This window comes from Camelina sativa, chromosome 5 (assembly GCF_030686135.1).
Source record: "Camelina sativa cultivar CO46 ecotype springtype chromosome 5, ASM3068613v1".
NCBI classification, from domain to species: Eukaryota; Viridiplantae; Streptophyta; class Magnoliopsida; order Brassicales; family Brassicaceae; genus Camelina; species Camelina sativa.
Window position 1 is genome coordinate 26,534,720 of NC_141884.1, and position 140,484 is coordinate 26,675,203.

At 40.0% G+C, this 140,484-nt stretch overlaps 13 protein-coding genes, 1 long non-coding RNA gene, 3 other non-coding genes and 2 pseudogenes across 25 annotated transcripts in view; 7 read left to right on the top strand and 12 right to left on the bottom strand.

Annotated features, from left to right (window-relative positions):
* The window catches only part of LOC147944411 (uncharacterized), a 3,670-nt gene extending 156 nt beyond the window's left edge, over nucleotides 1-3,514 (top strand). Inside the window, exons 2-6 of the mRNA XM_087512572.1 lie at nucleotides 26-756; nucleotides 826-1,062; nucleotides 1,174-2,461; nucleotides 2,610-2,719; nucleotides 3,485-3,514. Of these exons, the coding sequence (XP_087368698.1) occupies nucleotides 26-756; nucleotides 826-1,062; nucleotides 1,174-2,461; nucleotides 2,610-2,719; nucleotides 3,485-3,514 (2,396 nt within the window). The remainder of the gene's footprint in view (nucleotides 1-25; nucleotides 757-825; nucleotides 1,063-1,173; nucleotides 2,462-2,609; nucleotides 2,720-3,484) is intronic.
* Nucleotides 3,515-14,932: 11,418 nt separating this feature from the next.
* Nucleotides 14,933-15,039, top strand: LOC147944412 (small nucleolar RNA R71). The gene has a single exon (XR_015558620.1). It is a non-coding gene; the product is annotated as a small nucleolar RNA R71 (small nucleolar RNA).
* Nucleotides 15,040-22,913: 7,874 nt separating this feature from the next.
* LOC104787294 (uncharacterized) lies at nucleotides 22,914-39,694 on the bottom strand. Of its 4 annotated transcripts, XR_015557525.1 has the most exons (6): nucleotides 39,452-39,694; nucleotides 39,154-39,316; nucleotides 33,594-33,697; nucleotides 33,453-33,481; nucleotides 26,596-29,313; nucleotides 22,914-26,505 (listed from the first exon to the last, which is right to left on the bottom strand). XR_015557525.1 is itself a non-coding variant. In XM_087450790.1 (5 exons), exon 5 carries the CDS (start codon nucleotides 27,707-27,709, stop codon nucleotides 26,897-26,899), a length of 813 nt encoding a protein of 270 aa, XP_087306916.1. In that variant the 5' UTR covers nucleotides 27,710-29,313; nucleotides 33,453-33,481; nucleotides 33,594-33,697; nucleotides 39,154-39,316; nucleotides 39,452-39,694; the 3' UTR covers nucleotides 26,502-26,896. The 4 variants fall into 4 exon arrangements, 3 of the variants coding, with proteins under 3 accessions (XP_087306916.1, XP_087306917.1, XP_010511133.2); XM_087450790.1 differs by having other exon boundaries at nucleotides 26,502-29,313; XM_087450791.1 differs by having other exon boundaries at nucleotides 26,502-29,313; nucleotides 33,422-33,481.
* LOC147944413 (small nucleolar RNA R71) lies at nucleotides 28,611-28,711 on the top strand (annotated as a pseudogene).
* Nucleotides 36,994-37,849, bottom strand: LOC104787295 (uncharacterized). The gene is made up of 2 exons (XM_010512833.3): nucleotides 37,567-37,849; nucleotides 36,994-37,357 (listed from the first exon to the last, which is right to left on the bottom strand). Exons 1-2 carry the CDS (start codon nucleotides 37,847-37,849, stop codon nucleotides 37,230-37,232), a joined length of 411 nt encoding a protein of 136 aa, XP_010511135.1. The 3' UTR covers nucleotides 36,994-37,229.
* LOC147944414 (uncharacterized) lies at nucleotides 38,193-38,945 on the bottom strand. The gene has a single exon (XM_087512573.1). It carries the CDS (start codon nucleotides 38,943-38,945, stop codon nucleotides 38,193-38,195), a length of 753 nt encoding a protein of 250 aa, XP_087368699.1.
* A 536-nt stretch (nucleotides 39,695-40,230) lies between the features above and the next one.
* Nucleotides 40,231-56,733, bottom strand: LOC104787296 (protein ILITYHIA). Of its 2 annotated transcripts, none has more exons than XM_087450793.1 (60): nucleotides 56,436-56,733; nucleotides 55,690-56,066; nucleotides 55,469-55,600; nucleotides 54,956-55,337; nucleotides 54,618-54,764; nucleotides 54,241-54,425; nucleotides 54,033-54,159; nucleotides 53,855-53,928; nucleotides 53,649-53,725; nucleotides 53,537-53,573; nucleotides 53,296-53,462; nucleotides 52,917-53,103; nucleotides 52,747-52,824; nucleotides 52,498-52,617; nucleotides 52,352-52,411; nucleotides 52,168-52,257; nucleotides 51,970-52,060; nucleotides 51,718-51,881; nucleotides 51,303-51,596; nucleotides 51,103-51,219; nucleotides 50,841-50,942; nucleotides 50,615-50,764; nucleotides 50,221-50,385; nucleotides 49,967-50,143; nucleotides 49,660-49,782; nucleotides 49,481-49,561; nucleotides 49,283-49,399; nucleotides 48,998-49,170; nucleotides 48,487-48,564; nucleotides 48,264-48,411; nucleotides 47,794-47,916; nucleotides 47,630-47,686; nucleotides 47,441-47,551; nucleotides 47,154-47,345; nucleotides 46,903-47,076; nucleotides 46,413-46,523; nucleotides 46,265-46,334; nucleotides 46,094-46,172; nucleotides 45,713-45,815; nucleotides 45,301-45,471; nucleotides 45,095-45,217; nucleotides 44,910-45,023; nucleotides 44,495-44,601; nucleotides 44,346-44,397; nucleotides 44,158-44,264; nucleotides 44,012-44,071; nucleotides 43,797-43,911; nucleotides 43,601-43,711; nucleotides 43,381-43,518; nucleotides 43,187-43,309; nucleotides 43,007-43,078; nucleotides 42,677-42,789; nucleotides 42,325-42,483; nucleotides 42,057-42,153; nucleotides 41,787-41,969; nucleotides 41,353-41,547; nucleotides 41,100-41,279; nucleotides 40,882-41,014; nucleotides 40,653-40,731; nucleotides 40,231-40,542 (listed from the first exon to the last, which is right to left on the bottom strand). In XM_087450793.1, the coding sequence occupies exons 1-60, from the start codon at nucleotides 56,548-56,550 to the stop codon at nucleotides 40,503-40,505; spliced, it is 7,827 nt and encodes a 2,608-aa protein (XP_087306919.1). In that variant the 5' UTR covers nucleotides 56,551-56,733; the 3' UTR covers nucleotides 40,231-40,502. The 2 variants fall into 2 exon arrangements, with proteins under 2 accessions (XP_087306919.1, XP_010511138.2); XM_010512836.3 differs by having other exon boundaries at nucleotides 51,718-51,887.
* Nucleotides 56,734-61,020: 4,287 nt separating this feature from the next.
* Nucleotides 61,021-61,731, top strand: LOC104787297 (DNA binding / transcription factor). The gene has a single exon (XM_010512837.3). It carries the CDS (start codon nucleotides 61,215-61,217, stop codon nucleotides 61,557-61,559), a length of 345 nt encoding a protein of 114 aa, XP_010511139.1. The 5' UTR covers nucleotides 61,021-61,214; the 3' UTR covers nucleotides 61,560-61,731.
* Nucleotides 61,732-64,004: 2,273 nt separating this feature from the next.
* Nucleotides 64,005-67,135, bottom strand: LOC104787298 (uncharacterized). The gene is made up of 5 exons (XR_767838.3): nucleotides 65,231-67,135; nucleotides 64,884-65,049; nucleotides 64,701-64,794; nucleotides 64,578-64,610; nucleotides 64,005-64,503 (listed from the first exon to the last, which is right to left on the bottom strand). It is a non-coding gene; the product is annotated as an uncharacterized LOC104787298 (long non-coding RNA).
* Nucleotides 67,136-69,947: 2,812 nt separating this feature from the next.
* On the bottom strand, nucleotides 69,948-71,227 carry LOC104787299 (uncharacterized; annotated as a pseudogene). Its single transcript, XR_015557526.1, has 4 exons — nucleotides 71,179-71,227; nucleotides 70,925-71,051; nucleotides 70,768-70,840; nucleotides 69,948-70,337 (listed from the first exon to the last, which is right to left on the bottom strand). The product of XR_015557526.1 is annotated as an uncharacterized LOC104787299 (transcript).
* A 3,097-nt stretch (nucleotides 71,228-74,324) lies between these two features.
* LOC104789447 (uncharacterized) lies at nucleotides 74,325-77,581 on the bottom strand. Its single transcript, XM_087450794.1, has 4 exons — nucleotides 76,657-77,581; nucleotides 75,971-76,568; nucleotides 75,200-75,873; nucleotides 74,325-75,100 (listed from the first exon to the last, which is right to left on the bottom strand). The coding sequence occupies exons 3-4, from the start codon at nucleotides 75,309-75,311 to the stop codon at nucleotides 74,325-74,327; spliced, it is 888 nt and encodes a 295-aa protein (XP_087306920.1). The 5' UTR covers nucleotides 75,312-75,873; nucleotides 75,971-76,568; nucleotides 76,657-77,581.
* LOC147944415 (uncharacterized) lies at nucleotides 75,417-76,566 on the bottom strand. The gene is made up of 2 exons (XM_087512574.1): nucleotides 75,971-76,566; nucleotides 75,417-75,873 (listed from the first exon to the last, which is right to left on the bottom strand). The coding sequence occupies exons 1-2, from the start codon at nucleotides 76,564-76,566 to the stop codon at nucleotides 75,417-75,419; spliced, it is 1,053 nt and encodes a 350-aa protein (XP_087368700.1).
* Nucleotides 76,625-77,536, bottom strand: LOC147944416 (uncharacterized). Its single transcript, XM_087512575.1, has one exon. The coding sequence runs from the start codon at nucleotides 77,534-77,536 to the stop codon at nucleotides 76,625-76,627; it is 912 nt and encodes a 303-aa protein (XP_087368701.1).
* A 2,843-nt stretch (nucleotides 77,582-80,424) lies between the features above and the next one.
* Nucleotides 80,425-83,123, bottom strand: LOC104787304 (replication factor A protein 1-like). The gene is made up of 10 exons (XM_087450795.1): nucleotides 82,853-83,123; nucleotides 82,511-82,775; nucleotides 82,348-82,444; nucleotides 82,134-82,258; nucleotides 81,964-82,048; nucleotides 81,732-81,861; nucleotides 81,468-81,664; nucleotides 81,250-81,370; nucleotides 80,925-81,137; nucleotides 80,425-80,839 (listed from the first exon to the last, which is right to left on the bottom strand). The coding sequence occupies exons 1-10, from the start codon at nucleotides 82,991-82,993 to the stop codon at nucleotides 80,525-80,527; spliced, it is 1,689 nt and encodes a 562-aa protein (XP_087306921.1). The 5' UTR covers nucleotides 82,994-83,123; the 3' UTR covers nucleotides 80,425-80,524.
* Nucleotides 83,124-83,218: 95 nt separating this feature from the next.
* On the top strand, nucleotides 83,219-87,432 carry LOC104787306 (uncharacterized). The gene is made up of 8 exons (XM_010512845.3): nucleotides 83,219-84,309; nucleotides 84,396-84,925; nucleotides 85,670-85,720; nucleotides 85,799-85,906; nucleotides 86,529-86,624; nucleotides 86,716-86,814; nucleotides 86,898-86,957; nucleotides 87,042-87,432. Exons 1-8 carry the CDS (start codon nucleotides 83,772-83,774, stop codon nucleotides 87,105-87,107), a joined length of 1,548 nt encoding a protein of 515 aa, XP_010511147.2. The 5' UTR covers nucleotides 83,219-83,771; the 3' UTR covers nucleotides 87,108-87,432.
* Nucleotides 87,433-89,528: 2,096 nt separating this feature from the next.
* On the top strand, nucleotides 89,529-91,267 carry LOC104787307 (putative folate-biopterin transporter 7). 4 transcript variants are annotated; one of them, XM_087450799.1, is made up of 4 exons: nucleotides 89,535-89,895; nucleotides 90,048-90,416; nucleotides 90,525-90,682; nucleotides 90,864-91,267. In XM_087450799.1, the coding sequence occupies exons 1-4, from the start codon at nucleotides 89,622-89,624 to the stop codon at nucleotides 90,909-90,911; spliced, it is 849 nt and encodes a 282-aa protein (XP_087306925.1). In that variant the 5' UTR covers nucleotides 89,535-89,621; the 3' UTR covers nucleotides 90,912-91,267. The 4 variants fall into 4 exon arrangements, with proteins under 4 accessions (XP_010511148.2, XP_087306925.1, XP_087306923.1 ...); XM_087450797.1 differs by having other exon boundaries at nucleotides 89,536-89,895; nucleotides 90,525-91,267; XM_087450798.1 differs by having other exon boundaries at nucleotides 89,537-89,895; nucleotides 90,048-90,682.
* Nucleotides 91,268-91,356: 89 nt separating this feature from the next.
* LOC147944417 (U5 spliceosomal RNA) lies at nucleotides 91,357-91,472 on the bottom strand. Its single transcript, XR_015558817.1, has one exon. It is a non-coding gene; the product is annotated as a U5 spliceosomal RNA (small nuclear RNA).
* Nucleotides 91,473-102,093: 10,621 nt separating this feature from the next.
* Nucleotides 102,094-102,200, bottom strand: LOC147944418 (small nucleolar RNA R71). Its single transcript, XR_015558645.1, has one exon. It is a non-coding gene; the product is annotated as a small nucleolar RNA R71 (small nucleolar RNA).
* Nucleotides 102,201-107,917: 5,717 nt separating this feature from the next.
* LOC147944419 (uncharacterized) lies at nucleotides 107,918-108,229 on the top strand. The gene has a single exon (XM_087512577.1). It carries the CDS (start codon nucleotides 107,918-107,920, stop codon nucleotides 108,227-108,229), a length of 312 nt encoding a protein of 103 aa, XP_087368703.1.
* The last annotated feature ends 32,255 nt before the right edge of the window (nucleotides 108,230-140,484 follow it).

A 140,484-nucleotide genomic window follows, 5' to 3' on the forward strand; every position in this document is an offset into this window, starting at 1 on the left:
GATAAAGGAGATCAGTCTGATTAAGAGGAAGAATATCAAGATCTTAATCAACACCAAAGGCCAAGGAGACACTACCAACAAGGTAGGGGACGAGATGAAGGCAACATAAGAGAAGGAGGCTATGATCTTAAGCTCAATCCGCCGACATTTGCTGGAAAGGTTAATACTGACGCTTACATTGATTGGGAAAGACGTATGGAGCATATCTTTGGCTACTACAACTATTCTGAACAGAGAAATGTATCCCTAGCTGCTGCACAACTCACCAACAATGCCTTAGCTTGGTGGGACAGAAATGTGTCTGAGAGAAGGAGGCATAGACATATACCAATCACTACTTGGGATGATATGAGGTTTCAGCTAATAAAGAGATATGTCCCAGCTTATTACCACCGGGAGCTACAAAAGAAGTTCTGCAAGCTCTCACAAGGAAGCAAATCTGTTGAGGAATACTTTGAAGAGTTTGAATCTTTTAAAAACAAATTGGAGGTAGAAGAGTCTGAAGAGAACTTGATGGCGCAATTTCTAGATGGTCTTCATGATCGGATTGCTAGAAAGGTGGAAAGACAAACATATCATGATCTTGAAGAGTTATTGCACCTAGCAGTCCAAGCTAAACAACACATCAAAAGGAAGACAGCTTCTACTAACCGCAGTAAGACTCCATGGATACCGCCACCTCAGAAACCTTTAGACAAGGGAAAATCTCTTGATGTGGACCAGAGATTTAAAAGAGCTGCACCTGAGGCATCAAAAGTAACCAAACCAGAGCAAGGTAAGCTTACTAACCAAAGAGCTCGTGAAATTACTTGTTTTTAATGTTAGGGAAATGGACACTATGCATGGGAGTTCCCAAACCAGAGAGTAATGATCCTTAAAGCCAATGGAGAGTATGAATCACAAGATGAGGAAGAAGAACGTGTTGAATCTGAAGAGGATATTGTGGACTATATAGAGATGGGAGAGCTTCTAGTCATAAGGAGGGCTCTTAGCACTCATTTTGATCCTGAAACAATTCAAAGAGAAAATATCTTCCACTCTCGCTGCTCAATAAACTCCAAGGTATGTAGCTTAATCATTGATAGTGGTTCATGTACTAATATAGCCAGCAAGTATTTGGTTGATAAGCTAGGTCTCCAAAATACAAAGCATCCCCATCCATACTGACTTAAGTGGCTCAATGATGAGGCTGAACTAAGGATCTCCGAGCAAGTCACCATACCATTCACCATAGGCAAATATTCAGATCAAGTTGTGTGTGATGTGGTTCCTTTGCAAGCTGGACACCTTCTTCTAGGACAGCCATGGCAATTTGATAAGAAGACTTTACACAACGGCCGAACCAACTACTACACTTTCTCACACAACAAAAAGAAGCATACTCTAGCTCCAGTCACCCCTCAAGAAGTGCATGAAGTGCAACAAACCATGTCAAAGGGAGCTAAGTCAAACAAAACTAATCTTTACATAACACCTTCTACTGTTTTGAAATCAATTAATTCACAGGACAAGGTGCTACTAATGATCTTTAAGGAAGGTTTGTTTTCAGGTCAAGAAGAGAAAGACTTACCACCAGAAGTGCTTGAATTATTAGTAAGGTTTAAAGAGGTCTTTCCTGAGGAGATACCACCTGGACTACCGCCTATAAGAAGAATCGAACATCAAATTGATCTAGTTCCGGGAGCACCACTGCCTAATATACCAGCCTACGGAGTAAACCCTGAAGAATCAAAGGAGCTGGAAAAACAAGTTCGTGATCTAATGTCAAAGGGCTACATTCGTGAAAGTCTAAGTCCTTGTGTTGTACCGGTTCTTCTAGTGCCTAAGAAAGATGGAACTTGGAGAATGTGTGTAGACTGCAGAGCAATCAACAACATCACTGTCAAATATAGACATCCCATTCCAAGGCTTGATGACATGCTAGATGAGCTTAATGGAGCTACTGTCTTTTCTAAAATTGATCTAAGGAGTGCTTACCATCAAGTGAGAATGAAAGAAGGTGATGAATGTAAAACGGCTTTCAAGAAAAAACAAGGATTATATGAGTGGTTAGTCATGCCATTTGGACTCACCAACGCCCCAAGCACCTTCATGAGGTTAATGAATCAGGTCTTAAGGGAGTACATCTGTAAGTTTGTGGTTGTTTATTTTGATGATATCTTGATTTATAGCACAAGTCTTGCAGATCACGTAAAGCATCTTGAAATAGTGATAAAAGCGCTTAAGGCTGAACATCTCTATGCTAATCTTAAGAAATGCACGTTTTGCACTGATCAAGTTGTGTTTTTAGGATTTGTTGTGAGTTCTCAGGGACTAAAGGTCGATGAGGAAAAGATCAAGGCTAAACAAGACTTGCCAACTCCAAAAAACATTGGACATGTTAAGAGCTTTCATGGGCTGGCTAGCTTCTATAGGAGATTTTGTGAAGGATTTCAGTACCATTGCTGCACCCTTGACATCAGTGATTAAAAAGAATGTGGAATTCAAATGGGGTCAAGCACAAGAGGATGCATTCAAACTGCTCAAAGACAGCCTAACACATGCACCCGTTTTGGTACTTCCTAACTTTGATAAAATGTTTGAGATTGAATGTGATGCTTCTGGTACAGGAATATGTGCTTTTCTAACTCAAGGAGGAAAACCAATAACATACTTCAGTGAGAAACTCAGTGGAGCTGCACTTAATTATCCAACATATGATAAAGAACTCTACGCTTTGGTAAGATCTCTAGAAACTTGGCAACATTATTTGTTGTAAGAATTGCGGAATAAGAACTAGAACAAGAGTGAGAGAATCGAATGAGAGACATAGAAGAATGAGAGAAAAATATATGTCTTAGATTAGTATTTTACAAATGTGAGATACAAGTCTTCTTATAGCCATACAATCGGTCATAGAGCCGTTATAGAAGAATTAATGAGGAAAGGGACAGGAAGAGTGATTCTCTTGAACAAGAGAATAGTGATAGCGACCGGTCATAGGTTTGACCTTGCTTAACGGTCGCATGTGGCTCTAAGCCACCAACCACTTGAGATATTTTGTAGCTCCCATTCTTGATCCTTCTGCTCATCTTCATAAGTCTCATAAGGCCTCATTTCTTCTCCAATATAGTTGGGTCGTAGCCCATCAGTCTCACACTCGTACGGACGGTCGTACGGACGTTTGTACGGACGCTTGTACGGACGCCCTTGAACAAAGTCCTACTCTCCCTTGATCAATACTCCCCCTCAAGTTTAGTCGTGTAATGAGACTAAACTTGGAGTGTCGTGATGCATTACCTCGTTAAAAACCTCAATATACAAAACCACATGGGACAAAAATATATTGAGGGAAAAAGATTGTAATGACCACGGCTAGAGGACTTGAGATCAAGGGTGTGTCAAGTCCACAAGTCCAAGTTTTTTGTGAATGTGATCACAGACTTGATGACTTGCGGCTTTGGTAAAGATGTCTGCCAGTTGATCCTTGTTTGGTGTGTAATAGGGAAGTGTAACTCCTTCTTCAATCTTCTGACAAACTTTGTGGCAATCCAATTCAATGTGCTTGGTCCTTTCATGAAAGACGGAGTTTGTTGCAATGTGAATGGCGGCTTGGTTGTCTTAGTGCATGGGAATAGGAGTGTTGACTTTAATGCCTAGTTCTTCGAGTAGACCCTTGAGCCAAGTAAGTTCGGTTGTAAGCTTCCTCATTGCTCTATACTCTGATTCGGCGCTTGACATTGACACCACTTTTTGCTTCTTTGACTTCCAAGTAACAAGATTTCCTCCTATGAATGTGCAATAGCCGGTTATTGATTTCCTATCTGTCTTATTACCACCCCAATCAGCATCGCAATATCCCACAAGGTCAGTGTTTGAATTCTTTCCCATCCAAATGCCTTGTCCGGGGCTTCCTTTGAGATAATGTAGAATCCTCTCCAATAGGCTCCAATGATACGTTGTAGGGTTCTTCATGTATTGACTTACCTGATTCACAGCATAGCAAATATCAGGTCAAGTAAGTGTTAAATAGATTAGCTTACCTACAAGTCGGCGATAGCGAGAAGGATTGTCATAAAGAGGATCCTTTCGCTCTCCCTTTCGCTCAGGTTGGTAGCCATCGGGAAGTGGTGTGTCCACAGCCTTTGCTCCTAGTTTCCCTGTCTCACAAAGTAAATCAAGAGTATATTTTCTTTGTGAAAGGAATAGGCCTTCCGGAGATCGATAGACTTCAATTCCAAGAAAATACTTAAGTTCTCCTAAGTCTTTTATATCAAACATTGAATTTAAATGAGCCTTAACCTCTTTAATACCTTCTTGGTTGTCTCCTGTGATGATTAGATCATCTACATATATGAGAACAACCACTATACCTTGAGTATTTTGTAGTGTAAAGAGAGTAGCATCCGAGTGTGATCTCTTAAACCCATGGTCTTTCAGTGTGGTGCTAAGCTTGTGATACCAAGCTCTTGGTGACTGTTTTAGTCCATATATAGCCTTTCTTAAGCGCAAGACCTTTCCAGGTTTGATCACATCCTCAAGGCCAGGCGGTGGTGTCATATACACTTCTTCCTCTAGTTCTCCTTGTAAGAAAGCGTTCTTGACATCCATTTGCCATAAATCCCAAGACAGGTTTGTAGCAAGTGATAGAACAACCCTTACAGTAGAGAGCTTAGCTACCAGTGCAAAAATGTCCTTATAATCTTCTCCATAGGTTTGAGTGAAGCCTCTTGCTACCAGTCTAGCTTTGTACAGTTTGATGTCTCCATTACTCAAGAACTTGATTGTGAATATCCACTTGGAGCTCACAGCTTTCTTGCCAGGAGGAAGATCGGCTTCGTCCCATGTATGGTTTTGGTTCATGGCTCCCACTTCATCATCAACTGCATCCAACCAGACTTTACTCTCCTTAGCTTCTTCATACGTTTGTGGTATATGGTGCTCATCTATTTTTCCAAGAAAAGCTTGGTGATCGGTTGGGAGAAGAGCAAGTGAGCAGACAGCTTGAATTGGATGAGCAATGGCTTCATTGTTATAGTAGACTCTTTTGTCTTGTGACTTGATTCGTGCACTCCGTCTCAGTTGTGGATGCGGATCAGTGTGGTCATTCGAGAGAGGTTTCTCTTATGACTTGAGTCATGCACTACGTCTTGGTTGTGGAGGCAGATCGGCATGATCGGTCGAGAGAAGTGGTGATTCTACCAGTTCTACTTCTTCTTCGATCATGCTGTCCTCCCCTTCCGGCTCAAGAACCGTAGTATCATGTGACGCATCAGTTGGAGCAGTCGTCTGCGGTTGAGGTAAAGTCGAAGTAGGCTCGCCAGTTGAGTCAGGTGTAGTATCTTGGGACATAGTTTGATTTGGAGTTGATGGTGCTCCAAGGTGATCTAGAAGGAACCGGAGGCTTTCCGACTGATCATTTGGTGTTGTAAGGTCTTTTAAGTCCTCCCAATCTTTCTTATCAAAGTATCCTTGTTCTTCAAGGAATTTGACATCATGAGAGACCCAAGTGCGCTTGTTGATAGGATCAAAACATTTGTATCCCATTTGAGTTATCGAATAGCCAAGGAAGATGCACTTGATGCTCTTGGCTTTGAGTTTGTTTCGGAGCTCTCCGGGTTCTAAAACAAAACAAACACGCCCAAAAACTTTTAGATGACTAATGGATGGTTTAAATTGATTTAATACCTCAAATGGTGACTGATCATCTAGAATTTTTGTTGGAGTTCGGTTGATGAGGTAACATGCTGTCATCACCGCATCCCCCCAATATCTCTTAGGAACATTAGTGTGAAACATCATTGATCTCGCCACTTCCATCAAGTGTCGGTTCTTCCTTTCAGAGACTCTGTTTTGTTGAGGAGTATATGGGCAGCTTGTTTGATGTATAATGCCATGCTTTGCTAGATGTTCTTTGAATCGATTGCTAGTATATTCACCTCCATTATCTGTTCTAAACACTTTAATCTTAGCATTAAATTGGTTAGTAACATAATTTTGAAAGTTTGTGAAGGCATCAATCACTCTATCCTTAGAGGGAAGTAAAGTAACCCAAGTATATTTTGATTTTTCATCTATGAAGGTCACAAAATACTTGTTGTTATCCCTAGAGACACAAGGGGATGTCCAAACATCAGAATGAATTAAGTCAAAGCATTTTTCATAGAAGGTAGTAGACTTAGAAAATATTGTTTTACAATGTTTGCCAAGGATACAAGCTTCACAACTAGAATGATCAAAAGAAACATTAGGAATCATCAATTCAAGTGCTCTAGAATGAGGATGACCTAGTCTAGCATACAACATAACATTAAATGAAACTCCAAGATGAGAGCTAAGAGAAAAAGATTTAGGTGAGCTTGGTGAAATATCTTCAAGAACATAGAGGTCATCTTTGGTTCCACCTTCACCAATCAATTTTCCAGACTCAATATCCTGAAAGTAAACATCATTAGGCCCAAATATAGCATAGCAATTAAGGTCATTAGTGGCTTTTTTAACCGACAAGAGATTAGAAGTGAACTTAGGCATGTAAAAAGCCTTAGACTATTTGTTAAACAATTTTAAGTTCCCAACACCTTGAATTGGTATTTTATCACCATTAGAAATTATAACACTACCTCTAGCCGGTTCAATATTGTTGAGGAGATTCGAGTTACTAATCATGTGGTGAGAAGCACCTGAATCTACTAGTAGAGAGTTATTAGGCTTTAGGGTGAAGAACGTTTACCACTTGACTCCTTGAGAGCCAAGGACTTGAAGAAGGCTTCTAGGTCCGACTTCTTCACATAGTCTCCTGAAGCAGTCTCTTCTCCACCTTTTGATGATCCGGCTTGATCTTGTTCCTCCTTGGCGTGAGTGTGATTTGCTCTCGGACCATTGTTGTTGTGATTCGGACGGAGGTGAGAGTGAAGAAACCAGCATTTCTCTTTGGTGTGGTTCTTCCTTTTACAATGTTCACACCCTCCCTTAGCTCTCCAGTCTTCTGGCTTGAAAGCTCCTTTGTTCGTCGTGACAAACTCCCCCTTTCCATTAAAGAGGCCTAGAGAACCTTGTTCTTTTTGAATTTGAGAACAAACGTCGTCAAGGCTGGGAAGTTTGTCTGACCTCAAGATATGCTTGATGAGGTCATTGAACGTCGGATTAAGAGTTAGGAGAAGGGCGAACACTTTGTCTTGTTCCCTCCTGAAACAAGATCTTTTTGGTGTGGGTGATGAATGTATTCAATGGTGAGATATGGAATGGATGGATGGGTGTTTCAATTCCCCTTATGCAGTTGTAGAATAAGAGGTGTCAATCCAATCTGAGTGTTCTGTAATCACTAAGGATGTACTTATTATGCCTAAGTCAAGCCAAATGCAAAGGATGTTTGTCACTAGCAGTCCTATGATGAAATATAAAATGCATAAAGATAAGACAAACACAAAACATAAACAAGAGTTCTGGGGATGAACTCGAGCTAGCACTCGATCGAGTGTAGATCGAGTGCAGGGTCGAGCTAGATAAATCCGGGAAACAGAGCAACACAATAAAAACAGATAAAAACGAATCAAACAACAAGCAAGCAACAGGATTAAGACTTAAAAATCAATAAAAAAAAGAAGGCCTTGAGGAGGGATTCATGGGCTAGACTAATGAATGAGGTTATCACACTTTGGCCAACAAATCTCAAGCCAAGCTTTGAGCTAATCTCTAGAAATATAAATCTAAGACAAGTTTCTTCCACTCTCATGGCAAGAATCAATCAAACCTATGCATCTCTAGACTTGTTCTCACAAAGTAAAGAATCTACACAAGCAGGCATTAAGCAATACATCTCATACCAAACAAGACCTCTAATCTCTTAGCAAGCCTAATGGTAAGCTCTAGATCTAGCCTTATCTATGCTCCTTAAGCATTGGTGTGATGCTAAGATGCTTGAAATCAAACCCTAACCTCTCAGTTCAAGATTAGCATTAGGAACATCTAGCCTAGAAGAGATTCTACCACAATCAAGCTTGACCAAAGCAAACAAACCTCAAACACAGCCCAGCCTAACCCATCCTCAAGATCCTAAGCACTACTCACATGAACACATGATGAACATCAAAGTCATAAACCCAGAAAATCTTGAAACTGGAGATTGAAGAATGTTTAGCATGTTGCAAAAGGAATCAAACCCAAATTCTTAATATATTGAAAGTTATGGAACCAACAATATTGAAGAATCTAAGAGTTTTCTTAAAAAGGGTACAAAATCTAAGAAAATAAAAAGGCAAAGGGAATATTTCCCTAAAAAGTAAAAACTAGGTTTCTAACTCTCTAAAAAAGGTTGGACTCTTTGGTGGCTGCAGGTACAAGGCTTTATATAGGAGAGGAGCTGGAAGCCCTAAAAACACTAAAAGACAAAATAGTCAACAACTCGGTCAACTCGACCACGTGCTCGGTCGAGTGACAGGTCGAGCTGGCTTCTGTCGTCTTGGTTCCACTCGCTCGAGTCCATCTCTCCACATGGTCGAGTGTCTGGTCGAGTGTGCGGTCGAGTTGGACTCTGGACCTTGGTTCTTCAGCATTAACTCTCTTGCTTTCCCTTCATGATTGGCTCACTTCTCCTCAGCATTGCTTCCATGCTCCTTAAGCTCCAAAATCACCTGATTATGCATGAAAAGATGCAAATGCAATGCAACTAAACTCTAATGCATGATTAGTGCTAAAGCTACACAATAATGGCCTAAATGGATAGCAAAAGATGAAAAAGATGTGAATAAACTAAGGGAAAACATGGTAAAATATATGAACATCAACACCCCCAAACTTAGTCTTTGCTTGCCCTCAAGCAAATAAGCAAGACATAAGAAGGTAAGTGAGGTTTGAAAGTGGGATCTCAGCTCCTAAAGCTTGCAAATAGACCATCTAGAATCAATGTCTAAGTTACTAGTACTATGATGCAAGGTGAATGAGCGGTAATTAAAGATTTTAGACAAGCATATCACAACCTTTACTGATTTGAGCCTTAGTTATCCACATGCATTCAAATCAACCATTTCCTTTAACATTCATTAATCAAGAACATGAATCAATTCTATGCAAAGCTTAAACTCATTTGGCTTGGTAATAAAGGGTTTTGAGACAATGATGGTCTCTTAGAGTGGGGCTTGTCAATATCAAGGTTCTCTCATAAAAAATGGATTGAGCTTTAGAAGAATGCTAAAGGTAAGAACACCTAGACACATACAAGAATAAAACCTTGTCTACCCAAAGGCACCCAAAGTGTTTATCCTATCAATCTAAACCCAAATGATCCTAGTGCTACCCTTTAACTTCTGCTTTTCTCTTTCACCCTTTTCTCTTTTGGTTTTCTAGTCTTAGGAGAGGTTTCTTATTTGATCTTTCTAGTGGAATGGGGGATTCTCACTTATTTGCTATGGTTCTCTTTTCTTCTTATTCTTAAGACATACAAGCTTTTTGCTAGACTTTTCTTTTTTCTTTCTTTCTTTTCTTTAACTAGAACCAATTTCAATAATCTTTACTTCCCATCCTTTCACTAGACTTTACTTAAACACATTCTCCTCTTTAAAGACTCTACCCTTTTTGTTTTTCTTTTTCCTCTTTTCTTTTCAAAACAGCCAAGTCCCAAACCCAACAAGTGAACCACCTAGTCCTATCTAGTTTGAAAAATGCAAACTAGAACTACACAAGGTCTTACTCTTGTCAGTTCAAACCTAACACTTTCTACCAAGCTCAATCCCAAAATAGGCCTTACACACTCAAGAATAAATTTGGCTTGAAAGAAGGATAGGTTAAGGGTAGGGAAACTGATTCTTAATGAGGAAATCAGCTACTTGGATCAACAAGAGTGGTAAAAGGAAAAAGATGATCCAAATATGTATATGGTATCCATGAGTTTAAAGCAATGCACAAGTTGATAATTGAAAGTCAATATTAGGTTCTTATAAGTAGGAAATGGCATCAAATCACAACATGCTTCAATTTAGAGCAAATGCAATGCAGGAATTCAAGGCTTGGTTCAATCTTATGCTTCCAACTACTCAACTAGCATCAAAGTACTATTAACTTGGGCATTGATCCTAGTCTTGTGAATAAACAAGCTAACAAGGAAATACTCATCATAGATCCCTAATGCAAATATTATACAATCCTAAATGAAACATGCTAAACAAGATCCTAATATGCAATGCAAACTACATGAACACTCTTTTTTTATAAAGATTTTTTTCAAAAAAATTTCAAATTTTTAGGGTTTTTCTATGCCTTAGATGCTTATGCAAATACTAATATGAAGATGCTAAAAATTTGAAATAAGAACACCAAACACAATGTCAAATGCTATCTCAAACCCTCCCCCAAACTTAAATCACACAGTCCCTTGTGTGAAAGAAATTTGATTGAGGATTCAAGACTAAGAGAACTAAACAAAATATGAAATGCAATGATATTTACAAGTGAAGGTGATGGTGGTACCTTAGAGATTGTGGAAGAAGTTGTCCACATCCATCTGCATGATGTCATAGGAGTAGTTGAGGTCTTGTTGGTGACTTGGAGATGGAGTTTGGGGCAGCTCGACGATGGCGATCGACCGTGACTCGGTCGAGTGCGTGTCCGAGTGGGGGGGGTCGAGCTGGACCGCGAGTGTCAAAATGTTGACCTTGCTGCTGGCAGAACTGCTGGTAGAGAGCTGGATCCATGTAGTATTGAGGTGGGATGGGAGGGTAACTTGGATAACCTGGATAAGCAGCTGGAGGTGGGAAGCCATAGGGTGATCTGGGAAGGTGCTCGGTCGAGTACGTCGGTGGTGCTCGGTCGAGCGGGTGCTCGAGTGACCCGGTCGAGTGCCTCAAAGACTGATGTTCTCAGGTACTTGAGCTCCTCTTCCTCTGATTTGGCTCATACATTGAAGCCCTAGCTGGTTCCAAAGGGTTTGCAACTCTTGAAAGTGCTCTAGTTGAGCTACTTCTCCTCAAAGGGCTTGATGGTGAAGGTGAAGAATTCCCACTCTTCAAGTCAGCAACCTCCTTCTTTAAGCCCTTGATAAACTTAGCCATGTTGGTCATCTTCTTCTTTAGCTTATCAAACCTCTTCCCATGCCACTTGTTCCACTTTTGCAAAAGTGTCAACCTCTTGCTAGTCTCCCTCACTCCTCTACTATCCCTTGGGTTGGGCTCATAATCCTCAAAATAAAACTGCTCCTCCCCATTAGCCACTTGTGCATTCCCAGCTTCCTCAACTCTCGCTTGAACTACTCCATCAAATAAGTGCTCCTCAGCTGGCCAAAAGTCAATGTTGGCTCCTTCTTGAATGGTGGTGAGCTCTTGGTTAGGCAAGATCAATTGTTTCTTTCCAAGTGTAGGAAGCTCAAAATTGAAGATGTGATTTCCTTTATGCATCCCCTTGGCTAGGATGAGAGTAGAGGTGAGGTAGCTTGAGTCAATCCATCTTGGTGAGAGCCTTTCTCCTCTAAGTGGGACCTTGGCAGCTTGTAGAATTGGAGTAATGATGCCTCCAATGGTTAGTGCTCCTCTTGACCCTTTGTTCTCCAACTTGCCTACCCAACTTCTCAAATATATCATATGGTCTATGAGCACCATTGCAAGATCAGTCTCTACAGTGCTCCCAAGGATGATGGTCCCATCTCTTGCTTTGAGGATGATCCCATTGAGATCCATATCAATCATCTTTAGCTCCCCCTCATTGATATTCCCAGTTTCCTTCCTTGCAAAGAAGGTGTTGGCAAGAGCTTTGTGGAAGTACCTTAGGACTGGGCTCCTTATCCTTGAGCTCTTGAAATTGGAGGATGAGTAGAGTTTGTTGTCCCCAATGGTTTCCCAAACTGAATAGAGCTCCTCTCTTGGTATCATCAAGCTCCTATTGCTCCCAACTTCAAAACCAAACACATTGTCTATCTTTCTCATTGAAAGCTCATGCTTCTTCCCCTTGATTGTGAAGGAAATGTGACCAGCTCCAGCCTCAGCATCCTTCCTTGCATATGTATGCAACTTGACAGTGGCTAGGAACTCACAACTTTCTTCTTTGTAGCCCTCCATGCAAAGCCCCATGAACTTGGTTAAGTTACTTTTCTCAAAAAGAAACTCCACATCTTCATCAATGGCAAGCTTCTCCATGGTTTCCTTGTGAGGATATCTAGTCCCCAAGAACTCCATTCTCATGAAAGCATCATAAAGCTGCCTCTTTGACAACCCACAAGATTCTGCTTCCCCATCATCCTCTAACTCTTCTTCTTCACTTTCTTCCTCACTCTCATTTCCACTCTCCTCTTGCTCAACCTCAACTGTTGGCCTCTTCCCATTGGCCTTGTGTCTCCTCATAAACTCATTGAGAGTTGGCTCCCTTTCCTCCTCACTTTCAGTCCTCTCAAAATCTTCCTCAACTGATTCTCTCCTTGGACTCGGCATCTGGCTCGACCGGCTGCTCGACGCCCCACTCGGGGAAAGCAAGAGAGTCAAGGCTGAAGAACCAAGGTCCAAGGTCCAACTCGACCCCACACTCGACCAGACACTCGGTCGAGCTCCTTGACCCAAGTTTGAAAATTTAAAATTTTTCTTCCTTTTCTCCCTCCACTCGATCATTCTAGAAGAATGGGAATCAAATGGGCCTCACTCCTTCTCCAGTTCGGTCGAGTACCTCTTGTGGGATGGTCGAGTGGGCCTGCGAATCTCCTTGCCCAAGTCCAAATCTCTCCATACCCAACTCCATTCTCACTAAAAGGCCTGTCCAACATAAACATAAAAGAAAACACATCAAAACTACTAAGACATTAAACCATATTTACAAAGGATACCTTAGGGACTTCCTCCCTAGTGAGCTTGTTTAGAGTCACTAAGCTTGACTTTTGGTTTCCTTCTTAAACTTGGTCTAGATACCAAGGAGGTGATGAAATCCTCCCTGGAACCTCTTGGTCACTGTGAAGTTGATCCTTGATCACCTCACCCTTAGCACACAAACCATACTTTTTCTTGATTTTGAGCCTTGGTCTTGCTTTCCTCAAAGACCTCTTGTTCAGCTTAACTTGGAGATCCTCAACCATACTAGACAGCTGTTGAACTTACCTCTTAAGCTTTTCCACATAATCTTCTTGAAGAGAGAGCTCAGCCTTTGGAGTTGCCTTATCACTTAAGACCTCTTGACCACCTTTGTCTTTGATAGTAAAAGGCTGATCATCAATGGTAGGAAGGTTGGTTGGGTTATAGATATTGAACTTCATAACTATACCCTCAGCAATATTCAAGGTCACAAGACCTTCCTTGACATCAATGACTGCTCCAACAGTGGCTAAGAATGGCCTCCCAAGGATGATAGGATCTTCAGGTTCTTTGTCAATCTCCAATACCACAAAATCTGTATGAACCCTTGCCTTCCCTATCTTGAGTGGGACATTCTCCAACCTTCCAACTACTTCTCTGTTTGACCCATCAGCTAGGCATACATGGAGGTTGGTGGATTTAAAATCAGTTCTCCCAAGCTTTTGAGCTATGGAGTATGGCATCACACTAGTTGAAGCTCCCAAATCACAAAGGCATTGGTTGTAGTGGAGGTAACTGATTGTGCAAGGCAGATAGAATGGTCCTGGATCCTTAAACTTAATTGGGATGATCACTCCTCCAAGGTTCTCAAGATCCTTCTCATCTTGAGCTTGAGCCTTCTTCTTTGACAAATCAAGCAAAAAATCTCTATAGAGAGGATAAGGTTCATACTGTTCCAAGGCAGGTCCTCTCTCCTCTTCTTGGTAAGTAATGATGACTTCTTGTATAGCCATCACTTCTTCTTGTTTCTCAACCACAACTTCTTCCTTCAAAGCTTTCTCATCCTCTTGTTGCTTAGCCAACATCTCCTTTTTCTCAATGATTTCCCTTAATTCATTGATCCTTTGTGCTTTGAAACGTCCTGGGAATGGTAGAGGTGGTTTGTAAGCAGGAGGAATGTACTTAGCAGGTTTAACAGCTCCTGATCCTTCAGCTCGATCGACCACTCGATCAGGCACTCGGTCGAGTGCTGGCTCGAGTACCTGGTCGAGTGCAATGACGGATTCAGATTTCTCTGCACAAACTTCACTCAAAGCTTCAATAACTGACCAATCCTCCCCATCTTGAACATCACTGTCCTCAGTGACTTCCTCATCAGAGATATGGATGGCTTTTGCAGTGAACTCCCTTGGATTTTGAACAGATTTTCTAGGGAGTTGGTTGGGTTTAGGAGCTAAGTAGAGGCAATGTTGCTCTCCATATACTTCACTCTAGAGTTGAGACCTTCAAAATTCATGTTAAGGTCATTATACTGGGATGTGAGCCTTTGATTCAATTCAGCAAACTGCTTGGCTTCCTCAATCTTTCCTTGTGTTTGCCCAATCAACAACTGCTGCATCATGGCTCTTAAGTCTTGTTCCTGGCCTTGGTTAGTCTGAAACCCTGGTGGGGGACACAACTGAGGATAGAACACTTGATGTTGTTGTTTGGGGACATAGTTTTGTTGCTGTTGAGGCTGTTGAGGTGGATACACTTGGTCTTGAGGGTTAGCCACATTGGTACTCTTATAAGAGAGATTGTTGTTCTTGAAACCCCCTTGGTTGTAGCTTTTGAATCCTCCCTGGTTTTGCATGTAGCACAACTCAGCAAATTCAGTCTCCCCCTCTTGAACTGGAACCTCTTCTTCACCAATGAAGTGAATAGACTTTTGTTGGCTAAGAAGGATCTTGTCAAGCTTCTCATTGACCATCTTCAAGTCCTTCTTGTACTTGTCCTCTTAATCAGTTGATGATGACCTTATGGTTCTGTCATAGTCCTCATTATAGTTGCCATCTGACTGAGCAAGATTCTCAACTAACTCCCAGCCTTCTTCCACATTCTTGTTGAGGAAGTTGCCATTAGAGGTTGTGTCAAGAAGCATCCTGATCTTGGGAAGCACTCCTCTATATAATGTACTCAAGAGTGACTCATTGCTGAAGCCATGATGAGGGCATTGAGTCTGGAATCCTTTAAACCTCTCCCAAGCTTCACAAAAGCTTTCATTGTTTCTTTGAGCAAACCCAGAAATTTCATTTCTCAATCTAGCAGTCCTTGCATTAGAGAAGAATTTTGCCAAGAAAGCCTTCTTGCAAGCATCCCATGTGGTTATTGCTCCAGTAGGAAGAGTCCTCTCCCAAAGGTGTGCCTTATCTCCAAGTGAGAATGGGAAGAGCCTCAACTTGAATCCATCTTCACTCACTCCATTGATCTTTGTAAGACCACAGATTCTGTCAAACTCATCAAGATGATCTAGTGGATCCTCCAATGGCAACCCATGGAACTTGTTGGCTTGAATCATGGAGATCAATCCACTTTTGATCTCAAAGTTGTTGTTTGGCACTGTTGGAGGCACAATACCAGCCCTTTTGTTGTGGGTGTTGGGTGCATCTCCAGCACCAATGTGCCTTGGTCTCTGCTCATGGTTAGCTTGTTGCTCCATGATCACTGGATCCTCTTACTGAACTTGAACTACTCTTCTTCTCTGATTTCTCAAACCCTTATGCTTCCTATGGATGTTGTCAATAGGCCTTTGAAGATTGTCTTTCCCTTTAGACCTTGTGTGCATCAACAAACGCGAGTACAGACTCGAACAGGTTCACAATTGAGCCCAGGCTCGTGTGGGTGGTTGAGTCGACTGGGAAGTGGTGTCCAAATGTACACGGCTTCTGACTCGATCAGGTGCTCGATCACTGCTCGGTCGAGTGGTGGTCGAGTGGTTGGTCGAGTGGGTACCTGAAACTCAAGACAACCTAGCAACAGAAGATTCAAGTCCAACAACTTCACAAGTGTATAAACGAACTTAATCTTAGACTAATATGGATCCTAAATGTCACAAAAACACACTCAAATAGGCAACGGCGCCAAATTGAAACAAGATCTTTTTGGTGTGGCTGATGAATGTATGCAATGGTGAGATATGTAATGGATGGATGGGTGTTTCAATTCCCCTTATGCAGTTGTAGAATAAGAGGTGTCAATCCAATCTGAGTGTTCTGTAATCACTAAGGATGTACTTATTATGCCTAAGTCAAGCCAAATGCAAAGGATGTTTGGCACTAACAGTCCTATGATGAAATATAAAATGCAGAAAGTAAGATAAGACAAACACAAAACATAAACAAGAGTTCTAGGGATGAACTCAAGCTAGCACTCGATCGAGTGTAGATCGAGTGCAGGGTCGAGCTAGATAAATCCGGGAAACAAAGCAACACAATAAAAACAGAGCAATGCAAAAACGAATCAAACAACAAGCAAGCAACAGGATTAAGACTTAAAAATCAATAAACAAAGAAGGCCTTGAGGAGGGATTCATGGGCTAGACTAATGAATGAGGTTATCACACTTTGGCCAACAAATCTCAAGCAAAGCTTTGAGCTAATCTCTAGACATATAAATCTAAGACAAGTTTCTTCCACTCTCATGGCAAGAATCAATCAAACCTATGCATCTCTAGACTTGTTCTTACAAAGTAAAGAATCTACACAAGATGGCATTAAGCAATACATCTCATACCAAACAAGACCTCTAATCTCTTAGCAAGCCTAATGGTAAGCTCTAGATCTAGCCTTATCTATGCTCCTTAAACATTGGTGTGATGCTAAGATGCTTGAAATCAAACCCTAACCTCTCAGTTCAGGATTAGCATTAGTAACATCTAGCCTAGAAGAGATTCTACCACAATCAAGCTTGACCAAAGCAAACAAACCTCAAACACAGCCCAGCCTAACCCATCCTCAAGATCCTAAGCACTACTCACATGAACACATGATGAACATCAAAGTCATAAACCCAGAAAATCTCGAAACTTGCATCAAATGAAAGATAAGAACAAGATCTACAATGTTGCAAAGGAATCAAACCCAAATTCTTAATATATTGAAAGTTATGGAACCCACAATATTGAAGAATCTAAGAGTTTTCTTAAAAAGGGTACAAAATCTAAGAAAATAAAAAGGCAAAGGGAATAATTCCCTAAAAAGTAAAAACTAGGTTTCTGACTCTCTAAAAAAGGTTGGACTCTTTGGTGGCTGCAACCACGTGCTCGGTCCAGTGACAGGTCGAGCTGGCTTCTGTCGTCTTGGTTCCACTCGGTCGAGTCCATCTCTCAACACGGTCGAGTGTCTGGTTGAGTGTGCGGTCGAGTTGGACTCTGGACCTTGGTTCTTCAGCCTTAACTCTCTTGCTTTCCCTTCATGATTGGCTCACTTCTCCTCAGCATTGCTTCCATGCTCCTTAAGCTCCAAAATCACTTGATTATGCATGAAAAGATGCAAATGCAATGCAACTAAACTCTAATGCATGATTAGTGCTAAAGCTACACAATAATGGCCTAAATGGATAGCAAAAGATGCAAAAGATGTGAATAAACTAAGGGAAAACATGGTAAAATATATGAACATCACCTCCGTTCGTTGAGTACAGCCGGGTCCATCGTGTTTGGCCTAAGCATCTCGAACTCGGCCTACAGAGATCTAAACTTGCCAAAGTGCTTGTTAAACTCCATATCTTCTTGATTCAAGTCATTTATTGCTTTCTTGACTTCAAAGACACGAGTTAGATTGGAGATGTTGCCGAATACATTCTTAAGAGTCTCCCATAGCTCGGTTGTTGTCTCACAATATGAGTATGCCTCGAGTATTGGAGCTTCGAGAGAGATTTGGAGGATGGAGAGGACGGTCTGATCTTTTTGGAACCATTTGGCTTCGTCTTCGAGTCTAGCCTCCTCTTCATCTTCTTTGATGGTTTTGTTTCCATCTTCCTTGGTGGTTTTTCTTAGAGCCTTACCACCTTCGATATGGCTCCATAGTCCACGACCACACAGTGCGGTTTTGGTGGTTCTTTACCACACAAGGTAGTTTCCTCCCTTGAGGACGGTCGGTAACACAAGTGGTTTTGAGTTTTCCATGCTTGATTACTATTGACCGTTGGTTAAAGTCTTTACCCGGAGAATTATAACAAGAACAATGAGAATCGAGTGAGAAGAACTGAAGAATAAGAAGAAGGATTGAAGAATAAGAGGAATAGAAGAGTTAGATTGTCAAGAATCAACAACCTAGCTCTGATACCATGTAAGAATTGCGGAATAAGAACTAGAACAAGAGTGAGAGAATCGGATGAGAGACATAGAAGAATGAGAGAAAAATATATGTCTTAGATTAGTATTTTACAAATGTGAGATACAAGTCGTCTTATAGCCATACAATCGGTCATAGAGCCGTTATAGAAGAATTAATGAGGAAAGGGACAGGAAGAGTGATTCTCTTGAACAAGAGAATAGTGATAGCGACCGGTCATAGGTTTGACCTTGCTTAACGGTCGCATGTGACTCTAAGCCACCAACCACTTGAGATATTTTGTAGCTCCCATTCTCGATCCTTCTGCTCATCTTCACAAGTCTCATAAGGCCTCATTTCTTCTCCAATATAGTTGGTTTGTAGCCCATCAATCTCACTCTCGTACGGACGGTCGTACGGACGGTCGTACGGATGCTTGTACAGACGCTTGTACGGACGCCCTTGAACAAAGTCCTACTCTCCCTTGATCAATATTTGTTATCCAAAGAGTTTGTTAATCATACAGATCATGAGACACTCAAGCACCTAAGAGGACAAACTACACTTAAGAAGAGACATGCAAGGTGGCTTGAATTTATGGAGACATTTCCATATGTGACTAAGTACAAGAAGGGCAAAGAGAACATTGTAGTTGATGCTTTATCAAGGAGACATTCTTTGATCACTAAAATGGAGGCTAAAGTCATGGGATTTGATCATATCAAAGGTCTAAATGTGGAGGATCCATATTTCAAAGAAGCCTTTAAGGAAACAAGCAAAGCCACTTATGGGTCATACTACCAACATGATGGAATTCTCTTTAAGGACAAAAGGTTGTGCATTCCTCAAGGATCCATGAGAGAGCTGTTAATAGGAGAGGCACATGGAGGAGGACTTATGGGACATTTTGGGCGTGATAAAACTCTAAGTGTTCTTATGGAACATTTCTTTTGGCCACATCTGAAAAGAGATGTGGAAAGGTTCTGCACAAAGTGCATCACTTGCTTGAAACCAAAATCCAGGTCACATCCGTATGGTTTATATATGCCTTTGCCTATTCCTAACCTACCATGGGTAGATATTTCTATGGATTTTGTTTTAGGGCTACCTAAGATCAACAACCGAGATTCTATCTTTGTTGTGGTGGACCAGTTCTCCAAAATGGTGCATTTCATTCCATGTAACAAGACAAATGATGCTTCTCAAACTGCTGAACTCTTTTTCAAAGAAATTGTGCGTTTACATGGAATCCCAAGGACCATTGTTTCAGATCGAGACACCAAATTTCTCAGCCACTTTTGGAAGACTTTGTGGAAAAAGCTAGGAACTAAGCTACTCTTCTCCACCACTTGTCATCCTCAAACTGATGGACAAACTGAGATAGTTAATCGTACTCTCTCCACTCTTTTGAGAGCTGCGGTGGGTAAGAATCTCTTAAACTGGTTATCTTGTTTACCCTATATTGAATTAGCTTATAATCATGCTAAGCATTCTGGTACCAAATTCTCTCCATTTGAAGTTGTCTATGGTTTTAATCCTCTAAACCCATTAGACATCACACCTCTGCCCCAAGCTGTTTATTCTAATGAAGAAGAAGTCACCAAAGCTGATTTTGTGAAGAAACTCCACCAAAAGGTTAAAGAGAATCTTGAGAAGAAGAGCGCAAAGAACAAAGAGCATGCGGATAAGCACCGCAAGGAGCTGACGTTTGAACCTGGAGATTGGGTCTGGTTACACATGAGAAAAGAGGAGATGGACCATTTTGGGTCTTAGAGAAAATCAATGACAATGCCTACAAGATTGAGCAACAAGGTGAGTTGAACATTTCTCCTACCTTTAATGTTGCTGATTTATCTCCTTTCCATGCAGATGAAATAGTTCTGCGGACAGAACTTTCTCAAGAGGGAGGGAATGATGAGGACATCAATAGTAAACTTCAAGAAGAACCCGTTCTGCCATTTCCCGAAGAACCCGTTCTACCATTTCCTGAAGAACATGTTCTACCATTTCCTGAAGAACCCGTTCTGCCAACAATGATACACAAACCTATGCCAAGGCTGGAAGCAATAACCTTAAGGGAACAATTCAACAAGTCCATTGAAAGTCTTATTACTCTCATTGAGCTAGAAGATTCTAAAGAAAAGACTCCAAAAGCATCATTTTTGCCGGTTTTACAAGGAATTAAAGAATCCGTTCTTTTCATCATTTCCGAAGCTATCACTGAAGGATTGGAGCGTGCATGAGAGCTATTTTCAAGGTAAGTTTTTGAATTCAAATAATAAATGGTTCTTTTCTTGTTTTGCAGGAATTGACCGTTGGGTCTTTATGAGTCTTTTCTTTATTTATGTCCTAAAATCGAGTCTGTTGTTTTGCAAGTTTAGTCCTTTTATTTGTAATAAATTTTGACCCTAGAAGGTCCCCCGATGTTGGATCGTTATATAAGGTCCCTTCTCAGCATTGTAACCTTTCAATTTTTCTATGAAATAAAATGAGAGTTTTCTTAGGTTTACTTCTGAGATAGAAGCAACCACCCTTTTCTCCTTCTTCTTGTGTGTGATTCCTTGAAGACTGAGATTTGACTTATCATAGATCCTTTCACAGATCTTTGTGGCGTCCTTCACTCCACCATCTATCTCTTCATGTTCCACTGCTACCGAATAGACAGAGAGGTGTTATCAACCATTTGTCTATTGACCATCTCTTCGCTGCGTTCCATCTATCATCCACTGAATAGGCAGAACAGTGTTATCAACTGATAACAGGATTTTCACCCAGGGTATCAATTCTCTATGTAGTTGTAGTACAAAGGGTTATCAATCCAAATGGTTGTTATACTAGCAGATAGGATGCAATCAGAAACAAGCAAGTCAAGCCAAGCAAAAGCGGGGGTTTTGTCTAACAGTCCTAAAATAATAAAAGAAAAGAATATAAACAAGGAACCACTCGACCGAAGCACTCGATGCAAGCATTCGAGTACAGGATCGGGTGGGTTGATCGAGTTAGCAAGGAAATTATGAACAGCTCGAAGGGTTACTTGAAGCAGGTGATCGTGTACCTGTTCGGGTAAGGGATCGAGTGATGAATAAAAATGCAAGCAATTAAAATACGAAAGGTTCTAAGGATGGGGTAATCGACTCCTAAGTGTTCCTGACCAATACAGATGTCTTACATGCCTCAAGCAAATATTTCCTAGACAGTGAATCTCTAAAATCTTGTTAAAACACTCTCGTAATAGAAACAATCAACCTTGATCACTCCCCTACCCAACTCTTGTTGGAGAAACATGACCAAGCAGGCAATATGAACCTATTCATTATTGTCAATAAACCCCTTACTCATCTAATCTCTTAGGCTAAGTGAGTAAGTCTCTAGCATTGGTCGATTCAAGCATTTCATCTACACCTCTCGGTGGTAAAACACCCTAGATCTAATCTCACCCTCTCGGTTTGTTGACAACATTAAGAACACCACTCTAAAAGGGAATTTATAAAACATAAACAATCAAAATAAGACACCCTAACCGATCAAGAACACAAAATCAACTATCCCATCCCTAGAAACTTTACTACACTACTCAGAAATCATTGCAGAAAACATAGAAACAAGGATAAACGAAAATTGCATTGTATTAAAATATAAAGGAGAAGAGAAGAGTATAGAGTAGAAATCTAAAAGAATATCAAAAAGATGTAAAATAAATCCTAACAAAAGTGAAAAGAAGTTTGAGTCGCTCTAGATCTCTCACAGAAGCTCTCGCTCTCTGGTTTGAGGGTCTGTGGCGTGCTCGTTTTCGAGGAAGAAGAGGGGGGTTTATATATGGAAACTCCTTTTACCTAGCTTCCCAGTCCTGCCCGAGGGTCTACTCGATGGGGTGCACAAGGATGAGATCGGGTTACTCCTCGGGTAGATCTTCGGGTTGTTCTTCTTGCTCTCAGATCCTCCTTGATCGTGTTGGGGTTCGGACTGTTCTTTCAGCTCGATGTCTCCTTCGAGTACATGTTCGGATTCGTCCTTGTTTTCCCCCATTTTAGGCTCTTAAGCACCTGTTTTCATCCAAAGTATGCAAATGCAAGAATGCAACATCCTAAATGGCCTAAATGCGAATACCTACAGTTAATGACCTAAAAATGCTAAGGTAAGGGTATAAACAATGCAAAATATGGACAAAAAAGGATGTTAAAAATATGTAAATTAGAGAGTTATCAGACCCCCAAACTTAAATCTTACTAGTCCTCTAGCAAGGAAGTAGGAGGGTGCGGTTTAAAAACAGGGACTTATAACCTTTTTATGCTAAGCGAAGGATTCAAGCTATAGTCCTTAAAGATAGTTTAATGGTGCTAAGATCAATCAACATACTTACAAATATTTTTCTATGCTTATTACCATGCATCGATCTAGTTCAACCTCCAACTAAAAGTATAGACTTGCAATTCCAAAGAACATCTCTTTCACATTCATTAAAGTGTTTGGCGAATTCTAACAAATGGAAGGTGAATCAAGCTCAGTCGGTTTCAAGGGTAAGGCTTTTTGGTAAAGTGGTTTTAAACAAATTCTTTGGGTGGTTTTCTCTCAAAAGAAGGAATGCTAGACAGTTGTGAAAACTATCTAAGATTGAGAACAATTTGGGCATACAAAGCTTAAATCTTGATAATCTACCCTTTTCTCATTCATCTCTTTTTTAATCAAACCCCCTAGAACAAAACTACCCCACAACCTTGATTTTAACTCTTTTGTTTTTTTCTAATCCCTAAGATCTAAACTTTTAAACATCTAGCTCTTTTTTTTTTTCCTTTTTCTTTCTTTGCTAAACTCCTAATATGTATATATATTTTTTTCTTTCTTTCTAGGAGACTATAGCAAAATCTTTTTCTGTTTTTTTTACTTAGAGCTAATTGAACTAAACTTTAGGGACTTCTTTTCTCCTTTTTTTTTTTAATTTCTCAACCCAACCCTAAATAAACATGCTAACCACCTATCTTTCAAAACCGATTCTATTAGCTAGTCCAAATGATTCTAACTTAGCTAAATCAAGAGCCAGTTCTTTGTCGTTCTCAATACTCTCAAGGTTTCACAACCTATAGCACAATGAAAAGACCTCACTCAACAATTCACAACAAGGTTTGAAAGAAAGGTTTGGGTTCAAGGGTAGGGAAAAACAAATAGGGTTAAACGAAAAGATTGGTAAAAATGGAGTGCTAACCCGAGTTTAGAGTTATCATGAACAAGTATTCAAATTCCATAAGCAAGACAATTTAAGTTCAAATTAAATCCAAATAATATAGAGATGATTCAATGTTCAAGCAAGTGGAGGAAGCATTCAAAAGACACAAGGTTCTAAGCAAATATTTTTCATTTTTTCTCAAAGATTGATCTAGCAACAATGAACTGTGATTAAGGGCTATAGCTTCAATCCTAAGGTTTGATTTTAAACAAGGTGGTTTTAATCATTGTCCCCTAAGATGCATATGCAACAATCCTATATGGAGCAAACTAGACTCAATCCTAATATGTAAATGAAACTACATGAACACTCTTTTTTTTATTTTGTGAATTTTTCAAATTTTTTTGGTTTTTTCAATGCACATAGATGCAGAATCAAATGAATAAAACTAGCATGCAAAAATTTGAAATAAGAAAATGAGAAAATAAAACACAATGTTAAATACATTCTAGGACTCTCCCCCAAACATAAATTACAGTCTCTGTGTAAATAAAAGTCTGAAAAAGAATCCAAGAATCACACAAAATGAAATAAAACTAAATGCAATGTTATTTACAAATATTGGATGAATGTGGTACCTCATGCTTAAGTGAAGAAGGAGGTTGTAGCAGCCTCCATACTCGCCAAAGTGTAGACAGTGTCGTCTCCGGCTTCAGCAGGTGCCAGGATTCGCTCATCAGAGAGCTCGGTGATATGCACAGACGACTTGCTCGGACCAGCATCCGAGGGGTTGATCGGGTAGGGGATCGCATAACTCATCAGGTAGGGCATTGGGTAGTATGACGGGTATGGCGGGAGAGGTCCGGAGTGATCACCCGTATAGCCACTTGCAGGGTTCATCGAATACGGCGTCGGATATGGCATTTGATACGTCGGAGGGAAAGGCCCTGATTGCTCACCCGAATAGGTGCTCGAAGGGTGCATTGGGTAAGGCATCGTGTACCCCATCGGGTTAGGCATCGGATAGGCTTCTTAGTGGCTTCTCCGCGATCTGTCGGGTCTTGTGATATCCCCCTCCGGTTGGGGCTCGTAGGACGATGCTCTTTGAGGCTCTGGAGGTGTCAGTCCTCGAATTCCTCCTAGTGGTCCACTTCTCCCCATCCATGTGGGTGCATATTCCGAGGTGGAAGCTGAGGCAGAGCTTGCCTTGTCTTGCAGCTCCTTTATCTGACCTCCCATCACCTTCACTGAGCCGGTAAGATTCTTCACCTTCCTAACCAGAAACTTGTTCATCCTCTTCAGCCATCCGATCCTCTTGTGAGTTTCCTTCACCCCAACAGGCTGCTTTTGTGAGCAGACATACTCCTCAAAGTCGTAATCTTCCGAGTTGTCTCCTTGTTCTTGACCAGTCGGCTCTCTCTCTCTTCAGCTTCGGATTCCTCCTCCGGGTTGTACAGCTCCTCTAGAGGCGGTGCAACGTCGATGTTGTCCCCCAGCCGGACCTTGGTGCACACTACATTGGGCAGGATCATTTGGGCGGCTCCGGCAGTCAGATGGACAGACTTGAAGAGTAGTATGTCGTTTAGCCTCTCATAAGCCAAGTATCTTGCCAGTGTCAGGTACTCGATGTCTAGCCATCTCAGGTCATGTACCACTCCTTTCAAAGGCACATCGCACGCCACCAAAATTGGTGTAACCAGTCCTCCTATGGAGATCTCTCCAGCTCCTTCTCTTCTCTCTGTTTTCATAGCCCATGCATGACTTGAGGTAAAGGAACTGATCGACAGCACAAAGACCATGCTAGTATCTGCAACATCTCCTACTAGCGGTGTACCATCCCTAGCATTGTCTAAAACTCCACACAAGGCAATGTCTAGCAGCTGGAGCTCATGATCATTCACATTCCCAGTATCCTTTCTAGCAAAAACAGTTCATGCGAGGTATTTGTGAAAATACCTCAAAACAGGGCTCCTTATTTGAGCGGATTTGGAGCTTGTAGACTTGTAAAGGAGCTTGTCGCCTATTGTCAGCCGTAGGAACTTCATCTCCTCGTTGCTCACCTCCATGCCTTCTCCACTCCCAGCCTTGAAACCATACAGCTTCTCCATCTCCTTGAAAGTAAGCCGGTACTCCTTGTTTTGCATGGAGAATGTGATGAACCCGATCCCCCCATCTGGTAGTAGGGTCGGGTGGTCCTCAAAGTAGTGCAACCGCAGTGTTGAGAGAAAGTGGACCGTCTCCTCCTCGTAAGCTTCAAGTTAGGCTCGCATCATATGGCCCAGGTGGCACATGTCGAACAGGAACTCGACATCTCTAGCGAAGCCCAACTGCTTCATCGTTTCTTGGTGAGGGTAGCGGGTACCAATGAAACTCATCTTGCGAAAACCTTGAAGAGCTTTTCTGGAGTCTCCACTTCTTTCTGCTTCAGCCTCCGCGAGGCTTGGCTTGTGCATTCTCTCTGCTCCTTCTCTCGCTCATGGTTCTCCTCCTCAGTGTCTCGATCCTCTTCCTCAGCAGATCTCTAAGCTACCTTCTCAGCCTTTTCAGAGGTTGGTCTCTTCCCTCTTGCAACCGCAGCTCTGCTCCTTAGCCGCGACGTTTGGATCTCCTCTGGCTCTCCTCCACCAGTATCAGAATCGACCTCCATAGGGTTGGTAACAGTTCTCTCGGACATAGACAGGTCCCTACGTCGAGGAGATCGGCGAACAGCACTCGCCATCGGACTTGGTGAGCGAACTCGGGGGTCTGCTTGATCGGTTGCTCGAGCACCGGATCAGGCGACGGATCGGGTTGAGCATCGGGTTGGAGAAGCAAAACATCTAACCAGCGGTTGGGAATGCGGAACGTCTCCTCTTCCTTGTGATTCGCGAGGTTTGACGGCATCACCTCCGGTTCTTGCAGCGGCGGAGGTTGATCTGCTTCCCTTCTTTTGGTATGTTTTCGTCTTGGGTGCCATTGTCGAATTCTTGAAAGTAAAAACAGAGACTAAGCCGAGATCAAGAGGGTTAGTTCCCAAAAAATACAAATCAAAGAGTCTTGATTCCCTTGAGAGAAAATAGAAAGTAGGAAAACAAAAAGCTTTTAGGTTTGAGAGACTTATCGGTTTGTGCTGCTGAGGCAGAAGGGTTCTAATCCCTTTAAATAGAATAGGGTTAGCAGCTTGGGCTTCACCGAGGTTGACTTGGGTTTGTCGAATTCGGACTCCACACGCCACCCGAGTAGGAACACGATCAGGTGCGTCGGGTACGTATTCGGGTAGAGCCTCGGGTTCCCCAAAATTTCCTTTTTCACTTTTCTTTTTTTTATATATTTTTTTATGTTAATATGCAAAAATAGAAAATAAGATAAAACAAATAAATCAGAATTAAAATAAAACAAAAGATACCTTTGGGACTTCCTCTCAAGTGAGCTTGTTTTAAGTCACTAAGCTTGACTCTTCATGCTCTTTAAGCATGGGATCTAGGAGGGAGCGGTTCTAGAATCCTCTCCACTGTAGCAGGCTGATTCAATGGATTCTCCAAGTCTTGTCCAGGTTCCACAGCAAATGTAGTGTTGACGTCTTCAAGATGCTTGACTTTTCTCTGCTTTGTCTTAGTGGAAAAAACTTGATCATCAATGGTTGGCCTTTTAATTCCTTTCTTGACATCAAACTCCATCTTGAAATGCTCCTCATGCTCAATTCTGATCTAGCCTTGTTTCACCTCAATCACTGCACCTACTGTTGCCAAGAATGGTCTCCCTAGGATCAGTGGATCGTCTGGTTCCTTATCCATATCAAGGATCATAAAATCAGTAGGGACTTCCACCCTTCCAATCCTGAGAGGCAAATTTTCCAGGATCCCAATCGGATGTCTGATTGTTCTATCAGCTAGAACCAAATACAGACTACTCGGTTTAAAACTGCTGAAACCCATCTTGTTGGCAACTGATAGTGGCATGATGCTGATTGAAGCTCCCAGATCGCACAAGCATTTTTTGAAAATCCGAAGTCCTATCAAGCATGGCAAAGTAAAAGAGCCAGGATCCTTTAACTTCTCCTCGATTCGCAGCTCAGGATCTAAGCACACTCCACTCCTGAGAATCTCATACCCAATCTCCTTAACAACTTCCTTAACCTCAATCTCCAGCTGAGCTTCCTCCTTGGTGATTTCCTCTTGAAGTTCATGTGGTGGCAAAAGCTTTGGAGGAGGAGCTTTACGCTTGGCCATACGCTCTGCAAGCACCTCCAGTTGGATGTCAAGAGCAGCATTGAACCTTTCCTCTAGTTCCCCTTCTGCTGCTACAGGAAGTCGAGGTTGATCTCTCATCTGAACATCTACTCGATGTATCATCCGATCACCATCATCGGGTGAGTCATCGGGTTCTACTTCGGGTGGTTCTTCGGTTTGTGATTCTCGGACCAGTGCTCGATCATCAACTCGATCAGACTCCTCGGGTAAAGGCTCGGGTTCATACTCAGATATATAGTACTTGGCCTCATTTATCCCATAGTGGTCCATATCCTCTCCATCTTGAACATCACTGTCCTCAGTGAGGTAATCCTCATAATCATCACCAAGGAAGATGGCTTAGGCAGTGGCATAATCCTTTGGGTTCTGAACAGCTTTACCTGGAAGCTGGTTGATCTTTGGAGCTGGTTGGTTGTTGTGGTGGCCCTCTAGGTACCTCAGCTTAGTATTGAGCGAATCATACTTGGCAGTCAAGTCATTGTATCCAGAATCGATCTTGTTGCTCATCTCCGCAAACCGTTTTGCGGAGTCCATAGCTGCTGATGCCTGATTTTGAATCATCTGCTGAATTAGGCCGCGTAGGTCAGCTTCTTGCGATTGGTTCTGCGGGCCTTGTTGTTGTTGTAATCCAGGTGGTGCAATGGGTTGGTGGTAATTTCCAGAGTATTGATGTTTAGGAGCATAGCCTTGATTGTATTGGACAAAAGGCTTCTGCTGGACCTAGTTCCCTTGAACTGCTGATGGGTAGATTTGGTCTTTAGGGTTGGCAACATTCGGGTTACGGTATAACAGATTCGGATTCGGCTTGTAGTTGTTGTACCCTTTGTTGTAACCTCCTTGGTTGTTGATGTAGTTCACATCCTCTAGCTGAATATTCTCCCCATCTTGTTGTAAAAACTGCTCTTCCTCTAAGATCGCATGAACATGCTGCTGCTAGTTGAGGAGCTTATCGAGCTTTTCATTGAGGGCTTTCATGTCCCTCTTGTACTTGGCATCTTCCTCTCCAGTAGATCGCACAGTGCGATCATAATCCTCATTATAATGCCCATCAGATTGAGCCAAGTTCTCCACTAAGTCCCAACCTTCATCAACATCCTTGTTGAGGAAGTTACCATTGCTTGCGGTGTCCAGCAACATCCGTATCTTGGGGACCACTCCTCTGTAGTGTACTTAGCAATGAGGGCATCTGGTAGTGTATCCCTTGAAACGTTCCCAAGCCTCACTGAACATCTCATTGTTCTTCTGAACAAAGCTGGAAATCTCTTTTCGTATCCTTGCGGTTCTGGAGTTGGAGAAGAATTTGGCTAGAAACGCCTTCTTGCACGCTTCCCAAGTGCTGATGGACTCCTTGGGGAGTGATTTCTCCAAGATGTGTGCTTTTTCTCCCAAAGAGAATGGGAACAGCCGGAGTTTGAATCCATCCTCACTAACTCCATTTATCTTGGTGAGGCTACAGAGCCTATCAAATTCATCCAGATTATCCAATGGGTCCTCCATTGGCAATCCATGAAACTTGTTGCTTTGTATCATCTGGATGAGACTACTCTTGATCTCAAAATTGTTGTTTTGGACAGCAGGTGGCACAATGCCATTCCATTGAGTATGAGTAGATGGAGCATCCCCTGCTCCTATCTTGGTCCTTGCTTGAGGAGCTGGTGGACCGTTCATTGTTTCCTCAATTGTTTCTGGTTGCGGTTGTTGAACTTGTTGTTGTTGGAGTAACCTTGGTCTGTCGATGTTGTCGATGAAAGGATTCAAGTTTTGGCTACCCTTGGATCGTGTTTGCATGCACAAGTAGGTGACCGAGTGAGTACACGAAGGTCAACCCTATCTAGGTGATCGAGTGACGGGTTGGGTGGGTGCTCGGGTTGTACCTGAGATTCAAAACAAACAAATACGAAAGCAAACAAGTCAGATGCCGAACCAATAAAGATAAGAGAACTTGATCTAGCAAGTGCTGAAATCCTAAACGTAGCAAATTAAATTCAACCAAATGGCAACGGCGCCAAATTGATCACTAAATTTTCACCCAGGGTATCAATTCCCTATGCAGTTGTAGTACAAAGGATTATCAATCGAAATGGTTGTTATGCTAGCAGATAGGATGCAATTAGAAACAAGCAAGTCAAGCCAAGCAAAAGTGGGGGGTTTTGTCTAACAGTCCTAAAATAATAAAATAAAAGAATATAAACAAGGAACCACTCGACCACAGCACTCGATGCAAGCATTCGAGTACAGGATCGGGTGGGGTGATCGAGTTAACAAGGAAAGTATGAACAGCTCGAAGGGTTACTCGAAGCAGGTGATCGTGTACCTGTTCTGGTAAGGGATCGAGGGATGAATAAAAATGTAAGCAATTAAAATATGAAAGCTTCTAAGGATGGGGTAATCGACTCCTAAGTGTTCTTGACTAATAGAGATGTCTTACATGCCTAAAGCAAATATTCCCTAGACAATGAATCTCTAAAATCTTGTTAAAACACTCTCGTGATAGAAACAAACAACCTTGATCACTCCCCTACCCAACTCTCGTTGGAGAAACATGACCAAGCAGGCAATATGAATCGATTCATTATTGTCAATAAACCCCTTACTCATCTAATCTCTTAGGCTAAGTGAGTAAATCTCTAGCATTGCTTGATTGATTCAGGCATTTCATCTACACATCTCGGTGGTAAAACACCCTAGATCTAATCTCACCCTCTCGGTTTGTTGACAGCATTAAGAACACCAATCTAGAAGGGAATTTTTAAAACATAAATAATCAAACTAAGACATCCTAACCGATCAAGAACACAAAATAATCTATTCCATCCCTAGAAACTTTACTACACTACTCGGAAATCATTGCAGAAAACATAGAAACAAAGATAAACGAAAATTGCATTGTATTAAAATATAAAGTAGAAGAGAAGAGTATAGAGTAGAAATCTAAAAGAATAACAAAAAGATGTAAAATAAATCCTAAAAAAAGTAAAAAGAAGTTTGAGTCGCTCTAGATCTCTCTCAGAAGCTCTCGTTCTCTGGTTTGAGGGTATGCGGCGTGCTCGTTTTGAGGAAGAAGAGGGGGGGTTTATATATGGAAACCCCTTTGACCTAGCTTCCCAGTCCTACGTGAGGGTCTACTCGATGGGGTGCACAAGGATGAGGTCAGGTTACTCCTCGGGTAGATCTTTGTGTTGTTCTTCCTGGTCTCGAATCCTCTTCGATCGTGTTGGGGTTCGGACTGTTATTCCAGCTCGATGGCTCCTTTGGGTACATGTTCGGATTTGTCCTTGTTTTTCCCTATTTTAGGCTCTTAAGAACCTGTTTTCATCCAAAGTATGCAAATGCAAGAACGCAACACCCTAAATGGCCTAAATGCGAATTCCTACAGTTAATGACCTAAAAATGCTAAGGTAAGGGTATAAACAATGCAAAATATGGATAAAAAAAAGGATGCTAAAAACATGTAAATTAGAGAGTTATCATCAACCATTTTCCTATTTCCATCTATCCACGTGGGTTCCCTCATATGGGTTCCTATATCAAGTTTTAACTCGTATGAGTTAATTGTTGGGAAAAAAAATATTAGTCAAAAAAAATTGTTACCACTTACTATGAAAATTTGTTCACTTCTTCTTTTTTTTTCCAACCAAACAGTAAATTAAAAGGTGACTCCAAGATTGGTTGCCCAAACTGGAGGAAAAGAGTTAACAAAAGTAAGTTCAGAAACTAAAGATCTCGAAGAACAAGCAAGACAATCTGCCCTCATGTTTGACGTCCTCGGAATCTGGGTCAGAATGAAGGAGGGAAAGGATAGTCTGAGAGAATGAAAATCTTCCAGTAAATTCGAGAAGGCGGGCCAATCGTCTGGGGCCTGCACCATCGCAACTAGCTCTGAGAAATCCGTCTCAAAATTCTGACAGTCCACACCCACCGCCAGAAGAGACTGCATTGCCCAAATTAAGGCTTGTAACTCCGAATGAAGAGGTGAAGGGCTGCGTCTAAGGCTTCCTGCTCCCAAAAGTAGTGTCCTATCTTCACTATTACCATACCACCATCCCAAACTCACCAATGGATCTGAACCTTTCCAGGAACCATCAACCTGGCATCGGAATAAATATCCCGTACCTCTAGGGTGGCTGAGAATCCAAGTAATTCGCAGAGAAGGACTTGGCCTCCTCCCATAGAAGTTTATCATTAGCCACCTGATTTATAAGGAAAAAAGATGGCTAGCTACATGAAGTAGAAGATAAGACATGGTCACACATACGAAGTACAATATTGTATCTTCAACTACACGAAGTATATGTATTACATGACCACATGCATGAACTATATGACGTCATGTGATCAACACCATAGACATACAATCCGGTTCACTGGTCGATTGACTCCGGCGAAGACCGACGTTGACTCCGGCAAAGACCAACGTTGACTCCGGTGTCAACACCGGAGTCAACGTCGGTCTTCGCCGGAGTCAGTTGACCGGTATACCGGATTGTATGTCTATGGTGTTAACCACATAACGTCATATAGTTCATGCATGTTACCATGTAATACATATACTTCGCGTAGTTGAGTATACAATAATATACTTTGTATGTGTGACCATTTTTTCTCTTATATTTCATGTAGCTAGCCATCTTTTTTCCGATTTATAATATCAATTGTCTCTACCTCGATTCCCTGAAAAACCTTCTTATTCATGTCCTTCCAAATTGACCACAAAATCCATGGAAGCCTATAACAGATATCTGAATACAGGGAATGGGATGATGCCTGTCAATAGAGAAGTCTAAGTTCGAATACACTGATCCATAAGGGAAGCCATCCAGGAGTAGTTGAACCGGAGACAACTCTTATACCTTACGCGAGCGGACACACTCAAAAAGAGCATGATAAATAGACTCTGCCGCAGAGCCACACCGTTGACATGTAACATCGCATCCGACACTCTGATGGGCGATCCGGTCCATCACAAGAAGAGTACCAGACGCCACCTATCAGAAAAAATGTCGAACATTTGGAGGGACTTCAAGTTTCCAAGCTTGTGCCCACAGGGCCATGCACGATGGCTCGTATTCAACTTCCTTAAGTAATTCTTGTGCTAGCCGATAACCCGATCTGACCGAATACTTCCCGGATTTAGTATAATGCCAAATCAAACTATCCGGTTTAAAAGATTTACTAACCGCCATACTCCGGATAAGCGGAATGTCCGCCGGATCCATAAACTCCTCAAGAATAGGCATATACCAATCCACCGTAAGCGGGTTAATTAAATGGTTGACCATCAGATTAGGATGTAGAACTCTCCCCCTACCATTACCTGGTCTTGGCTGGTGATCTGGTTTCCAAGGATCCCCATACCGAGATATTACATCCAGAACCTACATCCCACCTTGCCCCTTGTTCCACAAGTCATTTAGTTGAAAAGATACTCCTCCACGCAATACAAGGAGAATATGGTTTAATTGCCAATAGAGGATGTTCATTCCTAAAATATCGACCGCACATCACCCGAGCCATTAAAGAGTTCGGATAATGGATTAACCGCCAATACTGCTTAGCCAGCATCGCATCATTAAATTGTTCCAGATAACGAAAACCCAAACCCCCATCGCATTTCTCCTTACACATCTTATCCCAAGCTGCCCAATGCATGCCCCGTGCCTTATCATTAGACTTCCACTAGAAGTTTGATATGGCACTTGTAAGTTTGGACGTTAACGCTTGTTGCAATTTATAGCATGACATAACATGGGTCGGGAGGGCTAACGCAACTGATTTAATCATAATTTCCTTACCCCCTTTCGATAAATACTTCGCCGACCAGCATTAACTCGCTCGTCCAGGCGATCATTAACATAACTAAAAACTTTAGGTCTCGAACCTTGAAGACTTTCAGGGATACCCAAATAAGAACCCATACCGCCTTCTTTAGAAATACCAATGACTGTTTTTAACCGATTCTTACATCAGACGGAACTTTCTTACCAAACATGATAGAGAATTTCTCCAAATTTACCTCTGGGCCCGACGCTTTCCCATAATTACCTATAATATCCATCACGTTTACATTCAGTCTCCTCTGCTTTACAAAAGAACAGACTATAATCGGCGAACAATAAATGCAAAATTGTGGGACAGTCCCGAGCAATCGTGATACCTGTAAGTTTCTTCTCTCGTCCCGCCTTTTTAATATTCGCTATCAAAACCTCTGTGCAAAGTATAAACCGTTGGGGACATAAGGATTGACATGTGCCGAGACAGCTGCAAAAATTGGCGAAAACAACAAACTGTCAGTAAGAATTTCATCTTTCGACCAAAAACAAGCAAGGGGCGATCTACTAATTCTTTGATTCCAGTTAGTATACTTCTATTAGTACACAATCTTTTTGAATATAGATCAGCAGAGGGAAGGGATCTCTTTTCTGCAATGGAAAAAACTATTATTGAATTCACCCGACCCGATAGTACCAATTTTGTAACGGAAGATCCTGAATTTGAGACTTTCTACACCAAAAATCTTCTTTCTAAACTTCTATAGGATGCCGGATTGCCAAATATGGCAGACCTGCTTAATGCAGCACACCGGATGTAGGTAGTAACAGCTACTGCTTGTTCTGTAACTCACATTCATTGGGTTTAGGGATAATCACAGCACAGAGGTCTCAGTCCCCCGGAAATGGAATTGGAGTCGAGGAGAGCTGATTTCAAGCCGCCGAAAACTGTCTCATCGTTTCCCATCAGAAATTGGTGCACTTTGTCCGGGGCTAATAGTTTTCATTTCCCGTCTCATGAAAAACCCTGGAAATATCTCCTTCTTCCTTTGACTGTCGATCTCGGTGTGGCTCAATCAGAAGAAGCTTTCGGAAGTTCATTGGCCTCCAATTGACGACTAATCTCCCAACATGCTCAAGAACCGAGAGCCGTCCTGCATGAAAGGATTTGAGTCCATCCAAATAGCCCAGAAAATGACAGCCCCCTAATTAGAAGATGGATTCTGGCTTACTTTCTTGGATTTCAATGGAAGTGTCGGAGTGTGGCTGAAAAGCCAATCAACTCAATTCATTACCTCGACGAAGTTTGATTCTTCGAATCTTTCTAGAAACTTTAATGCTCAGATAACTTTCTTTCAAAGCCGTGCTATCTAGCTCATCTTTATAGGAACATATTTGATAAATACTGATAACTCTCGCGGCACTAGTGGTACACAGAAGTCATGGGTGATCATTGGTCCGATGCTTCAGGCGAAAATAATTCCCAGGGTGTGACGGGCGGTGACTTGGGAAACCCTTTCTTCATTCGTTTGGCGGGAAAGGAGAAACCATTTCTTCATTCATTGGCGGGCAGCAGTGGGCATCTTGGACAATGGGCGAAAGCCATCCAATAGAGGTGCCTCAAATGGCTAAATGGATTATATGAATGGAGTTCAGTTAGACTACCCCTTCTTTCTGGTGCTCTCCGCTCGTCACACCCTAGGAATTTTTGTCGGATTCACAGCTGGATGGAAGACAAGTCGATTTACCGCTTCCCTCAGTTCAGTCTTTTGGTTCTTGAAAATGGTCAAGAAGGAATCCGCCCGAGGAGGGGCTCGCGTCTGATTAGCTAGTTGAAGTTTGCGAGCCCACTCGTCTTTTCCTATGGCCTGCTTGCCTTCTATTTGACATCCTTATCACCTGGCGGCTAAACCGTCATCACTACGGAGAGAGAGACGAAGGCGATGCTCTTGATTTCCGAGTTGTTTGCAAGGTTGGGAAGTAGTACGCCCGGTTCACGAGGTTCTACCACTGCAGGGCCCAATAAATACCTTTCTGGCTATTCCTCAATGCCTCGGCTATTCACGGAACGTGAGAAGCGGCGGGTAAAAGAGTAATTGAACAAACATACGGGTAAAGAGGGTCGCCCTGACGTAAACCCCTCTTCGGTAAAATAGAACCCCGAGGCTGACCATTCAGAAGAACTTGATACGAAACCGAGGAAACACACCACATAATCCATGAAATCCACATCCTATCAAATCCTAATTTAATCATAACAGCTTCCAAGAAATCCCATTCAACATGATCATACGCTTTACTCATATCCGTTTTGAATGCCAGAATCTCCGACTTGCAGCGTCGGTTAGTATTTAACCCATGGAATATTTCCTGTGCAACTGGAATATTATCGGTAATCAAACGACCAGAAACAAAATCCGATTGAGTTTCTAAAACCAGAGACGGCAAAACCCGCTTAAGCCGAAAACACAAAACTTTGGAAATAATCTTATAACTCACGTTACAAAGACTGATCGGCCGAAATTCCATCATACGCTGCGGTCGGTCAACTTTAGGAATGAGACAAATATTCGTCTCGTTTAGACAAGGATCAAAATGACCCGTTCGAAACAAAACTTTAACCAACGCCACAAGATCTCCTTTTAATAAAGACCAAAACCGTTGAAAAAACAAAACCGTCATACCGTCAAGACCTGGAGATTTCTCAGGAAGCATAGCAAATAAGGCTTTACGAACTTCTGACTCCATAATATCTCTAGTTAGACTTCTGTTCATATTATCCGTAATGAGTGGGGAAATCTCTCGAATCATCTCTGGTATACAACTTACTTCTCATCTTTTAAAAAGCTCCTTAAAGTATTTAGAGGCAATATTCTCCATTCCCAAGGACGATTCATCCCAGACATTGTCTGAGCCAAATAAGCCAACAATCTTATTCCTCACCCTCCGCTTCTTAGTAGAAGCATGAAAGTATTTTGTATTTTTGTCTCCCACTCGTAACCAGAATTTCCTACTCTTTTGTTGCCAATACAGTTCCTCATCCCGAAAAGCCTCTTTTAGTTTTCGCTCAATACCCCGGATTTCTTCCTGAGAAATCGAGTCATCCATCTTTGCCTCCTGCAAATCTACCTTTAGGGAAGAAATAAGGGAGGGACGAGAAGATATATTATTCCTTCGCCACCAACAAATCGAATTCCGGCAATTCTTGATCTTATCCACAAAAGCCGGCATCCGAATATTATTTGTGCGCGTCCACCCTGACTCTACCGCCCCTAATAAACCATCCTTATCCAGCCAGCTTTTATCAAAACGAAACTGCCTATTCCGTCGCGAAACTGTTTTCAGGCAAGTTGCCAAAATTGGACAGTGATCAGAGCCAACCATCTCCAAGTATTCAACCTTCGAGTTAGAAAAGAAACCATGACAGTCCTCATTACCTAAGGCACGATCTAATCGACACCAAACCACCTGATTATTACAACGATTACCTCTCCAGGGTAACTGCTCCCCATAACAAGGGAATTCGAGCATACCACAATGTCGAAGCTTTAATATAAAGGCACAAAGGAAGAAGCTGGTCGCAAGGCACCAACCCTTTATGATTCCCAACAAGTTCATTAAAATCACCAATCATAAACCAAGGATCAATGCGAAAAGAACCAATATCCATTAACTTCTCCCATACCTTTCTTGATTTTGCGGGACAGGATCCCCATAGACAAAACACAAAAAAAAAACAAATGTTGACCAAAGAACGCTTGTACATCAATGATTCGATCACTATCATATAAAACAGAATGTTTTATTTCATCCATGAAAAATAAAGCTATCCCACCACTAGAACCGTGGGGATCAACAGTATACAAATTATTATAACCAAACTTCTTCTGAAATTTTTGTAAATAAGAATAACTTTTTTTGTTTCTGATAAAAAAAAATGTCTGGCTGATGCTTCCACAAATCTCCCAACTATTCTTCTGTCAGATCAGCCCATATGCCCTGACAGTTCCAACTCAGAATCTTCACGTTCTAGCCGGCAGTTTCGGGAGAGCCCCCATCCCTTTCTTGCCTAGACGACCACCATCCGAAGGTTTACCGCCCATTGTAGTCTTACCCTGTTTCCCCATCATCTTTTGTTCGTTCCCATCACCTGCAGGTTTAGACAAAGCCTTAGCAAGTAAACGTTTCCCGGGGAAGCCAAAGCCAAAGTAGCTATCTTAGAGCCACTAGCACCATTTCTAACGGAAGGACTAACAGTCCTCCTTTTATGACCACTCTTTTCTCCAATCGTAAAAGCAGCCATAGCACTATTAACTACACCCACAGCAAGTTCAACCGGATCAGAAAGAAAGGAATTACCTTGCGGACCACTATCGGATTCACCCTGAAGTTCAGTCTCCTGACCAGCTTGTAACTCAGTCCCTTGACCAGTATGTAACTCTGTACCCTGTACTGGGGAAGCAACCTCTTCTTGGACAGCCTTGAGATCACCCTTGGCATTATCATCAAACTCACCATCCTCAAGCAGATCATCAGTTTCTACCACAAAATCCATAGCCATAGAAGCCACCCCATCACCCTTATGAGAATATCCCTCCAGGTCCCTAACTGCTTGTGAATCACTAGTTCCGGAAACCCCCATATCATTTTCAAGACTTAGCTAAGGATGCTTCTCGATAGAAGCCTGCTTCACCTTATATAAAGGTTTGGGCCAAACCGGCCCAGCACCTTTCCTATTAAGGTGGAAACCGAAAGCCTTACCCGATGATTCCCCACCCCCACCACCCCCCCCCCCCCCCCCCCCCCCCCCGATTGAAAGCTACGACGAGTCCCTTCTTCACGAACAACAACCTCCCCAAAACTCCTCTTTTGACCCCAAACCGGACCGTGAAACCGCTCTTGTTGAAGAGGACCATAAGGACCACTACCACCAAAACGCTGCTGCGGGAAGTAACCATGCTCACCAGCCTCCGCAGACTGGAAGTCTAAAGCTCTCTTAGCATGCTTCCTAGGCTTTTCCCAGCACCCAACGTTATGATGCAACTCTTGCTTCCACCCCTTTTATCCGACTGCTCATCAGTACCATGACCCGTACCAACCTTATGAACCTCTGGACACACTTTCGAATCATGAGTCATCCTAGAGCAATGATCGCATACACCCACCAATTTCTCATACTCTAGGGAAACTACAATTTCATCACCAGTAGATAAAGGCACCACCATCTTGAAAATCAGAGGATTAAACCCATTGACAAAAACACAGAGACTGCCCGCTTCCTCATCAACCTCTTGAATCTTCCCAATCTTCTTACCAATGGCTTCAAGGGTTGCCACCTCCCACAAGTGCATAGGAATCCCAGTCACCTTCACCCAGAAGTTAATCGCAGAAGGATAAGAGGAGGAAATGATCGGCTCCCATCTCTCCAGAGAAACCATCCAACCATCAAAATGGTACGGACGATTCTGTAAAATGGACGGGATATCCTCTTCATCATCAAAATTGAACTGAAAGACACCTTGTCCTAGATCTGCTCCCACTACTTTCTCCTCTAGTTTCCAAATTTTTGGAAAATTAGCTACCAAGGACTCCATAATCTGACGAACCGGATTCATTAACCTGCCAATGAGGGTCATTGAAAACTGCTGAATTCTCTGAGCCAACACCGAATTGGAGATCGTCACTGTGTCGGTACGAACCAGGGAAGCTTTACTCTTGTTGGACGCTAATTGAGCCATATCTCGCGATAGTAAGAAACCTTGAACACCACCCAAGAAAAATAACCAGGGAATGCTGAGTGAATTGAAGCGAACTAGAGGCAGCCAAAGGGAAAAAATGAGATAAGTGATTCCTGAACATAACCCAAGTCATCGCATAAATACCTCGTCTACAACCCTTACACCAAAATCGTAAACAAATCGAATCAAGGATATGCAAATCGCTAACCAAACCAAATCCAATAGTATCATCATTGCTTCGACAATCCCATTTTCCAATAATCTTCAAAGAGAAATCCTGAGTAATGGAAGCACAGAGAGATCCGCACCCCGATCCGGAGTAATGGAGTCGCAATCCAGATCAGACCCGAATCCCATGAAATAAACCGAATCTGCCCAATCATAATCTCATCAAAATTCAGAATCATAAATACATCAAACTCCAGATCCATAAGAATTGTGGAATTAAACTCCACAAAAACCAGTCTTCCCCTTTTGAAACCAAATCCTAGCAATAAAAAACGGACCTTGAACAAACTCAAAGGTGAAGTTTCGCTCCATCCCCGAGACCTAACTTCTGAACAAGAGAGTGAGAGACCACCTCTCCCTCCCCCAACAGCAACAAGAACACCCATATCAGATCCTGAAACCAGTCGTCATCGCACACTTTTACAGAATTATTCTTTTTAATGCACTATTTTTTAATATTTGTTCAGTTCTTGTCTACAACATATTAACATATTTTTTTTTTTTCATTTAGCTCACTTTCCTTTATTGTTTTATCTATTTTCCTTTCTATTTTCATAAATTTTAAAGCTACAATGCTTACATTGCACAAAAGAAAAATACTTATGCAAAAATATTCTTTTTTATATATCTTGTTGTCTATTTTCAATATTACTCTTTTATATATACAAATACAACTAAATACTAAACCTGACACTCAAAATTATAGCCTAAAACCTAAACTTAAAATAAATAAAAAAAATAAAAAAATCTGAAAATTAATTTAACATTATAATTGTACAAGTAAAAGTAAAAATAATTATATATATTTTATAATCATTTTTACTTTTACTTTTTTTTTGACGTTAAAAATAAAGTATTTTATATCTATAAAAAAATATATCTATAAAAAATATATCTACAAAAAGGTATTTCTACAATTTCTCCAAAAGAAAAAAACTACCTAAATGAATTTTACTATTTAATAATATTACAATAATGTAATTAGAAGGTTTTATGTTTTAATATAGTGGCAATGGAGAGAGTACGCAATAACTAAATATGCATAAAATAAAACCCCTTTGTTACGTAAACAATATAACACAAAAATGTAGTAACAATATATCAAATAGAGAAAATGAAATCAACTATGCTTCCCAACCAAGAACACAAGGATCCGATACAAGATCATGTATATCTATATATAGTAATATCAACTTCTGTGCATCTACATTCTCATGCGAAAAAAAATGATACAGTATCATCCGCAACTCAAGGGATAAACGCTGCTGCCGTAATGAGCCTCTTCTACAAAATGGATTCAACAGCGATATGGAGAAGACAGTTTCCTTCCTACCCAATTGCATTATCATCATCACTTTCGCTGTCGTCGCTGCAAATGTAACTAATTGTATTTAGTGCAAGTCCAAGGAAACTAAATTTACCCATAACAAGAAAGATTTGGTCATCATAAGAATTTCATATGCGAAGAAGATTAAGTACCTTTGTTCAGGAAACTTGGATAACCGTCGGGCATCCAATCCTGTTATATATTTTTGAGCTGCTTGAACATTTTCTGCGCCTGGAGAGACAGATCAAAGACATTAGTAAAATATATCCCTGTTACAGTTTCAAGAAATACAACTACAAAGAGAGATAGATGCAAAATGCACCAATTTGCCAACATACTGTGGGCATAAAAAAACTGAAAGAAGTTTTGCAGATTCAATACCCTTTGTTAATTGGAACACATGCAAAGCACATCTTTCTGCAGCAAGTCTCACTGGTGTGTTCCCATCCCTCAAACATTCAGCAAGAGGAGGCCCAATAACACTTACATTTGCAATGGTTGCTGATGGGTTATCCTGTAAAATAATGTCTTCCATTACCACTGCACGTATCACTAGCAATTATATCCACTTCGATATTACTCTTGTAGCTTACACTTACTTTTGCAAAAGCTTTCAGTGAAGAGAGTGCTCTTCTTCGAACCTCACTAGAATCATCATGCAAAGCTGAAATAATGGATGAAAGGACATCGATAACCACTTTTGTGTTGGAAGGATCTATTGCAAGTTGATGTAGCAAAAGCCTTCCCAAAGCCTTTGTCGAGCTTTCGCGCAATGGAAACTATTCAAAAGAAGATGTCAGAAAACCAAGATTATCCAGAATAAGAGGCCAACATTTTTTCTCACAAAGGTACCTTCTCATCCTTCAGAGAGCTCTTAAGAGAATTTAACATAGAGGAAAAGAGTGACGATGTCATAATGGTTGAAGGATTGTGCTTCAGCAAGGATGAAATACAGAAAACTGAGCCATGCCTAGCACACCAATTTTGTGAAGCAGATAAATCTCTGACTTCCTGAAGCAGAAGACTGAGTTGTGCAGCTTCCAAGTACTGCAAAAATAGGAAAGTAAGAAGCTCAGGCTTCAACAAAGCATTATAATCCTAAATAGTCAAACATACCCAACATACCCTAATTATGCTTCTATCAAAATACACTAAAATGACGGTATGCTTAAGTGCTGCAACGTTGCAGCATAATAGATCACAAGAGAAGTGTCTTACATAGTATCGAGTATGTGGTGTGAATCATAGGGCTAAAAAGAAAAAATTCCCTATAGAAGAGACCCTACCTGTGATAAAACACCCAGCATGGTTGTGGCAGAAATTCGAACTTGGTCATCTTCATGGTGCATTAAATCCTTTAGGAGATCAAAAATGCGTAATCTGACAGCTGGCCCAATGCTCTTCCCAGCATGCTTAATTACACCTCTCATAGCGAAGAGGATAGCCTCCCGTACCCCAGAATCTGCGGCCTGATAAAATATAACAAATTCTTCATAAACAATTAAGACCTACATGGACACATTAAGATAATCTGCATTAGTTGCTGAAAGAAGTACCTGGAAACTTGTCATCAAGTCACCAACTAATGGGTCAATCCTCGTGCTTAATGCACTAAGCTTTCCCAGGGCAAGCGCAGCACTAGAACGGATGGTCCTGCAGTTGTAAAGGTGTTAAATCGATGTACACATGTCAAATGGAGCATAACTATTATATGTGCTTAAATCCAAACTGTTAAATCCAAATCGTCTACCATAAGATGTAGTCTTTGCCTGTCATTAGACATTCATAAACTTCACTTGCATTCAAGTTGAGACAAGGACTAACCTTGAAGAATCTTGCAAACACTTGACAAATGTTGTTTGAAGTTGAGGGAGAAATGGCTTAAGCGCCATCCCACCCCTTTGTATAAGGATGATTAATGTAGCCAAAATAGCGCTTTTGACCTGCCACGGAAACCGGTCTCCTATGATTCGAATAAGTGGCCTGAAACAACAAGAAAATGTAACTTAACACAATAGACAAATGATACCTAATAAAATTTGTTTTTTTCAGTCAAAGTTCTTCTAACACCATGCACAGTCACGTCTAAGCCTAACAAAATAGAACAATATGACCCAAGAAAAGTGAAAAATACTTTGTAGCAGAAGTATCGACACAAGGAATGAAGACTGCATACCCTGTTATAGGTATGACGAACTCCTTCAATGCTTGCTCACTAGTAACTTCAATAAGCTCACCAAGACCAAGTGCAGCTTGCTCTCTTAACTCGGCGGATCCACTAATTAAACCCTGAAATCATAACACCAAAACAATACAAGGTAAATCTAAGTACAAAGTACAAAACTGCTTGATTGCTCTTGTACGAGCATGCAATCTAGGGGAATATTTTGTGCGAAGAAAAATGTTAAATGTGCGATAAGCTCAAGCCACCCAGAAACCACTACTAATTTAAATTATCTGACTAAAAGTGGCCTTAAGAGCAAGAAAATCAAGGTATAAGTTATACCTGTAGAAATACTGGAAGTAATGGCTTAAGGGATTTAGGGAGGCATAGACCAGGAATAACAACATATCCTCCCTGCAATTCAAGTAGCACAGTATACTTTACAGATATTAGTCTACAATACATAATATGATCCCTCATTGATCTCTTATATAGTGAAAATCTGGAAAATAGCACATTCACCTTCCGCTTCCTGCGCTCTTTGTCCCTAGCGGTAGATACAGCATCACGTACAAGTTTTATATATGAAGGAAGTACTTCCTTTGGAACTGAACCAATAACCCTAGCCAAAGCTTCCCAGGAAACCTGTTTAAAAGAGAATAAGTTAGACAAGACATGCTAATTTTAAATCTTTTCTTTCTGGTCAACTACCCTACCGCAACAGTTGTTGAATCAGAATCACTGAGCATAACAATCAGGGTGGATATCATGTTTGGAGCTTCATCAATCAAGTAAAGCTTGCTACTCTTGAAGAAGTAACCAATCAGATAGGCAGAACTTCTTCTAATTGAAGCCTGAAAACAAAAAAAAATAAGAAGCCTAAATTACTTACAAGCCAAAAATATACATACTAATTTAATGAGGTTACAAGCGAACCTGAATATCAGACACTCCTTTGAGAAGTTCTGATAATAGAGTCTCAACTCCTTCTTCATCTATCACCAGCACCACTCTCTCTGCAGCCTCTTGAGCCAATGAATGGACTTCCTGCATAAAAGAAAGGGAATCTTAATTATAGATAACAAGCTTTCATAAAATTTAAGGGTGAAGAAAGACGATCATAATTTTTTACCTTGTTTTCATCTCCCATTGCAGAGAGCAAAGCAGGAAGTATGGTCCCAAGGTGAGTGTTAAAACCAGCACCAGCAACCTCAGCTAAAGCTCCCAAAGCATGTGCATTTAAGGCACTAGACACGGCATTTTAAAACGTTTGAGACAGCCAGAAAGTAATTCATCATGCTTGATGATGCATATCTAGATATAAATATAGACAAAAGGAACACATACGAGAGAGGAAGGTGGACAAGCTTGGGCAAGATGTGTGGAAGAACAGCTGATGTCCTAACACTGCAATTCCAAAAGTTAATTCAGTAAACCAGAAAAATTAGAACTGAGTAGAGGAAGAATAGCCAGAGTAAACAGTAGAAGAATACCTTATAATTTGTTTAAGGCCATCCAGTGCAGTAGTAGACATTTCATCATCCTCTAACGCTTCCAGAAGAGTTGGGATAATCTCATCCATTGCTTGCAATCCAGCGCTCTACATTACAAAAGTAGACGAATGATTAATATAGAGTGAACTAGAACAATCTGATATGAAACACAGGTCAGTAAAGGTTACCTTATACAGAGTGCTGAATGCTAGTCCAGCAGATTCACGAACCTCAAGAGCACTGTAGACGAACGTTGTAGAAGTTAAGAAATGTTCATTTTTTCATTAACATAAAAATATGCGAAATTAGAAGCTGATGCATGAAGAATAAATCAAACCTATCGCAAAGTGCCGTCCGAATTGTGGGAATGAGCTGATCCATGAAACTTAGCAACTGACTCCTCCCAGCACTGGCCATCACTTCATTCAGGCCAATGCATACACCCTGTAAATCATAATTATATAAAATCAAGGACACGAGATAGACATGTGCCGCTTAGCATCAGCTGATCGACATGAAAACATTTAAGCATCACATATGCACATAAACAATGCAGCAGGACACAAACTTAATGGAACACAAAGCATGCAGTGATACATGTCAAAATATCTAGAACACAGAAACGATCGCATGGTTAGCACGGGCGCAACAATAACTTTATACCAAAATAGTTCCGGTTGAAAACAAAAAAAGTATGTTCAATGGTGTAAATTTGTTTTAAAAAAAAAGAGAGATTCAATTGAAGCTTTTACTTGTCTTTTGTCAACATCTGGATCTTTCAGTCCCTTAGATAAAATCGGAATGATAAGAGGAAGCACCCTTTCACCAAGCTTCCTAACCAACTCTCCAAGTGACCTCCCTGCTACCTACACAGTATGATAGACTCATACAACTGCAGGTTATAAGGAAAGAAACATAAGAAAAATAGGATCCAAACCTGGCGCCTCTCGGAGGATGGTGATGCCAAAGAAGAAATTAAGGTACTCATCAAAATTGGCATTATTTCCTTCAAAGTCTTTGGTGTATTTGCTACAATGGTTTTCCATACATGTAGTGCCGCCTGGAAAAAAGCAGAAATTTTATTTTGAACTCAATTTAAGTACAATCGAACAAAACTCGTAGATAAAGCATTAACAACATTACCTGACGAACAGACAAACTAACATCAGTCCGGACCATATATAACGCAGCAAGAACTTCATTACGCTTGTCCATCCCTAAAATATCAATAATTGCACGACCCTGGGCTTCAGTACTTGCACCTTCATCATCACTTCCACCCTCCAGCAGAGCTTTACCCGATGTACCAGCAACCTAGTACAAAAGATACAAATATCAAGAATTAGGGCAAGTCCTAGACCTATTAGTGCTGAAACTGATAGTACATTCTTCCATTTTCTAACCTGTATATTTACTAATACACACTAAATACTAAGCATTGTACATATACTAGGCTAGGAGGATGAACACATTGGTTACCAAGTATATACTAGGCTACAGGTTTCGAGAGGAAGGATAAACAACAAGAACACACAACACAAAAGATGATGTTAACCTTGAACAATAGATCCCCAAGTAGTTCGACAGAACTTTGACGGATACGCCAATTATCATTGAAAATACCATCCTCCACAGCTGGAAGAAGAAGAGGCAGAGACCTGTAAAACCAATCATGCTACTATCAAGACCTAAGATCTTTAATAATAAAAGACGCTTCTATTAGATTTCAACAATCTATTCAAACAGAATTTCTCACTAATCTACCACAGATTCAAGGAAAAATAGTGGCACATAGGAACACGATTCAAATAACTAATTAAATGGGTTAAAAATCTAATAAATCTACGTATTATGGTAGCCATATTAAATAATCTAGTTAAACATGCAATAAAAAAGTCAGAGAGAAGTAGATTGTAGATTTAGTGTAAATTTATACGTTGTTGCATGGTGCTCCACCAGTACATGGCCAGCCCCAAGGGCTGCATCACGAACAGATTCATTCTCATCGGCAAGACCTAAAACATTATTATAGAGCACCATCAATTTAGGCAATAAGTCAACAGCTATATTAGAAGTTAAAAGTCTGCCAAAAAAATTATAGGTTCACCATCCAAAATGGCCGGTAAAACAAGCTGCAAGTACTTCTGGAATTGAGCACCCAGGGATCTTGGTAAGAACTGTAAATAACAAACAAAAGCTTTTAGAACTTTTTTATAAACTGACATTTGAGGAACATCTACGAAGCGACAGTTCACCTTGAAAAGCGTAAGGTATCCATCTCGGACTGATGCTTTTTGATGAGAACAATGACGAATGAGATCAGGAAGTAGATTCTCAAAGTAATCTGTCCCAAGAGCTGCTAAAACCTGAATCATAAGGAGAAAATGTGTTAACAGATGCAACTACAATATTTGGAAACAATTGTTATGGAGAAGCTGAGAAAGATGATTTTGCAACTTGTCATACACCATATCAGTTTTAAATGTACTTGATTGAATTACAAGAAGTAACAAGAAGCATATCAACAGAGACGTTTCGCTAAGTTATATGTAGATTAAGAGAATCAATCTACTTAAAACTAAATAGTAAAACCCTGATATTTCTGCAATGATGTATTGAAAACTGTGAACATAACAAAATTAAGCTCAGTGTGTTAAAGCTAACAAATAATTTAGTGGAAACATCAAACCAGGTGTTTTGACTAAAAGAAACAATGCCACACAAAACACATCTTATTCTACATACCTCACTTAATCCCTGAGCAGCTCCAGACCTTTCAACATTGCTTGTATCAGATTTTAGAGTTTCAAACAGCCATGGAACAAGATCTGGGAAATTATCCTCTCCCATTCCTCTAATAAGTGATCCAACAGCCCTTGCTGCCACAGAACGTACCTCGGGAATTGGATCCACAAGAACCTGAATGCTCCAGTGTTCAATTAATATACATCTTATGCAAGAGATAACTCATTATTTTGGTAAGAACAGGAAATTACCTTTTTAACCTCAGGAAGGAGCAATCCTATGTAAGGAATCATATCCTTTGGTTCTGTCACCAAAGAACACATATTGCCGACAATCTGAGAAGCTTTCTTTTTTGTTTCAGAACTTCTTTCCCTCAATCCTCTATGCACTATTGGTACCAATAATGCAAGCGACGGGGCATCAACAGAATTAACAAATGTTGTCTGTAATCAGAGAAGAAAGATTTAGATTTTAAAAAAAAAAAAAACGGAAAACAGATGTACAAAAAATCACGGGCCAATACAAACAAAATCCTTACTTGGAGAAGGATGTCAAGAGAATGTCGTGTGTACTCATTGGGATCTGTTAAGGCCAACAGAAGAGTAGGGACAAGAGAGGATATCTCTGGGTTCTTTATGACACTTCCAACCTAAATATAACCGTGAGACGGAAATCTAGTCAGTAAAGTCCATAAAATATGGTATCTTTTCTGTTATATCAGTCTAACCTGCTGAAGTGCTAACTGCCCAGCTGACTGGACTTTTGGATGTGTATCCGTCAAAACCTGTATAAATTTAACTCATGACATCAGATAATATCAATTAATCAAGTGAGGCAATCTTTCCTAGGATTAAGGTTAAGAAGCAGCTGAAATTTACATGCATTACACACCTCTGTGAGTTTTGGAACAACCCTAGGAAGGCATTGAGAAAGTTGCTGAGGAGCACAAAACGCCATAGCACCGAGAAGTTGTACACTGCTCTGCTTTGTTCTCCATGCTTTATCTTCAAGGCCCTGTCAGAAAGAATGAAATCAACAGAAAAGTACCTGTCATGTACGACCGAAAAATATATACAACCAGGTATACCAAGTTAGTAACTGAACCTTATTTCTAAGGTGCAGCACTCATACAGGGTACAACTAGCAGAAAAAGGCGTGATAAATAAAAACAATTTTAAAAGCATCAGTAAATTTTCCGTCTTTCCTGTCAAGCGCAAAGAATTACAACAATGAAAAAGAAGATAGCATTGCATCGTTAACCAAATAAAAAAGATGATCATGAGGTGGGCACATGGTAGTGCACAAAACCTTAGTTATGGAACACTGAGCTTAAGAATCTTAAGAATTTAATAAATAATCACCTTGAGCAGAGAAGGAAGGACAAGTTTCACACCATATGCAGATAGTTGAGACATCATAGCTCGAGCAGCACATTCTGCTGCTTCACGAACTGCTCCAACTTGGTCAGAGAACAACACCAGAAGTAAGGGTAACATCTTTATCACATACCTAAACCAAAAGAATGTATATTAGCAAGTTGCAACATTTGCTTTTGGCATATTTATCATTAGAAAGTTCTCTTACGGTTCAAATAATTTTCCAAGCTTCTCGCAGAGACATTCAAATGCAAGAAGTGCTCCTTCACGCCGTTTCGCAGAATTTCTGCAGCCAAAACACAAACAACACAGCAGAAGTGAAGTAAGGTTAATAGTGAACTTCTACATATTATAGATGTTATACAAAAAGACAAAGCATCAATGACATCAGAAATAACTAGCAACTAATTAGCACTTCAATGGAGTATTGACTTGCAAGGCAGCCTTTTTATTTGAAAATAAATCGATTATGTCAACAATGTATCACTAAAGAGAATAAACAGAAGAGCTAATGAATCAAAATGGACGGACTCTATGCAGAATATGTTTGGTCCCTCAGTACCATAGTGAACAGCTACATAACCTCAGAAAAATATAAATTAAAATACCAAAACACAAGCTTGAATGGCATCACAAGCCAACATGCACTCCTAAAACACTGATACCATAAACTTTAAATACCACAAAAATATAAAGTTAAAAGAATGCATAAGAAATACCTGTCAATAAGTGCCTCTTGCAAGGTGACTATAAGACCATATTTCTTCAAGCTAGAAATTCCAAAACCCGTAATTACTCCCGCAAGACCAAAAGCTGCCCCTCTACGCTCACCATATTTATCACTCTTCATTAGCTTATCCAAGAGCCTTGAAAAAAGGGCAGGGGCATCCTCCTAACAAAGCATCAGAGATTAACGAAAACAGAATGAAATACTACCCATGCCAAAGCCATTAGGTATAGCAAAAAGTGTTTAGGTAAGATCTCAAAATTTGTAGGAAACATACCTGCTTTGATAGCACAAGTGGAGAAAGGCATGTTGAGACTGCACGTTGCACAGATTCCGATGGTGTATTCAACACCTCCAACAGCTTTTCCACAACAGTGTGGACTTTTGGATCACCCTGCCATCAATGTTGATATATAAGATAGAGCAGGAAATCATGTGCACTGTGACGAGATTTAACAAATGATAGAGTTAACACTTTTGCTAGGTGCTTTGCCAGTGCTCCAGTGAATATAACAACACCCTCACGAACAAGGTCATATTCCTTTTCATCCGATGCCTGCATGATAACAGATATGATGAAGCTTCAAAGCAATTCGTAATAATCATGAAACACACACTTTATCGAGCAGGTTTTCAGTTGCTAGTAGAACAAACCTCTTTATTTAAATAATTCTCAAAGATGGGGAACAACAATGAAACGTTTTCTTTGCCATGCTTATCAATAATCATGATACCAGCATTGATCATCCTTCCACGAACATCTGTGTTGGGATCAGCCTGCACTTGGGAAAAAACCACTCAGTTTCAAAAGCTTCAAGCTATAGTTTCCGAAAACAACATAAAATGTGGGTTTCTAGGTAATATGACTGAAACCCAAATCCTTTGCAACACCAACATGGCTGAGAAAGGGGAGATTTATTTCATTTGAGAAACATTCATCTGACAAGTGGAGAAGACATACCAGTGCACGGGATATTAAAAATGTCATAACAGCAGGAAGGTCCTTTGCTGTCACTACATCGGCAGCAGATTGCAGTGCTAAGGCTATTCCTTGCCTTCCTATCCAACCAGCATCAAAGACATCCTCACCAGACGTAGCATCACGGATGTACAGAGAAAATAAAGTTGAAAGAGATAGCTGGAAAACCAATTAATCTTTAAAAACCATACTTCTTGCCACAAAAAAAAAAGTAATGATTAAGGAAATGCAGTGACCTGGATTGATGCCGGGCTTTCATGAAGAGCATCAGCCAATGCTTCTGCTGTAGCTAATCGGACATTGAGATTTGTATGAGAAAGTGCTTTAAAAATTCCTGAATAATCAATCCCCAGATCATATCCATAACGGGACCATATATCATCTGCTGCTTCTGCTACTGACTGCAACCATAAAGATCACGGAGCATCAGATGGAGGAATAACAAAACAAATAAGAGGACAACAACTTTGCTAGCCCCAGTCAAGTACATGAATTTAACAGTTAGGACATGGCAAATAGTTATATAACCAGCAGTTATGTACAACAAAAAGACAATATAACTAGATATCACAATTATGTACAACAAAAAGACAATATAACTAGATATCACAACAAATTACGAAGGTTAACCTTTTCAGGGTCATGTAGAGCTATCCAAATGTTTGTTGCTATATCAACATTCTGAGGAAGGGAGCATTTGGAAACAGCTGGAATGCACTTTACTGCGTTTAAGCAGGCCATTCTGACATGAACGTCTTTTGAATATACTCCGTAGAGTGCCTGTAAACAAAAAAAAATGAAATATAACTCACTAGAAATGGAAATTTTGCTCACATCACGTAGTTAAAAGAAATACATTTGCGACATCATCTGCTTGCAATCCAAGACACAATTCATTAAGTGCAGGTCCAACTGATGCTTGATATGCGGGAACAACACCTAGCAGATGATAAAGAACCTGAAAAAAAATAGTTTAGATGCCATATTTAAGAAATAGAAGCTGGTTTGTAACATCAGCTCTCACAAACAAAAAAAACGGTAAGAAATGAGCACATGTAATAGACACTAAAACTCAATGGATGTACAGTGTATAATTGACAGGGTTCAAGTCACCAAACTGATATCATCCGGAGTCTTGGAAGTGGCAGCATCGGATCTAGATGCATGCACAGAATATGAAGCACATCATCATGAAGTTTTGTCCGCTTTGATGACAGTAAAATTCGCTCCAGTATCTGGCAAGACAAAATCACAGCTCGTTCTAGTGAAAGTAACTACCAAGTTAGAATAATGTAAACAAAAATGGTAAGAAACACACCGGGAAAATAAATGTGAAGGTATCTACAGGAAGTGGTCCGGATTTACAAGATATGGATAACCCGTTTATAATCCTCTCAAAAAGACCCTCATCTGTTTTCCCAGCCTTGTCAACTGATGGACGAAAATCAGATGAAGTATCGACTTCATCAATCGCGATCAACCGCAGAGCAGTTGAAATTTCTAGAGCCCAATTACGCAGTGGCTGAACTGTACACCTTGCAAGCTTCATCAAGTTTTCAAAAGCTGTAGCACTTACGATAGGTGATCGCAGCAATGGATCCAAAAAGGTAGCCTGGTAAAGAGATATGGTGAGTGTAAGAGGTTAACAATTGTTGCTGAAATATATTCATTGACTCTATAGCATATAGATAAGTCAAACTGTTACGGAACTGAGTAAGAAAGCTTTTACATACCAAAAACGGTAACTGGCTGTGACAAAACACAGGATTAGCAAGACCCATCTCCCCAAGAGCATGGAGTACCAACGAAAGACTTTTTTGTATCCTGTGAACATTTTCCCGTGTTGAGGCCTCCTCTTTGAGCATCAGTTCCCGTGCTTCTTCCTTTGCAGTTTTTCCTTTGTCTGAAATTATTAATTGGCTGAAGAAAATATATATGCAGGGGCATAATAATCAAAACTATAGAGGGCTTCGATAGATTTATACCAACTTTCTTGGTCAACTTTGAAGTGTCCCTTCTGCCTGAATTTGCAGCGTCTCTACTAGCCAATCCTTTCTTTAGAGAATGATTAGAACTCTACATGAGCCGCCAAGAAGGATATGTTATTAGATCCCAAATGCTAAAAGGGGGAATCAAGTATCAAGTATAAAACATCTAAAAATAGAATAAACCCATTTAATTACCGGCTCCTGCTTTGTGTACTTGGCACCAATCGTCTCAGCAACATATATACCTTGCTCACTTAAAAGCATCCCCTCAGGTGTATGGAATATCTGAATAACAACATGAGAAAATAAGAGTAACAACTACCCATGTATGAAACGTTACAGTGAAATGTTAGAGCTCAGTAAAAGTGAGGAGATTTACATTGATGTCGGTCACTGAGAGCATATCATGAGAGAGTCGATCTGGAAGTTCTTGCAGATGCTAGAAAAATAAAACATAAGACCTCAGGAAAATTAAACAGGACAACCTCTTTGATTAGTAAACAAAGTTTCTTAAAATAAATATACCATCTTAAACACTGTAAATGTATCCTCTGGCGCCAGAGACATTAATGTGGACAAGGAAGATACTGCCGCTTGCTGCTCGGGAATTTTAGGACTCATTAAACCCATCGGTCCAAGTAGACTCTGAAACAATCATTCAAATCAACAGTTAATTAGTAATGCCAAGAAAAACAAAAAACAAAAACAAAAAAAAAAAAAAAAAAAAAAAATCACAGGTTTTGGTGACATAGGTGTCATTGTTCGTGAGATTACCTTGCAAACACTTCCTCCATTGGTAGACAAAAAAGTAGCAACATCAAAACCACAAGTTTTGAGACACTTTTGTAATCTCTGAGTATATCAGAAAATGAAAATCAATGTTAAAAAATGCAAATAAGAGATACGTAGAATTAACCATGTAAAGAAACCAATGTCAAGATTACCTTCCAAACAGCGTCTCTTTTTGCAGTCCCAACTATGCTTGGATGGTGCGAGCAAAATATGCCACGAACAATCCATGAGCTTGGAGGTCCAGTAACTGCTGCCGATGATATGACAATCAAAGCCTTCACTAACACCTCTACAGAAGGAACGAAAGGAGCTTGATGATCCGCAGGATTTTCTGCGTCACTACAGAGGTGTCAAGTTAGTGCCTAGAACGAACAAGTTGCTATTGACATTTAGGTCCAAACCTTTCAAAACGTTAAATTAATCGAACCGAATAAAAAGCCAAGATCAGAGAAGTAATAGGAGATAAATCAGAGCGCACCAAACACAGAACATGAAAGAATTTAAGGTACAAAAAGAGCTTATCATTTGTACCTGGTTCTAGGAGAAAAGATTTGGTCCCCAGTTATGGAAAGAAAGTCCGAGAACTCGTCTAAAAGAGTAGTGGCTAGCTGTGAACTTGCGAGAAAGATCTTTGTAACAGAATTGTAAGCTGTTTTACGAACATTCCAGTTTGGATGGCAGAGTAGAAATAGAAGCAACTGCATAGAAAAGAGATGATACATAAGTCCAGAACAGGTAGAAACGGGTCAGAAAACATGAACTCACTAACTACCTTTGATAGTGATTTCAGTGAAAATGCTTCCAAAACCCTGAATTCAGGTAGATAGTCAAACTTCCAGAAACTGTTCAACCAATGAATCTCACACATTAGACAGGAGTATTACCTGGAGGAATGTTCCACGAGGAGAACCTCAAGAAGCTCAACACATACTACACAATCTTCACTCGAAAGTTTTGAGGCCTTTCATTTGTGACATGCAAAGATAAGAGAGAAACGAAGAAAATGGCAGCAAAGTAAAAAGTAAGTACCCTGCCATAGCAAGAGCAGATCATAGAATAAGTACCAAACGAAACCTTTAGAAAATATTACCAAACTAATTTGCACAAGTGAAGGCTCATTTAGAGATACCAAAGTCCATAATTTCTCCTTCACCATAGTATCCTCTGGAGTTCACAAAGAAGAAACACAACATTAAGGAGAAAGTAATGCAGGACCTTATGGTTAAACTGCATAAGAGGAGTGTGACACGTAAGTTGCTGGTTTGAACCTGCTTTGATGTCACAGGCAGCAATTTTGGAAACGGTCAATAGAGCATATATCCCATCTAGACGTTGTACTGCCTTTGTAAATCCTGTCTTTACAAGTTGAATTAAAGGGGATAGCAAGGCTGATATCTGTAGGATAAATTCGGTAGCATATTTAGTTAATGAGAGGGTTTATACAATATAAGCCAGAAAAGTTGTTTGCAAGGATACCTGTGATATAGTATCAGGATTTCTGCATATGATTCGTAGACAGCGGAGATGCCCCCTCCTTAGAGTTTCTTTCTCCTTGAGGCCGGTAGCAATAAAAGAAACTAAGTTTGGTTGGATAGCATCAGAAGATCGTGATGCCCAGGAAGCAACGGCAGACAAGATTGAAAGTTTTACGTCTTCATTTCCTATAAGATCAAAAAAAAAAAGTAATCAGTAAGCAGACGACATAAGGTAAAGAGTTGAAAGATAACTGCCAAGGATGATAATTGAAGTAGGGAAAAAACAAATGTGGAAATTACGGAAATGAGGACATTCTCCAACTGTATTGTTAACTTTTGGTGCACACAACGGGATATGAACAACAACTAATACTTTACCTTCATCCTTGTAGCAGGCTATGAGAAAGCTGCATACTGTCGTCGACAAACAACCAATATACTTTCCTTCAGGAGCACTTGCAAGTTCTTGCACTGCATTCAGCATTCCAATTCTTTGATGTGGAGATTGAAGTCTTCCTTCAGAACCTTAAGACAAAAGTCCACAGTAAATCATATAATATCAATCAGGAAAATAACTCAACCACAACCCAGCCTATTTGCTGTCTATAAACAGAGACGTATCAGACTCATATATATCTAAATGAGGTATTATTAATTAAATAACCTGTAAGAGTGATGTAATTAAAAAAAGTGATCAAAAAGGCATAAAGACCAACCTCCAATTATGGCTTTAACTGAAGCAAACATTGCTTCTATAGTATCAGGATTACTTGATTTTTCACTTAAGCACCTAACCATTGACAAAGCTCCAAGACGCCTGTCTTCATCCACATGTCGAGCTTGTGGTAATATAACTGGTAGCACTTCCAGGGCATACTTACTTAAATCAATGTTAACATTAGCTAATAGAAAGCCAACAGATTCCAAGACAATTTCTGGATTGCGCTTCAACATTTTAACAGCTGCTGGAAGGATGACAGTTTGAAATTCCTCATGCGACAACCGTTGAAGAAGAGGTTGGAAGCATTTACTAAGATTTTGTTTCTGCTTTTCTCTGGCATTCAGGACATCTTTAACATAGATATCAATAAATATGGCCTGCAGACGAGAAACAAACAGATTGATAATTAAACAAGAAATAATAGAATTAAGAAGGGAAAGGAAAACATTTGCAAATCTAGTTTTGTTTAAGAAGCAGAGAATAATGAGTGCAGTGAATTAAAATATACCTTAGACTGTTCAAATAGAGCAGGAGACGAACAAGAGAACTCTAGTAGTAGTCCTAATAACTCAGGGGCATCCTTACATGGAATCCGGGAACCTTTAACTTCATCCATATATAAATTGTAGATAGCTTGTGACTACAAAAGAACAACCGAATTCTAAATCGATATAGTTTATACAATTGAATATTTCAAAAAAAAAATGTACAGCGTGAAGCCAGCCAGACCTGAGAGAACAAATGAAACATAAATCTTTTACAAGCCCTCTGCATGCGGAAAGAGCTCTCCATAATAGTACGAAGTATGGAAGCCTGTGTTGATGCTACTCTAACAAATGCATTCTTCGAAACTGTAGCGAACTGGCTATTTTCCAGAAGAAGACATGACCAAGTTAGTAGTCTGTAACAGACGGTATCAAAACAACATTTCAACTGCTTTTCCATAACTTGTACAAGCATGGCCGCAAAAGTTTTCATGAAAGTAACATTTCCGAGGCCCTTAACAATCAAATCATCCACAGCTTTCCGTGAGCTGCGGTCATCATATATAGCCAATGTTTGAAATATTATGTCAACCAGAACGGGTGCAATCTCAGACGTCATATCTGCAAATAAATCATTTAGATAACCTGAAATTAGAATGCTGTGCAGACTAAAATTCCCAGCGAAGAGGAAAATCTATCACAGCATGTTAACACCAATCAGTATGCCATGTGCAGGAATCACAAAATATGAAATTTACAATCTCCTGCAATGGTCCATCTGCCTAGACTATTTCGAAGAACAAATCCAGTTCAATGATGATAAAGATTCGATCTTTACACTTCAACTAACTAGGATTTATTAACTTCAGTTCACAATCAATTCTACCATAAGTCAAATATTAGCCTCAAGCTGTTAAACAAAGAGAAATAATCCTAAGCGGAACAAACATTTACAACAGTCGAACTATTAAACCCATATTGAATGTTTACCGGAATTCTGAAGAATCTCCGGGATATCATGGCGGAAGATCCGGAGTCTGATTAAAGTGGAGCTTGTACAGACAGAACCAGAGATGGCGAGAAGAGACTCCGACGGAGAAGCCATTTCTTTCCACGGAGATTGAGCGGAGCCAGGTTTGGTAGGTCAGAACAATCGTAAAAGGCAAAACGGTGAAGCGTTTTCTCCTTCTCTGTGGCTGGCTACTAGGGTTTAGGCTAAGCCTGTTGGTTTGCAGAAGATGAAGAGTCAAAGTTAATGATACTGAACTTAGCTTTTGGGCTTCGATTTAAGTTTGGTTATGTGATTCGGGCTTTTAAGTTCATCGATTCACTTTTTTTTTTTTCTCAAGTCCATGATATCACTTCTTTTTTTTTTTTTTTTCAATTCCATTAATTCACTACACCTACCCTCCTTTTTTGTCTTACCTAGCTAATGTACTTATTTTCACGGTAAATTTCAGATGAGAAAAATAATTAAAAGCGAAAAACGTCGTCATTAGAATAGGACTATATTAACTTATAACTAGGTAGTAACTAACTTGTGCTACTGCACAGACAAAATACTTTTTATAGAAAATTTAAATTTGTAAAAGTAAATTAGAATTTTATTATTTTAAATATATAAATTAAGTATTTGTACAATATTGGTATTAAATCTAAATATCAGATTTCGGTTTGGTTTTAGTTTGGATTATTGTGCGTATATAATTTAGACGTATCTACTTTACAATGGGAAATACGTCTCTTCATGTCCCATCTGTATCGTCTCATCCCGTCTTGTTCCATGTAACATCCTATTCTGTCTTTTAAATGATTACTCGTTAGACGATTTTTATTAATAGAGATTGGGTAAAAAATTTAGACAGGATACCTGAATTCCCCGTTAAATACTTGATTTTATTTAGTTAGTTGAAATTATTCAAAAAAACTATTTCATTCTTTTCAAAAAAATCCAAAATTTTCAAAGTAATTAATACATATCGCATAGTCAACCTTTTAAATATATATATCTATACTATTAAAAGGGAAGCATTCTTTACTATGTAGGCTTAAAGTTGGAAATTACTATGAAATGTTATTACAAATAGAACAAAAAAACAAATGAACGGGTAGATTTGTATTAAAAAAATATATTGAAAAAGACGCGGACTCTATGTAATCCGATCCAAAAATTTGTGGGTTGGGACGCATTTAATACACTACGATCTCCGTCTTTTCTATTATGTTCGATCAAACAATTATATTACATAGGATTCAACAGGTGTTGGGCTAATCTATACAAATCGGCCCAATGGTATATTACGTGTCCAATATATTGGACCTTTATTTTCTGTACTATTTCATGATTCTTTAAGTCATTAGTTAATTCATCAGTTCATAAATCACGAGAATTATGAAAACGTATATTATGTGATTACGCAAAGTATCCAAACAGGTATTGATTAACTGAAAGTTAGCCTAATCATTCCTACAAATTAATTAGGAATGACAATTAAATTAAACTACTCTCCCAAATACCACATATCAAAGATCTGTTAAACAAACAAATTCCCCTCAACGTAATTAGTGCGCATGAATTTATATGTGAAGTTTTCAAATTAAGAATTGATTATAAAGATGATTTGAAACCGGAACTTATGCATTCTTAATTGCAATTCATGTGTGTACTATTCCTCAATCTACTCCGAAATTGTCTAATTTTGGAGGTTTAAAAACGTTAACAAAATATTAGACATGACAAAAGTTTGGCTATTTAAGAAATCTTCCTTAAACGATAACATCAGATCTTTACTATTAGTGTATAATCTTAATTTCATGGCCTACGACTATAAAAGCCATAGAACGTGTGATGTAATTGTCACTCAAACCAAAAATAGAAAACTATATACTATTGTAATCCTTCCACAAAAACAAATGGCTGGAAACAATGTTTTCACAAATCTTGCTACCATTAAGCCCTTCAAGACGACTTGGAAGATACAAGTCAAGATTGTGCATTCTTGGAGGCAGTATACGTCTTTCTCTAGAGAAACCTTGGAGGTCATACTCGCTGATATTGATCTGAGTATATTACAAGAAAACTACACATTCTATTTCTTTATGTTTAGAAAACATTTTATAACTTTTTTTTTGTTTTCTTAATTAGGGAACTCTGATTCATGTAACTGTTAAAAAAAACCAGGTGAACAAGTTTTTTCGGATGATAGTTGTTGGAGAATGGAGAATCATTGAGAATTTTCAGCTGACTAAGTCTACGGGAAAGTACAGGGCAACGAATCATGCACTTAAGATGTCCTTAACAAACAGCACAATCATTAGCCGTTCTCCTACACTATCAGATGGTTGGTATTTCGATTTCAAGAGCTTTGATGAGATTACTATTGAAGGAGAGCTTAGTGACAACATCTTGATCGGTATGTATTTTGTAAACTCATTTGAACATTTAACAAATTAACAGGTCGTTAACATTGGTGCTATGATAACTCATGTCGTCAATAGGAAAATATCCGATACACATATGCAAAATTTGCAATTAAAAATATGAAGAGCTTAGACAAAAAATGCAAAGTATCAGATGGTGGTTGAGCGAGTTTGTGATTCAGACCAAGGATTTACCTATACACATATACAAAATTTGCAATTAAAAATATGAAGAGCTTAGACAAAAAAAATCTTTAATGAATATCGTAACATAGTCTTATCTATAGGCATCTTCTTCTTCGCCAGTGTCGGTTATAATTGGATCTTCAGAACAAAGAAATGAAGTCAGACAGTGTATTTAAAAAGGGAGTTGTAAACAAAACATGTAAGAACAATCAGATACAGGATCTAATCTATTAAACAAATTTAACGGAAATAATACTATTTACAATCGTATTGGATCAAATAACTACAATTTTTTTTCTAGGCAAACATGACAACAAATTTCTGGACATCCGAAAAAATTGTCAACAAATCAAACAAAGTTTCTGAAAAAAAAAATCAGTATGAACATGAAAGTATCCACATATAAACAAAGAATATTACCCAATATGTTCGATAAATTAATGAAAACTGAATTAGAAAATTCCAATCTTACCATATAATGATACAAATTAATGTTTGTTGTTCACATACAAATCTCTGCTTACCAAATCGATATTGGTTCCGATATTTGCTTTAACTAGGAGATGGGTTCGATGCTAAACACGATTGATAGAAAGATTTGAGTACGAAAAGAGCAATAGCTATCAGTCGGTTTTTTCTATAAAAATTATACCTGTTCATCTTCTCTATTTTTTTGTAATTACTTAACTTCCCACAGGTTTATCGTGGGCCATTTAATTCTAAATCGAGGCCCATTTGTGCATTGTACGTCACTTTTTATGTGAAATAACAAAAAAAAAAGGTAATGTAAAATATGGGCCTAAAGTTTATTAAAACTGATCCATAAAATCTCATCATAATGGGATTGGGTAAACAAAACTAAACCCAAGAATCCAAACAATAAATCAGACTAATACACAACAACTTATTAACCACTGAGACTCTTAATATCTTCTAAGTACTATATCGGCATAAAACATGTTCCTGTATCGTATCCATTTTGAGAATTTGTTAGAAATGCTCTTTTGAAATACCCTTTTCAAAAATACCTCTTTTTGAACATTTTTATTGTTGCCCTCTTTTATACAGTTACAATATGTTAAATTAATTTTAAAAAAAATTAGGTTTGGATTCTCTATTTTACATTTAGGGTATAGTTTTTAGGAGGTGGGTTTAGTATTTGGGGTTTAGAGTTTAAAATTTAGTCATTTTATATATTGAAAACGGGTATTTTTAAAAATAGACATCATTAAATGGTATTTTTTAAAAGTGGCATAGAAAAAGAGGTGTTTCTGAAAATTTCCCATGCATTTATATTTGAAAGTTGAAATTAATTGTAATTATCCAAATTTTATGATCTCATATTGTTTTTTGATTTGAAATAGTTTAGATAATCATTTTTATTGTTTGAATTACCCGGTCCAGTTTGTTACACATTCTTTTCTATAATATTATATTTTCTTTTATATAATAACACCATTTACATGTTATTAAAAAAAATGTATCCTAAAATTTTCAAATAATTATTCCAAAGTAGAGATTTTGTTCTATATATATATATATATAAATGCTATAAGATAGGGCAATAATTCATGTACTTTTACTATTGCATAAAATGATTTCCCTAATAATCATAATTACTTAGGTAGCAAATATTCCTTACTTTTTTTTTAGATTATCCAAAAAAAAACTATTTAATTATTTTCAAAAATATCCAAAATTTTCAAAGTACTCATTCCAAAGTAACTGATTACATGTCGCAATAAAATGGAACAATATTTGCTGTAAAGAAACTTAATTATAATATTAGTTAAGATTAATTTGTCTTTTACTTTCACTTAATTATCATAAGTGATGTTCAGTGTTTGGAGGGCAGTGAAATAAAATAAATGCTAAAAATAGTTGTTTGTTTCTTAATGTCCACAACTCAACATCATCCTTCTATACCTCAATATGTTTTTTAATTTGCTTGTGTGGTTGGGAGAGAGAGGAATGATAACGTAAAAGAAGGAAAACACGAAAACAACACAAAAGGATTTGGTTGTTTTGCTTTTAGAATGCTAAATGACAGATACATACGGGTAAGAAGGCGTGACTCCCTCTCCTCCCCTCCCACTTTTCATTTCCATTTATAAATTTAATTCTCAACTCAATCCAAATCTCACCATCTTAACGTTTTGAACAATGGAGAGTGCATCTACAAGCCATAAACGCAAGAAAATTGATGAGCATACAAAGAAGAACAAGAAGAGACAACACGCAAGAGACAAAAATGTAGAAAACAAGATGGAAGAGAAAAGAAGTGGGAGTGAGGATAATTTTGGAGTTTTCGAGTTCCCGTGGATGAAGGAGAGTATGATCTCAAACTCACTTGATTGGAGTCTACCAGAATCTCTTTTTCCTGTCTTAGATGATGGCAATGAGATGTTTGAAGAGATTAATGATGTGAGATGGCCAGTTAAACGGGTTAGTAATTATAGGTTGGAGTTTGAGGCCTTTGAATGCCTATGGACTTCTATTTCGGATTAGATTGACATCTTTTTTAGCCATGTACTTATAAAAATTGCATTAAGAATCTAGGACCAAACGAGGAAAGTTTTTCCATTTTTGTTTTATATTAAAAATAATGTATTTGTTGAGATGTAAAAGATTTTACATGTGTTATAAGGATCGGTAATATATAGAATCTTATGTTACCATATGGATACATGTATGTGATCTTCGTCCTTGCATGCTTCTTTCCTTTCTCTACTCTTCCTATTCCAACATATCCTCTCTTTGTATACCTTATGCTGAAGATAATAGGGTAAATACTATGAGATTAATGTAACCTAGACGTTTAATAAACTGAAGAAATAAATTCTTGACTATGATTTTGTTGTACTAAGTCACATACAAATTCATTATCACTTTATTCGAAGGATGGGAAAACTTAAAAATATATGACAAGGGCTTTACTTGTCGAATCTCGTTTGATTGTCTTCTGAATTTGGGGTTATACGATAAATTGGAAATCCTGATAGAGTAATTAGTTTGTAGAATGTAGCTTTTTACGGAAACAGATACACCGCAATATTGGATAGTACTTTTGTAAGAGGATAGACACTCCGCAATATCGGATAGTAGTTTTGTAAGAAGATAAACACACTGCAATATCCGATAGTAGTATTGTAAGAGGATGAGTTTTTTTTTTTTTGGTTTGTCGTCAAAAGAGGAGAAGTTGCTTGTCAAATTTTGGTGTGAGATATTTCAATGGTTAAGAACCATTGTATTTATAGTGAGATTAGGTATATTTAGGTTATCATTTAGAAGTTAATATTTGATATATCAAATCTCAGAAAACTATATTTTGTTTCTTGTTTTGTTATAACTAAAATATGAATATTCCATGTGTAAGATTATCCCAAAAGATTGTTTTAGATTTGCAGTTAAAAGCAATATCGACAATCAAGCAAATTTTGTAATATTTGGAAATCAAAATATATGATTTTAATTAAAACCATTGAAAAAATATGTGGCCAAGATTTATTTTGAGAATCAACGGATAATGTTTGATGAGAAAATCAGATCAAATAATCAAGTGCTAACCCGCGCGAGATCCGACTTAATTTGAATGGTTAGAGAATTTCAATGCCATGATATATTAATGTATTAATAATAATTGATTACTAACAATTTAATTTAAAAACTACTAAGCCAAAGTCATGGTCCAAAAGTTGGTCTATGAGTACTCCTGCTTTAATAGTATAGATATTATAGCAGGGTTTTTTTCTCATATGAGAGCATCCGCGTCACCACAAAAATTTAACAAAATCATTGGGCTTTATATATTGTTTTGAAGGCCACATTCATTTACATGACTGATTAAATATAAGCCCAAATATAATTAATATAAGCCTATATAAAAAAACAGAAAAAGTTAAACCTCCTCTCACCTCCCGTTTGTTTTTGACTCTTTGTTCATCGACCGTTGTCAGGATTCACAAATGAGAACATCAACAGTCCTCAAATGTTGAAAGTTAAGATCACTAAAATTAAGGTTAAAGTCGAATGTGACCATTTACATACGAGACATAAATACTACATAAAAAACCATATTTACTACATAACGTGATGGAGAAAGTTTTTATGTCTTTTGTGTTTCTAAAATAAAATTTACATCTTTTATGTTTCACATTGTTATCTACATCATTATGCCATTAAATAAATATTATTCATAATATTTTATTTGAATTTATTTATTATGCATTATGTGCGGGTTGGTACCTAGTCATAATTTAATTTATATGTTTTGATATGAAATTATGTGCATAAGCATTAATATATTTCCAATGATATTAAGAATTTATTTATATATATAAAAAAATAATCTTATGATTAAAGATTTTCATTCCGCCTTTTGATTCGATTTCAGTTGAAATTATTTAGTGTTTTTTTGGATCTTTGGTTGATAAATAAAGTTATCTAAAATTAAATCTAAATGATAGATGATAGATGTCTCTAAACAAATAACTATTAGAATGAAAGTGTGATCCAATTTCAATTTTTTTTTTTTTGTCGTGCTCAAATTTTTAGTTTTTATATATTAAAGCTACTTGTTAATAGTATGTGGTAATAGAACTCGGACCAAGCAACGCTTGTTTGTCTTGTGGCAAGTAAGAAAAAAAGGAAAGAAAAAGAAATCACACACACTTTCAGAGCATTTCATTTGACCACACTACCATAGCAGTAGATCTTGGTTTACGGTTGTAGCGGCGGCAGCAATCACAGATGCAATTATCGCAAGTGACCATATATATATATATATATATATATATATATATATATATGTTTCTACAGAATTGTTCAAACAAAAAGATTTTGAATGAATAAACAAACTCTAATCTCTCTTTCTTTAATTTACCTTCTCTGTTAGGTTTTAAGGCATGTTACATGTATTAGACATTGGAACTTAAAAACAGTCAAGAGTCGATCTTTTATGCATTACATAGATCCAAGACAGGATCTAACACTTTATAACCCATTAAAGAAGGATACAATAGCTAAGATCGAAAGAACAATGCCGTTATTACCACGGTAATTAACCCAGTGACAAAAAAGCTAATTCTCAAAACATAGATAAATAACTATAATTACCTAATTAATAACTAAGATAACCTTGAGTTTTAATAGCCACCCCACATCCACATCCACCTCCACGTCCACCTCCTCCTCCCCGTCCACCACATCCACCACCACCGCCACAGTGACTGCCACCACAATCGCTGTCACCGCCGCCACTGCCACCACAACCACCACCGAAAGCTGATGAAGAAGCCCTAGTCATAACTATGATCCCTCCATCATCTCTTTTACCCCGAACCCTCTCCAATCAGTTAGGCGCATGGTAGGGCGAGCTACCATCACACAGTGTATGGTTTAAGCGGAGCAAGAGATTTCTTCACAATGGTGTCGCTTTTACCCCGCAAGCCATCTTCATGAGAAAAACAAATCAGCGTCAAATCTGCCTTACCTTGATGAAAAACTTACATTATATATTTAAGTTACCTGGAGAAAAATGTTTGAGCAAAAGAAACTCATCTGAAAAGACATATGACGAAGAAGCTGATCAGACCAAACTAAGGGAAAGAAATAAAAAGGATTGGTTATGTCAAAGCTTAGACGCAATACCATCCACAAAAATTTTAGTAAGCTCCTTACGCAGAATCTTGCCAGCAGGATCTTTAGAAAGCGAGTCGTCTTATTTTTTTTGGTACGGAGCAACCTACACAATACAAAAATTACATAAGTGAACCAAAACATCAACTCTATTAACATGTATTGGAAACTGTGAACCTCAAAGTCAGTGTCTACCTTGCATAAGAGAGATGATGATCCATAATACTATGGCACAAACCATGGGTTAACAGTTCCCTCTGGTTCTAATAGTGAATGTAAACGGATTGAAAAGCCAAACCATTACAGAATATGTACATATCTTCTCAGGCACCTTATGTTCTTTCAATATAGTAAGGATAGCCTACCAACAAATATGAAACATGAAAATAAAATTCAAAATGACCAAAGAACAAATCATCAAACAAATCAATGGAACTAAAAAGGTTGAATTTTCTACAAATTGTTCTTCTGTTATTACATAATAGACAAAAGAATGATGATATAACTCTAAGAAATTCGCATACTAGAAGCTGAGAAAAGACCTTTCCAAATGTCCAATGAAGGGCGAGCAAAGGCGAATATCGGTATGTGGCTCTCTTGTAAGGAGATTCACCAGATGCCATCAACGAAGCAGCATTAAAAAAACAATGTAATCAACATCAATGTAACGAACCTCCATGTGAGCATCTTGCCATTCTCCATAGACAATCAAAAAGACTTGTAAAAACATGGAGAATACCAGCTGATAACTCTCTAATTTACATGTTTTAAGCATCCTTTTTTGTCCATATTTTGCATTGTTTATATCCTAACCTTAGCATTTTTAGGTCATTAACTGTAGGAATTCGCATTTAGGGTGTTGCATTCTTGCATTTGCATATTTTGGATGAAAACAAGTGCTTTAGAGCCTAAAATGGGGAGAAACAAGGTCAAATCCGAGCATGTACTCGAAGGAGCTATTGAGCAGGAAGAACAGTCCAAACCTCAACCCGATTGAGGAGGATCCAAGAGAAGGAAGAACAACCCGAAGACCTACCCGAGGAGTAACCCGACCTCATCCTCGTGCACCCCATCGAGCAGACCCTTGGGCAGGACTGGGAAGCTAGGTTAAAGGGGTTTCCATATATAAACCCCCTCTTCTTCCTCTCGCCCTAGCACACCGCAGACACTCAATCCAGAGAGCGAGGACTTCTGAGAGAGATCTTGAGCAACTCAAACTCTTTTTCTACTTTGTTAGGATTTATTTTACATCTTTTTGCTATCTTTTTAGATTTCTACTCTGCACTCTTCACTTTTATTCTATTTTTTAATACAATGCAATTTTCGTTTATCTATGCTTTTATGTTTTCTGCAATGAAATCTGAGTAGTGAAACAAAGTTTCTAGGGATGAGATAGACAATTAGGTGTTCTTGATCGGTTAGGATGTCTTAGCTTGGTTGTTTATGTTTTATAAATTTCTTTCTAGATTGGTGTTCTTAATGCTATCAACAGACCGAGAGGTTGAGATTAGATCTAGGGTGTTTTACTATCGAGAGATGTAGATGAAATGCTTGAATCAATCAATGCTAGAGATTTACTCACTTAGCCTAAGAGATTAGATGTGTAAGGAGTTTATTGACAATAATGAATCGGTTTTTATTGTCTGTTTGGTCATGTTTCTCCAACGAGATTTGGGTAGGGGAGTGATTGATGTAGTACTTTTCTCAATTAAATTATCGAACCTCAGTTTGCAATGATCAACACACCATGAATACACATGAATGCTTAATCTAAGCTAATAAGAAAGGGGTTTCTTTTAAGTATCAACTAGCTATAAGCAACTTTAAATAAAGCAAACAAACAAACTAAAAGCAAGCAAACACACAACTAAGAACAATTTTAAAATCAAGATAAAACAAGTGAACCTTGGGCAAGGTAATTGACTTGGGAGATAACTAACCAATCATAGATGTCTAAGCAACAATCAAGAACAATCCTATGGCTAAGAACACTTATGCAAATCAATCCATTTCCATGATAGAGATTCTATGCTAATCAAGTGATAATCAACAATTTCCAAAGGTAATCACAAGGCAAGCATGTATTAATATCAAGTCTAAATACCACTAAGCACCCTAATCATCAATTTCAATTGGCTAGGAATGCAAAGCTCTTGAAAAGTTTGGTTCAGGAATTTCATCAAACACCTTATGGGCATGGAAATCCTAATGTCTAGATTAAAGCTTGATCAAGGCTATCTAGCACTATTATCACTAATCAAGATAGGAAATACATAAATAAAGCCCTAGACATCAAAGATCAATCATCTATCTCCCTAATCTACCAAGCCCAAAGTCCTAAAAGATCTACTCACTCATAATTATGATCACACAAAGGTAGAGGTTTGATCTTTGTGAAATCATAATAAGAGATTATAGATTGAGAGATTAGAAGAAGAAATTGCTATTAAAAACTTAGAAATACTCAATCATTCAACAAACCAAGAGTATATAATCTTAAGAACCCTAAGAGGCTACTAAACAAAAGATAAGATAAGATATGATCCTTTCCCCTTAATAGGTTTAGAGTATTTATAGGAAAGTAGAAGAGAACCTAGGTCAACCCAAAACAAACTGGGTCAAACCCGGTTCAAAAATAAAACAATTGTGATGCTGGCTCCAGCGGCCATGGTTTGGCTGCTTGTCTTGGCCGCTGGTGCACTCGGTCTTCTGCATCTCTTCTTCACTCGGCCACCGTTTGGCCGCTGGTCCTTGGCCGCTGGTGTAATCGCTTGAGATCCTCAACGCCTCACGCGGCCACGTCTTGACCGCTGATCCTTGGCCGCTGCTCCATACGCTCAATGCACGTCCTCTGGCTGTATATACGCTCACTAAAACAGGTATATCTCCTAACACACACATCCGATTGTCCTGATATTGCCTCCATTGCAAAGCTTACTCAATTTCCAATAACTTTGGTGAAGAACTCCAGAGCTAAATCCCAAGGAAAGGTCTTCATACGAGTCGATCTTTGATGGACTGCAGACTGGTTCCGAATCATCAATCATCTTGTGCGTATCCAAATCTGTGTCTTCCATTATATTGCTAATTCTTGACTTATTTAGCTCCAAAGCACACTTTTCTTGTACATCTCTACTCCAACACCTGAGATACCAAACTTGATGCAAAATGCAACCTAAACAACCTAAATGCTAATGAATATGCACAAAACAATGAATAATTAAGCTTTAAAATCACATAAAAAACACAAGATATCAGTGATCAAGGTTGATTGTTTCTATCACGAGAGTGTTTTAACAAGATTTTAGAGATTCATTGTCTAGGGAATATTTGCTTGAGGCATGTAGGAAATCCATACTGGTCAGGAACACTTAGGAGTCGATTACCCCATCCTTAGGAGCTTTCGTATTTTGATTGTTTACATTTTTATTCATCACTCGACCCTATACCCGAACTGGTACTCGATCACCAGCTTCGTGTACACCTTCGAGTTGTTCATACTTTCTTTGTTTACTCGATCCCCCACCCGATCTTGTACTCGAATGCTTGCATTGAGTGCTTAGGTCGTGTGGTTCTTGTTTATTTGATTTCTTTTATTTGTTTTAGGATTGCTAGATCAAAACCATTTCTTGCTTGGCTTGACTTGCATAGTTCTGATCATATCTCATCTGCTAGCATAACAACCATTTGGATTGATGACCCTTTGTACTACAACTGCATAGGGAATTGATATCCTGGGTGAAAATCATGTTCTCACCAGCAGAGACCGGAAACTCATCCCTACAAATCAGAACTCAAAAACCACAAATTTATATTCCATATTGCAAAGAAGAAGCAACAATGTCGAAGTTCAACAGCTCCAAGACCGTAATATGCAATTAATAGTCTAATTACAAAGAGATCTGTGTGATTCATTCCATCTTTAACCTTTTTACAGATCCTAAAAAGAGAAAGGAAATATTGAGAGGAACGAAATACATACATTTCGGTGGTTCATCATCAGTGTTCTCTGAACCACGAGACATCATTATCTTCTGAGTCTTCAAACCTTGACTCATAAACGTCTTAATCTTATCCCTTAGGCCCTTGAAATTTTAGGTTCTTCAAGGCGTTTACAATGATGATTGAAGTTGTCGGTGTATGCTTCTCCTCCCGGAGATCTCCAATCCAACCTAAAAAACAGATCGAGAGCAATGAGCGTTACTTCTCTCTCTTTATATATATAGCAAAAGAAGAACTTAAAGAAATTCACATCACTAACTGATTTTCATCATCAACAGATCCAAAACTCACCATTGATTCCAGACTTCATCAAAAATACTAGTAGAAGACCCGTTTTCGTTTGGGATAAAGTTTTCGACCTACCTCTTACGGTTCCTAAACATCATAAATAAAACTTTCATATCTTCTTTTAAGTTAAACAAAGGAATTTTACGAACAAATTTTTTACAAACACTAAGGCAATAGGATTACACTTACCACAATATGAGGATCAGATCCGTAAGCTATCTTTAAGTTCAGCCAAGCAAAAACATAGATTCCTTTGGCTATCTGCAAAGCTTTTACCCAACAATCCAAACACAAATAATAATTGTTGTTGGTTGATGCTGCTTGGTTCGAATCCTATTTCATCTGTGCAGCTTCGTCGGAAAAAAGAAAAAGAACTTTTTGCAAAAGGACTTGGAGAGGCGACAAAGAGCATAGAGAGAGAAACAATTTTTTTAGGTCTTTTAATTTGACGGACATTATCAAAATGAATCAACGGTCACGATTAAATAAAAGGATCCAAAATAATATAAGCGGGTCAAAAAAGATCCACGTGTTTATCCGTTTACAAGTGGGAGAAAATTTTGTTTTTACCCTTTTTTAATAGAATAATTTGGTCGTAATTCCAATGGCAGTCAGTTGTATTTTTTTTTACAAAACTAAGGTTAGTTTGTTAAACGACTTTTTTTATAGTAGGGATTATTCTTTTCTTCGAATGTGTGTCTTGTGCTAGTCCGGTTCTCTTTACTACAACAATACGGCTGTTCAAACGATTAAGCCTAAAAGCAAAGTCACTTTTAAGCATACATTTTTTTCATTTTAGTTTGGATATCTGGGATATGGAGACTTTAGGTACATATAAATTTCAGGTATATTATCTACTACAAGTCTACAAGACAGACTTATCTTCTATAAGTGCGTTTCACAACAACTGCCATTGCCGGACTGTGAAATGAATAATTCATGAAAAGGGATCTAGCGGGCGAGCAAGAGTTCACAAAGAAACTATCATCCGACCGTTCAGCAATCCTTACGTTGTTTCTATACTTGTATGGTAAAAGAAGTTGACACATTTAAGTATAAACACATATATTTGGTGACAAGCTTTGCAATCTGAGAAGCTTAACTTCAATCAGAATTCACCCACACAACTGCAAGAGTCACAAGAGAAGCATAGATTGAGGTAGGCAGCTTCTGCACAACTTTGCCAACTCCTGGAACACCTTCCGTGGCCCTCTTCGTAGCGATAGCCACAGTAGGAGCCACAATCAAAGATATGATCAAACCCTGACTAACCACATTGAATGTTTCAGCCGTAAGCTGCTAAAAAAACTTCACAAACTCCTCCCTATAAATTTCTCCATCCAAGTTGATATCACAGTCCTATTACCCAAAAAAAAACATCACTCAAATATACCAAATTTTCCCATTTTCTTTTACTGTGTATTTTTTCCAGAAATATCTACAATTTAAAAATTAGATCATATTATTAGGGCATGTTATTTAGTTTTAATTTATAAAGATTTTTGAAGAGTTCAACAAAAAAATATTAAAAGTGAATAAGTGAAAGATTTTTAAGGATTGTTAGAGAGTATTTTATAGTTTTCTTGATTAATTTTCTAAAATCTTGTAAAGTGCTCCAAACAATCTCTATATTTTTTTTGATATTTTCCATGATTTTGTTTTATAAAGAAAGTGTCTAAAATGATGAACTAATAACATATTAATTGAATTCATTAACAATACTAGATTCTTTTGTTTTACCAATGCATATGCTATAACAACCTCTCTAGAAAAAGTGAAAGAGTAGTACCGTCATAATGCTTCTTACAAGATCCTTAGAAGGCGGATCGAAATGAGGACCAGGCAATCTCTTGTTTATGTCACTGACAAACATCACAACAACAAGAGAAATTTAATACAAAATTGTCTAAATCAGTAAATTAACCCTCGAAATTTTTTTTTGTTACTTGTAAACGAGAAGCACGGCGTTGTATAGCACTTCAAACGTAAGATTGGCTCTTCCGGTTTGAATCTTGAACCGATCGAAATCACGATCACATATCGCTTATACCTGCTTATGCCTCCACTCTTTACCTGTAATTACGATTGCGATCACATTCACATACCATAAGAAGCAATTTCATTATCTAGACACAGTTAAATTACTAATTCTGATTTATGAATGAACCAATACTACAAATTAAAAGCAATTTTTTCAAACCTCGGAGCTTGTTAAAGACTTGTCCCATGGCGATGAATGATAATCTTTCTTCTCGTCTGATTGATTGCACAAAACAATTATTTTTTTTGTTTTTAATATGTGGATCTGAGTGAAGTAACAATTCAAAGATTTTTACTGTAGATATTTAGGCCCATTTAAATGTTGGTCAACGGCCCATTAATGATCCGAGCATTTAGTTCACTATCCTTTATTAACCAAATAATAACAATATTTTTAGAAATATATTAAATATTAAATAGATCAATCAATAAAAATACTAATACTACTTTTAATGTATATAAAATAAATTTTACATTTAATTTTAAAATAAAATTTAATTTAAAATATTCTTTAGTTTTTATTTACGATATGCACATTTTTAAATTTATTATACTATTCATACAATTTCCAAATAAAGCTTTCAAATTAATTTAACATGAAATTTTGTATAAAATATATTTTTCTACCAATATACTGTGAAAATATGAATATTATTGTATTATAAAATTAAAATATTATTAATAAACATAATTTTTATTTAATTTAAAATAGAAAACGAATTTTAATATTTATTCTTTTTCTGTTCCATTTGTTCCTCATCAATTTTGGGGAGGAACATTTTTGGTCTAGTGTTCCTCATTTTATGAGGAATGTAGAGGAATGATGAGGAAATCATATTCTTTGTAAATGGTAAAAATTTTGAGGAATGAAGAGGAATATTATATTCCTCCTCGTTATTTTCCTAAATTTTGGTTACCAGTTGGAGCCATAGTTTATATGCCTTTCGCGATCGAGAATATATCTTTTGTAATTCTTTATGAAGTTACTTTTTTTGCTTTCTTTTGTCAACAAAAATTCCATTAAATTAAGTTACAAGGTTCTTGATACTCCCTCTAAGAAGAACATGATACAACCAACTAATTTACATAAGAGGAAAGAAAGCTATGGTATGTTGCTTAAACATATGCACAACATCCAGATCAAATTACAACATAAGAGATAATAAAGTTGAAAGCTTAAATAGAAACAACTAAAGCAAATATAAATAGGTATTGAAACCTTAAAGATAGTGAGATCCACCAAAGAGATATGCCACATGAAGTGATGAGAAGTTGACCAACCGCAAAACGACAAATTCCTCACTAAAATACAAAGATTCCAACGGATTTTAAAAAACCTAACTCGCACTAAAGATGATGAATCTTCAGCTCCCTGAACAGGGAGGCAGCATGAACCTAACCCTCTTTGTTTTATTGATTTGTTTAATTTCCTTACCATCCTATGTGCTTATATCGTATGTGCTTATCAACTAGACGTTTATATTGTCCACTAAATCAGACCTAAAATATTAATCTGTGAACCTTGTTTGCTTACCACTTTATTTTTTTCCTCAAATATCTATTTCTTTTCCTTAATATATTTTTCTTTTTCATTTTTTTTTGTTTTTGTTCATTTTAATGGTATAAATATTGCAAATTAAAGAAAATTTGTAATATTCAAAAATGCTTTTTTTTTATAAATTTTAAAATTTGTATTTCATTAAATTTTATTTTAAGAAAAAATGAGACAAATATTCATCAAAAAAGTTATTTTAGGATGTCAAAATACAAAATAGAATGTAGTTGATTACTTTTCTAATAAATGGTGGAAGGTAAAGTTTTGCCTTCCGTTCTCCTACCAAAAAAAAATTAAAAAAAAAAACATTATAATCTTACGAAATTTATAATAAAAACAATTTTTTAGAACAACATTTTTTTGCAAAATAGTTGTTAGTTATAAATAATTAACAGAACAGTAAAAAAATGAATAATTATCATGAATAGGTCCCTCACCAAGGAGATCACAGAATCAGAGATTCGCAAAGCTTTATTTGCCATGCATCCTGAGAAGAGACCAGGACCTGATGGGATGACGGCTCTGTTTTTTCAGAGGTTTTGGTCCTCTCTCAAAGGAGATTTGGTGGCTCTGGTAAAGGAATTTTCCGTACTGATCGTTTCGATCCTCGGTTAAATGAGACTAATATTTGTCTCATCCCTAAGACGGATAGGCCTGAACGGATGACGGAATTTAGGCCGATTAGCCTCTGTAATGTGTGCTATAAGATCATCTCTAAAGTATTGTGTTTCCGGCTTAAGCGGTTTCTCCCATCTCTTGTTTCAGAAACCCAATCGGCTTTTGTTTCTGGTCGTCTTATTACAGATAATATTCTGGTGGCCCAGGAAATGTTTCATGGCTCAAATACAAATCCACGATGTAAATCAGAGTTTTTGGCCTTTAAAACGGACATGAGTAAGGCATATGACCGTGTGGAGTGGGATTTTTTGGAGGCGGTTATGTTAGCGATGGGATTTGATAGGAAATGGATATCCTGGATTATGTGGTGTGTTTCCTCTGTCTCGTATCAGGTTCTTATAAATGGTCAACCTAGGGGGTATATTAAGCCACAGAGAGGGCTTCGTCAGGGGATCCTTTATCTCCTTATTTGTTTATTTTATGCACGGAGGTTTTAATTGCCAATATTAAGAAGACAGAAAGAGAGCAGAGGATTACGGGTATCAAGTTAGCTCGGGACTGCCCCATTATCTCACATCTGGTGTTTGCAGATGATAGTCTGTTTTTCTGTAAGGCGGACGCAGCTGAATGCTCTGCGGTTATGGAAATTATTGGTGATTACGGGAAAGCATCGGGTCAGGAGGTTAACTTGGAGAAGTCTTCCATTATGTTTGGGAAAAAAGTTTCCCCAAATGTAAGATCTCAGTTACATTCTGTAATGGGTATTACCAAAGAAGACAGTATGGATTCGTATTTGGGTATTCCTGGAAATCTACAGGGTTCAAGAACTAAGGTTTTTAGTTACGTTAATGAGCGTTTAGATGATCGGGTGAATGGTTGGTCTGTGAAGTATCTCTCGAAAGGTGGTAAGGAGGTTATGATTAAATCGGTGGCTTTGGCTCTCCCAACCCATGTTATGTCTTGTTACAAATTGCCAGCGGAATTAACGTCTAATTCAACAAGTGCTATCTCAAGATTTTGGTGGAAGTCCAACGATAAGGCAAGAGGTCTACACTGGGTCGCGTGGGATAAATTGTGTAAGGATAAATGTGATGGCGGTTTAGGTTTTCGCGCTTTGGGATCACTGCAAGGTCCTAAAGTCGCATGTTTTTAGTCAACTTTAGGACCTTGCAGTGATCCCAAAGATACGAAGCATTAAGTGATGACATAACAATTTCTGCCCTCCCTGCTCCATTTATTACTGGAAGAACTTGTCTGAAATCACCTCCAAAAACAACCACCTTTCCACCAAATACCTTGTTATCTCTGTTTCTGATAATATCAGAAAAGCTTTTGTCTAAAGATTCAAAACAGAACTTGCTCATCATTGGAGCTTCATCCCAGATAATAAGTGATGCTTCTTTGATCAAGTTTGCTAGATCTGATTTAGGCTTGATTTTGCAAACTGAAAATTCGTCAGGATTCAAAGGAATTGCAAACCTTGAATGAGCAGTCCTACCTCCTTCTAACAACAAAGAGGCGATGCCACTGGAGGCAACATTAAGAACAATCTGTCCTCTTGATCTAACAGCGGCTGCTAGTGTTTTCCACACAAATGTTTTGCCTGTTCCTCCAAAGCCATAAACAAAAAACACACCACCTAAATCATTGAATACAGCTCCTGTGATCTCATCGTATATGCTTCTCTGCTCAATCGTTAGCATTTTTATCCATTCAGCATGTTTTTCTGCCAAAAACTCACGGTTATATCTCATCTCATCAACAATTAACCGGTTTGAATTATCAATATCTTCGCGTGATGGTTGAGGGAAATGCGCAATGTCTTGGAGAGTTCCACCATTAAACAACATAATCATCTCTATTTCTTGAAGAGTGTAGTTTATAATTTGAGCTTCTGTCAGAGTCAACTCTGCAAAAATTAAAGCCGGTGTCAGTAGAGAAAGCGAATAGTATTCGAATTTGTTCTACTTTATGAGAATTAGGTGATCATATCTACATACATAATTACCTGGATTGTTGTACTGTTCTCTCTTTTTTGTTTCTATATCCTCGGATAAAAGGTGCCATGTCTGAGACCATACATGTTCCGGTCTAGCAAGAGAATCCGATAGAAGAAGCATAGCAAAAAAATTCCTCAAGTAATCCCCAAAACAATACTGACTTGCTTCAATCAAACCATCAATGAAAACTTGATCATCATCTAAAATTCCACGTGCAAAACATGCTTATTTGTACGATTCGTATACGACACCATTATATGTCTTGATGTCATCAAAACAGGTTGGTCCTCTGACAATGTTAAGAAGCACCCTCAGATAGTATTCATCTTCCATTTTTCTAGGTATGTAGTTAATACGACCCAATGAAAAACCTTTTGATCTCTTCTTAAACTGCTTATTCTTTCCATCCCAAATAAAATATGCTGGAATTTGAGCATATAGAAGCTCTCTAGCTCGCTTCCCATTCTTTCCAACAGCATTAATCCTATTCAAAGTCAACGAAGCCATGAACATAGAATCTTGATTAAGAATACGTTCCAGAACATCATTAATATGAGCCTTCCCATCAAAATAAGCAGGTTGCTTCCCTTCTACATGAAAAGACAGTCTCTGAACTGCTGTAGATCTATTTTGAAGTGGAAACTTGAAAATCCTCCAAATTGCCTCTGAAGCAGATACATATCTAAATAGATAGAGTTACCATGAAGCTAAGTTAGATAGAGATAGTTAATAACATTTTACTTTGAAATTTGAGCAGTATAAGAAGAAATAATAACTACCTGCAATCAAACCAATCTTTGATTTCATTCTTCTTTTTCTCAGTGGTATTTGGTGATTCGCCAGAAGTGACAGTGTCATTTGTTTTAGACTGATCTACAGGCTCAACAATGACAGTAACACGATCTGGGCCTTTGTTGATATACTTAAATAAGTATTTAATAGAACCATTCTGATTACACCATTCCACATTGATATGAGCTTGATAATGAAGAGAGAGCTTCTTATTATAAGGCACAACATACCTATTATCACATTTTATACCACCCTTCTCAATGTAGTCTTCTGTTATCCTCCTTCTATAAACAGGATAACCATCACCACCAACCTTTGTAATAGCTTGATGTTTTTTTGGGTAGTTCTTTGAACATGTTCCATCAACCATACACGGAGAATTCCTGTTTGCTGAACCACATGGACCATGAATCATTGAATTTTTTACAATTTCATAGAGCTCTGGCTCTTTTTCTTTATCTGGAATTTCTGCAGAAATGATCTTATCAATGTCGTCAGCCGTTGGTAGCTTACTTTGAGGAGCCATGAATAAGAGAATGTGAGCATGTGGTAATCCTCTCTTTTGAAATTCGACAGTATACATAGCTGAAAAAGTGTGAAACAAAGTCTAATGACATGATGCAAAAAATAGAAAAACAGTATTAAAATCTCGTAGATACCAGAAAAAACTTACACGCAACTGTCTTCCCTAGCATATTCCTTTTTGTCAAATCTGTCATTAAAGAATCCAACTTGATTTTGAATATCCTTGCAATAATATCCGGTCTATCATCAGCAGTTAGACCTCTTGATTGGCAATATCTTGTTATCTCTGGCCACTTAGGATTGCATGTGAAGGTGATGAATAGGTCAGGAAATCCGTAATGTTTACAGATTGCCATTGCATCATAGTAGCTTTGAATCATATACCGAGGTCCACCGGTGAAAGAAGAAGGTATATTAATTTGATTACCTTCTTCACCCATAGTAGTTGTTCCAGCTGCAGCTGCCTCTTTAATGGAGCTGTAGTTCTCGCATCTTAGTTTGGACTGATTAAACTTGATGTAAGATAATCTGTTTGATTCGATAGTTGTGTAAGAATCACAAAGAAACTGCTGAAACAACCTCTTAGAATGCAACAATGTATGAGACTCATTTTCCCTCTCTTGAATCCTGAATGCGAACCACTGTCTCATGCTAATACATTTCTTCTTCTTCTTGTTGGCTTTCTGAAAACATTTCTCAATACCAGGCCTGAAACCATCCTCACCATAGCATAGAATGAGAGGATATTGTAGAGCTAAATAGGAGATATGAATTTGGCTAATCCTCTGCAAGTGACCAGTACTCTTCTCTTGAATGACTATATCACGGTCAGGCATTTGTTTTTTAAAATCCCCAGGTATTAAAGCTGCTACCTCTGATGTTGTAGGCATACTGTATATCCTCCCATCAACGCCTTTTCGGTCAGCTACAATACGCATGTGAAATGGCTCATCAGTAGCTGATTGAAACCTCTCTCTAGCGCATCTGAAAATATTGACATAAGGGTTTACATCATTTAGCATTTTCATTAGAGCTTCGATGACTTCTTTATTAAGTTTTTGCTTCCCTGCGGCTGCCTTTGTATTTTTTCCCTTTCTATAGAAATAAGCAAAACAGTAATTAACAACTATAACTATAGTAGGGTTACTAAAACATATTTTATTGAATATGTAGGTAGAAAGATTACTTGATTACAGTAGCTCTGTTATCTACTTCGTTTTCAGTATCAACTATATATAGTTGTGAATACTTAGCATAGTCACCCTCATCCGGTTTTAAACTGCCAATCAAATGATAGTTGCCTCCTTGCAATCGAAACATGTTAGGACCTTTCCCTTTTGGCATAGATTGGTCCACCTTTCCACCAAGAGAAGTCATGGCAAAAATCATATTAAAGGTTCTAATATTTTCTCTGTAGTTTATGCTCATTGCATCATTCCCTTTGAGCAATTTCTTGATAAGGTCTGGAGATTCTTTTAGAAAGGGTAATTTCACACTTCCTTGACCACAACATAGTGTGAATGTTGGGTATTTTTGGTTCCTACTTTTGTTTATACGCTCATCATACCACATGAAGGCACCACAATACTTACACTTGTATGTAGCATCACCGTGGTCAAGATAATCTGTAAAAAAAAAAAAGAATTCCCTAAAATGTAAATATGTTACTCCACACGGTTATCAAATTATACGAACATATAAGAAATGATTGATACCTGATTTCTTAGAATTTGATGTTTCACCGTTTAATTTTTTTTGCAAACGTGGTCGACCTCTTCTCTTTGGTTGAAGGATGTTCTGATCAGCTGATTCTTTTTCTCTTATTTTCTGCAACATTTGATCCACTTTTGCCATGAATTTTACATGTTCTTCACTTCTGGCGATTTGCTGTGATACATCAGTGAATTGTTCTGTAGCTTTCTGGATTTCTATATTAGCATTGTTTGAAATTTCAGTTTCGTCATCAGGGTACTGTTCAGTTTCATCGTCAGTTGTACTAATATAGTAGCCTTGTTCTTCTCCAGTTTCACTATCACTAAAACTGTCATCGTAGATCTGGTCCATGCTTTCATCGTCAGTACTTGTGTCCACTAATGGTTCGTAGTTGATAGAACATGAAGTTTAACCTATTAGTGACCGTGAAGTGGGTTAAAATATTGTAGTACTGTAACCAAGGCTTATAGAGTACATGAGAACTATATATGGCTATATATAAAGTTGTGTATATATAGATTACCTTGCATAAAAGCCGTGGGTGATGAATTTTCAAATTCTTCTTGCAAATTTCTTATAGGCAACATGTCTACTGTTGTGCCATGCTTTGATTGTTTCTGGTTCCTTATGAATGATGATGAAGCAGCACATTGGTTCACTTTATAAAAAATATCTATTGAGTCAATTTATATGTATGAGTATTTGGTGTTTAAAAGGGATTTGAGGCAAGCATTAACCTTCTCGTTTATTGTGTGCATCAGCAGAAGAAAGTGTTTCTGTTGGAACAATCCGGCGCTGTAGATTGGTGATGTTGGTGAGAACATCTATTGAAGATCGACATGTCAATCCGGAGCTGTTATCTTCAATTGAATGCATCCCCGCGAATGAACTTGAACCTGGAAATGACGTTTATTTTGTATAATTTAGTTTATGAATGTTGTAATGAAGATAAGAGAATACAAAAATACTCAAAAGTATGTGTGTTGTAAATCACCCAGAGCATTTGGTGTTTTGTTGGCAGGATTGGACTGTTGAAGAGATGTTGGTGTTCTAAAATGAGGAGTAGAAGAATGACCAAGGTTGGTAATATCGTTTAAAACCCTGCTAAAAGTTGTACTTAGAAGAACAGAACCATTACTATTAGATGCATTTGATTGAGTAATCTCACTATTAGGAGTAGTACTTTGAATGAACCGGGTTTTTTTGGATGGGTTAGAATTAGAATCAAAATCCGAGAGAGAATGATCCTTTTTCTTTTTCATGGTGTCTGAAGATTTTTTTCAAATTAGGTCGAAGATGATAAGTTTTGGATGATTAGAGAGTCTCTATTTCTGACGTTAAACAGGCTTTGTCAATTATTTCAAGTAGTTGTCTAATAAGAAGAGTATACATTCATTAGTTAGAAATCAAATATTTTATTGAAAAGCAAATATGGATAGTTGGTTTCAATTACAACTTTTAAGGAGGCAGTTATGGGATCTCCATATTTTAATAGATTTGATGATTTTCAAAACGCATTTCTCTGCTCATTTAGTGTTGACGATATATATAGTTGAGCAGTTTAAATACTTTCTTTGACTAAATTGTTAATATGTCTTGCCAAACAAAGATTTGTTCAGGCATTATACTAATTTTTACGAATTCAAGTATATGGAGTTAATAACAAAGTTATAAACCTCATGGCTATAATATAAAGTTTGGTATATACATGGTTTATTATTTTCATACTTCTATTTTTAGCGTTCTGATTTAATTTTTCTCTTATGCGAAAACTTATCTGTTTCTCTCAGGCTATTTTGCCATATGGTGGGATTATGATTTAAAGTGAAACATGCGGTCAAGATATATACAAAGAAGGTGAGTTAAAAAAACTTCTCTTTGCATCGTACGCTGGATTCAATTAAAGTTAATAAGGTAGATAAGCATTGTTCGTGATGTTGATAGGATGCATATTTTGCCATATGGTGGGATTATGAATTAGAGTGAAACATGCGGTCAAGATATCTACATGATGCGATGAGTTAAAAAACTTCTCTTTGCATCTTTTCTAGGATTCAATTAAAGTTAATAAGTTAGATAAGCATTGTTCATGATGTTGATAGGATGCATTTGTCTAAATCATAGAAGGAGATAATAATAGAAGTGTAATAATAGCAACTCAGTAATTTCAGATAGTAGCTGGGAAACAGCTATTATTTGATAGAAAAAATGTCACGAAAGCAAAGGAAAACAAATTATGGAAGTTGTATCATGAGCAACGGGGAAGAAAAATAAAAGCAAAAGTTCAATAAAAAACAAACAAATCATTCCTTCTTTTCAACCTTGATCTTAACTCCGACCGTCTTTTCTTTTCTCTCATCCATACTGTTGGTCACAACACCACCTTGGTAGACACCCTTTTGTTTTCCAACCCCATCGTTATTGATTGTTCTTTGAGCCTTTTCTTGAACTCTTTCAACTCCAAATTCCGGATTAGACTTTTCTAAATCTATTGGTTCAATACACAACTTTTTAGAAGTTGAGTTTTGATCAGAAGTCTCTCCATTAGCAGGGTAAATACGCTTGGAGGATGGAGTAGTAGAGTTAGTATTTGGGCTACATTCTAACATGAGAGGTCCCTGTAAACATAATTTTACCTAGTTATATCATATAATTATCAAGGTTCACTAATTTTAATATCTATATCACTATAAGGTAATTTACCTGGTCACAAGATACATTAGATGTTGCATTTAGTGTGTCAGATGAATGCTCCAACAGTTGTTCGTCGAGTAGGCCATCTTTCAAGAGGACTTTGGACACCTTATAGTAGTCTTTACCATCAAATATATTTGCTTTCTCAACATTTACCAGAAAGAGATAAGTCTTTCCAATAAGACTTTTCACTGGATCAGGCAAATTTTCTGGATCTATAATCTACATGCCAATAAAAATGGAATGATAGTTAGTGAACATAGTGTTTAGACATATAATGATTACTTAAAATTCCTAGGAAATCGAAATCAAAATTATCTTATTATTAGCTAACCTCATCAACTGAGCCACCAAGAACTGATTGGGCAGACTGCCCAATAATCTCAGAGCAAATAGAATCAAACAACAATAATTTTGTCTCACCAGTAGCGTCCATGACATTAGCATAGAGCATGAACCCAAAAGATTAATATAAAGTAATAATTATAAATGGGGATTTGATTGTAAAGTAATAAATATAGATTTGAAATAGTTTGAATCTATAATTTCCAGTACCTTGGTACAATATTAGTGACGACAGTATCACATTTGTAACACCAAAACCTCCGTTTTGATTCTTTGTTAATCAACCCATTATCCCCATCGTTTACTTTTTCAACTTTCTTATTGCAAGAATGACAACTAATATAGTACCAAGCCCAGTCTGTGTCAATGGCGTAGACAGTGCAATGAATCCTTGCCTTTCCAATCTATAGATAGATTATTTTTATTGATTAGTTAGAATAAATCCATAAAGTTAACATAAGCTTTACATACATCAACAGAATTCTTCAACTCTTCAATAGTTCTCCTAGGAAAATCTTCTGCATTTTCAGCTTGAACAGCAACCATCCCCCACCTTGGTTGTGTCTGACGACATATGAGAGAGAGGCCATAATCGGGCAGCCTGTTTAACACACGATTTCATAAACACTTATGATTCAATTAAAACTCACTAATTATGCGTTATCATAATAAAAGAACAATTTATTATGATAGATAATATTACGCTTGTCTGAAAACATCAACTTCATCGAATAATGGGTTCACATGGACTTGAGATGCATCAAACGAATTAGTCAAAAACCTTACACCTGAATAAGTATGTTCGTAAGTAGCGGGAATAATAATGGATAAATTAATTAGATAATGAAATCGTAATAATTAAATTTTTTTTACCCTTGTAGGATTTGATCTTCACAAATCTGAGGACACAAGTGATGATGCTTCCATCAGAGCCTTGACAGGATGTAAAAACGTGCTCTGCCAAAGAACCCCACAAGGTACATGACATTCTTTCATCTCTGATGCAAATGAGTAAGCTGGATTAGTGATTGCAAAAGTTATCTGACATAATAATAATAATTTAACTAAGTTAGCAAATAAGCATTACGTTTCGTCCCGGAGCTCAAAATTGAGTTTTTTGGTAGGCTTATTATTGGCTTCAAGGTCCTCCAATTCACCCAAACTCACAATTTGACCAATAACCTCTGCATAATGAATAATATAAATATATATTGAGTGTAGAATCGTACAATTGGTAATTACATACTTACCAACAAATATGTGCGGATTAGCTTGACCACTTTGGATTTGTTTGAACTTAGTTAAGGTAAGGAAGCTAGCATCAGAAACAGGGTCACTGTCCAAGACCATAGTTCCATTGGTAAATGACATCTTGTACAGATGTGTGGTTGGTCTGAATTGACCACTTGCATAGCTAAGAGCAAATGTCTCAATGAAAACCCAGTTACCAATAGGAAGCCTATTCACATATTTGTTTACCAAGTCTTTCTTCACAGATGCATGAATCTTTTTACTCTGAAAGAATGAAAGACATAAGATGCGTTAGTAATAGCCAATAGTTTTATCTCATAAACGTTAAAATTTATTCTTACCATGGAATCTGACAAAACCAACTCAAGTGTTTCACCAGTGTTTTCGATATTTTGACGCCATGAATGGATCACCTTGACTTGAACCCTCCAAGAGGTTTTGTAGGGACGAACATCTTTCAAAAAAGCAAAAGTAGCAGCCATAATGTAAGTAATGTATAGATGTGATTGCTTGTGTATAGTGTTCGTTTTAGGTGAGTACTATTTATAGGGAATCCGATTAGGTTGTAGCAAACTTTTATTATCGTATCAAAAAGATCTGATTAAGCGAGTAATTAGGGAGATGATTACATATTCTGTTTTTTTATGGTATTTTTATGGAATATGATATATTCTAATTTTCATTTCTGTTTTGGTTGATTGATTTAGGAGATGCGTAATTGGTGGGGGAGAGAATATTTGGAAATCAAGGAGATTAATCACAAATCTCGCATAAGATCATTATGGTAGGCCAAAAAAATCTGCCTATTTTTTATAAAAGTTTCCGGGTAAACAAATTGGGAGAGGAAAATCATAAAGGGTTTTGTGTCTGGGGCGTTAATCATGATGGGCTTGGGCTAGGTGTTAATTTGTTCAACTTATAAAGAGAATAGACGCTGGAGTCCAAATCGTGGAGCCCATTTTTTTTACTAATAAATACAGTGGCATGGTTGTAAATAAGGTGGAAGTTGAGGAATTGTTTCAAAAATGTTTCTGAAAATGTATATATATATATTACAGAAGAATTGCACCAAAAAACGGCAAAATCCCACCTCTTGGGCAAGTTGGGCCTATGAGTGAAAGTGAAGCCCATATGTAAAAGAAATGACACTCACACAACAAACACAGGAAAACAAAAACCCTAAAAATCATTTCTGTCTTGAGAGGTTTTTAAAAAATTCATCTGTTCCATTTTCAATCTGATGAACAACAACTGAACGAGATGTCTTTTAGAACTCGAGCATCGTCATGGCCTCGTCTTCTACTTCGCCGGAACCCTAGATCTTCATTTTCTCGTCAAATATCTAGTCTTGATTCCGCTACATCCACATTTCCGAGAAGATTCTGCGGTTACTCCTCCGTCCCCGTAAATCAAACGCCATGGATCTCATCTCAGAGGTACCGTTTGTTCTCCGCAAGCACAATGTCACCAGCGGAAGCCGATAGAGTAGTGAGAGATCTTATAGCTGAGGTTGAGAAAGAGAAGCAGCGTGAAAGAGAGGAGAGGCAAAGGCAAGGACTTGATTACAAAGACATTGACGCAGAAGACGAAGAGGATTACTTAGGGATTGAGCCCTTCATCGAGAAGCTTAAGAAGCAGAATTTGAAGGATGATGGTGAATTAAACAGGCGTGAAGAGTCGTCTGATTCTGATAGTGAATTGGATGAGGTTGATTGGGATGAAGAAAGAAAGAAAGAAGATATTTTTAAGAAGAAGTTTCAGAGGCATAAGGACCTTCTTCAGACCCTTACCAACTCAGGTTATTTATTATTATTATTTTTTTTTGTTGGCTTTACGATTGTTTGTCATTCCGTCTTCTAAGTTTTTGTATGATTGTTTTGGCAGAGACACTTGATGAGGCGTTTAGGTGGATGAACAAATTAGACAAATTTGAGGAGAAACATTTCAAACTTAGACCTGAGTACAGGGTTATTGGCGAGCTGATGAACCGTTTGAAGGTCGCTGAAGGGAAAGATAAGTTTGTTCTTCAGCAGAAACTCAATAGAGCTATGAGGTTGGTTGAGTGGAAAGAGGCTTTTGATCCAAACAACCCTGCAAATTATGGAGTTATCGAACGTGATAATGTTCAAGGAGGTGGTGGTGAAGAAAGAGAAGAGCGTCTTGTAGTTGATGGGTCTAAGGATGACAATGATGATGATGATGATGATGATGAAGACGAGTTTGATGACATGAAAGAAAGGGATGATATTCTGTTGGAGAAGCTGAATGCAATCGACAAGAAACTTGAACAGAAGCTTTCTGAGCTTGATCATACGTTTGGAAAGAAGGGCAAACGGTTGGAAGAGGAGATTAGAGAACTGGCTGAAGACAGAAATGCTTTGACCGAGAAGAAAAGACAACCTTTATACAGAAAAGTGAGTGCATTCTCTATTTATTCCCTACCTCTAAGCTTAATTTTTTTTTTTTTTTTTTTTGTTGCAGAAACTAATTAACCAAATCATATCATTACAGTGAAATTAGTTGACATAAGTTTGTTATGATCTGTTTTACATAAGTTAAAACTGTCCAGAAGCTTTAAATAAGATGCTTGAGGTACATTGAACATATTCGCTTCCTAACTCATTTGGGATACAAATCAAGCAGTTTCAACATGTCACATGATTTTCAAGCTTACTAAGCAATATATTATAAACATTTAATGAAAACCATTGTAGCTGTAGTGCTGTGCTATCTCTTTTAAAAAGCGTATAGCCAAAACGTTCATGCTTGTTCTTGCACTAAAAATGCTATTTGTGCTAGTATAATGAGGGATATTTATATTAAACGATGTTTGCATTCTTCACTCTGCTTCATTAATTGTCTAGAAAGTTCAACCATACATTCTTTTAGATTATAACAAAAAATATGTAGTATTTGGGTTCAATATTCTTTGATGATGTCAAAGGCATGTTAGTATTTAAGAAGGCCAGTGGTCTAATAGCCACATGAGTTATTATTTTACTGATAAGTTAAGCTTCATAATACATTTTGGTTAGTATGTTGTGAAGTTTTCTTTTCTTGGACCATGGTGGATATTGTCATACATCTCTTGTCTCAATCTATTACTGAAATAATTAGCACAGTTTTCTTTGCGTAACAGGTTATTTCTTATTTTGCAGGGATATGATGTGCATGTGATAGATGTAAAAAAAGTTGCTAAGGTCACAAAGGTATAGTTGTCTGACATTTCTCTCTTTCGTATCTTTAAATTCAATAGCTTGGCTATGAAAGAAAGACTTGTATTTTAGGGTGGTAGGGTCGAAAGGTACACTGCATTGATGGTTTGTGGGAACTATGAAGGTGTCATCGGGTATGCAAAAGCAAAAGCTGAGACCGGCCAGTCTGCTATGCAGAAGGTAATCTCACGTTACCATTTTTCATCTAGGATTGATGGAAGATATTTGTGGTGTCCTAAAAAGATGGACACTTGCATGTCTTTACACATTGTGCATTTCGTACTTATGGCAGGATCTTGTTTGTAGCAAAAATAGTCAGTTAAGTGATTCAGTGGGAAGCTAATTTGATTTGTTTGTAATGCTAAGAGTTGAGGACATGACATGTTGATAAAGCTTGAGTTTTAGGTCAAATGAAATTTAATATTAGAGTACTTTAGTTCGACTCAACATTCCGTTTTTATTGGCATGGAAATCTTAAAGAACAATATATTAGGTAAGGACGATATTTCATTGCATGCATATTCTTGTGAAGTTTTATCTGTTCTTCTGTGCATAGATGTCTTTAATTCAATTACATTGATGCCATTCTGCAAATCACTTACCAGTGAAAAGCTTCTGTTTTCTACGCATTGGTGTGCATGAATGTCTTTACTTCCAAATCGATTTTGTTTCTTAAACTGGTCAAAGAACATAAAACTTAAAACTTGTGGTATTTCAGTCTTTTTCTGTTATAATGCCTTTTAAATTATTTCTACATCTGGAGATAGTTCTTATGGTGTCATTTCTAACAACTGCAACACAGGCGTATGAGAAATGCTTTCAAAATCTTCATTACGTAGAGCGGCATGAGGAGCACACCATTGCACACGCAATACAGACTTCTTACAAGAAAACCAAGGTATTTATTTCATCTCCCTTCTGACAGTAGGATCTATTGATGCGACTTATCTGTATAGATATGTTCTTAATAAACTTGAGTCTGCAACCAGTTATATCTATGGCCTGCACCAACAACAACGGGAATGAAAGCTGGGAGAGTTGTCAAAACAATCTTGCTCTTAGCGGGGTTCAAAAACATCAAATCGAAGGTGCATTTTTCCTTCATCTTGAGATAACATCGATTCTTGTTTTCTGTTGGAGTTAAAAGTATGGTTGTGGTCCGAATTTTCAGGTGATTGGTTCAAGGAATTCATACAACACCGTTAAGGCCGTTTTGAAGGCCTTGAATGCGGTGAGTGGTCTGAGCTGGTGACCAAAAAAAGTCAATAAAAGGGATATTAGGGAAAACTTATAAGTACTTTCTATTTTTTTTCAGGTCGAAACGCCAAAGGATGTTCAGGAGAAGTTTGGCCGGACAGTTGTTGAGAAATATCTGCTGTGAGAGCTGCCGTTCATTCCTTTGGTATGTATTGCTGAGTTTTGGGTGAAGTCCTCCAATGTTTGGCTTCAGATAGTAGTGTGTTTCTTACACTTCAACTGAATTCATCCTTTTATGGTGTTGGGGGAAAAATAAAATAGTAAAGAATACACTATCCTTGCACTAGAGTTAGTTTTTGTTCTGGTTCTGGTTCTGGTTCCTCATTTATGTCGGTTCTCGTAAAATCTTCATTGATCTTCTTAGGAAACCATAGTCAGTTTGGTTGTATTGGTACTCAAAAAAAGTTTTAAAATCCCTTTGAATCAATTGAAATCCTTAAATTCGGAAAGGTCTTGTAACACCGGAACAATTATTAGATGTTATTTCAGTCGGTCTTGTTTAGATTTTTTTTTCTTTTTTTTGCTCAACAACAACTTTTCATTCACCAATTCAAGTTACAACCAAATCATAGGCACATTACATTCACCTCTATAAACTTGGACCAAAACAAATGCAATGGTAGATCAAGTACAACCCTGGAACACTAGCGGATCCAATGCTACCTAATCGAGAACCATTGCATTTTTAAACCACAATAAGATAGATAACACTCCACAACTCGAAGTGAAATCATCTCTTAAACCACCTAAATTGACCAAATGACACGAAAACAAATACTAACATAGAGAAGGCCTAAGCTACTACTGAAAACTGAAAAAAAAAACCAGCTATAAGATCCTCATGATCGACATGAAGAACTTGACCCCATAGCTTCAATACCCAGAGGCACATTATCAGAAGAGCTTGGTCTCTCCGGCTTTCCCTATTCCGGTCTTAAACCTAAAACAGACACTACAAAACCAAGACCAAACCAAGAGTCATGAAGCTATAATAACCGATGAAATAGATGGTTCTCCGAACTAACTATACAAAACCAGAATGCTAATCATCAAAATTAAAAAATGAAGCACATATTAGCATATCAACACCTTACAGTGCAAGTTCAAAGTGACAACATCACTTCCGTTCAGTTACAAAACATTCACCACCTTGGCCGGACTGGAAAAAAGACAAGAACGCCACCACCCCTTGCTGCCGAACACCACCATGGCTGGTGTGAGAGGTAAGGTTTGAAGCTCGTCGAAGAAGAACCTAATCCCCACCACTGAAGCTCTTCGAAGAAAAGCTTCCGCCCTCACTGCTCTCCGAAACCAACAGACCACCGGTTTCGCCACAAACCGCCAATGACAAAAACAGAACGGATTCGCCACAGATCCACCAGACATGGCCAAGAATCGACACTGATCTCCAGCGTCTGCATCCGAGCCTTCACCGGCGACCTCCACCCAACAGATCTTTGCTTCACACATCGAGGATTCGCCGAATCCACAACCTTCGAGCAGCATCCAACCAACGGCGACAATTTAGCAAGAGGCGGAGATTGAAAAAGAACTACAAAGGAAAGAAAAGCTAAACGGGACGAAGCCCTCTCCAGCGCCGGAAGGGCAACGGGAGAGGCGGATCGAAGATGGCGGCGGCTCTCTCTCTCTCGGTGATATTAGGGTTTTTCTCTCGAGACTTTTTTCTTATGGTAAGGCCATCTTTATAGGCATAACACCAAGGGTGTTCTTAGTCCAAAAAAACTAGAAAAATAATGAATAGTGGCATAAGAACACCAAGATCAGTTCTTAATGTAGAACTGTTCTTGGCTCAGTTCTAAGCTGATGTGGCAAGCTGTGAATGGATATTATTTTTTGTAAACAATTTTTCACAAATTAAAAAAGGATTTAATTGAGAATATATAGAATAAATTTGGACATTAAACTATATATTAATTAAATAAAATGTTTGTGTGCTTTAATTAAGTAATATGTTTGTTTTTTTTTCTTTTTTAATGTTTTTTTGTTTCATAAAATTTTGGTATTGTATTCTGAATTTTAGTAAAAGTTTTATAAGTTTGCAATTTAAATGTTATTTTATAAGTTTTTATAATTGTAATATGTTTAACATTATTATATTATTAAATCTTATGATCTTAAACATGTTCTCCCAATAACTAACTTTTTAACAAAAGATTTTAACTACTAAACTTACGTTATTTTCATAATATATTTACGCTAAGAACACCCAAAACAGTTCCCCAAAACAGTTCCCCCTATAAAGATGCCCTAATAATTGATTTTTTTCTTTGCCGTTTTTAGTCGGTCTTGTTTAGATTGTTACTGTAATAATGATGATTCTCGATTCCAGATCTTAATACTAGATCGTGTTGATTTTATAATTTGGTTGGTTTTCATTGCCAACGTGCTCTCTCAAAGGGTATCAAAAAGATCCAGCCTAACCAGATTTTAGTTCTGTTTCAATTCGATTAACCGAACCAGAGATAAACCACGTGGATTATTAGCGATTCGACAAATTCTCACAAATAAATTATTTCGTCGGTGATGTCAGAATGTATATACAAGGGGTACACGTACGCACCACCATCCCCAAAATATCTTCGACAAAGAAAAATAAAAAAGGAAACTGGAAAAGACAATGAGCGGCGATGATCATGTCGGAGAAACCCATGGTCGCCGTGACCCGATCCGGTGGTTGCTCGGTTTTGGTTTCTTCGTACAAGGATTTAGAGGTTTCCCATGGCTTGGAGCCAATTTCTTCCTCACAGATGAGCTTCGTGTGAATCCTTCAGTGCTTCAGCTTCTCCAGAACTCAGCCAATCTTCCAATGGTGGCAAAACCTATCTACGGCATCGTTTCAGACGCAGTCTACTTCTTCGGCGAGCATCGAATCCCATACATAGCCATTGGTGGTATATATATACCTAGGACTCGTCCAAATAACAAAATTAATTAGGCATTTTCAAAAATCTTTGAATTTTAAAATATCAGTTCAATGGGATACTCTCGGTTCATCTCAATGTTTAGAATATTAATTCTAACTCCTAAGGTTTCTCTATTGCAGCCTTGTTACAAGCAATCTCATGGCTAGCTATAGCTTTCTTGTCAAGATCCAATGTATCAATCTTAGCTTTGTCGGTATATCTTCTCCTTAGCAATCTCGGTGCTTCATTAGTAGAAGTTGCAAACGATGCAATTGTTGCTGAGGCCGGAAAGCAAAAAAAAGGCTCCGGTGAGCTACCTTCGTTTGTTTGGATGGCTTCTTCTCTAGGTGGAATCTTTGGAAACCTTTTAGGTGGTATTGTTATCAAAACGTTTTCCGCACAGTCAACGTTCCTCGTATTTGGGATTCTGGCTCTTGTTCAGTTCTTGGTAACTGTAAACATGAGAGAAAAGTCTCTTAATCTTCCGGAGAAGAATCCATCACAAGCTGGTATCAGAAAACATCTCTCTGACCTTTCACACGTGTTGAGGAAGCCCGAGATTTCTTATTCCATTGCCTTGTTTACGTTATCGACCGCTCTAGTTCCTGTTCTGACAGGGACAATGTTCTTTTACCAAACAAAGTTTCTGAAAATCGATGCGTCACTCCTAGGGATCTCCAAGGTCTTTGCTCAAATCGCAATGCTCTTATGGGGTCTTGCATACAATCGTTGGCTAAAAACTATCCCTCCCAGGAAACTGATTACAGCCATTCAGGTAACGATAGCTCTCTTTGTCATATCTGATCTCTTGTTTGTGAAAGGCGTTTACCGGGATTTGGGAGTGCCCGACTCTCTCTATGTACTATTCTTTTCTGGATTCTTGGAAACTCTTTTTTACTTCAAGATTCTGCCTTTTACCGTCTTGATGGCACGCCTTTGTCCTCCTGGATGTGAAGGGTCTCTCATGGCATTTGTCATGTCAGCCATTGCACTCGCTTTCATAGTTAGTGGTTATCTTGGAATCCTTCTTGCATCATTTGTCGGCGTAACAGTGGATGATTTCTCCGGGTTTACTCGTGGACTCGCTATAGAAGCCTTCTGCGTGGGGATTCCGCTCATCTTAACTTCGTGGATATATGATGAAGCGGAAACAAAAGAGAAAAGTAAAAAGAAAGACTGAGAGTTCATACCGGGTCAAAAGTGCACTCTGTGACATTCTTGTGGTTTTAATGTTTCATAGTCTCCCATAGATTTTTCTTTGATTTTGCTTCACAGCTACTAGAATCTTTCGATGATAGAAGCATACTGTAGATCTGTGACTTTGGTTGGTGTGTTCAGTGATTACTTGATGTTCATTTCATCGCTTTCTTAATTGTTTTAACGGTAGTTTCGTTTCTAAGAGATCCACAAGTAGGTAGATTAAAAATATTTCAGACTAGATAATGTTGGGTCAACCCAAAGGCAGATCCCTCCAAAAATAGGCGTTTGCCACTTAGCGTGGAGAGCACACGGTATTCTTTAGTAAAAGGCGAAAGAATAGTTCGCTATGTGCTCACCACATGGCTGCGTGAAATTCAACTGAGGGGAGTGAAGTCTATTTATAATGAAGTCTCAATCATCAAACTCTCTCCGTCTTTAGATGTGGGATACGTGAAGCTCCGCTTCTTGGTTTCTGCCCCTTTTGGGTATTAAAGGCCCAATTTTACTAGTTTAAATTCAAGGTTTTACTAATCTCTCACTAATATTTATTTCTAGTGTTGACAACTTAATCTAGGGGTGTATTTAATCTAATCTCACTAAAATTACAAGTGATTTGAGTTTTCATGAACTTTTAAATAGTTTTGATGATTTTACAGAAACTGATATGATTAATTGTAAAAATTTTTAAATCCCACCTAAAACTATGAGATTGTTAAGAACAAAGGTTTAGGGAATTGTTTTCTTGTATTATTATCTATCCCATAGGATATAACATGCAGTAAAACCTCTATAAATTAATAAACACTATAAATTAATAAATTTTGCTGGTCCCAAGTCGGGCCAGTGTAAAAATTAACAAAATTCGATAAGATAATAAAATAATAATTTTTTTGAAATCCCCATGTAAAATATGGTCCAAATAATATTATAAATTATTAATCTCGTAAATTTACATATATATATATATATATATATATTTTTTTTCACAAATGAAATATATATTGATTAAAAATGGTCATTACAGAGAGAGTTGCTCAGCCATGGTGGCTTTAAAACAGAGTCAGTGTAATATTGAGAATATATACAACCATATTTAGCTAAGGCATGTGCCACCCTATTATATTCTCTCTTTGTGAAAGTAAATGAAATTTGCTGTAATTTGGAAGACCAAGTTCTTATGTCATGAATAAGATTTGTTAAAGAGACATCCACAGTTTGACCATTAACTAATTTTATTAAAGTTTCATAGTCTCCTTCAAAAATGATTGCCTGATAACCTCGAATCCATGCCTGTTGTATCGCAGTAAGCAATCCTTTTGTTTCTGCCTCTAAAGGAGATCGTACATGATTTAGTCTAGTTGCACACTATAGTTTCACCCTGATGGTTTCTAAAAATCCATCCTCCAGTGGCCTGGTGGGTGTGATGATCGTAGCTCGCATCAAAATTGCATTTAAAGGTCGGATGAGTTGGGGGTAGCCAAGAAGTTGTGTTCGTTCGTAGAGTAGGCAATGATGAGGATGTGTTATGTAAATTGCTTATCCATTCTTTTGTGTCTGACTTCGACTGTAAAACTGTTTCCGATGCACTCTCTCGATAATTATTGAAAACTTGATTGTTTCTTGCTTTCCAAATATACCATAGTAGAACAAAGGGTTGTAGAGAATCATATATGTTGGGTGTTTGAAATTGATATGATAATAGTTGAGCAATGATATCCTCTGTGTTTGAAGGTAGTTGAGTGGTGTTTAAGGAGGAAGTACTGGAAAGTCTCCATGCCATAATGGCAAAAGGACAAGAGATAGGGCATGGTGGTTTCTTTCCTCTGTTTGACGACATCTTGGACATAAAGGGTCAATGTTCATACCTCTTGTTCGTAATCTTGTTGTGACTGGTATAGTTTGTGATAGTATGCACCATAGGAAGTGTTTGATCTTCGGTAGTAAACACAATTTCCAAATTTTGTTCTTGAGTTCAACTGAACCGTGAGGTATATTCAAAACATCTCTTGGGTCAAAAAGATAGTGAGTGATGAACCAGTATCCAGTTTTTACAGTGTAGTCTCCTGAGCGAGTGTAGTTCCAAATTAGTTTATCCGGTTGCTCCACTTGTGGGAGGTGAATGTTTTGTATAACCTCCTGCTCCGACTGTTGGACCAAGGAAAGGAGTTTCTGGTTGTCCCATGTTCGAATATCACCCGTTTTGGAGATTTAATGATCGAGTGTTGTAGAAGATTGCAGTGGTGAGGTTTGAACTAATCTAGGTGGATGCACTTCAATGAAATTATCCAAACTTATACGAATAGTTTTACCATCTCCCACAATAAATCTAGAACCTTTTTTAATAAGATAGGATTGCTTCTTTCTTTGTTTAGTTTCTAAGATAGACTCATCACGATAGTATCTATTTTTCATTACTCTGGCAAATAGAGAATTAGGATATTGGATTAGCCTCCATGCTTGTTTTGCCAAAAGGGCATCATTGAATTTTGCTAGGTCCCTAAATCCCAATCCTCCTTCTCTTTTCGAACACTGTAGTTTTTTCCAAGCAATCCATGGTATACTGCGTTGATTTGAACTTTTTTCCCACCAATATTGCATTAAGAGTGATTCAATTTTGGAAGTGATTCCCAAAGGCAGTTTAAAGCAGGACATAGCATAAACCGGCATTGATAAGGCAACTGAGTTTAGCATTATTTCCTTACATGCAGGAGATAATTTCTTTGCGGTCCAACCATTTGTGCGTTTCTTGACTCTGTCGACAATGTACTCAAACATTTCCTTCTTTTTTCGACCAAACTGTTCAGGAAGGCCAAGGTACTTTCCTCCTCGTCCATGATTAGGAATGTCTAGGATTGATATCAGGCGTAATTGAGTATTCCCATAAACTCTGCTCCCAAAAATGATCATAGATTTTGAAGTATTGATCTTTTGTCCTGAATAGTATTCATAGATATCAAATATATCTTTCAAGGCTTGACAGTTTTTCTTATTTTCTTTGCTAAAAAATAAGCAATCATCAGCAAACTGCAGGTGGGTAATACTTGGAGCACCATTGCCTATCCGAATGCCACAAAGATCTCCTTCACGTGCACTTGTCGAAATTAAATGGCTGAGTATATCCGAGCATAGAATGAAGAGATACGGTGATAGGGGGTCTCCCTGCCTAAAACCCCTTGTTGGTTGAATATATCCATAAGGAGCTCCATTTATTAAAACAGAGTAGTTAACAGTAGTTACAACCGCCATGATCCAATTTATCCATTTGTGACAAAAGTGATAACTCTCTAATTTACATGTTTTTAGTATCTTTTTGTCCATATTTTGCATTGTTCATACTCTTAACTTAACATTTTAGGTCATTAATTGTAGGAATTCACTTTTAGGCCATTTAGGGTGTTGCATTTTTGCATTTGCATATTTTGGATGAAAACAGGTGCTTAAGAGCCTAAAATGGGGAAAAACAAGGACAAACCCGAGCATGTACCCGAAGGAGCCATCGAGCTGGAAGAACAAGTCCGAACCCCAACACGATCGAGGAGGATCCAAGAGCAGGAAGAACAACCCGAAGATCTACCTGACCTCATCCTTGTGTACCCCATCGAGTAGACCCTCGGGCATGACTGGGAATCTAGGTCAAAGGGGTTTCCATATATAGACCCCTCCTCTCCTTCCTCACAAAAGAGCACGCCGCAGACCCTCAGACCAGAGAGCGAGTGCTTCTGAGAGAGAACTGAGCGACTCAAAAACTCTTTTCACTTTTTGTTAGGATTTGTTTCATATTTTTTTTTATCATTTCTTTAGATTTCTATCTTTTATTCTTATTTCTCTACCCGACCGTTTATTATAATGCAATTTTCGTTCATATATGCTGTTATGTTTCTTGCTATGATTTCCGAGTAGTGTAGTAAAGTTTCTAGGGATGGGATAGATGATTTTGTGTTCTTGATCGGTTAGGATGTCTTAGTTTGATTGTATATGTTTAATAGATTTCATTCTAGATTGGTGTTCTTAATGCTGTCAACAAACTGAGAGGGTGAGATTAGATCTAAGGTGTTTTACCACTGAGAGGTGTAGATGAGATGCTTGAATCAACCAATGCTAGAGGTTTACTCACTTAGCCTAAGAGATTAGATGAGTAAGGGGTTTACTGACAATAATGAATCGGATCTTAATGCCTGCTTGGTCATGTTTCTCCAACGAGAGTTGGGTAGGGGAGTGATCAAGGTTGATTGTTTCCATCACGAGAGTGTTTTAACAAGATTTTAGAGATTCATTGTCTAGGAAATATTTTCTTGAGGCATGTAAGACATCTGTACTGGTCAGGAATACTTAGGATTCGATTACCCCATCCTTAGAAGCTTTCGTATTTTAATTGCTTGCATTTTCATTCATTACTCGATCCATTACCCGAATAGGTACACGATCACCTGCTTCGAGTAACCCCTTGAGTTGTTCATACTATCTTCGCTTACTCGATCACCCCACTCGATCCTGTACTCGAATGCTTGCATCAAGTGCTTAGGTCGTGTGGTTCTTTGTTTATACTCTTTTCTTTTATTATTTTAGGATTGTTAGACAAAACCCCTATCTGCTTGGCTTGACTTGCATTGTTCTGATTGTATCCTTCCTGCTAGCATAAACAACCATTTGGATTGATAACCCTTTGTACTATAACTGCATAGGGAATTGATACCCTGGTGAAAAACCGTTTATCAATTTGGCGCCGTTGCCATTTGGTTGAATTTTATTTTGCTACGTTTAGGATTTCAGCACTTGCTAGATCAAGTTCTTTTATTTATATTGGTTTGGAATCTGACTTGTTTGCTTTCGCTCTTGTTTGTTTTGAATCTCAGGTACAACCCGAGCACCCACCTGACCCGTCACTCGATCACCTGGATCGGGTTGACCCTCGTGTACACACTCGGTCATCTACTTGTGTATGCAAATATGATCCAGAGGTAGCCAAAACTTGAGTCCTTTCATTGACAAAATCGACAGACCAAGGCTACTCAGACAACAACAAGTTCAACAACCGCAACCAGCAATCATTGAGGAGACAATGAATAATCAGAACGGTCCACCAGCTCCTCAAGCAAGGACCAACATAGGAGCAGGAGATGCTCCATCTACTCACACTCAAAGGAATGGCATTGTGGCACCTGCTATCCAGAACAACAATTTTGAGATCAAGAGTTGTCTCATCCAGATGATACAGAGTAACAAGTTTCATGGATTGCCAATGGAGGACCCATTGGATCATCTGGATGAATTCGATAGGCTCTGTAGCCTCACCAAGATAAATGGAGTTAGTGAGGATGGATTCAAACTCCGACTTTTCCCATTCTCTTTGGGAGACAAAGCACACATCTAGGAGAAATCACTCCCCAAGGAGTCCATCACCACCTGGGAAGCGTGCAAGAAGGCATTCCTGGTCAAATTCTTCTCCAACTCCAGAACCGCAAGGCTGAGTGATAGGATCTCCCTAGGAAAGAAACTCTGATGAAGGCTGATGGTAGGTGACAGGCGACGTGGATTCGGTGGTGATGATGATCGAGTGAGATTGGTGAATGAATATAAGTAATGATCGAACAAAGTAACAATGAATCAATGGTGAGAAGTGTTTGAATGATGAGATGGATTCGAACAGGTAGAAGAGTTTCTTAATTCACAACGTGTATAGAAACTCAGAAATCAAGAACGCATTCAAGATATCGGATTGAGAGAAGAAAGTTCACAAACGTGTTTACAACATACTTCTTCGCTAAAGAACAAGGAGGCGTGGCTATGGGGCTTTATAATCAACCCTAGGCTTGACACTCCAAACAACAGGAAGTTCAAAATAAAACAACAAGACGTTTTAAGGAAAACAAGAAAAACAGCAAAACATCAGGTACTGAAGTCTGGCGACTTAATACTGAAGTCTGGTGACTAAAGTCTGAAGTCTGGTGACTAAAGTCTGAAGTCTAAAGTCTGAAGTCTGGTGACTAAAGTCTGAAGTCTGGTGACACAATACTGAAGTCTGGGGACTTGTACTTTATTTCCCATTGGCAATGAGTTCTAGATAACTCGACGTAGTAATCCATTTGCCTCATTAAAAACCATGCCAAGAAAACCCAGTGGGACAAAACTCAGCTATGGGAAAAAGAGTACAAACTTCACACATAAGTTATCTAGTTATCATTACCGGGTGAAGTCTTCAAGGTGGAGATGTTAAAGACCTGGATCCTCGGTAGGTTGAATGACCCGTCAGCTATGAGTGAATGAGCTTCCTTAGCCATCTCCTTAGCTCTTGAGCGAGTGATCCTTCCCACAATCTCCGGTCCCTCTGCAGCTTCTGACTCCTTGCTAGCCATGATCATATCATCCTCCCCCTCTTCAAAAGGATTTGTCCTCAAATCGGAATCTGCATAATAAGGAAGCAAGTCAGAAACATTGAATGTGGAAGATATCTTATACTTACCTTGAAGATCAATCTCGTAGGCATTGTTGTTGATCTTCTTGATGACTTCAAATGGTCCATCAGCTCGCGGTAGAAGCTTGCTTTTCCTCTCTTCTGGGAACCTATCCTTGCGTAAATGAATCCACACCAAGTCTCCTTCTTCGAAAATGAGCTCCTTTCTGCCCTTGTTCGCATGCTTCTCATACTGCTTGGTTCTTTTCTCTATGTTCTCCTTAGCTTTAGCATGTATCCTCCTCACCTGTTCAGCCTTTTCTTTGCCATCAAAGCTACACTTCACACTTAAAGGTAAAGGAATCAAGTCTAGAGGTGGTTGTGGATTAAACCCATAAACAATTTCAAAAGGAGAAAATAGGGTAGCAGAATGCTTAGCGTGATTGTATGCGAACTCAACATGTGGTAGACACTCTTCCCATGACTTGAGATTGCTTCTCACTAAGGTCCTAAGGAGTGTAGATAGCGTCCTGTTCACCACTTCGGTTTGTCCATCTGTTTGCGGGTGACATGTGGTTGAGAATGAAAGCTTGGTTCCTAGTTTAGCCCATAACGTCCTCCAGAAGTGCCCTAGAAACTTGGTATCTCGGTCTGAAACAATTACTTGAGGCATTCCATGTAGGCGTACTACTTCCCTGAAAAACAAGTTAGCTACAATAACAGCATCATCCGTCTGGTGACTTACAATGAAGTGAGCCATCTTGCTAAACCTGTCAACCACAACAAAAATAGAATCTCTACCATTTCTGGTTCGAGGTAAGCCAAGAACAAAATCCATAGAAATATGAGTCCAAGGTTGAGAAGGAATCGGTAGAGGAGTGTACAAGCCGTGAGGCTGTACCTTACCCTTCGCCATTTTGCATATATGGCACCTAGAACAAACCTTCTCAACGTCTTTCTTCATTTGAGGCCAATAGAAGTGTTCTTGCAGTCCAAGTAGAGTCTTTGACACTCCGAAATGTCCAGCTAGTCCACCTCCGTGAGCTTCTCTGATCAGCAGCTCCCTCATGGATCCTCTTGGTATGCACAATCGGTCTTTAAAGAACAGATATCCATCCTGCCTATAATAGTTCTCAAAAGCAAACTTATGGCATTTGCCATAGCTCTCAGCAAAATCGATGTCAGTCTCATACAGTTCTACTATTTCATCAAAACCTTCAAGCTTAGAAGACAAAGTAGAAATGAGAGTGTACCTCCTGGATAATGCATCTGCAACTACATTATCTTTACCTTTCTTGTACTTAACCGTGTAGGGAAAAGTCTCTATGAACTCCATCCTTCTGGCATGTCTCTTGTTGAGCTTCTGTTGTCCTTTGAGATGCTTCAGGGACTCATGATCAGTGTGAATAACGAATTCCTTGGGCCACAGGTAATGCTGCCACGTTTGAAGAGCTCTAACCAAAGCATACAGCTCCTTGTCATATGTAGGATAGTTCAATGTCGATCCTCCTAGCTTCTCACTGAAGTAAGCTATTGGCTTCCTATCCTGCATCAAAACAGCACCTATACCCACTCCGGAAGCATCACATTCAATCTCAAAAGTTTTCATAAAATCAGGAAGTAAGAGAATAGGGGCAGAGATAAGCTTCTCTTTTAAGGTGGAAAACGCCTTCTCTTGTGCTTCCTCCCATCTGAATCCTACATCCTTCTTGACAACTTCTGTAAGTGGCGCGGCAATAGTACTGAAGTCTTGCACAAATCGCCTGTAGAAGCCTGCTAGTCCATGAAAGCTCCTGACTTCTGCCACGTTTTTGGGTGTTGGCCACTCCTTGATAGCCTTGACCTTCTCATCGTCCACTCTAACTCCTTCTGCACTGACAACAAAACCGACAAAAACAACCTCAGTAGTACAGAATGAACATTTAGAAAAATTAGCAAAGAGGGATTGAGAACGAAGAACATTTAGAACTTGGTGGATGTGTTCTAAGTGTTCTTCTAGACCTTTACTGTAGATGAGTATGTCGTCGAAATACACAACCACAAAGATGCCTATGAACGGTCTGAGAGCATGATTCATTAGTCGCATGAAGGTGCTAGGAGCATTGGTGAGACCAAACGGCATGACTAGCCATTCGTAGAGCCCTTGCTTGGTCTTGAAAGTTGTTTTCCATTCATCTCCTTCCTTCATTCTGATCTGATGATACCTACTCTTCAAATCTATCTTTGAGAATACTGTTGATCCACATAACTCATCCAACATGTCATCTAATCTCGGAATTGGGTGTCTGTACTTCACTGTAATGTTGTTAATAGCTCGGCAGTCAACACACATCCTCCATGAACCATCTTTCTTAGGTACAAGCAAAACTGGTACTGCACATGGACTGAGACTCTCTCTGATGTGTCCCTTGCTCATCAGCTCCTCTACTTGCTTCTGAAGCTCTTTAGTTTCTACTGGATTAGTTCTGTAAGCTGGTCTGTTCGGTAGAGCTTAACCTGGTACCAAATCAATCTGATGCTCTATCCCACGGATTGGAGGTAAGCCTGGAGGTATTTCTTCTGGAAACACATCCTTGTACTCCTCTATAATCTCTGTCATCTCGCGTGGAAGCTCTTCTACTGACTTAGTACTGGTGAGTGTCTCCTTATACACAAACATGAATGTGGTCATCTCTGGATCAAATAGCTTGTTGAACTCGCTATGATTGATGTACAAGCTGTGAGACACTTTCTCTGTATCTTTGCGGTTCATGTGAAGCTGATCCTTGTAAATCTCGCTGGGTGTAAGTGGTAGAAGAGTGACCTTGCGTCCTTTGAACTCAAATGACTGCTTGTTGGTGTAACCATCATGAAACACTCTTCTGTCGAACTGCCATGGTCTTCCCAAAAGAATATGACTTGATTTCATTGGAATCACATCACATAGCAGCTCATCCTCATACTTCCCAATTGTTAGTTTCACCATCACTTGCTGCGAAACTGTCAAAGCTCCCTTGTTGTTCAACCACTGCAGCTGGTAAGGTCTCGGATGTGAAGTGGTCTTGAGATTAAGCTTCTGTACCATCTCTTCACTAGCTGCATTAGTACAGCTCCCACCATCAACGATCAAGGTGCAGACCTTGTCTTGAACCATACACCGTGTGTGAAATAGGTTCTCACGCTGTCCTCTATCATCTGGATGAATCTGAACACTTAAAGCTCTGCGCGCTACCAACATCTCTCCCATTACTGCTGGTTCACCTTCTTCACCAAAATCTGACTCTGGTTCACTCTCTGAACTGTCTACTGGCACAATCTCTCCTCCTTCTTGAAGAAGAAACATCTTCTTGTTAGGACAGTCTCTAGAATAATGTACCATTCCTTGGCATTTGAAACACCTGATATGACTTGTAGAAGTGCTACTCTTGGGCTTGAAATCAATCTTAACCTCCTCTTTAACTGTAGCTGTCGCAGGTTTGCTGTCCTTGGTGAAGGCGGGTTTACTAAACTCTCTTGGCTTGGAGATGTTAGGCGTAAAAGTAGACCTTACTCCCTTTCTCTTGATCTGCGATTCAATCAGCTCTGCCTCATGTACCATTTCTTGCACATCCTCATAGTCCTGCAACTCTACCTTGTCTTGAATCTCTCTGTTTAAACCCCCAAGAAACCTTGACATAACCATGTCTTCACTTTCTCTTAGATCAGCTCTGATACCACATGATAGGATCTCTCTAGGAAAGAAACTCTGATGAAGGCTGATGGTAGGTGACAGGCGACGTGGATTCGGTGGTGATGATGATCGAGTGAGATTGGTGAATGAATATAAGTAATGATCGAACAAAGTAACAATGAATCAATGGTGAGAAGTGTTTGAATGATGAGATGGATTCGAACAGGTAGAAGAGTTTCTTAATTCACAACGTGTATAGAAACTCAGAAATCAAGAACGCATTCAAGATATCGGATTGAGAGAAGAAAGTTCACAAACGTGTTTACAACATACTTCTTCGCTAAAGAACAAGGAGGCGTGGCTATGGGGCTTTATAATCAACCCTAGGCTCGACACTCAAAACAACAGGAAGTTCAAAATAAAACAACAAGACGTTTTAAGGAAAACAAGAAAAACAGCAAAACATCAGGTACTGAAGTCTGGCGACTTAATACTGAAGTCTGGTGACTAAAGTCTGAAGTCTGGTGACTAAAGTCTGAAGTCTAAAGTCTGAAGTCTGGTGACTAAAGTCTGAAGTCTGAAGTCTGGTGACACAATACAGAAGTCTAGGGACTTGTACTTTATTTCCCATTGGCAATGACTTCTAGATAACTCGACGTAGTGATCCATTTGCCTCATTAAAAACCATGCCAAGAAAACCCAGTGGGACAAAACTCAGCTATGGGAAAAAGAGTACAAACTTCACACCTAAGTTATCTAGTTATCATTACCAGGTGAAGTCTTCAAGGTGGAGATGTTAAAGACCTGGATCCTCGGTAGGTTGAATGACCCGTCAGCTATGAGTGAATGAGCTTCCTTAGCCATCTCCTTAGCTCTTGAGCGAGTGATCCTTCCCACAATCTCCGGTCTCTCTGCAGCTTCTGACTCCTTGCTAGCCATGATCATATTACTGAGAAATGACATTTCTGGCTTTGTTCAGAAGAACAATGAGACGTTCAGTGAAGCTTGGGAACGTTTCAAGGGATACACTACCAGATGTCCTCATCATGGCTTCAACAATGCTTCATTGCTGAGTACACTTTACAGAGAAGTGGTCCCCAAGATACGGATGTTGCTGGACACCGCAAGCAATGGTAACTTCCTCAACAAGGATGTTGATGAAGGTTGGGACCTAGTGGAGAACTTGGCTCAGTCTGATGGGAATTACAGTGAGGAGTATGTTCGCAATGTGCGATCTACAGGAGAGGAAGATGCCAAGTACAAGAGGAACATGAAAGCCCTCAATGACAAGCTCGACAAGCTCCTCAACCAGCAGCAGCATGTTCATGCAATATCAGAGGAAGAACAGTTTCTACAACAAGATGGGGAGACTGTACAAATCGAGGATGTTAACTACATCAACAACCAAGGAGGTTACAACAGAAGGTACAACAATTACAAGCTGAATCCAAATATGTCCTACCGAAACCCGATACACAGCCCAATACCTCCATCTAGTTCCTCCTCACTGGATTTTCTATCCCTAATGCACACTGTCCTATCCACTTAGAAGACCGACACGATACACATTAATACAAGTTCAACGATCTCGCCTGCCGTCTATCAGCCAACTTCCAAGAACTACACAACAAGTTTGATGCCTTGGAATCTCGAATTCAGGTGCTAACATATAACTCGGCTTCCACCTCAAAAAGTCCTACGGAGTCTGCAAATGCGATCGCCCTACGGAGTGGCCGACAATTACCACCTCGAACAGCACGACTAAACATCACTGAGGACAGCAATGATTTAGATGGGGAGGATCTCCGTGAACCGACCACTTTTGCTGAACCCCTAAGCCACTCCCCAGAACAAACCGACCCTTCACCCGACCACACTACTCAGATAGATGATCGGGTTGACCCTCCAGCAACTCCGCCTCCTGCAGACAAACCAGGAGGAGAGAAACAGAAAGAAAGGAGATTCATTCCCCCACCTTACATTCCACCTTTGCCATTCCCTGGACGATTTCGCAAGGAACTTCTGGAGAAGTACAAGGCATTGTTCGAGAAACAGATGCAAGAACTTGAACTTCGCATGCCCCTAATGGACGCTTTCACCTTGATACCTCCTTACCAGAAATTCATGAAGGATGCAGTGATGGAGCGAATCAAGCTAGTACAAGGGATGGTCATACTCAATCATGAGTGCATGCCATAATCCAGAGGACTGCTGCACCTAAGAAACTGGCGACCCGGGATCATTTACTTTACCTTGCTCGATCAGACCATTGAAGTTTGGAAGATGTATTTGTGATTTGGGGGCATCAGTCAGCCTGATGCCACTAACTGTAGCCAAACGTCTTGGATTCGAGAAATTCAAGCCTACTGACATCCAACTGGTTATGGCAGATCAAACTACGAGGTTGCCAAGCGGAGTTTTGGAAGACTTGTCGGTCAAGGTAGGGTCAGTAGATGTACCAACCGACTTCGTGGTTTTGAAAATGGATGTGGAGCCAAGGGATCCGCTTATCTTATGATGACCATTCTTAGCCACCGCAGGGGCAATGATTGATGTAAGGAACGGGAAGATCGATCTGAAGCTCGGGGAAACTATGAAAAAACCTACAATAGCTGGTCAAACCTTCTGGATAGAGGAGTTAGAAAAACTGCATGAGGAGGCATTTGAGGAGATTGCAATCGGGGATTGTTTAGAAACAGCGCTGACGAATGATGGTAAGGAGGGATTCGTGCACTAAGACACGGAGCTCTACAAGGAGCTGCTTGATACTTATCGAGAAGTCATCAAACCGGAGCTAAGCGAGGACATGAGGGAAGCTGAAAGAGAGGGAGTGATGCTCGACAACAGAAGCTTAGACAAGTCAGTAGTCACCTCCTACGTCATGTCGTGCAGTTGCTCAACACCAGCCCACCAGGACGCTAACACGATCGCCCCATCGAGTAGGATGATCGAGCACAACCTCGAGCAGCAACTCCAAACCACTGATGATTGGTCTGAGTCTAATGCGCCTAAAGTGGAACTCAAACCTCTTCCATCTGGGCTAAGGTACTTTTTCTTAGGACCTAATTCAACTTATCCAGTGATCGTCAATTCTAACCTGCCTGAAAAAGAATTTAAATTGCTTTGCACGCAATTAAGAAACTAGAGGAGAGCAATAGGCTATACTCTAGATGATATCAAGGGTATATCCCCTGATCTCTGCACCCACCGGATAAACCTAGAGGATGAATCGTACTTTAGTGTAGAGCTTCAGCGTCGGCTAAACCCGAACCTAAAAGAAGTGGTGAAAAAGGAAATTATGAAGTTGCTCGATGCTGGAGTTATCTACCCCATTTCTAATAGCACTTGGGTGTCCCCGGTGCACTGCGTTCCGAAGAAAGGAGGAATCACTGTCGTCAAAAACGAGAAAGACGAGCTAATTCCCACAAGGACGATAACCGGTCATCGAATGTGTATTGACTATAGGAAACTTAACGCAGCCTCGAGGAAGGATCATTTCCCCCTGCCTTTCATCGACCAGATGCTGGAACGACTCGCTAACCACCCATACTATTGTTTCCTTGATGGGTATAATAGATATTTCCAAATACCCATACACCATGCTGACCAAGAGAAAACGACATTCACTTGCCCTTATGGCACTTTTGCCTATAAGAGGATGCCTTTCGGCCTGTGCAACGCTCCCGCGACTTTCCAAAGGTGCATGACATCCATCTTCTCGGATTTAATCGAAGAAATGGTGGAGGTTTTCATGGATGACTTTTCAGTATATGGAGTGATGTGATCGCAGGACGCGACCTCAGCCAAGACATGCCGGACGCGACCGAGACGCCTGACCAAGACGCATCGGACGCGACCAGGGCAACCTCTTCAGACGCGGCCAAGGCTCCAACGATCCTTCCCGGAGCCACCACACGTTCCAAGAGCTCAGCAAAGGCGGCCAAACAGCGGCTCAACCTATTTGTCCGAACCTACATCCAACACCAGCCACCCCATGAAGACTCTGAAGGCTCAGTCCGCTTAGTCTTCACTCTTACCCAAGAGTGAAGATGGTCAAGTCGTTAAGCGAGGAAGTGTACTCTTTTTCCTCACTCCGGGTTTGTCCCAAATGGGTTTACCGGAGAAGGTTTTAACGAGGCATGGAGCTAAACGCAAAACGCCTAAAGGCTAAGTTGCTTCACGCGCAAGGCCAAGGCGGTTATCTCTCTTTCCCTCTTATTTTTGGTTTAATTTTGAACTTGAGAATATTCTCTTTTGATCCTATGTTTGTGAACGTTGGAGAGTGTTTGTGGCTAAGCGTGTTAGTCAAAAGGTGGCGATGTGTTCTCTTTGTAAAGGGGACACGTCAAAAGGACGATGTGCGGATCAAGATGAATCCGCGTGTCCTTAAGCTCCTATCTAGACCTAGCTATTTAAACTCTCCTTAAGCCTTGTTCCTCCTTAGACTTGTATGAAAAGAAAACTTTTCCTCAAGAGAGATTCTTGAAACTTGTCTCACTCATCTCTTTCTTCAATCCGGGATTGAACCTCGAGAAAACCCTAATAAGCCGCGAACCGGGTTCGCCCTTGTTAGAGACCGTATCAAGAGGAGAGCCAAACCTCTTGTGTCGTCACTCGATCCATCCGTATTTCCTCTCACTTCGTTTCCATCTGTCCTCTTCTTAAACTCGAGTCCTCTTTCATCAGTTCTCGAGTTCCCCACGAATCACCTCAAATCATCCTCGCTATCGTTTCCCCTCGTAGATGTCCACCCGCTCATTCCGCATCCGTACTGTCCGATTGAACCGTTCGTGGCTTCTCGACGTATCTCCCGAACGGCTCGTTTGAATTCCTTCAAACTCCGTTTCCCTCGTTTGATTCTCTCCTAGATCCGAAGCCCAGAACCTCGGCCGAGGAAAGTTTCACCGACTGAAAGTTGACCGAGAGCTCAAGCCGCGTCCGTACCGCGATCGTACCCTGACCGTGTCCTCGGGTCACATCATGGAGCTTCTTTCTCGTCCTGTCTGTCAAACCTCTGCAAGGTGCTGAAAAGGTGTGAAGAAACCAACCTAGTGTTAAACTGAGAGAAGTGCCACTTTATGGTCTAGGAGGGGATAGTTTTAGGGCACAAGATTTCAGAAAAGGGTATAGAGGTCGACTAGGCTAAGATCAAAGTGATGGTTCAAACGCAACCTCCAAAATCGGTGAGAGATGTCAGAAGCTTTTTAGGGCACGCAGGGTTCTACAGGCGATTCATTAAAGACTTCTCTAAGATCGCCCGACCGTTAACGCGGCTCCTTTGCAAGGAAGTAGAGTTTATTATCGACAATAAAGGAAGCTTTGGTGAGTGCGCCAATAGTTCAAGCACCTAACTGGGACCATCCTTTCGAGATTATGTGTGACGCATCAGATTATGCTGTGGGGGCAGTATTGGGTCAAAGAATAGATAAAAAGCTCCATGTGATCTACTACGCAAACAGAACCATGGACGAAGCCCAGACAAGGTATGTGACAACTGAGAAGGAGCTCCTTGCCGTGGTTTTTGCGTTTGAGAAATTCTGAAGTTATTTAGTCGGTTTGAAAGTGATCGTCTACACGGATCATGCCGCCCTAAGGTATATTTACTCGAAAAAGGACACCAAACCTAGGCTCCTCAAATGGATCCTTCTTCTGCAGAAATTTGACATAGAAATCCTGGATAAAAAAGGAATTGAAAACGGGGTAGCAGACCATCTGTCTAGAATGAGAATTGAAGATCCACTCCCAATAGACTTCTCAATGCCCGAAGAAAGACTGATGCACATCGCCTTCTTGGAAGAAATGAGCCACACGATCAGACACACAATAGCTTACTCGATCTTCGAGTCAACCAGGTCGATTGAGTTGATGGCAATCGAGTCGGCTGAGCTGCCATGGTACTCAGATTTCGAGAACTACATGGTGTGCGGAGAAATTCCTAAGGACTATGATGCTCATAGAAAGAAGAAGTTCTTCAGGGATGTCAACAACTACTATTGGGATGAACCTTATCTTTACAAAAAAGGGACGGATGGCCTGTTCAGACGATGTATAGCAGAGGAGGAAGTCCGAGGAGTATTAGAGCACTGTCATGGGTCCGCCTATGGAGGACATTTTGCTACCTTCAAAACCGTCCAAAAGATACTCCAAGCCGGTCTTTGGTGGCCGACCATGTTCAAGGACGCACAGCTCTTCATAGCGAAATGTGATTCGTGCCAGAAGACGGGTAACATAGGTCGAAGAAATGAAATACCTCAGCAGCCAATCTTAGAAGTCGAAGTTTTTGATGTCTGGGGAATAGATTTCATGGGACCTTTCAACCCACCCTCGAAACATGTATATCCTAGTGGCAGTTGACTATGTCTCAAAATGGGTAGAAGCAATCGCCAGCCCGATGAATGATCAGAAGGTCGTAATGAAGATGTTCAAAAGCATCATTTTCCGAGATTTGGAATCCCAAGAGTAGTGATCAGTGATGGAGGAACCCACTTCATTAACAGGGTTTTCGATGGCTTGTTGAGAAATCACGGAGTCAAGCATAAAGTTGCAACAGCTTATCACCCACAGACCAGCGGACAAGTGGAAGTAAGCAATAAACAGATCAAAGCGATATTAGCCAGAATAGTGGGATCACGAAAAAGGATGGGGCATTCAAGCTAGATGATGCGCTATGGGCCTACAGGACCGCTTATAAAACACCGTATGGGCGGACCCCTTTCCAGCTTCTTTATGGAAAAAACTGTCACCTTCCAGTCGAGGTAGAATATAAAGCAATGTGGGCAACAAAACTGCTGAATTTGGACATAAAGACTGCACAAGAAAAAAGAACAATGGATCTCCACGAACTTGATGAGATACGACTGGAGGCTTATGATAATTCGAGGATCTACAAGGAAAGAACCAAAGCTTTTCATGACAAAAAGATCCGACACAAGGATTTGAAAGCTGGAGACAAAGTCCTCTTGTTCAACTCAAAGCTTCGGCTATTCCCTGGGAAGCTCAAGTCAAGATGGTCGGGACCCTTCGAAACTAAAGAGGTTCTGCCCTATGGAGCGGTGACTTTGCTAGCAAAAGGATGGGACTGAGTTTACTGTGAATGGGCAGAGAATGAAGAAATACATGGCAAATGAGAGCACAGAGGTGGGATCATCTCTGCGTCTCGTCGATCCCGCGCCAGTCTGAGATGAGTTGAAAGTCAGGCTTAGAGACTATAAACAAGCTCACTTGGGAGGAAATCCCAAAGGCAGGTTCGTAAATATGATTTACGTTTTTAAGTCTTTTCTCTCTTCAGTCCTTTCGCCCTACCCGATGAGCTACGCGATACCCCCTCGATCAACCTCTCGGATGCTGGTCCAAGTAAGTCATCCGTGCATATCACCGAGCTCTCTGACGAGCAATTCTCGGCACCTGCTGAAGCCGGTGACGACCCTGGCTACACGTTGGCGAGTATGGAGGCTGCTGCAACCTCCTTCTTCACCAACCCATGAGGTACCACTTTCATCCAATCTTTGTAAATAACATTGCATTTAGTTTTATTTTATTTTGTGTGATTCTTGGATTCTTTTTCCAACTCATAAAGCTTTGGTTGTTGTTGGTTCACCTTACAAAAAAGGTATAATATTGTGCTTTTTTGTTTGAGGTTTTACGTTTAATTATTTAATCATATTCTCAACATTTTTTATTTGTATTCCGATTTTCTGTTTTTATGATTAATCGACTCATTCATTTTATTTGTTTGTTCGTATAGTGGTTTATTGGAAAGCAAGTCCATAAATCATAAAGCTTTAGTTGTTGTTGGTTCACCTTTCAAAAAAGATATAATAATTATGCTTTTTTGATGAGGTTATAAATTTAATTCTTTTATTATGTTCTCAAAATTATAATAACATTCAAATTTTTACTTATTACTTTTCTTTATAAAAACAATATTGAACATGTTAAACCTACATAATACTACAATGAGGATGGTCCTGAGGATGATGTTATGATTCCTGCAACGACTACAACAACTAAATTCTCATATTGGATTTTATTCAATACACAAGCTCCTCAAGCCAAAGATATCGCTTATGCTGAAATTTCAAACCCATATGTTTGGTATCATAAAGACATGATGTGGAAGCCAAGATCAAAGAGAAGACAATTTTTTCACCCTACTATATTCCTATAATATTTGTTTCTTTAATTTAATCTAATTTTTTTAATTGTACTTAACATTAAAGCTTATTTAATTTATTAACAATAGAATTATTTATTTTATGACTTTTGTATAATAGAATCTTAAATTTTTAATAAAGCTTGGATTTATGAAAATATTTATTTATAAAGGTTTCTGATAAAGTTTTAATTTATTCTATAATAGATTAATAAATTATACATAAATGAATGACGAAATAATCGTGTATATCTTCAAATTTTTAAATTTTGGTAAATTTAAGACGATAAATATGTAAGAAATTTTTATAATAGGAAAACTTACTCTTCATTTTTTATTTCGAAAAAAAATTCAGTGTGCACGTTGTTAGCCGAAAGGTATCCGGAGCTTTCAACAAGCACCGGACGTCCAATTAAATCTAAAGATCAGAATTAATATAGTTTGGTCAGTTACACATATTTAATAGAAAATATACATACAGTCAAACCTCTATAAATTAATACTCTCTGTAAATTAATAAATTTTTTCGGTCCCAAGTTGGGATCAGTGCAATTTTGGACATAATTCGATAATATAATAAAATATTTTTTTTTGAAAATCCTTTGTAAATGTATGGTCCCAACAATAGTATAAATTAATAATTATATAAAATTATCAAAATATATATGAACATTAATTTTTGTTAGACTTTATTTCTAATATTTTTACTATATCAAAAACTTTTAGTTTTCTCTTCAAAACATGAGAATTGTTATTTTTCTTATAATTGATTATATAAAAGTATTATTTTTAACAAGAGAATTTGTTAAAAATGCCCTTTTTGATATACCCCTTTTCAAAAATACCCTCTTTTCTGGCCATTTTTATTTTTGCCCTCTTTTAATTTTTACCATTTAAGCCTTAGATGAAAATTATTTTATTCAATAAAAATAAAAACAAAATTTTCTCGCCAAAAAATTTCCGACATTTTTTCCCGCCAAAAAAAAAATTACAAGGTTTTTAAAAGGTTTTATTAGGTTTCTACCTTATAAAAGCCTTATAAACACCTTGTAAAGGCTTTTACAAGATTTTTTAAAGAGTTTTAAAAGGTTTTTTAAACAACTTGTAAACGCTTTTACAAGATTTTTAAAAGGTTTTTAAAAGGTTTTAAAAGGTTTTTAAAAGGTTTTTAAAAGGTTTTCAAATGGTTTTTAAAAAGATTTTTAAAAGGTTTTTAAACACCTTGTAAACGCTTTTACAATGTTTTTGAAAACCTTGTAAAAGTTTTTATAAGATTTTTAAAAGGGTTTTAAAAAGTTTTTAAACACCTTGTAAATGCTTTTAAAAAGTTTTTAAAAGCGTTTACAAGGTGTTTAAAAACCTTTTAAAAGCATTTATAAGCTTTTTAAAAGCATTTACAAGGTTTTTAAAAGCATTTACAATGTGTTTAAAAACCTTTTAAAAACATTGTAAACGCTTTTAAAAGTTTTTAAAAAGCGTTTACAATGTTTTTAAAAGGTATAAATTTCAATATTTTTAGCGGGAAAAATTTTCGATTTTGGCGGGAAAATTTTTTTTTTTGGCGAGAAAAAATAATGTTTTTGGGAAAAATTTTAGATTTTGGCGGGAAAAAAAATTTGGCGGGAAATTTTTTTGGCAGGAAAATATTTTCGATTTTGATGACTGTACATTCTTGCTGTCACTCAAAAAAGGGTAATTTGGTCATTTTGTATATAAAGAGGGGTAGTTTTAAAAATGGTCAACATGAAGGGGTATTTTAAAAAAAGAGTATAGAAAAAGGGGCATTTTTGAGAATGCCCATTTTTTTTTTTTTTTTTTATCAACAATAAAGAAATCAGCTCAAACGAGCCAATTGGTGGGAAAGTTGTTTACAAACATAATATGATGCGGAGATGAACGCGCACGGCGCGCTAGAGAGTCCGCTCGTACATTAGCAGTTCTATTAACGTGAACCAAAGGAAAGGAAGAAAACTCCTCCCTGTCACTCTGGATATCGTCAAGATAAGGTGCAAAGGCCGGCCAATCCTGGGGCGAAGATGTAACATCCGCAAACCAAAAATTGGTTTTTGGGGATGGGTGTCGATCGACACCAAGGGGGTGTCGGTCGACACCAAGGGGGTGTCGGTCGACACCACTTATTTTTCGGTTCGATCAGAATGAGTTTTTAATCGATTTGGTTCGGTTTGGTTTAAGGAAACCATTGAACCGGGTCTTTAAAGGAAGGAAACGACCTAGGTCGTGTTCCAGAGGTTGTGGTCGCCATTTTTGTTTGAAAAAGAGGAAAAGAGAGAAAACAAGTGTTCTTGAGATTGTGAGTGAGATTGGGAGATTTCTTGGCTGTTCTTGAGAGATTGGAGGCTGGGAAGGTGCTAGAAGCTTGCTAGGAGTGAGGGATTCGTCCTTATTGGTCAGAAACTTCCTGCAAAGAGGTGAGTGCATGACCATGGCTTATCTAAGCTAAGATCTCTAGATTCTATGTGATTTGGTGCTTATGTGGTTGTTTCTTTGAGTTCTCTATGATATTTCGTTGCTGTCTGGGCTGGGTTTGGCTTCTGGGAGTGCAAGGAGCGGATTGGAGAAGCTTGGAGGCGAGATTCGGAGTTTCTGATCGAGGGAAATCGCTGCTCGGCATCGGTGTCGGTCGACACCAGTTGGGGTGTCGGTCGACACCAACGCGAGGACGGCTCGGGACTTTAGCGAGTGTCGAACGATGCCATGTGGAGGTGTCGGTCGATGCAAACTAGGGTTTTCGGGAGTGTCGGGCAGGGTGTCGGTCGACACCAGTTTGGTGTCGGTCGACACCAGATATTCAGTATCGATCGACACCGTCTGGTGTTGGTCGACACCCCTTGTTCAGTTACGATGGACGTCGCATGCTTTGTATATTGCCTGGTTTGTTTTATTGATTGTTGTTTGTGGCATGTAGAGATCTTATTGCTTGTGTGTATAGCCCGGTAGATGGGAGGATTGCCTCACTGAGTGTTTATCAAATACTCATGCATCTCAATTTGTGTTTGTGGTGCAGGTAAAGGCAAAGTGTGATCGTGGAATCAAAGGCAATGAAGAGGAGGATGTTCTAGGGACTCGATTGGATGTTGTCTGGCATTTGCTAGGGTGCTAGAGTTGAGTCATTAGAAACATTGCTAGGTTGCTGGTTTCATGTTTCTTGTTGTTTGGTATTGAGATATTGCTTTGCTATAATATTGGTTTATTATTGGTTTATTATTGGATATTGATTATGTTATTCCGCTGTTGATTGTGTTGTGGTTAGATGGCTAGTGGATATGGGACCACTAGCTGTAGTTTATTTTAATATATTATATTTATTATTTATTATTAAAAAAAAAAAGGAAGGTTGTTTCATTTTGGTATCATAGCCCTTACGGTTCTAGGTTTGGGGTCACTAGGTTTCTGTTGTAGATGTTTGGGATTGCATGTCTTGATTGATTATGTGAGTTAGTCAATTGTGTGTGGCATGAAGTCCTAGAACATCCTCTTCGAGCCGAGTGTGTGATTCCACGGTGAGTTTATGTTTCTGTGTTATAATAGAAATTGTTTGCTTAGCCTTCTGTTCATGGTAGTGCAGATGGTTAGAGAGGATGCTGTGACTGGTCGAGGTCGTGGACGCGGACGTGGTCGCGGACGTGGTCGTGGTAGGGGTAGAGCCCCAGTGGTTAGTGAGACCGAGGACCAGAGTGTGACAGCTGAGGGTGTTGGCGAGTCGCAGGATGTTCCGGGGGATTCCGTGAGTGTGGCAGGAGGGGGCGGTACTGATGCTCCAGTGGCCGGTGATGCTAGGGTCCCGGGTGTGGGGGTCCCAGCGGGTGGAGTCCCTGGTGTTGACATTGCGGCTTTGCTAGCACAGTTGTTAGAGCGGTTACCACCTGTGGTACCGGCTCGGGCTCAGGTAGTGCCACCAGTGGTGGCGGAGGAGCGGCAGCCAGTGGTTGCGGATGTGGGAGAGCATGGACGTTATTTGGCTATGCTCTAGGAGATGAAGGGTCTGTTCACTGAGAGGTTTTTGGGTGGTACAGATCCTACAGCTGCGGATGCTTGGAGGACGAGTGTGGAACGTAACTTCCATACTCTGAGATGTCCAGTGGAGTTTTGGGTGGACATAGGGGTCTACTTTTTGGGTGGTGATGCTGAGTTGTGGTGGAGATCCGTGGTTGCTAGGAGGGTGCAGAGGGAGATGACTTGGGCTGACTTCGTCTTGGAGTTCAACCGCAAGTATTTTCCTAGGGAGGCATTGGACCGGATGGAGGTGCAGTTCCTTCAGATATCTCAGGGGACGCGGTCAGTGCGGGAGCTGGACTTGGAGTTCAGTCGACTTCTATGTTATGGGGGTCGGGCCATGGAGTCTGAGGAGGCTCAGGTCAGGAGGTTCATGAGAGCTCTACGGGATGATTTGAGAGTTCATTGTAGAGGGAGGTACTATGCTACGCGTGCAGAGCTGGTGGAGACTGCAGCAGAGATTGAGGAGGATATCCGGGCACAGTCAGTGTCGGTTACTCCAGCAGTTCAGCCTAGTAAGGCTCAGCAGCAGGGTGGTTCTAGCAGGGGCGGTAGGCATGCTCAGGGAACCAAGAGGAAATGGGAGGCTACGCAGAAGCCGAGTGGTGCAGGTTGCTTCGGTTGTGGGAGCAGAGATCACAGGGTTGCTAGTTGTCCCAAGAGGAGTGTTCCGTCGACAGGACCTCGGGTATGTTATCACTGTAGGGAGACAGGGCACATCAGGCCTTTTGTCCCAAGTTGCAGCCGGCAGCCGTGGCAGCGTTGCAGCAGGTGCAGCCTGGTGGACAGCAGGTGGCACGGATTGAGCAGGGGCCTCGGGTTTACACGACAGCTGAGACTGGTGGAACCAGTGCCGGGGCGATCACAGGTATATTTTTCTGGTACTTAAACTTTGTGAATTTTAGTAGGTTCAGATTGTATATGTTTCCTGTGATAAAGTGTTAGGTTCTCAACACATGAGGTTTGTGTAGGGACCTTGTTGGTGGGCGGGTTTAAGTCCCATGTTATGTTTGATTCTGGAGCTTCGCATAGCTTCATTACTCCAGAGTGTGCAGAGTGTGCGGGGATCAGCGGGGATCCTGGAGAGCGTGCAGGAGTTGTCAGGGTTGCGGGAGGCGAGTTCCTGAGAGTGATTGGACGAGCTAGAGGAATTGATATTCAGATCGCAGGAGAGTCGTAGCCAGCAGATTTGCTTATCAGTCCAGTGGAGCTGTATGATGTTATTCTCGGGATGGATTGGTTGCATCGGCATAGGGTGCATTTGGATTGCCATCGGGGTAGAGTGGAGTTTGAGCGTTCAGGAGGGAAGTTGGTCTTTCAGGGTATTAGACCGACTTTGGGGAGTCTCGTGATCTCAGCCATTCAGGCTGGGAAGATGATCGAGAAGGGCCGTGAGGCCTATCTGGTTACTATATCTATGCCAGTGTCAGTGGGGAAGTCTACGGTTAGCGGTATTCTAGTAGTGGAAGAGTTTGAGGATGTGTTTCAGTCTTTGCAGGGATTACCACCATCTCGGTCGGATCCCTTTACCATTGAACTGGAACCGGGGACGACACCGTTATCCAAGGCTCCTTACAGAATGGCTCCAGCAGAGTTGGCAGAGCTGAAGAAGCAGCTAGAAGATTTGTTGAGTAAGGGATTCATCCGTCCTAGTGTATCACCGTGGGGAGCGCCGGTGTTGTTTGTGAAGAAGAAGGATGGGAGTTTCAGGTTGTGTATTGATTATCGGGGTTTGAACCGGGTCACTGTGAAGAACAAGTATCCTCTTCCTAGGATCGATGAGTTGTTGGATCAGTTGAGGGGTGCTACTTGGTTCTCCAAGGTAGATCTGGCGTCGGGTTATCATCAGATACCGATAGATGAGGCAGATGTGAGGAAGACTGCTTTCAGGACGAGATATGGGCACTATGAGTTTGTGGTGATGCCCTTCGGATTGACTAACGCGCCAGCAGCGTTTATGAGATTGATGAACAGTGTGTTTCAGGAGTTTCTGGATGTATCTGTCATCATTTTCATCGACGATATCCTGGTCTATTCTAAGAGTCCTGAGGAACATGCAGTGTATTTGAGGGCAGTTATGGAGAAGCTGCGGGAGCAGAAGTTGTTTGCCAAGTTGAGTAAGTGTAGTTTTTGGCAGCGTGAGATGGGCTTTCTGGGTCACATTGTTTCTGCAGAGGGGGTTTCTGTAGATCCAGAGAAGATTCAGGCTATCAGAGATTGGCCTAGACCGCAGAATGCCACAGAGATCAGGAGTTTCCTTGGATTGGCAGGGTACTACAGGAGATTTGTGCAGGGGTTTGCAAGCAGAGCACGTCCTATGACTAAGTTGACAGGGAAGGATGTTCCTTTTGTCTGGTCAGAAGAGTGTGAGGAAGGCTTTGCAAGCCTGAAGGAGATGTTGACTACTGCGCCAGTGTTGGCTTTGCCTGAGCAGGGAGAACCCTATGTGGTTTATACAGATGCATCTAGAGTTGGGTTGGGTTGTGTTCTGATGCAACATGGGAAGTTGATTGCCTATGCTTCGCGGCAGTTGCGGGTGCATGAAGGCAACTATCCTACCCATGATTTGGAGATGGGTGCTGTAGTTTTTGCCCTGAAGATTTGGAGGTCTTATCTTTACGGTGCAAAGGTACAGGTGTTTACAGATCATAAGAGCATGAAGTATATATTCACTCAGCCTGAGCTGAATTTGAGACAGAGGCGGTGTATGGAGCTTGTGGCAGATTATGATTTGGAGATAGCCTATCATCCTGGAAAGGCTAACACGGTTGCAGATGCTCTGAGTCGGAAGAGGGTAGCTTCGGCTCAGGAGCAGGAGATGGAGTCACTGGTAGGGGAGATCAGTGCTTTGAGCTTGTGTGCTGTTTCACAGGAACCGTTGGGTTTGGAAGCAGTAGATAGAGCAGATCTTCTGAGTAGGGTGCGGTTGGCACATGAGAAGGATTTGGGGCTAGTGAATGCCTCTAAGGATGTGGGTTCAGAGTATCAGGTCTCAGATAATGGCACTATCTTGGTGCACGGTCGGGTTTGTGTGCCCAAGGATGAGGAGTTGAGACAGGAGATTCTGAGAGAGGCTCATGCGAGCAAGTTGTCCATTCATCCAGGAGCGACTAAGATGTACCGTGATCTCAAGAGGTACTATCATTGGGTCGGGATGAAGAAGGATGTAGCTAGTTGGGTTTCGAGGTGTGATGTGTGTCAGCTAGTGAAGGCTGAACATCAGATTCCTGGCGGGTTACTGAAGAGTTTACCCATTCCTGAGTGGAAGTGGGATATGATCACTATGGATTTTGTGGTGGGATTGCCAGTGTCACGGACCTTTGATGCTATTTGGGTCATTGTGGACCGGTTGACCAAGTCAGCACATTTTATGGCCATTAAGAAGACTGATGGAGCACCGGTCTTGGCTAAGAAGTATGTGAGGGAGATAGTCAGGTTGCATGGGGTGCCAGCGAGCATTGTCTCTGATAGGGATTCCAAGTTCACTTCGGTGTTCTGGAAGGCGTTTCAGGCAGAGATGGGCACTAAGGTGCATATGAGTACAGCTTATCATCCCCAGACTGATGGACAGTCAGAGAGGACGATCCAGACGCTGGAGGATTTGCTGAGGATGTGTGTGTTGGATTGGGGTGGCCATTGGGCAGATCACCTGAACCTGGTAGAGTTTGCTTACAACAACAGCTATCAGGCGAGTATTAAGATGGCTCCTTATGAGGCTTTATATGGGAGGCCATGTCGTACACCATTATGCTGGACTCAGGTGGGGGAGAGGAGCATGTTTGGTGCTAGTTTTGTTCAGGAGACCTCAGAGAAGATTCGGGTTCTCAAGCTGAACATGAAGGAGGCTCAGGATAGGCAGAGGAGTTATGCAGATAGGAGGAGGAGAGATCTTGAGTTTCAGGTGGGAGACAGAGTGTACCTCAAGATGGCCATGTTGCGGGGTCCGAACAAGTCATTGTCAGAGACTAAGTTGAGTCCGAGGTATATGGGTCCATTCAGGGTGATTGAGCGGGTTGAACCAGTGGCATATAGATTGGAGTTACCTGAGGTGATGCGTGCATTCCATAAGGTTTTCCATGTGTCTATGTTGCGGAAGTGTCTCCGTGAGGGAGAGGAGGTGTTGGCTAAGATTCCTGAGGATCTTCAGCCTAACATGACTTTGGAGGCGAGACCAGTGAGGGTTCTCGAGAGGAGGATCAAGGAACTTCGGAAGAAGAAGATTCCTTTGATGAGAGTCCTGTGGGACTGTGATGGTGTTGAGGAACAGACTTGGGAGCCTGAGGCAAAGATGAAGGCAAGGTTCAAGAAGTGGTATGAGAAGCAAGCCGCGACTTGAGCTTGTTTAGCCTGGTCCCATCTGTAATCCGTGGCTGGAGCGGGAATGGAGTATTCCAGCCCATCTCTCTTGTTACTCGGTCGCTTGGGGTGGTTGGTTGTGCGACTCAGTAACAAGATGAGGTGGTGTTTGGGGTACAAAGTTTCCGTGAGGCAGGGTTGTGAAGAGGAGTTTCCAAAAATGGAAAGTGTTAAATATGGAAAGTTTTGCGGGAGTCAGAATTTTGTCCATTTTAGCGGTGGGAAGCCTTGGGAGGGGCTTTTGTGCCTTTGTGGCGGACTTTTGAGTCAGAGTGCCTGTGTGTGGCGGTATTGTTAGACATTGTATGGCCTTTGTGGCGGGCTTTTAGCCAATTGTGTGGCCTTTGTGGCGGGCTTTTAGCCAATTGTTGGCCTTTGTGGCGGGCTGTTTAGCCAGAGTGTCTTTGTGACGGTCCTTCGGGACAGATGGTCTTTGTGACGGTCCTTCGGGACAGATGGTCTTTGTGACGGTCCTTCGGGACAGATGGTCTTTGTGACGGTCCTTCGGGACAGACGGTCTTTGTGACGGTCCTTTGGGGACGAGTGGCCTTGGTGGCGGTCCTTTTTAGGACATTTTGTTTGGCCTTGGTGGCGGTCCTCGTGAGGACATTTTTGTTGGCCTTTGTGGCGGCCCTTGTGGCGTATATATGATCCTTGTGCGGTCATGGGGTATCCCGGTGTGGGAATATGTGGTTGGTAAGACATTGAGATGTTTTACGCGAGCCACGGGAAGGAAACCTGGATAGGGATAGGACTCAGACGTGTTCAGAATTGTTTGCTCGCGACTCTTGGGGGACTTAGGTTCTCCTAGTACTGCCATTTTCAGAGACTTTGTGGCTCGGGAGTATGGTTGGTATATCGACTCCGGATGACGATCCGGGGGCACGCTGTAGGGTGGCAACCCGAGAGACGAGTTTGGACTTTTCCTTATATATTATGGCATGCGGGCTTTGGCCTGATGAGGAGCCAACATTTGGCATGCAGACTTAGGTCTGATGAGGAGCCAATAAAACTCAAGGTTTAGGCCTATGAGTAAAGGGAAGTCCAAAAAGTCAAGAGCAAATGACGCCTGGAGCGTGAGTCTATCGCCTAGAGGTGACCTTCTGTAGATCGGTCGGAGGAGTGCAGGCCGTGGAGACGGTTGCACGGGAGTCCTTGACTGATGGTTGTTCGAGATTCGAGGACGAATCTAGATTGGTGGGGGAGAATTGTAACATCCGCAAACCAAAAATTGGTTTTTGGGGATGGGTGTCGATCGACACCAAGGGGGTGTCGGTCGACACCACTTATTTTTCGGTTCGATCAGAATGAGTTTTTAATCGATTTGGTTCGGTTTGGTTTAAGGAAACCATTGAACCGGGTCTTTAAAGGAAGGAAACGACCTAGGTCGTGTTCCAGAGGTTATGGTCGCCGTTTTTGTTTGAAAAAGAGGAAAAGAGAGAAAACAAGTGTTCTTGAGATTGTGAGTGAGATTGGGAGATTTCTTGGCTGTTCTTGAGAGATTGGAGGCTGGTAAGGTGCTAGAAGCTTGCTAGGAGTGAGGGATTCGTCCTTATTGGTCAGAAACTTCCTGCAAAGAGGTGAGTGCATGACCATGGCTTATCTAAGCTAAGATCTCTAGATTCTATGTGATTTGGTGCTTATGTGGTTGTTTCTTTGAGTTCTCTATGATATTTCGTTGCTGTCTGGGCTGGGTTTGGCTTCTGGGAGTGCAAGGAGCGGATTGGAGAAGCTTGGAGGCGAGATTCGGAGTTTCTGATCGAGGGAAATCGCTGCTCGGCATCGGTGTCGGTCGACACCAGTTGGGGTGTCGGTCGACACCAACGCGAAGACGGCTCGGGACTTTAGCGAGTGTCGAATGATGCCATGTGGAGGTGTCGGTCGATGCAAACTAGGGTTTTCGGGAGTGTCGGGCAGGGTGTCGGTCGACACCAGATATTCAGTATTGATCGACACCGTCTGGTGTCGGTCGACACCCCTTGTTCAGTTACGATGGACGTCGCATGCTTTGTATATTGACTGGTTTGTTTTATTGATTGTTGTTTGTGGCATGTAGAGATCTTATTGCTTGTGTGTATAGCCCGGTAGATGGGAGGATTGCCTCACTGAGTGTTTATCAAATACTCATGCATCTCAATTTGTGTTTGTGGTGCAGGTAAAGGCAAAGTGTGATGGTGGAATCAAAGGCAATGAAGAGGAGGATGTTCTAGGGACTCGATTGGATGTTGTCTGGCATTTGCTAGGGTGCTAGAGTTGAGTCATTAGAAACATTGCTAGGTTGCTGGTTTCATGTTTCTTGTTGTTTGGTATTGAGATATTGCTTTGCTATAATATTGGTTTATTATTGGATATTGATTATGTTATTCCGCTATTGATTGTGTTGTGGTTAGATGGCTAGTGGGTATGGGACCACTAGCTGTAGTTTATTTTAATATATTATATTTATTATTTATTATTAAAAAAAAAAAAAAGGAAGGTTGTTTTAGAAGACACCATCTTCACCAAGTCAGAACAGTCGGTATAAAAGACCACCTCCCGGAAATCGTGTCCAATCATACAGCGCATCGCCCAAATGAAAGCTTCTACTTCTGCATGCAGTGGAGACAGACTGCACCGGTAGTTGGTCGCGCCATACAGAGGGGCGGCAGATGAAGAAGTGCACATCCATCCTGCACCTGCAAAAACATCCGTGTCTTTCCACGAACCATCAAAGAAACACCTTTGGCCTGAAAAAACCAACAGTAAAAGACATCGCGTAGTCCTGGTAGGCAACGCACGCGAGGAAGGAGGATCGTCATCCCGCTCGGATTCCACCTGTGCCTGCTGCCAAGACTGCGACTCTCCTACCGCCACCCGGACAACCACGTCAGGTCGTTCAACCTCATTCTCGTAAATCCGTGCGTTCCGGGCTTTCCATATATACCACATTAACCAAGGAAAAGCTGCCACTTGGGAACCCGGATTTGTTGAAACCAAAAAAATGATCCATATTAGCATAGACAGATTCTGTGGGGAAATGAAGCGACCCCACTGGAACATGTGCTAAAGCCCATGCCTGTCGAGCTGGTGGGCAGAGGAAGATAGCATGATTGACATCTTCCACCTCGGCCCCACATCTTGTACACAGGTCATCACAATCAATCCCGCGTCGTCTCAAATTCGCCGATACCGAAATACAGCCCGTCAAGACTTGCCACATAAAATGCTGCAATTTTGGCGGACATGGAACTCCCCAAACCTTAGCCAGAAGAGAGGTTATCTCCGGGCCTATCCCACAAGCCTGAAAAGTGTGTGGGATGGCTGAACGCGCCACCGCACACCCTGATTTGACCGTGTATTTTCCATGTTTTGTAAAATGCCAACCCCAGTAATCATCCTTCGGGCAAATACTTAAATGCCATGCCCCTTTTAACAATTAGATTTTACTTTAAAAAAAATTTATTTTTAAATTACCAAATATAGACAATCTCTCTATAAATTACTAATTATTAATTTATCGATAAAATAAAACCTCTATAAATTAATATATTTCTGCAGTCCCAACATTATTAATTTATAGAGGTTTTACTGTATAAGACAACTCAAATAACTGTTATATACCTTTATTTGTAAAAATCATACTCGCAAAGGATAAAATTTACGATTCATATAAAATTTACAAATTTGAAATGAGAAAGATGGAAATAACTATTGTTGAAAAAGAAAATTAACACATCTCAGAAAATATATATATATATGTAAATGTTATATATAATTACTTAAATGGATGATTATTTGTATAAGTTACCTTTGCTCCATAATTTAAAATCTCCCGTAATTAACTTCTAATGTACTATGCACTGTTTTGATATGAGTTTACGTCTTAAATTTTAAGATGTCATTGGAAAAGTAACCAATGTTGGGTAATTCAATACTTGGGATCATATAAAAGACTCCATGGTTCTGCATATCAACAATAAGTATGAGCTTAGATCACAAACTGATCATATTCGTCCGTTGCTAAAGATCTGTACAAGGAATTTAAAGATGCATGCTTTGCATTGGGATTATTGGATGACGACAAAGAATATATTTCAGCTATAAAGGAGGCAAGTACATGGTGTTTTGGGCCGTTTCTTAGGAAGTTGTTTGTCATACTATTGCTTTCAAAAGGTGTTTCAGTGCCTCTCGATCTCTGGGTCGCTACAAAAGATATATTGTGCAAAGATATTTTGTATTTGCAAAGGAACCGTACGAACAACCAAGGTACATATTTAGTAATTTTTTATAAATATATAAGAATGTTTTAAGATATATTGGTGTACACAGACGTTTACGATTATTATTCTGATCATAAATATGTCAACTAAAATCAAAATAGTCTATAATGCAGGTCTAATGTTAAGTCAGGATCAGATAACAACCCTATGTTTAGCTGAGATTGAAATGATTATGCGGTCTAAAGGAAGCTCTCTGTCAACTATTGTGAATATGCCTAAACCAGACCCATCTATGATGGATAATAATGAGAATAGGCTTCACATAGATAAGAGGAACTATAAACGTGCTGACCAGAGAGAGGATTACAACAGGTTGTTACCTATGTCAACCGATGAGCAAAAAAGTGTCTTCCTAGAAAATATTGATGATGTGAATTGAAACAATAAAGGTATATTTTTTGTTCATGGATTTGGTGGTACTGGAAAAACATTCTTGTGGAGTATTCTTGGCGCTGATATACGATCTAGGGGTGATATTGTTTTTAATGTTGCATTAAGTGGTATAGCTGATTTACTTATGAAATGTGGTAGGACAGCTCATTCTAGATTTGGTATATCCATCAATGTGGACGAATATACAATGTGTTCGATAGATGGTCAATCTCATCTTGCCGAGTTGATTAGAGAAGCAAAGCTCATTATATGGGATGAGTCTCCTATGAACATATTTTGTTTTAAAACGTTGGATAGGAGTTTGCGAGATATTATGAAGTGTGATCGAGTTTGCAAAGCTCATACAATTGTCATCAGATTTTCAGTTTTTTCTCCTTAATAATATTACCTTTTTCATATCAATATCTAAGTGTTAAGTTTTTAAAAATGATAACGTGAAAACATCTTCAATATGTTAACATAAATTATATTTATGCATGCAAGTGTGACAAACCTTATATTAAAACTGTATTTATTTATATAATATTAGAATTTTTAATAATCAGACTAAAGGTGAGAAACTAAAAAGATTAAGACGCAATGTTTAGTCGTGACTCTTTGTATTCTTACAAATCAAAAATCCCCTTTTTGTTTTCGATAACAGAGAAGATTCAAGAAAAAACCTAATTTGATAAAATCATGAGGTTCGATTATATTGCTGATCTGCTACCCAGAAGAACTAATTAGTGTTTCAACGCCAAGGTCTTACATTCTTGGAGAGTCAGAGAGTTCTTTACCAAACGAGCTCTGCTTCTTGTGGATGTAAAGGTTAGGGTCGTTAGTTGAATGATTTTTACTTAAATTTCAAGTTCTAACAGTTATTGTATATAAGACTTCTTACACAATTTTTGTTAAACTGTGAAGGGTGACACAATTGAAGCTCCTTATTTACCCGATACACTCGCTAAACTCCCGAAATATATCGACGATGGTGAGTGGTACAGTATTAGAAATTTCAAAGTGATCAATCCAACCATGAAGGAGAGGAATACTCATCATCCTTATCAGATTAAATTTACGGATGAATTTCAATATCTGTTTACTACAGTTAAGTTGTTTATTTAAAAGACTCAATTAATATTTCACATTGAGAGAATTATTTATCTTTAGTAAGATAAACTTTTATGTAGATATGCAAATACAAAAAGTACTTAACAATCCAATAAAATATTTTAAACTTTTTCAAAAGATAAAATACTATGTTTAAATATGTCAAATATTACATATATATGTAATTATAACAGAAAAGTAAGATATAATTAAGTAACAAAACTGTTGTTATTAAAATCTTATTATCGCGCTTAAAGCGCGGGTACCTCCCTAGTATTTGTGTATCTATCACAACATGTGTCCCTCTTTATGCCATAACACTTGGAACACTTGTTCACCACTTGTTCTCGACCTCTCTTTGTCTCATCCCTCTATAAATAAGAATTATGTACAAGAGAAGAAGATATATGAGAAGTCCTTTTATCTCTCTATTTTCTCTTTAGTTCTTTCTCTAGCTTCTCTCTAAATCCACACTTATTTCTCTAGATCATTTCTCCTTTGATTCTTGTTGCCTCCAAATATTTATATAGTTTACAACATCTTATCAGCACGACCGACTCTCAATCTGTCATAAATTTGAGGTAACATTTTAATTATGTTAAATTCATTTAAGCTTATATTTATATTGTTTATACAGTAAAAGACTATATATATACTTCTTGATCATAATGGTAGGCTCTGCCTCCTTGATCATTTAGATCTACATTCTTGATCTAATGGTAGGCTCTGCCTCCTTGATCATATGTTCAAATCTATATATTTTAATTATATGGAAGGCTAAGCCTCCTAAAATGATTGTTTTTAATTTATGAATATACTATATAGCTTATATTTTTTTATAGTTTATATTTATTGCTAAACCAAGATTTTACAAAAGTGTTTCATAAAATTTTATATTTAACAAATTGTTTTATTATTTATATAGTAATCATGTCAAACTTGGCAAAGCTTGAATTCCCCGCCCTTGATGTCTATGGGAATAATTATATGATATGGGCATTAGATGCAAAATTCTATATGAAAGGGAATGGGCTTCTCAAAACCCTCGATCCGTCAGAAACGGGGTTAGAAGAGGAAAACGCAAGAACCATGATGTTCTTGCGTCACCATATCCACGATGGTTTGAAAAATGAATACATCATGAGAGAAAATCCTGCAGATCTCTGGATCGCTCTCAAGGATAGATTTGATCACCAAAAGTATGTGATTATGATTATGATATGATCGAGAAAACATTTCAAACTTTTCATCCTTCAAATGTACTCCTGCAGCAACAATATCGAGAAAGAAGGTAGACTCGATATTATGAATTAATGCAAGTTCTGCATGTTGCTGAACAAAATAATGAGCTCTTGTAAATCATCAAACCCTTCCAACTGGATCAGCTCCACTTTCAGAAGTGAATGTTGCTACATCTAGCGTTAATAATTGGCAAGGATGAGGATGCGGACGTGGATGCGTTCAAGGCCGTGGTCACGGTCGTGGAAGAGGAAAAGGAAGGGGTCTCTTTCCTAATGATTTCAACGCAAGAAAAACCAACAAAAATCTTCAAATCAATAATGTTGGTCGCGTTGTAAAGAAACAAGGTGAAAGTACTTGTTAAAGATGCAGCATGAAAGGACAGTGGTATCAAACCTGTCGTATTCCAAAACATTTGGCCGATCTGTACCAAGCATCCCAAAAGGCAAAAGAAAGGGATGTTGAGACCATCCTCATCTATGATGAGCTGGACCTTCTTTCCATGGCCTAAACGATGAACCCCATCTCGATATAGCAGATTTTCTCGTTAATCATGAAAACGGAAAATCATGCGAACAAGGCCAATATGCCATAATATGTTTTGTCATAGTTTGATATATACTTTAGGTTTTTAATAAATATATTTTTGAATAGTAGTTTTATTGTAATATATAATAAGCCTTTTTGTAAGACTATATGTTATTTTATTAATGCTTATTTTATAAATATTTTATCTCAGAAAATGTCAAATTTTGAGATTGAGGATGGAGATATGTATCTAGCAGACAGTGCTATAACGCACTCAATACTTAAAGAGAAAAAATATTTCTCCTCTCTCAAAATAAAAGATCCCGCGAGAAGCGTGAGCACTATATGTGGTAATGCAAAGATTATTATAGGCTTTGGAAAAGCCAGTTTTTCAATGCCAAGGGGAACAAAATTTGAAATTGATGCATTATATTGTCTTAAGTCTCATAAAAACTTGATTAGTTTCAGAGATATCCGAAGAAATGGATATCATATAGAGACTCTGAATAAGAATGGCATCAATTTGGAAGAATTGCCAATATTATCCTCTGGATTATATTGCACAAAAATAAAAATTTTGCATCTTATGTTACAGTAAACTCTAAGTTTACTAGTACATTTAAGATATGGCATGAAAGACTTGGACATCCTGGTTCAGTCATGATGCGAAAGATTGTGCAAAATTCTAATGGTCATCCATTGAAGAACCAAAAGATTTTTAGATATGATGAGTTTTCATGTGATGCATGTTCTTAAGGAAACTCATAATTCGGCCATCGCCAGCCAAAATTAGGAATAAATCACCATTGTTCTTAGAGAGAATACATGTTGATGTATGTGGACCTATCCACCCTTCATGCAGGCCGTTTCATTATTTTGTGGTAATGATTGACGCATCTAGTAGATGGTCAAATGTGTGTCTATTGACAACACGAAACACGGCTTTCGCAAAATTCATTGCCCAAATAATCAGGTTGAAAGCTCAATTCCCTGATTATGCCATAAAGAAAGTCAGGCTTGATAACGCTGGTAAATTCACTTCACAAGCTATCAAGGACTATTGTATGTCAATATGAATCGATGTTGAGCATCCGGTTCCTCATGTTCATACACAAAATGGCATGGCTGAATCTTTGATTAAACGGCTACAACTCATTGCTAGACCGTTAATATTGAGAACAAAGCTCCCAATTTCTATATGGGATCATGCTATATTGCATGCTGCGTCATTGGTCCAAATATGACCAAGCGCATATAATAAATATTCCCCTTTACAATTAGCATCTGGCCAAGAGCCAAACATATCCTATTTCCCTATTTTTGGATGTGCGGTTTATGTTCCTATAGCCCCACCGCAAAGAACAAAAATGGGGCCACAAAGGAGATTGGGTATATATGTTGGTTATGCATCACCGAGTATAATTCAATATCTTGAACCGCAAACTGGTGATATGTTTATGACACGTTTTGCCGATTGCCATTTTAATGAAGATGAATTTCCAGCGTTAGGGGGAGGAATTAAACAAGTACCAAAAGATATTACATGGTATACACCATCTTTGATATATCTTGATCTCCCTACACATCAACGTGAACTGGAAGTTCATAAAATTGTACATTTACAAAGTTTGGCAAATCAATTACCAGATGCGTTCATAGATACTGTAACATCCGTGAACCAAAATCCCGGTTTAGGGGATTGCATCGATCGATGCATATAGTGCATCGGTCGATGCATGTTAATTATTCTGCGTTTTGACTTAAGTTAAACGCTTGGTTTTGGGTTAGGAAACCCATAAGTCGATTCTTTTGTCTCATTAGTCGACTTTGGCCGCTTTTGAGAGAAACAAAAGAGAGAAAGAGTGTTCTTGGTGTTCTTGGTAATTTTTATGGATTTGTGGCGTTTCCTGGTGAGATCTGAGGCTTAGAACGTTGTAGGAGCTTGCTCGGAGTGTTCTATTGCTTGTTTGAGGTTCGGTTTCGTCTTGGCAAAGGTAAGTGCAGTACCATGGCTTATCTAAGCTAGAGATTTCTTTGATCTGCTTGTTATGTGTTGTTAGGCTTGTTAGATCGTTAGTCTGGACGTTAGGAAGCTTTCTTGTGGCTTGGGATCGAGTTTTGTGGTTGCAGGAACAAAGATCCGGCGAGAAGCTTCGGGGAAACACGATGATTGGCATTGCATCGGTCGATGCACTCTGTGCGTCGGTCGATGCAAGTGCGAGGACGGTGCGTAAAACCGTAGGGTTTTCGTGTTATGTCGAGCATGCGTCGGTCGATGCAGTTCGGGTGTCGGTCGATGCATGTGTAACTTGCATCGGTCGATGCATCCCTTGTGTCAGTCGATGCATCCCCATTGTGGTGTCGGTCGATGCATGTTGGTGTCGGTCAATGCAGAGTCATGGTTTGTTATTGTTGATTGATTGTTTGTTGATTGATGGTTAGAGATTTCTCTATTGCTTGTGTGTATAGCCCAGTAGATGGGAGGATTGCATTACTGAGTGTTTATAACATACTCATGCATTGCATTTTGTGTTTGTGGTGCAGGTAAAGGGAAAGTGTGATCGTGGAATCAAGGGCAATGAAGAGGAGGATGTTCTAGTGGTTCGCTTGGTTGTCTGGCTTCTGTTAGGTTGCTAGGGTGCCCAGGAGGATTCCATGAATGTGGCCGGAGGGGGCGGTGTTGATGCTCCAGTGGCTGGTGGTGCTAGGTTTCCGGGTGTGGGAGTCCCAGCGGGTGGAGTTTCTGGTGCTGATTTTGCGGCTATGCTAGCACAATTGTTGGAGCAGTTGCCACCAGTGGCACCGGCTCAGACTCAGGTAGTTCCACCAGTGGTGGCGGAGGAGCGGAAGCCAGTGGCTGCGGATGCAGGAGCTCACGGACGTTATTTTTCCATGCTCAAGGAGATGAAGGGTCTCTTCACTGAGAGGTTTTCGGGTGGTACAGACCCTACTGTTGCGGATGCATGGAGGACGAGTGTGGAATGTAACTTCCATAATCTGAGATGTCCTGAGGAGTTTTGGATGGATATAGGGGTCCATCATTTGAGTGGTGATGCCGAGGTGTGGTGGAGATCAGTGACTGCTAGGAGAGTGCAGAGGGAGATGACTTGGGCTGACTTTGTCTTGGAGTTCAACCACAAATATTTTGCTAGAGAGGCATTGGACCGGTTGGAGGTGCAGTTCCTTCAGTTGTCTCAGGGGACGCAGTCAGTGCGGGAGCTAGACTTAGAGTTCAGTCGGCTACTATGTTACGGGGTCGGGCTATAGAGCCGGAGGAGGCCCAGATCAGGAGGTTTATGAGGGCTCTTCGTGATGACTTGAGGGTCCATTGTAGAGGACATAGCTATGCTACGCGTGCAGAGCTGGTTGAGACTGCAGCAGAGATTGAGGAGGATATCCGGGCACAGTCAGTGGCGGTTAGTTCAGCGGTTCAGCCTAGTAAGGCTCAGCATCATGGAAGTTCTAGCCGGGGCGGCAAGCCTGTGCAAGGAACCAAGAGGAGGTGGGAAGCTACGCAGACGCAGAGTGGCACGGGTTGGTTCAAGTGTGGGAGCAAGGATCACAAGTTTGCTAGTTGTCCCAAGAGGAGTGCTCCGACAGCAGGGGTTCGTGTATGCTATCATTGCAGGGAGCCATGGCACATCAGGCCCTTGTGTCCCAAGTTGCAGCCGACAGCAGTGGCAGCGTTGCAGCAGGTGCAGCCTGGAGGTCAGCAGGTGGCATGGATTGAGCAGGCGCCACGGGTTTACACGACTGCAGAGACTGCTGGAACCAGTGCCGGGGCGATCACATATATAATTTCTGGTACTTAAGATTTGTGAATTTTAGTAGGTTCAGATTTTATGTTTTTCCTGTGATAAAGTGTTAGGTTCTCAACACATGAGGTTTGTGTAGGGACCTTGTTGGTGGGCGGGTTTAAGTCCCACGTTATGTTTGATTCTGGAGCTTCTCATAGCTTCATTACTCCGGAGTGTGCAGAGAGTGCGGGAATCAGAGGGGATCCCGGGGAGCGTTTAGGAGTTGTCAGAGTTGCGGGAGGCAAGTACCTGAGGGTTATTGGACGAGTTGGAGGAGTTGATATTCAGATCGCAGGAGAGTCGTGGCCAGCGGATTTGCTTATCAGTCCAGTGGAGTTGTATGATGTTATTCTCGGAATGGATTGGTTGCATCGGCATATGGTGCATTTGGTATGTCATCGGGGTAGAGTGGAGTTTGAGCGTCCAGGAGGGAAGTTGGTTTTTCAGGGTATTAGACCAACTTCGGGGAGTCTCATGATCTTGGCCATTCAGGTTGGGAAGATGATCGAGAAGGGCCGTGAGGCTTATCTGATTACTATATCTATGCCAGAGTCAGTGGAGAAGTCTACGGTTAGCGGTATTCCGGTAGTGGAGGAGTTTCAGGATGTGTTTAAGTCTTTGCAGGGATTACTACCATCTCGGTTGGATCCTTTTACTATTGAACTGGAACCGGGGACGACACCGTTATCCAAGGCTCCTTACAGAATGGCTCCAGCAGAGATGGCAGAGCTGGAGAAGCAGCTAGACGATTTGTTGAGTAAGGGATTCATCTGTCCTAGTGTATCACCGTGGGGAGCGTCGGTGTTGTTTGTGAAGAAGAAGGATGGGAGTTTTCGGTTATGTATTGATTATCGGGGTTTGAACCGGGTTACTGTAAAGAACAAATACCCTCTTCCTAGGATCGATGAGTTGTTGGATCAGTTGAGGGGTGCTACTTGGTTCTCCAAGGTAGATCTAGCGTCGGGTTATCATCAGATACCGATAGATGAGGCAGATGTGAGGAAGACGGCTTTCAGGACGAGGTATGGGCATTATGAGTTTGTGGTGATGCCTTTCGGGTTGACTAACGCACCAGCAGCGTTTATGAGATTGATGAACATCGTGTTTCAAGAGTTTCTGGACGTGTCTGTCATCATTTTCATCGACGATATCCTGGTATATTCTAAGAGTCCTGAGGAGCATGCAGTGCATTTGAGGGCAGTTCTGGAGAAGCTGCGGGAGCAGAAATTGTTTTCTAAGTTGAGCAAGTGCAGTTTTTGGCAGCGTGAGATGGGTTTTCTGGGTCACATTGTTTCTGCAGAGGGGGTTTCTGTAGATCCGGAGAAGATTCAGGCTATCAGGGATTGGCCTAGACTACAGAATGCCACAGAGATCAGGAGTTTCCTTGGTTTGGCAGGTTACTACAGGAGGTTGTGCAGGGTTTTGCAAGTAGAGCACGCCCTATGACTAAGTTGACAGAGAAAGATGTCCATTTTGTGTGGTCATAGGAGTGTGAGGAGGGCTTTGAAAGCCTTAAGGAGATGTTGACTACTACACCAGTGTTGGCTTTTGCCTGAGCAGGGAGAAACATATGTGGTTTATACTGATGCATCTAGAGTTGGTTTGGGGTGTGTGCTGATGCAGCATGGGAGGGTGATTGCCTATGCTTCGCGGCAGTTGCGGAAGCATGAGGGCAACTATCCTACTCATGATATGGAGATGGCTGATGTAGTTTTTGCCCTGAAGATTTGGAGATCTTATCTTTATGGTGCAAAGGTACAGGTGTTTACACATCATAAGAGCCTGAAGTATATATGCTGATAGGAGGAGGAGAGATCTTGAGTTTCAGGTAGGAGACAGAGTTTACCTTAAGATGGCCATGTTGCGGGGTCCGAACAGGTCATTGACAGAGACTAAGTTGAGTCCGAGGTTTATGGGTCCGTTCAGGGTGATTGAGCGGGTGGGACCGGTAGCATATAGGCTGGAGTTGCCTGAGGTTATGCGTGCGTTCCACAAGGTATTTCATATTTCTATGTTGCGGAAGTGTCTCCGTGAGGATGATCAGTTGTTGGCTAAGATTCCTGAAGATCTTCAGCTTAACATGACTTTGGAGGTGAGACCAGTGAGGGTTCTCGAGAGGAGGATCAAGGAACTTCGGAAGAAGAAGGTTCTTTTGATGAGAGTCCTTTGGGACTATGATGGTGTGGAGGAGCAGACTTGGGAACCTGAGGCGAGGATGAAGGCAAGGTTTTAGAAGTGGTATGAGAAGCAAGCCTCGACTTGAACTTGTCTAGCCTGGTCCCATCTGTAATCCGTGGCTGGAGCGCCCATCTCTCTTGTTTACTCGGTCGCTTAGGGTGGTTGGTTGTGCGACTCAGTAACAAGATAAGGTGGTGCTCGGGGTACAAAGTTTCCGTGAGGTGGGGGTTTTTTGAGGAAAGTTTCCTGAAATAGAAGTTTTCAAAAGTGGAAAGTGCTAAATATGAAAAGTTTTATGTGAGTTAGAATTTGTCTATTTTAGTGGTGGAGAGCCTTGGAGGGGCTTTTGTGGCCTTAGTTGCGGACTTTTGAGTCATTGTGCCTTGTGTGGCAGTCTTTTTAGACATTGTGTGGCCTTTGTGGCAGGTTGTTTAGCCAGTTATTTGGCCTTTGTGGCGGGCTGTTTAACCAGATGTGTGGCCTTTGTGGCGGGCTGTTTAGTCAGATGTGTGGCCTTTGTTGCGGGCTGTTTAGCCAGAGTGCCTGTTTAGGCGGTCCGTCAGGACAGATGGTCTTTGTGACGGTCCTTCGGGACAGATGGTCTTTGTGACGGTCCTTCGGGACAGATGGTCTTTGTGACGGTCCTGTTTAGGACAGATGGTTTGGTCTTTGTGACGGTCCTGTTTAAAACAGATTGTTTGGTCTTTGTGATGGTCCTGTTTAGGACATATTGTTTGGTCTTTGTGATGGTCCTGTTTAGGACAGATTGTTTGGCCTTGGTGACGGTCCTGTTTAGGATATTTGTTTGGCCTCGTGGCATGTATATGATCCTGGTGTGGTCATGAGGTATTCCAGAGAGAGGATATGTGGTTGGTAGGACATTGAGATATTTTACGCGAGCCACGGGAAGGAAACCTGGATAGGGATAGAACTTAGACGTGTTCAGGATTGTTTGCTCGCGACTCTTGGGGGACTTAGGTTCTCCTAGTACTGCCATATTCTGAGACTTTGTGGCTTGGGAGTATGGTTGGTATATCGTGAAACGACCGACCTTTTTTTTTTTTTAATAATAAATAATATATATATATAAATAAACTACAACTAGTGGTCCCATACTCACTAGCCACCTAACCACATTCACAATTAACAGTGGAATAACATAAATCAATATCCAATAACAAACCAATAATAACCAATAACAATCCGATATTATAGCAAAGGCAATATCCCAATACCAAACAACAAGAAACATTGAACCAGCAACCTAGCAATGTTTCTAATGACTCAACTCTAGCAACCTAGCAATGTCAGACAACATCCAATCGAGTCCCTAGAACATCCTCCTCTTCATTGCCTTGATTCCACGATCACACTTTGCCTTTACCTGCACCACAAACACAAATTGAGATGCATGAGTATTTGATAAACACTCAGTGAGGCAATCCTCCCATCTACTGGGCTATACATACAAGCAACAATGATTCCAAAGTTCCAAAACAAGCAACAAACAAACACACAAACCAGGAAATCAAACATCGTCTCGCTGGAAGGGAGGTGTCGACCGACACCAGCCTAATGTCGACCAACACTGGCTCAATGGTGTTGACCGACACTACCCCACAGTGTCGATTGATGCCCAATTTGCTGGTGTCGACCGACACCAAGTGGTATCGATCGACACTCCCTCTGCAACTGCGATCCGCGCGAAGTCGAGAGTCGAATCTCGCTCCCAAATCTCCTCCAAAACGCCCAATACTCAATACCCAAGCCTTATACCTCCTTAGGAACCTGTATAAACCAATCCCAGCAAGAAAAACACACAAAGAAGCAACAACAAGCAAGAACAAGGGAATCAAAGGCTTAGATTAGCCATGGTCATGCACTCACCTTCTAAAATGAAAATGAACCGTTAACTATCAAATCCCTCCAGTGCAAAGCTATTCCTAGGTGTCACGAAGCTTCCCACAAAATTTCAGCACGATCAGATCTCAGATGAAACCGCAATCGATCCCGAAACTCCCGCTGGTCTCAAACCGCGACAGAAAAGAAATGCCCCACGAAACTGCCGATATCTCCTAGAATATTAACCCAAATTCAGTTCTGTAAAAAGAGAGTGTACAAAAATCTCTTTGCTACAACCCTACCAAAACTCAATACCTTTCAAAACAATTTGAGAATACATATCCTCCTTCTCCCAAACCCTGACGATTCTGTTCCTTTTTGCTTTGAACACCAAAATCAAGTTTACTCTTCCTTCTCCTCTTTCTCTTTGTTTTCAGCGGCTAGGCAACAACAAAACACGACCTAGGTCGTTCTCCCACTTAAATATCACGGTTTAATGGTTTTCCTTAAACCAAACCGGTCCAAATCGATTAAAAACTCAATCTGGTCGAACCAGAAAATCAGTGGTGTCGACCGACACCCCCTTGGTGTCGATCGACACCCTCACCCAAAACACTCAAATTGGTTTGCGGGTGTTACAATTCTCCCCCACCAAACTGGATTCGTCCTCGAATCTCGAACAACTATCAGCCAAGGACTCCTGTGCAACCGTCTCCACGGCCCGCACTCCTCCAACTGATCTACAGAAGGTCACCTCTAGGCGATAGACTCACGCTCCAGGCGTCATTTGCTCTTGACTTTTTGGACTTTCCTTTACCCATAGGCCTAAACCTTGAGTTTTATTGGCTCCTCATCAGACCTAAGTCTGCATGCTAAATGTTGGCTCCTCATCAGGCCAAAGCCCGCATGCCATAATATATAAGAAAAAATCCAAACTCGTCTCTCGGGTTGCCACCCTACAGCACGCCCCCGAATCGTCATCCAAAGTCTATATACCAACCATACCCCCAAGCCACAAAGTCTCTGAATATGGTAGTACTAGGAGAACCTAAGTCCCCCAAGAGTCGCGAGCAAACGATTCTGAACACGTCTGAGTCCTATCCCTATCCAGGTTTCCTTCTCGTGGCTCGCGTAAAAACATCTCAATGTCCTACCAACCACATATCCCCTCACCGGGATACCCCATGACCACACAAGGATCATATGCACGCCACAAGGGCCGCCACAAAGGCCAACAAAATGTCCTAACGAGGACCGCCACCAAGGACAAAACAAATGTCCTAAAGAGGACCGCCACCAAGGCCACTCGTCCCGAAGGACCGTCACAAAGACCATCTGTCCCGAAGGACCGTCACAAAGACCATCTGTCCCGAAGGACCGTCACAAAGACCATCCGTCCCGAAGGACCATCACAAAGACCATCCGTCCCGAAGGACCGTCACAAAGACCATCTGCCCCGAAGGACCGTCACAAAGACCATCCGTCCCGAAGGACCGTCACAAGGACACTCTGGCTAAACAGCCCGCCACAAAGGCCAACAATTGGCTAAAAGCCCGCCACAAAGGCCACATAATTGGCTAAAAGCCCGCCACAAAGGCCACACAATGTCTAACAAGACCGCCACACACAGGCACACTGACTCGAAAGTCCGCCACAAAGGCCACAAAAGCCCCTCCAAGGCTTCCCACCGCTAAAATGGACAAATTCTAATTCCCGTAAAACTTTCCATATTTAGCACTTTCCATTTTTGGAAACTTTCCACTTTAAGAAACCTCCATTTCAGGAAGCTTTCCTCCAAAACTCCCGCCTCACGGAAACTTTGTACCCCGAGCACCACCTCATCTTGTTACTGAGCCGCACAACCAACCACCCCAAGCGACCGAGTAACAAGAGAGATGGGCTGGAATACTCCATTCCCGCTCCAGCCACGGATTACAGATGGGACCAGGCTAAACAAGCTCAAGTCGCGGCTTGCTTCTCATACCACTTCTTGAACCTTGCCTTCATCTTTGCCTCAGGCTCCCAAGTCTGCTCCTCAACACCATCACAGTCCCACAAGACTCTCATCAAAGGAATCTTCTTCTTCCGAAGTTCCTTGATCCTCCTCTCGAGAACCCTCACTGGTCTCGCCTCCACTGTCATGTTAGGCTGAAGATCCTCAGAAATCTTAGCCAACACCTGCTCACCCTCACGAAGACACTTCCGCAACATAAACACATGGAAGACCTTATGGAATGCACGCTTCACCTCAGGTAACTCCAGTCTATATGCCACTGGTCCAACCCGCTCAGTCACTCTAAATGGATAATATACCTCGGACTCAACTTAGTCTCTGACAATGACCTGTTCGGACCCCACTACATGGTCATCTTGAGGTACACTCTGTCTCCTACCTGAAACTCAAGATCTCTCCTCCTCCTGTCAGTATAACTCCTCTGTCTATCCTGAGCCTCCTTCATGTTCAGCTTGAGAACCCGAATCTTCTCGGAGGTCTCCTGAACAAAACTAGAACCAAACATGCTCCTCTCCCCCATCTGAGTCCAGCATAATGGTGTACGACATGGTCTCCCATACAAAGCCTCATAAGGAGCCATCTTAATACTTGCCTGATAACTGTTGTTGTAAGCAGACTCTACCAGGTTCAGGTGATCTGCCCAATGGCCACCCCAATCCAACACACACATCCTCAGCAAATCCTCCAGTGTCTGGATCGTCCTCTCAGACTGTCCATCTGTCTGGGGATGATAAGCTGTACTCATATGCACCTTAGTGCCCATCTCTGTCTGAAATACCTTCCAGAACACCGAAGTGAACTTAGAATCCATGTCAGACACAATGCTCGCTGGCACCCCATGCAATCTGGCTATCTCTCTCACATACTTCTTAGCCAAGACCGCTGCTCCATCAATCTTCTTAATGGACAGAAAATATGCTGACTTAGTCAACCGGTCCACAATGACCCAAATAGCATCAAAAGTCCGTGACACTGGCAATCCTACCACAAAATCCATCGTGATCATATCCCACTTCCACTCTGGAATGGGTAGACTCTTTAGTAATCCGCTTGGAACCTGATGCTCAGCCTTCACCAGCTGACACACGTCGCACCTCGCGACCCAACTAGCTACAACCTTCTTCATCCCGACCTAATGATAGTACCTCTTGAGATCACGGTACATCTTAGTCGCTCCTGGATGAATAGAAAACATGCTCGCATGAGCCTCCCTCAAGATCTCCTATCTCAAATCTTCATCCTTGGGCACACAAATCCGACCGTGCACCAAGATAGTACCATTAGTTGAGACATGATACTCTGAATCAACATCCTTAGAGACATTCACCAGCCCCAAATCCTTTTCCTGAGCCAACCACACCCTGCCCAGAAGATCCGCTCTATAAGCCGCCTCCTAACCCAATGGTTCTCGAGAAAACCGCACACAAGCTCAACGCACTGATCTCCCCTACCAGAGACTTCATCTCCTGGTCCTGTAGTAATCTGCGAAACCAAGGAAACTCCTGACTCAGTGACATTCTGTAGTCTAGGCCAATCCCTGATAATCTGAATCTTCTCTGGATCTACAGAAGCTCACTCTGCATACACAATGTGACCCAGAGAACCCATCTCACGCTTCCAAAAACTACACTTGCTCAACTTAGCAAACAACTTCTGCTCCCGCAGCTTCTCCAGAACTGCCCTCAAATTCACTGCATTCTCCTCAGGACTCTTAGAAAATACCAGGATATCATCGACGAAAAAGATGACAGACACGTCCTGAAACTCCTGAAACACACTGTTCATCAATCTAAACGATGTTGGCGCGTTAGTCAACCCAAAAAGGCATCTCCATGAACTCATAATGCCCATATTTCGTCCTGAAAGCCGTCTTTCTCACATCTGTCTCATCTATCGGTATCTGATGATAACTCGACGCCATACCTACGTTGGAGAACAAAGTAGCACCTCCCAACTGATCCAACAACTCATCAATCCTGGGAAGAGGGTACTTGTTCTTGACAGTGACCCGGTTCAAACCCCATTAGTCAATGCACAAGCGGAAACTCCCATCCTTCTTCTTAATAAATAACACCAGTGCTCTCCACGGTGATACACTAGAACGTATAAATCCCTTGCTCCATAAATCCTCTAGTTGCTTCCTCAGCTCAACTAAACAAATACTCAAGTATGCCGACATCAAATCGCCGCCACCTAAATATCAACCCTCTTGTTCGTCCAAGAACCTCTAGTAACTTGCCACTTAGGGAAACTTTCCCAAGATAACTTATTCCAGAAATAGCTTTTCTACTTGGCAATTCTCCACAGTAAATCATCAATACGAGCGTAATAAAACAAACAAGTACCATACGTTCGCATATTCTGATTCACCGCGTCAAATGCTTTGCAGGCAGCTAACTCAAACCACTTGACTTATTCCCTCCAACAAGATTACCAAAACCTTGAATCTAGCAACCCTGTCCATCTCCAATGAACTTCATCCAGTATCGTTGCAATGATTAGTATATCCTGCCATGAAGGCTTCTCGTGAACTTATGTATCTGGCAAACATGCCTTTCCCGGCTCAAACCTGCTGTAACTCCCCTTCTCGGGACTCCAGCACCACCGGCCTCACAATCCTGGCGCACAGCCAAACATTCATAACCACTCTGGTCATAAAACCCTGTCCCAAAGGTCAACACATCCAAAACCCGAGATTAAACCACCGTCAATCTCTCGAGGTCTACATTCAATCGTTATGTTTATACTCACGTCCTAGGAATTGCTTGCTCCCAACTCTTCCACTCTTAGGTCGCAACCTTCGAGTCATACCGATCTCACTCTCAGACCAGCGTCTTCGAGTTATACCGTCTCACTCTTGGACCATAATCCTCAAGATCTCGGTATCAGGGGAACTACTCATCCCCTCAGGAGAACAACATCCCCTCTGCCACTCTCGGAGCCCTCAGCCCCTCGAGATATCGGTATTCAGGGGAATCACCTGGTCCGAGTATAACATTGCAATGTTACACCTGCCCACTCAACTTATAATATCCAACTGGATTAACTACCAAGCAGAGAAATATCTGCTCCAACTGCATATGTCCACCTATCTGCCTCTCTAGGCCCGATACCCCTTGAGAAATAATCTCATACCGGTCATCTACAACCGCTCCATCCTCTTAACATAAGGTGGAAAGTCCTCAACATCCGCAGCCCTCGACTGCACCCCGCCACATGCGGCACAATTGGAGCCTACACTGGTACCCCTCTCGGTAACCGCTCCAACAGCACGCCAACAGATCCACCAAGCGATCATCTCGACCCTGGGCTCCACCTGCTGCAACCCCACACCTGGGTTCCCAGCACCCCCGGCACGCTCACCGGCTAATCCCCTCTGGTCCCTCCTGATACGCTTGCGACCCTCTGACGTACCTCCTCGTGGAACTCTGGACCACACACTCACTGGCCTCGGGACCCGCCCGACAATGACCACGACCACGTCCCCGTCCACGACCAACAACTCAAACTCCTTAACCACTGATCTTCCAAGAACAGAGGCTAACAAGCAGAAAACAAATCAATACCACACAAAGAAACATAACAATAACTCACCATGAAATCTCATTGAAGGCTCGAAGAGGATGTTCTATGACTCCATGCCACACACAATTGACTAACTCACATAATCAATCAAAGCATGCAATCCAAAACATCACAACAGAAACCTAGCGAACCCAAACCTAGAACCGTAAGGACTCTGATACCAAAATGAAACGACCGACCTTTTTTTAAAAAAAAAATAATAAATAATATATATATATATATAAATAAACTACAAATAGTGGTCCCATACTCACTAGCCACCTAACTATATTCACAATCAACAGCGGAATAACATAAGTCAATATCCAATAACAAACCAATAATAACCAATAACAATCTGATATTATAGCAAAGGCAATATCCCAATACCAAACAACAAGAAACATGAAACCAGCAACCTAGCAATGTTTCTAATGACTCAACTCTAGCAACCTAGCAATGTCAGACAACATCCAATCGAGTCCCTAGAACATCCTCCTCTTCATTGCCTTGATTCCACGATCACACTTTGCCTTTACCTGCACCACAAACACAAATTGAGATGTATGAGTATTTGATAAACACTCAGTGAGGCAATCCTCCCATCTACTGGGCTATACACACAAGCAACAATGATTCCAAAGTTCCAAAACAAGCAACAAACAAACACACAAACCAGGAAATCAAACATCGTGTCGCTGGAAGGGAGGTGTCGACCGACACCAGCCTAGTGTCGACCAACACTGGCTCAATGGTGTCGACCGACACTACACCACAGTGTCGATCGATGCCCAATTTGCTGGTGTCGACCGACACCAAGTGGTAGCGATCAACACTCCCTCTGCAACTGCGATCCGCGCGAAGTCGAGAGTCGAATCTCGCTCCCAAATCTCCTCCAAAACGCCCAATACTCAATACCCAAGCCTTATATCTCCTTAGGAACCTGTATCAACCAATCCCAGCAAGAAAAACACACAACCAAGCAACAACAAGCAAGAACAAGGGAATCAAAAGCTTAGATTAGCCATGGTCATGCACTCACCTTCTAAAATGAAAATGAACCGTTAACTATCAAATCCCTCCGGTGAAAAGCTATTCCTAGGCGTCACGAAGCTTTCCACAAAATTTCAGGACGATCATATCTCAGATGAAACCGCAATCGATCCCGAAACTCCCGCTGGTCTCAAACCGCGACAGAGAAGAAACACCCCACGAAACTGCCGATATCTCCTAGAATATTAACCCAAATTCAGTTCTGTAAAAAAGAGAGTGTACAAAAATCTCTTAGCTACAACCCTACCAAAACTCAATACCTTTCAAAACGATTTGAGTATACAGATCCTCCTTCTCCTAAACCCTGACGATTCTGTTCCTTTTTGCTTTGAACACCAAAATCAAGTTTACTCTTCCTTCTCCTCTTTCTCTTTGTTTTCAGCGGCTAGGCAACAACAAAACACGACCTAGGTCGTTCTCCCACTTAAATATCACGGTTTAATGGTTTTCCTTAAACCAAACCGGTCCAAATCGATTAAAAACTCAATCTGGTCGAACCAGAAAATCAGTGGTGTCGACCGACACCCTCACCCAAAACACTCAAATTGGTTTGCGGGTGTTACATATCGACTTCGGATGACAATCCGGGGGTGCGCTGTAGGGTGGTAACCCGAGAGACGAGTATTGGATTTTTCCTTATATATTATGGCATGCGGGCTTAGGCCCGATGAGGAGCCAACATTATGGCATGCAGACTTAGAGCTGATGAGGAGCCAATAAAAACTCAAGTTTGAGGCCTATGAGTAAAGGAAATTCCAAAAGTCGAGAGCAAATAATGCCTGGAGAGTGAGTCTATCGCCTAGAGGTGACCTTTTGTATATCGGTCGGAGGAGTGCGGACCGTGGAGACGGTTGCACGG

What these genes read in the sequence shown, in the direction of transcription:
- LOC147944416 (XM_087512575.1), bottom strand. Translation starts at nt 77,536, where the DNA reads ATGAAAATGCTAAATGATGTAAACCCTTATGTCAATATTTTCAGATGC.
- LOC104787307 (XM_010512846.3), top strand. Translation starts at nt 89,622, where the DNA reads ATGAGCGGCGATGATCATGTCGGAGAAACCCATGGTCGCCGTGACCCG. An exon ending in CCCATACATAGCCATTGGTG is followed by an intron (nt 89,896 to 90,047) that starts GTATATATATAC and finishes TCTCTATTGCAG; the next exon opens with CCTTGTTACAAGCAATCTCA.
- LOC104787296 (XM_010512836.3), bottom strand. Translation starts at nt 56,550, where the DNA reads ATGGCTTCTCCGTCGGAGTCTCTTCTCGCCATCTCTGGTTCTGTCTGT. An exon ending in TTTTAATATCCCGTGCACTG is followed by an intron (nt 49,783 to 49,966) that starts GTATGTCTTCTC and finishes TCCCAAGTGCAG; the next exon opens with GCTGATCCCAACACAGATGT. An exon ending in TCCAAGTTTCCTGAACAAAG is followed by an intron (nt 40,543 to 40,652) that starts GTACTTAATCTT and finishes TTACATTTGCAG; the next exon opens with CGACGACAGCGAAAGTGATG.
- LOC104787295 (XM_010512833.3), bottom strand. Translation starts at nt 37,849, where the DNA reads ATGGGGGTTTCCGGAACTAGTGATTCACAAGCAGTTAGGGACCTGGAG. An exon ending in ATCCGATAGTGGTCCGCAAG is followed by an intron (nt 37,358 to 37,566) that starts GTAATTCCTTTC and finishes CTAAACCTGCAG; the next exon opens with GTGATGGGAACGAACAAAAG.
- LOC104787297 (XM_010512837.3), top strand. Translation starts at nt 61,215, where the DNA reads ATGGAGAGTGCATCTACAAGCCATAAACGCAAGAAAATTGATGAGCAT.
- LOC104787294 (XM_010512831.3), bottom strand. Translation starts at nt 27,709, where the DNA reads ATGGACCACTATGGGATAAATGAGGCCAAGTACTATATATCTGAGTAT.
- LOC104787306 (XM_010512845.3), top strand. Translation starts at nt 83,772, where the DNA reads ATGTCTTTTAGAACTCGAGCATCGTCATGGCCTCGTCTTCTACTTCGC. An exon ending in GACAACCTTTATACAGAAAA is followed by an intron (nt 84,926 to 85,669) that starts GTGAGTGCATTC and finishes CTTATTTTGCAG; the next exon opens with GGATATGATGTGCATGTGAT. An exon ending in TCAAAAACATCAAATCGAAG is followed by an intron (nt 86,815 to 86,897) that starts GTGCATTTTTCC and finishes CCGAATTTTCAG; the next exon opens with GTGATTGGTTCAAGGAATTC.
- LOC147944415 (XM_087512574.1), bottom strand. Translation starts at nt 76,566, where the DNA reads ATGTATACTGTCGAATTTCAAAAGAGAGGATTACCACATGCTCACATT. An exon ending in AAAGATTGGTTTGATTGCAG is followed by an intron (nt 75,874 to 75,970) that starts GTAGTTATTATT and finishes CTATCTATTTAG; the next exon opens with ATATGTATCTGCTTCAGAGG.
- LOC104787304 (XM_087450795.1), bottom strand. Translation starts at nt 82,993, where the DNA reads ATGGCTGCTACTTTTGCTTTTTTGAAAGATGTTCGTCCCTACAAAACC. An exon ending in GTTGATGTTTTCAGACAAGC is followed by an intron (nt 81,862 to 81,963) that starts GTAATATTATCT and finishes TGTGTTAAACAG; the next exon opens with GCTGCCCGATTATGGCCTCT. An exon ending in ACTAATATTGTACCAAGGTA is followed by an intron (nt 81,371 to 81,467) that starts CTGGAAATTATA and finishes ATCTTTTGGGTT; the next exon opens with CATGCTCTATGCTAATGTCA.
- LOC147944414 (XM_087512573.1), bottom strand. Translation starts at nt 38,945, where the DNA reads ATGGCTCAATTAGCGTCCAACAAGAGTAAAGCTTCCCTGGTTCGTACC.
- LOC147944419 (XM_087512577.1), top strand. Translation starts at nt 107,918, where the DNA reads ATGTGGGCAACAAAACTGCTGAATTTGGACATAAAGACTGCACAAGAA.
- LOC104789447 (XM_087450794.1), bottom strand. Translation starts at nt 75,311, where the DNA reads ATGCTTCTTCTATCGGATTCTCTTGCTAGACCGGAACATGTATGGTCT. An exon ending in AGAACAGTACAACAATCCAG is followed by an intron (nt 75,101 to 75,199) that starts GTAATTATGTAT and finishes TAATTTTTGCAG; the next exon opens with AGTTGACTCTGACAGAAGCT.